The sequence below is a fragment of the Sarcophilus harrisii genome, chromosome 5, assembly GCF_902635505.1.
Source record: "Sarcophilus harrisii chromosome 5, mSarHar1.11, whole genome shotgun sequence".
Lineage (NCBI taxonomy): Eukaryota > Metazoa > Chordata > Mammalia > Dasyuromorphia > Dasyuridae > Sarcophilus > Sarcophilus harrisii.
Window position 1 is genome coordinate 93,951,860 of NC_045430.1, and position 144,179 is coordinate 94,096,038.

Genomic DNA, 144,179 nt, shown 5'->3' on the forward strand with positions numbered 1-144,179 from the left:
TCAATATACAATGGAATTCAAATCACTTTGAACCAAAGGGTCCTTAAAACCAAGACAACTTTTTTTTTTGTAATAATATTTTTTTATTTTTCAAAATACATGCAAAGATAATTTTCAACATTCACCCCTGCAAAATCTTGTGTTCCAATTTCCCCCCCTTTCTCCCCCTTTCCTTCCTCCCCTAGACAGCAAGTAATCCAAAATAGGTTTAAACATTAAGACAACTTTCTTAAGAAGATTCAGTTTGGTTTTTCATAATACAACAAACAATTACCCAGCCAATCTTGTCTTGGCTTACTGTCTCTTCTGGAAGAAAATTGGGATTAAGAGCTACTGGTTCCTCAAAACATGGGATTTATAGTGCTGTGCCTATCCCCCTGCACCTTTGACGCTCCCTTTGCTCCCTTTGCTCCCCTGGTCACTTTTAGTTGTTCCCAGCAGATGGAGCCCCAGCTAAATTTTCCTGAGCCAGTCATTTTGTTCTGGCTTAAAGAGGAAGACAAAAGGAGAAAACACTTTTGTGACCTTTTTTTTTTTTTTTTTTGGTCTTTTGAGAAAGAGATATTTGAATTTTAAATAGAACACTTCAACTCTCAGAATTTATTAAATGTTTCAGTTACAATTGGAATTAAGATATTTGAAAAACATTTGACAAATTCAACCCTAAATTTATTAAAAGATTTTTATTATCTTCCAAGGATCCCTATTTCATCAACTTTTGTTCTGAGATGTTAATAGGGGTGCTGGAGGGAAAAGGGCAGCTGTTAAAAGAAAAAGTGAGGAGAGGAAGGGAAAGGAAGGGCGAGGACGTTTGCACACAGCCCTTTCATGGCTGCAACCGCACTGCAGTGGAAGTGAATTCGGTAATGGGGCAGCTCCCTTGTCTAGTCTTAGGAGGCCAAGTGCCATCTACTGGTCACCAGAATTACTTAAAAATGTGAAAACTGCGGAAGGGAGGATCGCTCTGGCAAAAAAACCAAAAAAACAAAAGAAAAACCCAAACCAAAAAACAAAGGAAAACCTTTTATTTGACGTGCCCCGGAACCTGGGTATCCAATGATGTCCCCTGATGTCGCTGGGTCGAACTGGATCCTGGATCGAAATTTGTTTCCCATAACGAACAAAACTAAAAACAATACGGAGAATCAGAATGCTGAATATCAGCTTTTCTTGAATAAGGGAAAAAAAATTCCGAGGCATGTATCCTTTTTGGTAAATAACATTTAATGAGGTATTTAATCCAATTATTTTTTCCATCAGCCTTCGATTTTTCAAAGTATGATATTTAAACAGCGAAAAAAGAGAAAATGAGAAACAGAAAACTTGATAGTTGCCTTAGGATTTTTAATCCTCCTAAGAGGGCTCCATTTTACGTTAAATGATGTTAGATCCACATAAAAGAGGCCTCTAGAGAAGAAGGGAGAAAAGAAGGGGGGGGGGGGAGGTTTCCAAGAAGGGCCCTTCTTTTCATTCCGCCCTATGCCTCTCATTATTATTATCTCATTATTGGAGGTTTTGTCGCAGTGCAGTCTCCACATTCCCCTCCTCCCCCACCTCCTTTTCCTCCTCTCTCATTGGACCGGAGCCCATCTTTTTAGAGCATGCCTTCTTTATGCACTGGGAAAGATTTGCGACCCCACCCTTCTCTCCCCTTCTAACTCCACTGCCTTTTAGAAGCCTCGGTGCTGCCGCAGAAAGAAAATACTAGATTATGCTTCTGTTCTTGAGCCAAATGTATTCTTTGTGAAATATACCGGCAACGCTGTAACTAACTCACCAGCAATCGAAACAACATTTCTCCCTTTATTTTTTTTAATAATGTAGGGAATTTTTGTATTGCGTCATCATGCAGATTGTGCCTTGTACAGTTAGATTTAGAGAATCCTAGAGTCTGAAAGGACTTTACAGATCATCTAGTAAGGGTTCATAACTTTTTTGTGTGTCATGGCTGCTTTTGGATCATCTAATAGAGTCTATGGATTCTGTTCAGAATAATGATTTTAAATGCATAAAATTAAAATGACCAAGATTACAAAGAAAACATTATATTGAAATGCATTTTCAAAATATCAAAAGTTCCAAATTTACAGATTCATTGAAATCTATCCATGGACACAGGCCCTTGATCTAGTCCAACCCCTTCTTTTGATAGATTGTTCTTGTTGTTTGTCCTTGGTTCTGGAAAAGGGCCATGACATCAAGGAGGTGATGCCGTGACATGCAAGTGAATTGGACTTAAATGAGGGAAGGCTGTGCAAAGTCATCTGCCTCATTTTCCCCTCCAGTACCATCAGAGTCTGGTGGCCAAATATAGATCAAGATGACTAGAAATGGCCCTGGATGAAATGGGAGACCTTGACTGAGAAATGAAACAATCAAAACCATGGTGAAATAAAAAGTCATTTGCAAATCCAAGACAAGAACCCAAGTTTCCTGACTTAGACTAATCATAAGAAGAAAATCATGCTGCTAACTCATATTGAGCTTTTCCGGTCACTAAAACCTTAGGTTCTTTTTTCAGAACAGACTCCCCCATATTCCATTTATATAGTTGATTTGTTTGTACCTAAGTGCAGGACTTTAAATTTCTCTCTATTGAATTTTGTCTCATTAAATTCAGTCCAACACTTTGTTCTTTCATTATTCTTCTGGATATTGATTCTATTATCCTCTGCGGTAGCTATACTTTCCAATTTTGTTATATCTCTAAGTTTTTTAAGGATAACATCTGTGCCATTATCTAACTCTAGTTCTAGCTTGAGTCATAGGGTCTGATTAGCAGGGGGAAGAGTAAGATGGGAGTGGGTGACAGTGAATGGAATCTATGAATTTGGAGGGGATCCTGAGTTATGTGAAGTGGAGTTGTTTTCTTTAGGTCCCAAAGGTTGAAAAGAAGGTGTTACCAGCTCCTCTAAGGGGAGTAAGGCAGTGCCCTCTTATCTCTGTTTCTCCTCTCCTTCCCTCTCCCTCTCCCTCTCCTTCTCCCTCTCTCCATCCTCTTTCTCCTTCTCTCTCTCTCTCTCTCTTCTCCTTCCCTCTCTCTTTCATACACATACACACATGCACAGACAGATGAATATGCTATAGGTGAGGAATCAATGCAGATGGGATTAGCAGTTATTCTGGAAATGATATTAGAGAATTTCCTGGGGCACTGAAAGCTAGTGCTTTTGCCCAGAGTCCTAGCCAGTATGTATCAAACAGTATTTGAATCAAAATCTTCTCCGATGATGTATGGTATTCACAATTAGTATAATTTTGTTGCTTTTAACCTAACATTTATATTGTTCCTTTCCTTTTTTACCTTAAAAGAGAAAAAACTCAGACAAGCTGATTATGCAGCTTATTTTTAAAGTAATTTGATACTGAGATTATGGCAGTGATCAAAGATTCTGTATCTTTCTGGTAATAAACCCCTCAGGATCACTTTCTGTATATTTAATTTACCAAGTTCTACTGATATAAATTGTCCCTCTGATCTGTGGGGGGAAGGGTTGGATAGGCCCTGAATCAAAACCCCTCCTGGCCTTTAGGAGGAGCTCCACCCTCCGGTTTATAGGAGCAACTCCCAGATAAGTAATCTCCTCATTCAATTCAATTGGAGATCTTGGCCTGGGGCATAATCATTACTCTATTGAATTGAAAATTAGCCCCTCAGATTTTTTTTTAATGTAATAAACCCACTTTTTTGCACAAACTTTGGTATTTGGGTTTGGGATTTCTTTTGCAAAGAATCTGTGACATCAGTCAGGAGATCTCTCAACCCTCATTTCTCACACCTAAACACTATAGGCACTTTTTAGAAGGGCTTAGAAAAGGGAGGAGAAATTTTATCATTCTTGAGCAAAGATTAGGTCTTTTGAGATTTGCTTCGATTATTATTTGGATCCAAGCAGATGGGTATTAAAAGGTAAGTGCTTAGGTGTCAGGAACAATTGAAGAAATAACTTAGTTAATTGGTGGTAGTGTGAAAATTGAGGGTAAGAGATCCCTTAACAGCAATGGGATCCCCTTGCGTGGAAGGCTTTGCCCAGGAATTTGCAAACCCCAATAAATACAGGCATGAAGTTTGTGGCAAAGGGGGATTTATTTACACTAAGAAGACAGCTTTCTTAGTGGGCAAACTCCTAATTAGAAATTTACCAAAGGTGGGTTGACAAACCCCTGGTTATATTGGATTAGTCTTGGCCTGGAGCTGGGGAGCAGTTTGAGTGACTATGCCCCATGCTGAGATTTCCAATTGAATGAGATTACTTATCTGGGGGTGGCTCTCTCAGAGGCTGGGAGGGTTTGAAAGTCAGGAGCACCCATTCCCCCAAAGAGGACACAGTTTACATCAGGGCCCCCTCCAAAGATTAAAGGGGACACAATTTATATCAATAGAGTTAAAGATGCTGATATTTTTCTGGCTTTTAAGTTAAAAAAAAAAAAAGTTGGGGAAGGGGGAAGCAGAATATCCTCATAATGGCTACTTTATTATAACAGTGTTGAATTATTCAAGAACACAAACTCTAGCAGCTGATAATATTGAAACTACACAAGCACAAATCCCCTACATTTTTTGAATTACCTTTTTTTTTTCTTCTGGAAGTCTAGAATGTTACTGAAACAATCATTGCTGGCACAGCTATGGCGCTTCCCCAGTCAAAGCTGCAGTCTTGAGAGAGAAGAATCAAGCTCGGACAAAGAAAAAAAGCATTTAGAAGAGGGGGAGGGGGAGGGGAGTTCCTTTCTCTTTGTTCTTCCTTGGAACATGGACTCTTCTTTCTCATATTCCAGCTGCTTTTATGTCCTGCAAGAAGCCTAAATAAGTATGTCCAGTTTTGCTTTGGACAGCACTCTGGGGAGCCCTGAATTCTATGAAAAGCACAGATAAGAAAATTAACTACAGGTAGCGTATTTCTTTTCTATATTTGTTTTCCATAATATTTCAGATTTTTCTTTTCCTTTATTATTTCAAAACAAAATTCTCCATCAAAGAGGGAGACTAAGGCAGATCCATTCCAATTGTCTTTAATCCAAAAAGTACAATCATGTAGATATGAGCAGTAGTTTCCAAAATTCCTTGTTCAGGCAGGCCTGTTGATAAAAAAAAAAAAAAATTGACTATGCATATTCTATATGTATATGCATATTTATTTATGTATCATATATAATGTGTTACTTATATAATTGTATAGGTTATTAAATTTTCATGAAAAATAGATATTTTAAAAGGATGAGATAAAGATGAAATATTTTCTCTATAGAGTCAGTAGAGAATCATTGGGATTTGTTGTGTAGGAGAGTGACATATTCAGTCCTAGGAAAATAACTATAGTAAGATATATGGGTGATGGATTCAAGTGGTTAGAAGCTAGAAACAGGGAGGCTAAATCAGAGCTATTACTTTAGTCCAAGAGAGAAGTAATAAGGACCTGAATTATGGTGATGGTTGTGTTAGTAGAGAAAATGGGACAGATGTTGTGGAGACAGAAAGAAGATTTTCTATGTGGCTTTAGGAGGAGTGAAACACTGAAGATACCAAGGTTGTGAACTGAAGGGTGGAAGGTTTGTGATGTCCTTTGCAGAAATAGGGAAGTTGAGAAGGGGGTGGGGTGGGGGGAAAAGAGAATAGGATGAGAGAAAGATAATAGGAGATCTGCCATGTAAATAAAAACTCAGCTATGCTTATTCTTATTCATTGTCCCATCCAAAATGAAAAAATGAGGTTGGAATCTACTATTCATTTACTCTTGTTCATATACACCAATCAAAGACCTCATTCTCCAGATAGTACCAGCCAAAGCTATTAGGGGACCTAGGAGTGAAGGGGTGAGCTTCTTAAGAGGGGAATGATGACAATGACACCTACATAGCTGCTACTATGAATGCCTGGGGAATGGTTTTAAGAAGCTCTGACTTCAGGCTGAGTCCTGGCTCAAAAGCAGAGAAAGATTGTGACCTTTGAAAAGTAAAAGAGGAAGTAAAAGGGGAGGTTGCTATTGGGAGATAATTATAGGTTTGGTTGTTTAGAAGACAAATACCACGATTGGCTATGTGATCCATCTCCCATTCCCCAGCTGATGGATTATCATATGCCCCTTGAAGTCAGGATATCCCCTCCCCCATCCCAGATACCCCATGCTCACACTTTGGAGACCAGTGGACTAGATAATCTTCAATCTTTCATTTTAGTGCTCTGATTCTATAATATTGAGTTATATTTATATAACGTATATTTATATAACATATGTATATTTATATTTATATAACATATATAAATATATGTTATATTTATATAACAGAGATGTGATGTTGTACACTCACTTAGAGATCATATATTAGCCAACTACTTGATTTATTATTATATTTATTAGTATTGATGAGGTGCAAATTCTCTGAGAATAGAGAGAAAGAGATCCCCTAAAAAGTAATGGGATCCCCTTGGTTGGTGGCAGGCTTTGCAAAAGAAATGTGCTTTTCCAAGGGGAGAGTTTGAGACCTTGAATCACCTTTCCTCTACAGATTAAAGGGAACAAGTTTCAGGGCCCCTCCCAAAGGTTAAAGGGGACACAATTTACATCATTATCATATGTATTTCTAGGGTAATCCAGGAATTTATTTGGATATTTATTCATTCATTATTAAATTACATCATTTTACTAACTAATCAATTAGATTCAGAGCCCCTGTCCTAGTTTCTGAAATATTGTTTACTTATAAATTAGAGAAACTTCTTTCTTCAAAAGCAATTACTCATCTCTATATATATCAAAAAGTATAATCTCTGAATTAAAATTCCTGCCTATGGACTTTATTTACAATATAACAAGCAAGAATATAAGAACACAGATAATTATTTACAATGTTTTAAGCTGTGAAAAAATTCACAGCATGAGTCATAAAGTCATAAATGTAATTGTAGTTGACTTCCCCTTCTGGAAATACAGTTCCAGTATTCAATCCACTCAGGATATCAATTAAAGTCTCTTCTGAAGAATTCTCTTCATTTTTGTAAGATTAAGGTTAAAAGAGCTTTGTCAAAATAATTGTTTTTCTTCATCCTTTTTCTTTCTGTCTTCTCCATAGTTCTCTCAAGAAATCTCTATTATTTCTAAGTCTAGAATCACACTTCACAAAATGACAGTTAAGCTGTTGCTCTTCAAGCTTCCTTATCTCTTAAAGAGACAGTAACAGTTTCCATAATCTATAGCAGGGGTTGAAGCCGATGGTACACCTAGAACCAGACAGTTTTATGGATAAATTTTTGTTTTGAAGAGAATCACCTAAAGTCTTTGAAAGCACAAGGCAGTACTTTTATTCCATCTAACAATTCTCATGCCAAAGGCCCATATTTCCCCATTGTAAGTTTTTTTTTACCTTAAAGATTTTATCATGAGTGTATATATATATATATATATATATAATTTAATTTGTATATTTTAATGTGTACTATAAATAGATTCTTTATGTTTGTGAATGCACACATATGCATTCATGCACATATATATGTACAAGAATTGCCTAATCTATCTCTTTTGTGTGTGTGTGTGTGTATACACAGAAATTTTCTATTCCTGATTTGTCTGGATAAAGACAAAGGTTCTTTTCTTTCCATAGGAACACCACAACCTTACTGGACCCTGTTAACCCAGAACTTCCTCACACCGCTTCTGTTGCTTGAGAAGTGGGGTCAACTTTATATATATATATATATATATATACAAAATTTCAGTTGGTTCACATTGGACTGGTCTATGCACATTAAAGGAATAGAAAGTTTTCCTGCTTCTTAGAAATTTAAATAAGTAAATCAACTAGGCAGAAAATATGTACTGAGTAATGGACAAAAAATACTATCTTTCTTGGTCAAGGAAATTAGCAAAAATAAAATGTTCTCTGACTTTAATACATTCCCAGCCTTCCCTTCCCCTCCCCCCTTAGAGCTTATCACCAAGTTAAACATCTTGCTCTACAACATATCTAAATCTGATTATTTGCTTAGTTCTATATAATTTTGCATTGAGCTGCATATAATACAGAACCTTTCTATATCTACTTCATCTCTATACAGTCAGATACTCCATTCCTTCTAGCATTTTACATCAGAAAATTTGAGCAATTCTACAACAGAGAGATTAAGTGATTTTTGAATTTAGAAGAAATGATGTGATTTAATAAGGTGCATTATTAAAGGCTATTTAAAAAAATCTCTTTGTAATGAATGTTGAATTTAGCCTTGATAAAATCATAATTCAGAATACATAATAATACTTCTTTGTGTTTATATATCTTATAAAAAATTAAGAGTACCTTTTATGTGAAAATCTAAGTTTAGTTAGCTTGTGAGATTTTTGAGATCAAAATGCTCATTTGCACTCCACAAAATGGAGTGCAGCATTGGGCACAAAATAAGTGGTCAATAAATACTTCTTGGTTGGGAAGTTTTATTTGTTTTTTTATTTGTTGTTTAATTCTATTTTTTTTTAATTTGTTGTTTAATGAGTTGGGATACACAATTAATATTTACCAGTACCAGTACCCATATCATCCACGTTCAGATCACTGCCTGGAAGTGTATCTTAAATCTCTCTGAAATGACAATATTTTACAGAAAAAATCATAGGAAGGGAATTTGCAATACATTTAAGCTACAACTAAGAAAGGCAGAATTTTTAAAATTCCACTCATACCTTTTTCTATAATAGGCTATTAAAGAAACAGACAAGCAAAATGATGTACCAATGTGATAATACTTTGGAAGAACTGCCAATGTTCTAGTAATGTTAAGACAATTTTGATTTTTAAAATTTGTCTTGAGTACCCCAAGATTTTCTCATTCCTTTTTAATCTATTTTTTCACTCAATGAAAATCTACCTTCTGTTCCTCTCACCTCCTCTCTTTTCTATTAAGAAAGAAAGAAAAACAAACACATACAGTGAAGCAAAACAAATTCCCACATTGGCCATATATTTTTTTAAAAGGCTTGATCAGCCACTCTCTATCAGGAGGTTGGTAGAACGATCCCTTAGAATCAAAGCTGGTCATTGCATTCATAAGGGTTTTAAAGTCTTTCAAAAATTGAATGATTTTCAATAATTGTTTTAGTTATGATCACTTGTGCATACCACTTCACACATACTTCATAACAAATTTTCACCTTTCTTTGAAGTATCCTCTTTATCATTTCTTATAGTATAATAGTGATCCATTATATTAACATATAATTATGTTATTAACTTATATTATTATACTTATATTAACTTATATATATAACATTATATTCATATATAATCATTTTTTCAACTATTACCTAACTGAGGAACATCCTTTCAGCTTTCAATTCTTTGGCATAGATAAAAGAGCAGCTAGAAAGATTTAAAAAAAAAAAATATGGATCCTATCCCTATGACTTTAATTCTCATTACATTGTATTTTTTTCTAGTTCTGATTTTTACTCAGATAATAATACCAAATAGTGGGTAAACATGAGCATTTCAGAGTCACTGTAAATACTAATTGTTCCTTTTTGGGATAGAAACCCTGAGAGTTTTCCCTTCCCAGATTGTTTTTTTTTTTTTTTTTTTTGACTAGGAAAAAAAGCCATTCTTTGCCTCATTTCTTATTTAGCTTTAATTTCTGATTGGGCAGTTGACTCAGTCAAATAAAGATCTGTTAAAGATCTTGCCTTAAAAAGGCCAAGATCTTCCACTGCATCTAGGGGCAGCTCCCTTTGTCTTAATCTATATTTTGCTGCTGAACCAGTTCTGGAGGGGAAAGTGAGACAGATGACCTTGACCCTCCCTCACTTAAATCCAATTCACTTGCATGTTATGGCATGGCACCACCTCCCTGATGTCATGGCCCCCTTCAAGAATGAGGGACAAACAACAACAGACTATTAATCAATCTACCAAATATTTATTATGTAACTTCAGTGTGCTAGGCACTATACTAAACATTGGAATCACAAAAGACAAAAGTCTCTGCCCACATGGTTCTTAAGTTCTCGTCTGTGTGTATGTATGTGTGTATATACACAGACATAAAACGTGTTATAGTATAATAAAATATATGTTAATATAAATTATATATGTAGGTATACATATATGTGTGTATATGTTATATTTATAAATGTAACATCTGTTTCAAAATCCTCTCCTACAGAGGCTATAGTTGCTGCTGTTTTGAGTCAATGGGAATGTCGCAAAAATGAATTTAAACTCCAGTTTTAATTGGAGAGATGGTGCGTGATAGTTTGAAGAAAACTGAAGGGATGTTTTCCTGTTAAGACTGAAGAGAAGCCAAAGAAGCTAAAATTCTCTTGAAAGAAGATGGAGGGATCTTCTTTCCTAATAAAACCATAAGAACTTTTATCTTGCAACAGGGATTAAGAGTCTTGCAAAGAGACTTTATTTGCAATACTAAATGAACTATCTGTACACATATATTGTATCTAGGATATACTGTGACCTATTTAACATGTATAGGACTGCTTGGCATCTGGGGGAGGGGGTGGAGGGAGGGAGGGGAAAAGTCGGAACAGAAGTGAGTGCAAGGGATAATGCTGTAAAAAATTACCCAGGCATATGTTGTGTCAATAAAAAGTTATAATTATTTAAAAAAAATACTGAATGAGCTAAATCATGCGGAACTATGTACTGAGGTTACATGAAGGTTTGAAGTAACTGGTTATAACCACTTTCACAAATAAAATATTGTAAATAATTATCTACATTTTTGTTTCATTGTCAATATTATTAATAAATTGTATATGCAATTCTTTACTATTTCTTTACTTCTAAGAGGTTAAGGGATTTGATTTTTTAAAATTAAAGCTTTTTATTTTAAAAATATATGCACAGATAATTTTCAACATTCACCCTTGCAAAACCTTGCTTTTTTTCTTCCTCCCTTCTCCTCCACCCCCTTCCCTAGATGGCAAGTAATCCAATGTATGTTAAACATGTACAATTCTTCTATACATATTTCCACATTTATCATGCTATACAAAAAAAAAAATCAGATCAAAAAGGGAGAAAATGAGAAAGAAAACAAAATGCAAGCAAACAACAGTAAAAAAGATGAAAATACTATATTGTGATCCACATTCAGTCCTCACAGTGCTCTCTCTGGGGGCAGCTGGCACTCTCCATCACAAGAACATTGGAACTGGCCTGATTCACCTTGCTGTTGAAAAGAGCCATGTCCATCAGAAATGATCATTGTATAATCTTACTGTTGCTGTATGCAATTATAGAACAATAATATTCCATAACATTCATATACCACGATTTATTCAGCCATTCCCCATTTAATGGGCATCCACTTCCACAGTTTCTTGCCACTACAAAGAGGGCTGCCATGAACATTTTTGCACATGTGGGACTCTTTCCTTCCTTTAGGATCTCTTTGGGATATAATCCCAGTAGAAACACTGCTGGGTCAAAAGGTATGTACAGTTTGATAACTTTTTGAGCATAGTTCCAAATTGCTCTCCAGAATGGTTGGATCCATTCACAGTTCCACCAACAATGTATCATCAAAACTTGCAGGAATCATTGGATTCCCTGACACATGAAGTAATGGACAATAATTGGCAATAAAGAGAAGATTAAAGGAATTAGAGTAGGTCATGAGGAAACCAAATTTTCACTCTTTGCGGATGATAAGATGGTATATACTTAGAGAACCCTAGAGAATCAATGTTTGTTAAAACTACTAGGAATAATTTACAAATTTAGCCAAGTTGCAGGATCCAAAATAAATTCTTATAAATCATCAGCATTTTTATATATTACCAACAAAGTCCAGCAGCAAGAGATACAAAAAGAAATTTCATTCAAAATAATTGTCAATAGTATAAAATATTTGGGATTCTATCTGTCAAGGGAAAGTCAGAAAATATATGAATACAACTACAAAACACTTTCCACACAAATAAAGTCAGATATAATCAATTGGAAAAATATCAAATGCTCATGAGTAGGCCAAGCTAATGTAATAAAAATGACAATACTATTAAATTAATCTACTTATTTAGTGCCATATCAATCAAACTCTCAAGAAATTATTTTACAGATCTAGAAAAAATAATCTTGAAGAACAAAAGGTCAAGAATTTCAAGGGAATTAATGAAAAAAAAATGCTAATAAAGGTGAGGTGGCCTAGCTGTGCCAGACCTAAAACTATATTATAAAGTAGTGGTCATCAAAACCATTTGGTGGCTGAGAAATAAGAGTAGTCAATCAGTAGAATAGGTTAATATCACAGGACAAAATAGTCAATAACTATAGCAACCTAGTGTTTGACAAACCCCAGACACCAGCTTTTGGGATAAAAACTCACTATTTGACAAAAACTGTTGGGAAAATTGGAAACTAATATGGAAGAAATTAGGGCTTGACCCACACCTAACACCACATACTAAGGTAAGATCTAAATGGGTTCATGATTTAGACACAGTGATATAAGCAAATTAGAAGAACAGAGGATAATTTACCTCTCAGATCTATGGAGAAGGAAGGAATTTGTGTCCAAAGAAGAAGTGGAACTCATAATTTAACACCAGATAGGTAATTTTGATTATATTAAGTTAAAAACTTTTTGCACAAACAAAACTAATGCAGACAAGATTAGAAAGAAAGCAATAAATTGGGAAATCATTTTTACATTTAAGTGTTCTGATAAAGACTTCATTTCTAAAACCATATAGAGAATTGACTCAAATTTATAAGAATTCAAGCCATTATCCAATTGATAAATGGTCAAAGGATATGACAAAAAATTTTCAGATGAAGAAATTGAATCATATGATAATGTGCTCTAAATTACTATTGATCAGAGAATTGCAAATTAAGACAATTCTGAGATTCCACTACACACCTCAGATTAACTAAGATGACAGGGGAAAAGATAATTACAAATCTTGGAGGGGATATGGGAAAATGGGGACACTGATACATTGTTGGTGGAACTGTGAATGGATCCAACCATTCTGGAGAGCAATTTGGAACTATGCTCAAAAAGTTATCAAACTCTGCATACCCTTTGTTCCAACAGTGTTTCTACTGGGCCTATATTCCAAAGAGATTATAAAGGAAAGAAAGGTACCCACATGTGCAAAAATGTTTGTGGCAGCCTTTTTCATAGTGGCAAGAAACTGGAAACTAAGTGGATGCCCATCTGTTGGAGAATGGCTGAATAAGTTATGGTATATGAATATTATGGAATATTATTGTTCTATAAGAAATGATCAGGAGGATGATTTTTGAGAGGCTTGGAGAAAAAACAATATAATAGAATATATTTATTAGTGATTAATTTTTTAGTTAATTTGATTTGTAAATTTTTTGATTTTTTTTATTAAAAGATACATATTTTAACAATTCAGTAATAAGTCATAAGTCAGTGAATATGATAACTTTTAGGGAGAAGGTTCAGGTCTATGCGTTTTTACTCACCTTACACAATGTAAAAATAAGCACAAGCAAAAATGAATTATCTCATTTTAATTCAGCAGAAAGTTTTTAATATAAATACATTGTTTTTTATTTATCTGATTCCATTAAATGTATTATACCTTTTTTTCCTATTCATACTTGCATATTTTAACTGTATCTTGTGAATGAATCTAACTCCTGTAGCTTCTCCAACCCTCTCAGCCCAAATTGTTATTGAATTCAAAATTTCTTTTAATTCCAGTCATATCCCTTGGTCCCTTTCAAAGCATTCTGGGAACTCCTCTCAGCAAAACTGCCAAGAAACTGGGTGGAGATGTAGTGATGAGATTGTTTTAAATTCCTGTAATGTAGATCTAGCCCATGCCCAGAGTGCCTGAGATGGCTTCTCCATGTGGATGAAGCTGGGGAGAAGATGGCTTCATTCCACATAGAGAATACTAGGAAGCCATTTCTAGGAGAGTTATAATTATATACAAGAAAAGTGCCTTAAACTGTGAAACATGCCTATACATTCTAGGACTGATTCTGGTCAGTTATCATGTTGCAGTGGAGGTTTTTGGGTCAGTTCCAGCTAAGGTCGCTTTGCCTCATTGCTCCTGGTGGAGCATATTGATTAATGAAGATGATGGAAGGAACTCTGAAACTGTCCTGACTTTGGGAGGGAGGTGGGGAAGAGAAAAAACTCTCCTTGAACTCTTGAGAAACTCTCCTCTGACAGAGATCTACCCTTCAGGGTAGTTATGTGGTTTCATTAAGATTAGCCCAAGATCACTCCCCACTTAGCTCAAACTTAAGTGGTCTCACTTAGCTGGAGATCTGGACCTGATATCTCTATTGATTAGCTGCACCCTCTATTGAGTTGAAAATTAATCCAAGACCACTCCTACTTAGCTTGAACTTAAGGGGTCTCATTCTACTGGAAATCTAGGCCTGGGGGCAGTAATTTCATCCAACTGAAACTTCAGTTTCAGGTTTCCTATTTAAAGGGCAATTTTGGGGCTGATTTCTTTTCAGAGGCCTAAAAGCAGGAATGATGCCATGCTGAGGGACCTCTCTTTTGCATAGCTGCCTGCCAGGATCCCTGCTTGCTATGAAGACATTCTCTTCTCAGCATTAACCCCTCTTAATCTCTCTGCCAGGACCTTTATATCTCTGTCAGGACCTCGCCATTGAAGAACTCAAGTCTCCTAGCAAAAACTGACTTCTCAGTGCCAATAAGCTTCCTTTTGCTAGTCTAATTCAGGTTCATGAATACTTTCTTGTTGGACCCACACCAACCAAAGAGGTGTTCCCACAACTCTGTGTGAGAACTCTGAAACTGAAGGGGGAACCTGGAAACTCTGTCTGAAACTCCTTCAAGAAGATAGTCTCCTTGAATTCTTGCCTTTATAAAAGACCCCACTAAGGGATACAGGATAAGTAGCTTCATTCTGTTATCCTGAGAGAGTGGCACTACTCCCATTGATAACACTCACTTGTGATTATACTCTCTATTGAGTTGAAAAGTAGTCTTGGACTTCTCATTCAATTCCAAGATTCTCTATTTTGATTTTAACTTAAACTGCTCCCAGTCCCCACCAAAAACTAAGTATCTTTTTTTTTTTTTTTTGCTGAAAAAACTAAGTACCATCAAGAAATCTCTTCACAACTGGAAACTGAGTAGATGCCCATCAGTTGGAGAATGGCTGAATAAATTGTGGTATATGAATATTATGGAATATTATTGTTCTGTAAGAAATGACCAACAGGATGATTTCAGAAAGGCCTAGAGAGACTTACATGAACTGATGCTGAGTGAAATGAGCAGGGCCAGGAAATCATTATATACTTCAACGATACTATATGATGATCAATTCTGATGGACCTGGCCATTCTCAGCAATGAGATCAACCAAACCAGTTCCAATGGAGCAATAATGAACTGAACCAACTACGCCCAACAAAGGAACTCTGGGAGATGACTAAGAACCATTACATTGAATTCCCAGTTACAATATTTTTGCCCACCTGCATTTTGGATTTCCTTCACAGGCTAATTGTACAATATTTCAGAGTCCGATTCTTTTTGTACAGCAAAATAACGGTTTTGATCATGTATATTTATTGTGTATATAATTTATACTATAATATATTTAACATCTACTAGTCATCCTACCATCTGGGGGGGGGGGAAGGAGGGGAAAAATTGGAGCAAAAGGTTTGACAATTGTCAATGCTGTTAAATTACCCATACATATAACTTGTAAATAAAAGGCTATTTTAAAAAAATGAAAAAAAAAAAGAAATCTCTTCACAAAACCTCCTAATTGAATTAGGGGCTTTTGTCCACTAAGAGAATTCTTTTCTTAGTGAAATCAGAAATAAATTTTCCTATTCTTTGCCACAGATAACTCAGTTGGTGAATTCTTGTCACGTGGGCTTACTATACTCTCTCTCTGTTTCTCTGTCTCTCCTTCTTTTCCTCTTTCTCTGAGCTCAGCTTCACATCTTATCACCACTAGAACCTCATCAAAGGGAGTAGAGCCTGTGATCTTGTGGGTTCAAAGGCTCAGAGGGCTTCTCAATATTCTTTGTTTCAGAATTCAGGGTTGTAGTTAGTGCAGCATCAAGGAACAAGGAATGATCTTCAGGACCCCGCATTTGGCATAGCCAATAACCTCTCAGCAGATGAACTTGGGGAGGTAGTGGAAAGTTCGGTAATTGTAGAAAGTATGCCTTTAAGGTGTGTGTATGAGTTGGGAAATAATGTTCATACATTTATTCTGTTTGTCTTTGAAGTAAATATCCTTTTTGTGAAAGCCAATTGATGTTGTCAAATGAAACCAAAATACTAGTTACTGATCCTCTATTTGGGAAAAACAGCTGGTGGATTGCAGTGGAGAAAAGAGATATCTTCCAAGTCCCTCAGGAAACCTGAGGAGGAAATGTTGCCCTGAGAATCCAAACTCAGTCTACACTTCTACAATACTCTTGATTGTCATACTAATCAGTTAATGAATAAGATTGAAAGGGTTGATTTAAAGGCTATGTATAGATCAGTGGATCAATACATATGCAATGATTTCATAGATGATATTTTCATTACTATTTATATGCAACATTTAATAAATAGGATAAGAAATATGATTCAATAAACCTTTATTAAACAGCAAGGATATAGAAGCAAAACAAAAGAAATGGCTGTCCTTAAGTACCTCACATTATAGTAGGGGTTATAACATGTAAATAGATCAATAAATACAAAGTAATTTTTTTAATTTAATTTTTTTATTTTCATTTCCCCCAGTTACATGTAAAACAACATTTTTTTGGTTATGCATGTTCATTCTTTTTTTAGATATTTTCATATGAATCATGCTGGGAGAAAAAATCAAAACAAACGGGAAAAATCCCGGGAGAAAAAAAAATAGAGAATGTAGCATGTGTTGACTTACATTTAGTCTCTATAGTTATTTCTCTGGATGTGGATGAAATTTTCCATCCAAAGTTTATAGGTGATGAGGTGCAAATGATGAGGTTAGTGGTAGTGAAGAGGTGCGAGAATTGGGGTGGGGAATCCCCTCTGGTCAGTGCAGGTCTAAGGTGAAAGAATTCACAAAACCTGAAATCTGTATGGCAAAAAGGGAATTTTATTGTTCACTAAAAAGGAAACTTTCTTAGCAGGCAAAACTCCTGATTAGGAATTTGGCAGGGATGGATTGACAAATCATGATTATATGGGATACATCTTGGCCTGGAGCTTGGGAGATGAGGGTCTACTCAATTGAGGACCATCAGACAGAGATCTCCGCTTGAATAACTCAAAGTTTGAACCTCTGAGAGTTGTTTGTGGCAAATCAATGGAGGGTGATTGGCTAAGATTTCTGATTGAATGAAACCACTTAACTTGGGAAGGGCTTGTCTGGGAAAGGTATGTTTTTCCCAGGGTTTGAGAGTCTCCCCAAAGGGGAAACAGTTTACATCTGGGACAGTTCCCTCTTCCCCCCACAAAGGTCACATCATTTTTTACCAAAAAGATATCAGTTTACATCATAGGGAGTGTCTTGGATCACTGAGAAGAACCAAATCTTTCATAGCTGATCATCACATAATCTTGCTGTTGCTGTGTACAATGTTTCCATGGTTCTACTTGTTTTACTAAGCATTAGTTTATGTAAATCTTTCCAGGCCTTTCTAAAATCAGTCTGTTCATCATTTTTTATAGAAAAATGATATTCTATTACTTTCATATACCATTATTTATTTAGTCATTCAAATACAAGATAATTTGAGAAGAAAGAAAGTATTGATAAGTAGAGGAATCTGGAAACACTTTCCATAGATAGGTAATGGCACATGTTATTTTGTTCCCAATAAAAAATAAAGTCTTTGAGAGCAGAAATGGCTCTTTTTCTTTCCCTCCTTCCATCCTTTCCCTTTTTCTCTCCTCTCATCAGAAGAACTTGTATAAAATAAGAATAAATGAACAGAACTAGAAAAAACAATTCATACAAGGATAATAACATTGTAAATTGAAAGATTTAAGAACTCTGATCTTTAGAATGACCAACCACAATTCCAGAGGCCTCATGCTACCCAATTCCTGACATAGAAGTACACAATGGAATATATATTTTGGATACAGCAGATGTATATGTTTATTTTACTCAACTTTGCTTATTTGTTGTGAGGACCTTGTCTTTTTAAAATTTGGATAGGAGAACGAAGCTAATGATAGTTTGCAAAAACAAAAAAGATAATTGAAGCATTTCTAAAAGTACACAGAACAAAGGAAGCTCAGAAAGAAACAGGACAGCTTTGAAGATAGTGCATTGAATTTATTATATACTTTTGACCTTGCAATTTTAAAGCCAGGCTAGATACCTCTCCCTATCAAGATAACAAGATATTCTATATGCTCAAGTCCCTGTTTCAGACATGAGACACCCAGTTCCACTCAACCAATTAACATATTTATTTCTTTTTTTATAATAGTATTTTTTATTTTTCAAAAAACAAAATAGTTTTAAACATTCACCACTGCAAAATCTTATGTTCCATATTTTTTCCCTCTCTCTTCCTTTCTCCTCTCACCTCCACTGCAAGTTTTATAATAGGCTGCCATGGACATTCTTGCACATACAGGCCCCTTTCCTTTCTTTAAGATCTCTTTGGGATATAAGCCCAGTAGTAACACTGCTGGATCAAAGGGTATGCACAATTTGATAACTTTTTGAGCATATTCCAAATTGCTCTCCAGAATGGTTGGATATATTCACAATTCCACCAACAATGTATTAGTGTCCCTGTTTTCCCACATCCCCTCCAACATTCCTCATTATCTTTCCCTGTCATTCTAGTCAGTCTGACAGGTGTGTAGTGGTATCTCAGAGTTGTCTTAACTTGCATTTCTCTGATTAATAATGACTTGGAGCATCTTTTCATATGGCTAGAAATAGTTCCAATTTCTTCATCTGAGAATTGTCTGTTCATATCCTTTGACCATTTATCATTTGGAGAATGGCTTGATTTAAAGAGATATTTATTTCAAAGATATAGAAAGAAATAAAAACATTTCCTCTCCCCAATATCTCAGGAGCATAGTCCCCCTTATACCTTAGTCAATGGGGAGAGTAGACTGAAACCTAACAGTTTTTACATAGAATCCCACCACATTTGAATCCAAATTCAGCATCTCTGCCAGATGATTCCTTATCTTAGCTACCACTATGAATTCTCCTGCTTATAACTCCTCTAGCCATTGATGCTGGCCTGGGTGCAAAAACTGACATGAATTTGATTCCCAGATGTGACCTTGAAATCATACAGATTAATGGACTCCTTAACTCATGGAGGCTCACTCCCCTGATCTTTTGAAACTCAAAGATAGGAGATTCAGATTAATCATCTTCACCCAAAATGAAAGTGGCCTATATTCATGGGGCCTTACAATTGTATCTCTCATTGCACACTATCAGCAAAGGAGTCAAACCAAGAGCAAAGTTATAATCAAGAAAGGAAAGTGCTGAGGTCAACAAAAGCCTTTTTTGACAGCACTTCCAAGTTCCATTTCCATTACTACAGCAAATTTAAAAATCTACTGTTCATCATGTAGTTATCAGACCAGAACCATCTACACAATGTCTTCACATGCTCAAAAATTTCTACAAGACATTTTCCAATCTATGTTGAAGCTTGGTTCCCTATCTCTAACTGCATAAGAGTACATATGTTAATACAGTCTGTGTAAGCTCATAAGGATCATTGGCAGTCGACCTCCACATTACCCTTTAAAAAAAACAAGCTTTATGTAATTCATACAATTCATATAATTCATGTGTGATACTCTTCTTTTGTTCTATTTAATATGTGGAAATATACTCCTTTTGGTGGGATGGTTACTAAATTCAAAATTAAAATATAAATACAAGATGAGACGATCATACTCAACAGTTTTTCTCAAAAGAAGTTGGGAGTCTTAATGGGTTGCAGGCTTGTTATGAAGTCTTTGTGTCTGTGTAGGAGCCAGAAAAACTAATGCAATTTCTGATGGCATTAGGAGCCTGATAGCCTCTAGGAATAAGGTGGTGATAATCCTTGTATACCTGGTCTTATTAATGGTCTTAATAAGAACATATTGAGAGAATTATTTAGTTTAATTTCATGTGCCACATTTTATGTAGTATTTTATAAAGCACATTTTATGAAAGATATTGATAAGGTTCTCATTGTTCTTCCCTGGTTTTCCTCCTACCTGTCTAGCTGTTTCATCTTATTCTCTTTTTCTGGTTTTTCACCCAGGTCATGTCCAGGAGCTGTGAATGTCCTTCAAGTCTCTGTGTTCTGTCGTTTTCACTTTTCTCTTTATATTATGGCATTTAATGATCTCATTACCTTCCATGGGATTAATTACCATCTTTAGGTAGATGATTCTCATATCTATTTATCCAGCCCTAATCTCTTTCCTGATCTTTAGTCTTCTACCTCCAACTATGTATTAGACATTTCAAGTTAGAAGTCCAGCATACAACTTATACTCAGCATATGAAAAACTGAGCTCATCTTCATCATTTAAAACTTTTGATTCTAAGTTGAGACTTAAAGAAAAAACTAACCATCTTAAAAGGTAAATTTGGTCATGGAGGATATTCCAGGCATGAGAAAGAGCCTGTGCAAAAACATAGGACAGGAGTATAGAAGATAGAATGTTAAAATCAGGAAATAGGCCAGTTGAGTTGGAAAATAAGATACATGAAAGGTAGTAATATGAAAGGAAATAGGTATGGAAAAGTGGACTACTAGATTGTTAAATGCCAAAGAACTAAGGAGTTTGTAATGTTATCCAGAAGGGGAAAAAAAGCTGCTGAAGGTTTTCAGGAGAGGGAGCATGATCAGACCTGTTCTTTAGGAAAATTATTTTATCAATTACATGGAGAAGAAATTAGAGAGGAGAGATGTTTTAAGTTATGCACAAGTTATGAGGGCCTGAATTAAGGGGACATCTGGACAAAAAAGAGATAAGTATAGTTGTGAGATGCTATGAAGGCAAGATCAACAAAGCTTTGCAACTGATTGGATATGGTGAATGTGATAAAAGGGGAGAATAGATACCTCTCCAGTGCAGAGAACCTGAATGGCTGGAAATTAGTGATTCTCAGAATTAGTGTGGTATAGGTAAAAGAACTAGATTTGGAATTGGTTCAAATCTTGGCTCTACCACTTACTATCTCTAGGACTTTGAGTAAACTACATGTTCTCCTTAAAAGCAGTTTTCCCAACTGTAAAATGAAAGTTGGACTAAATGAATTTAAGGGACTCTCTAAGCTCTAAAAAAGGCAGATTTTAAGGAAGATTTTGTGAAAGATAAGAATTTTTAGTGAATGTGAAGGAAGAAAAAGTTGAAAGCAACCAGGGGAAGGCAAGCTGTTCAGTTAAAAATAACCAAAGGATAGTATTGTGGGGTGAATAGACATGTGGGGTGAATTGTCTGCCTAGAACAGGTTGACAATCTATTACAGGGCTGAGAGGATTAGATGTGAAAAATCTTTAGGTAAGGCCAATAGAAATGTGTATTGAAGCCAACAGATAAGATTTAGATAGATGGATAGATGAATGCATAGATTGGTTATCAGTTGATCTAGTTTCTTAGACTGGCTTTACTACTGAATATCTATTGTAAAAAAAGAAAGAAAGAAAGAAAGAAACTGGGAAGCCTCTCTGGGTAAAGAAACTAATTTTTATTAAGAAAAAACTGTAAAGGATCACAGAGAGAGGAGAAACTCTGGATGAGGTATAAGATCCTCCAGCCCCGCCAAGAAATCTGCTGACCTGTCTGGTTTGGCTCCCCATCTCTCCTAAGGACAATTTGGCCTTCCTAAGAAGTCAGAGGGTATGACAACCTGTGTTGTAATTAAAGCAGAGTTATACTAAGTGGCTAAGAGACATCTACACATAATTGCAAGTTGTTTAGGTGATCCTATATGCTCAGTATATAATTAGTGCATGTGCAGTGTGCTATAGATATATAAGTGTATTAGAGAGACCTTGAAATAAACAAGTTCCATGTTTGACCATCCATGTGAGTTCCACCCATTCATTCCTCACCCATGATCAGGATTCAGGCTGGTACCAAAATCCTCCAGTGAGCAGATCCAGATATTCCCAAAAACAAGGGTGGGTCTACAGTCTTCCCAGTACCATCTGAGATCTCAACATACAGAATTCACAATTATTTATAGGTTTCTTGACTCAGGTAGTCAACAAAGCCCTCTAAAAGCTGGCTTTTGCAAGATGGCATTTTGCAAATCATTATGTCCTAACTTTGTGCCATCCTAACTTTATACAGGACTTTCTTACCTTATCATTTTAATATAAAGTTAGTATACATATATAATTATTACAATCATATACTTAAGATACACACTTTATAATGATTTACTTACACTTTTAAGGTTAACTAACACATGAATTTCTCTGGGATTATGTCATAGTTTCATTGCACATACTTTTTTAAAAAATGAAACCATATATTTTTTTTATTTACAAGATATATGCATGGGTAAATTTTCAGCACTGACAATTGTAAAACCTTTTGTTCCAATTTTTCCCCTCCTTCCCTCCACCCCCTCCCCAGATGACAGATAGATCAATACACATACATTTTTTCAAATCTCATTTTTTATCCTAATAGCTAACAAAAGATGAACAAAACAAGACAGAGCAAGGAACTCAAGGCACTGATTATTGATCTCTTTCCTTTCACTATGCGACCGTGATCACTGCTTTTTTAAGTCTGTTTCCTCATCTATAAATTGAAGGAATTAAAAGAGAAATTCACTTTCAACTATAAAAAAATTTCTATGACTCTACTTAAACTGGCAGAAAAATGGGAACCAAAGATAGGCTTTGAGAGAACACACATAATAATTTAGTTTTTTTAAAAAGAAATTTTTATGAATGTCTTTTGTTTCTTATATCACCATAGTTACCACCAAGATGCTTCCTCCTTCCACAGCCAGGGAGCCATCCTATTGAACAAATAGCATTTTTTAAAGAGAAAAAAAATAAGTACACTAACTGATACATTGAATAAATCTTAAAACATGTGCAATGTGTAATAACGCTTGTGGATTTTCACCTCTACAATGGAGTAAGAAGAGAATATTCTCTCATATCTCTTTATTTGAGTCATGTTTGATCTTTATAATTTTATTATACCCACTTTTGAATTTTTGGTATGTGGTTGTTCTTTCTATTTATGTTGTTATTATGATTGTATATATTGTTTTCTTGGCTGTAGTTACTTTTCTCTGCATTAGTTCATGTAGATCTCTTTATGCTTTTTTTTTTCTTTATGCTTTTCTAAAGTCAATATGTACATAATTTCTTACAGCACAATAATATTCCATTACATTAATGAACCACATTTGAGTTAACCATTTGTCAATGAATGGGCATCTACTTTGTTTCCAATTATTTGCTATCACAAAAAGTGCTGCTATAAAGTGAACTAAGCAGAACCAGGAGAATACTCCACAAAGTAACAGATACAATGATCAACTGTGAATGACTTGGCTGCTCTCATCAATACATTGATCCAAGACAATTTCAAAGAACTTATGATGAAAAATTCCATCTGAGTCCAGAAAAAAAAAAACCCAAATAATTGATGGAATATGGATGCAAATTGAAGTTTGTTATTTTCATTTTCTGTATTTTTAAATTTTATTTTCCTTTGGATCTGTGTCTTCTTTCATAACATGATTAATATGGTAATAGATTTTGCAGCATTGAACATAACTTGTATCAATTTGTTTACATCTCAATGATGAGGAGGTGAGAGAAGAAAATTTACAAGTCAATTTTTTTTAAATTAGTGTTGAAATTGTTTTTATGTATAACTTGGAAAAATATTATTTAAAAAAAATAAAATAAAAATAACAAAAAATGCTGACCTCAGATACTTGCTAATGGTGTGACTCTGGGTAAGTCACTTAAAAAAAAAGGACTATTATAAATATTTTCTTGTATATGGAGATTATCTTCTTATCAATGGATTTTGGGGAGTACAAGCTTAGTGTTGGGGATTCTGGTTCAAAGAAATAGACATTTTAGTCATTTTTTTGCAATCTAAATTGTTTTCCAAATTTCAAATTGCTTTGATTGTATCACTTCACAGTTCAACCAGCAGTGTATACTACAATTAATCATTCTACATGTCCCTCCCCCTACCTTTAAGGTGAAGTTGAGCAAGGAGAATATTTCAGGCATGGGGACAATCAGATAAAATGAGAAGAGTAAGAAATGGATTATCTTGTTCAAGGAGCTGCCAAGCAGGTCATATTCATATTCAGGGAGTTATATTCAAGGAGTAAGATATAAGAATACTGGAAGGAAGGAGGGAGCTAGATTATAAAATGTTTGAATGCCAAACAAGATTTTGTATTTGATGCTGGCAGTGATAGCAGCCACTTGAGTTTATTAAGTACGGGGCTGACATGTTTGGATCCGTGCTTTAGAAAAATCATTTTGGTGACTAAATGGAGGATGAAGTTGGGAGAGACAAGGCAGGCAGACTCACCAGCTTGCTATTGCACAATAATGAGAGCAGCACAAGATGTGGCAGTGTCAAGCAGAGAAGGAGACATATTTGAGAGATGCTGCAAAAGTGAAACCAACAAACTTTGGCAATAGATTGAAATATTGGGGACTGAGAGATAGTGAAAAATCTAGGATGATTCTTATGTTGTGAGCCTGAGGGACTGGGAGAAGAGTGGTGCCATTTATGTTAATAAGAGTAGGTAGGAAATGCATTAGGCAGGAGAGAGTTTAAGGGGAAAGGTTGAGATTCTGAAGGGCAGTTAGAGATAGGAGATTGGAGATCAACAGAGAATTTGGAACAGGATAGTTAAATTTGAGAATCTCAACATAAAGATGATAATGAAATCCATGGAATCTGATAAGATCACCAAGTAAAGTGGTATATAAAGAGAAGTGATTCAAGGACCTAAAGGGGCCTATGATTATTTCTGAAAGGACAGTCTCATTTCTCATGATTTTAAAGGAGAAGAGAGAATTGAAAACTCTTGAAAAGTAAGCAAGCATGCTAGGGTTAGTTCATCTAAGAGTTTCAGCACCACCATGACAGACAAGGAAAGTGCATATATAACATCATGGAGGGGAGCTATACTATCCACCCATGCTACAGTTTCCAAAACAAAGTAATTTCAGCCATAATTCTGTGAGAAGAAAGGAAAAATGTCAGAGCTGTGTGTCTGGGGCTGAGTGTAAGTCAGACAGATAGATACAGACTCCTTGGTCTGTTCTATGAAGCCAGAATCTAGCGAATTTAACACTTCTATCCTCTGTCTCTTCCTCCCAACCGCCATGAACTTTTTTCCATTCCCTCTTCAGGGAAAGATAAATCAGTATTAGCAATTAAGAGCCTGTTTATTTCATTTGTTGCGGCTTTATTTAAAACAAACCAATGTCCTTAAGACTATGGTGTCATTATTACAATAGAGGTTTGTATCTTTACAGGCAAATGGGGTGGTTATGTACCCTGGGAGGAGAAGAGAGATTTCATAAACCCTGGAAATATTACTAATCTGAGGGCTTGGAGCTAAACTAAAAGCTAAAAGAGGCTTTTATTGATTTATATCGGTGTGGGACGGGTGGTAGACCCCTTTCCCCAAATTAATTAATCAGAGACATCTTCAGGTCCAAAGAGAAAGCATTTATTTAGTCCCCGCAGGGAGAGGTCCAAGCACACCTGGGAAGCATCTTTGATTCCAACATGAAAGCTGGTTAAATAGCCAAGACCCAAGTCTTTTCATTGGATAAATTAAAAGGAAGTAATCATCATTGATCAATGGTCACCAACCAGGAAGTTGTCTGCTTCTTGGGGGGAATGTCACTTCTTGTAGCTAACTTAGGGCCTGATCTTTAAAGACCCCTTGACCCAGAGATCATGTGATTTCCTGCAACCTGGGGTCCAAGGCCTGATCTTCTGGCTCTGAGGGAAAAGTACCACTAGAAAAGTCAGTGTAAGAACAACCTATCAGAAGCCTACTAGCCCAGAACAGAGATATCCCAGGGATCCCCCAAACCTACAGCATTCTCTACCCAGGGACAGGAAGACCAGAGCTCTTAGATAAGGAAGTTTCATAGTTTTGTCAACTTTCAGGGCTCTAAAATGTGAATGTAAATGCCAAGAGCCAGAATTACTCAGACTTCGGACCTCTGGAAGTGTGCAGTCTCTGGTTCTAGCCTTTTGAATCTTCTGATCCAGAAACTATGAAAACCTATCAGCAGGGTACAGATGAATGGAAAAACACTAGAAAAAAAATGGAAATCAGAGGCAGGATCTCATGTAATGGAGGTCAGGATTAACCAAATAAGATTGACTACCCATTTAAAATTCTAGCAAGGAATGGAGTTTGGCTCTAGCACAAAGTCCCAGATCAGGACCTGAGGCAGGAGCTATGACTAAACAGAAGAAGGTACCAAAATATTGTGGATCCAGACATTTTCAAGACACAAACTTGGAGGAATAGAATAGCTCCACAAGAACTACAATCAGAATCTTGGAGACAAAAAAAAATGTCTTGGCATAAGAACAATAAGCATTGATGGAAGTAAGGAAGCAAGAGAAAGATTAAATTTTAAGCTAGGAATTCTAGAAATGAGAATTACAAAAAGAATAAATTAGAATGGAAGATTGGAAACCTTTATCTAAGTCATAGACTCCATTAAAATTAAAATGAAACAAACAGAACTCAACAACACCATGATACCCTAAGAAATATTAGAACAAAGTCAACAACAGATTGAATTTAAGACCAAGCTGATCTGCAACATAGATTAAGGAGAGATCATTTAAGAATCAGGAGCTTTTCTGATAAGCAAACAAAAAACTTAGCACTCATAAAATAAACTGTTTAGTTCTATTAGAATCAGATGACAAAGTAAAAATAGAAAGAATTTATCAATTACTTTCTAAAATAAATCCTAAAATTGAGTTCACCAAGGAATGTCATGGCCAAAATCCAGAGTAAATTCCTGGGAACCCATATGACTCTGCACTGGAGCATAACTTTGAGGAAAATTAATCTCCTTTGTGACAACTAAGAAGGAAGAGTCACTGGTTTGGTGAACCTTGAAAAGAATGGCTGACCTTCTTTTCCTCTCTTGTTTCAATTCAATTCCCTACCTCATATTAGGGGGACTTAGGGGACTAAGATAAAGGAGTCACTCTTTCCCACCTCCAATGGAAGTAGTGAACTGTGAGAACATGGCAGTTAAAGTACATGAATTGACTTGGACAAGCCTAAGTTTGGAGCTTGTGCCTCTAGATGCCTCTTCTGATTTTTTTTTCTTTCTCTGAAAATAGGTGACTGGACAGTGATCCTTAAATGGACAATTCTAACATATGTGTGGCAAATTTGTGAGTTTGAAAGCTTTGGTGATCTCAAATCCCTTATTTGGAATTGACTTACTGTAAGAGGAGTCTCTACATCTGAGTGAGTTACTACCAAGAAGATGAGAATATAGGGACCTTAGCAGACTTTATTAGAATGTAGAGATCTTGAGGGAGTTGTTTAAAAAGTAGAGAACTAGTATTAAATATAAAATGCCAATTTAACAGTCCTAGAAAATGCATCACATATGATGTTTTAAGTATCTATTACCAGGTATGTTTTTAACATATTTTTTATATAAATGAAATAAATAGTTTATCTTCCCCTGATCATTTAACCTCTGTTTGCCTCAGTTTTCTCAACTGAAAAATGGAAATGATAATATAATTATAGCACCTACTTCACAGAGTTGTTTTCAAAATCAAATGAGGCATATGTAAAAAGTACTTACACAGTACATGGCATGTAGTAGACAACATATAAATGTTTATTTCCTTCTGTTCCCTTTCTCTAAATGACATTTCTAGAAACCAGAAGGTGTAAGGTTAGATTCCTTTCATGTTATCCAGATAGTGACACTCTTGGCTTACCAGTTATATTATTGTTCTTCATTTTTTATTTTCAAAGAGGACAATTGCATCGGGAAGCTGGTGTCTTGAGTTGCATTTAAGAGAAGAAGAACTGTGGAAGCTCATCAGCTTTCTTGACTCCTTCATAGTCACTGAAATCCAGTGTCAAGGCGAAAGTCAAAATGATTGTCAATGACCAGCGACTGATGGCAGTAATATAGCTAGTAAGTGATGGAGCCAGGAATCAAATTGATTACAACCCAGCATCCTTTTCCTTCTATACATTTCCCTATGGCCTTTTATTCTTTCCCACAAGTCTTCCTTCCTCTACTCTCATCAGGCTAGAAGCCTCATTGAAAAAGCTAATCTCCATCTCCATTCACTTACTCCATTCAACTCCGTTGTTGAATAATTAATATGTTTGCTTTCATCTCATCCTAGCTTTTATTGTATGAATTGTATGAACCAGGACAAGTCACTTAACCTCTGCCTCAGTTTTCTTGTCTGAAAATGGGAATAATAAAAGATCCACCTCACAGAATGGTTGTGAGAATCAAATGAAATATTTGTTTGTTTGTTTTTAAAGCACTTAGCATGGTACCTGGAATGTTGTACTGCTTTTCTTTCATGTCTTCTTCTTCAGTAATCTCAATTAGTGCTGGACTTCTTTAAGTGTCTACTCTCCAACGTAATACTTGATTTTGTTAGTGGCCTATATGACTAACCATTATTTCATATGTGTTGATCATGCTTTTCCACCTATATTGTATACTCCTGAAGGCAAGAGGTCATGCTTTATATTTACTCCATGTTCCTTACACTACCTAGCATGCAATGGGTACTCAATAAAAATAGGGTGATCATTTTTCTGTCTTTTAGTTAATATTTAGTATTTATCTCTAAAACATAATTGACTATTGACCTGCCTGAGCGCTTTTAGTGGAGGTGGCCAGCCCCATACCAATGTACCACAAAGGAGAGGAGAAGCTCATTAAAAGGCAACTCCCAGATATAGTCTATGATTATCCCCATTTATTTTTATTATATGCCAAGAAGGAAGGGCTCTATAGTGGTTACAAAAAGAAGTTTAGAGGTTTGTTCCCCACCTCTATGACTCCTTCTGACTGACCATGAGCAAGACTTTGCTTTTTATTCTGAGGAATAAAGATCCACCACTCACTAAATGGCTTACTCCCAAAGACTTTGATCTGATATTCTATATTGCCTCCAGTAAAAACTGAATCCTGAGCAGAATTCTTAGAACTCAGATTATTATGGGCATGACCAATGAGAATGCTTATTATCTAATTATCACTAATGATAACAACTCAGAAAATACTCCACGTATCTCCAACTCTATCCTGCTACCCAATGTTCATTTCCTCTAGAAGAGGGAAGTTTTAATTTTTCCAAGTGCTGTCCAGGACATATTTGGTGCTTCCCAGACTATTAGGGAGATTATTTCTATCATACACTCTTATTCCTCCCTCATTTCATCAGGTTCTCTCAGATACAGGTCATTCGTACCTGAGAGAAATTCAGACTCTCTTCTATTATCTTGGAATTTCATTAATAACAACATATCAGATTCTACCATCTGCTTTCTCTGTTCCTGCCAAATGCTTCTGGGAGAAATCATATGACTGAGCCAACTGGCCCTTCTATGAATGTATGTTAGCTAGGCTCATTTGGGTTTTTATTGCTTCATGCCAACCATATTATATTACTCTTTTCTGACTGGGTTTTCTTACAATGTCTGTTCCAAAGTTTCTCTTCTCTAGTCACCTATATTATCATTTCCCTTTCCTCTCAGTAGAGCACCTGGTCTCATACTTCACTGAAAATCTCTCATCTATTCCTCTTTTACTGCAGGTACAGAGGATGAAGTAATCCTATTCCTTGGCAATGTCAACCTCTTTACTTGTGCCCTTGGTTGCTTCATCTCTAGGAACTTATTTTCTTTATTTCACTAATTTCTTTTCTTAAAGATAATTTTTATTGATTACATTTTGTTCTAATTTTTCTTTTTTTAAAGATTTTTATTGATATATTTTGATTTTATGTCACCTAAATTTTTCTTTGTATTCCTTCTCTATGCAATCTAAGAACTCCCCTATCCTTTATAAAAGAGATTTTCCCCCCAATTTTTTAACCTGCTTTTATTCACTATCTTTTTTTCTGCTTCTTATAAAAATGTCCAGGTGTTCTCCACCCTTAAAAATGTTTAACCCCTCTTCCTTTTATAGTCAAATGCCTAGAAAATCTTTCCTTATCATGTGACTAAAACTACTCCCTCCAAGATCACTAGTGATCTCTTTATTATTAAATTCAATTATTTTTTTCATTCATCTCTCTGCCTTTGCTCTCTATGCATCATTTGATACTTTAGACCTTCTTCATGTCATGATTATCTTCTTATATTTATCTTCTCAGTCTCCTTTGTAAATTTTTCATCTCTGTTCTATTTCCTATCTGGATTTGCTCAAAAGCTCTCTCTTACACTCTTTCTGAATCACTCTCTTTGATCTCATCAGTTCCCGAGAAGTAATTCAACTTTCATCTCTATTCACTTGTTCCTTAAACCTACATAACCATCCCTTATCTTACTTCTGAACTCCATTTCTACATCACCAACTCCCTGCTTGTTCCATCTATCTGGACATCTCACAGACATTTTAAATTTGACTTGTTTAAAACAGAATTCATTATCTTTCTTCCTAAATTTACCTTTCCTCCTAACTTGCCAATTCCTTTTAAGACTACCATCAACCTTCCAGAGGGGTTGCACATTTGCAGCCTAGGAGTTAACTTTGTCTCTTCACTTACCCATATCTGAACAATTGCTGAGTCTAATCAATTCTATCTTTTCAATATTTTTTATATTTCCCCTTTTCTCTACTTACATACAATTATTCTCCTCATCACCTTTGTCCAATAGTCAGTTATTAGTGCTTCTTCCCCATGATTATGTATTTATTTTATATATTTATATGTTACATATAAATACCTGTATATATTCACACAAATATACACACATATATGTACATGTTTATTTTGTATGTTTTATACACATGTGTACATACATACACACAAACACATACCCTATCCACATATTATCTCCTTCTATAGAATGTAAGTCCTTTGAACACAGGTCTCTTTCACTTTTATATGTGTATCTCTGTCACCTAGCACAGTTCATTAATAAATGCCTGTTAATTGCTTGATTGCTCTCTTAGAATGCCAGTTGAATTGATTAATGGCAAAATAGCTATTAACAGGGGAAACCTCAACACTATTGGGGATAAGAATCATTTTCCAAAGTTTGAAGGATTCATTGCCAGTTATTCTGACCTGTCTTGCCATTGAACTTCCAATGACTCTGGAGAAAAGGCTGAGGCTCATGACTTTTCACAGCTCTACTCATCTAAATCCAGTTCGTGTGCAAGTCAAGACATCATTTTTCTGATGTCATTGGTGCTCTTGAAGTTCAAAGGAAAAACAACAACAATGACAACAAGCATAGTTTGAAAATCTTTTAAGCTGTCAGTGTCTCTAAGGGTCCTAAGCAGAGTTGAGTACTCAGTTAAATTTCTGATCCTTTTACCATGACTAATACTTGAGAGGACCACATAAAAATACTCTTATTTTAAGTCATATTCCATGAGAAGGCCTACTGGCAACAGATTCTATTTTACTTCAGAGAAATCTTTGAGACTTCACAAGGGAAGACACTTCACATCCGAGGACTGTAGTGTTATATTCAGAGGAGGAATACAAGCTGTGTGTTAAAAACATAAAAAAGAAAATTAATATGGAAGGGTGTTTCAAATCAATCCTAATCAAGTGAACAGTGAATAAGTATTTATATCAAATACTGTGTACTAGATGAATAAGGGCCAACAGGCATATCCCAGAGGAATTTTGCTGCCAAGCAAGACTGCAAAAAGAAAGCTGACCCAATCCTTTTTTTTTCCCATACTGACTGCTCAGAAATAATAATCAGAGGATCATATTGAGAGAGCCAGCCTTGAAGAAAAGAGGAATTATTGAGACTTTACAGGAGATCCTGATTATAAATAAGTATTTAAAGGGAAATGGGAGGTACAGAAAACAGAGAGAATCAGTATATTCATTGCCTCTGTATGGAATACAGAAATACAAAGATAAAAAATTGAGTCTATTTTTAAACATACTCACGTAATATTTTCAAAAAGCAAAAATCTATTTTTCCTTATCTCTCAAATTGGAAAAACCAAAAAACCCTTGTAACAAATATGCATAGTCAAACAAAACAAATTCATTGGCAACATCCAAAAATGTTGGTCTTATTCTGTATCCTGAGGTGTTCCATCCATTCCCTGTTGTGGGGAGGATGGGTAGAATGTTTCCTCAATCATTGATCTGTTGGAAGAAAATTTTCTGCTTTTCTTTGAGGGAAATAGGCTGTCAAGTTGCATTCCAAACCCATCCCATAAGGCCTTTTCCCTCCTGTTTGGATGGGCTCTTTTCCAATTTAAAACATTCAAAAATAATTGAGAAATATTAAAAAAATAGGAATGCTTCTTTATTTTTTCTGTCAGCATGAAGATTCAAGGAATAAAGATCCAGTCACAAAAATGCCTTACATCACACCCACCTGGGTTTTTTTCCTCTCTTAAGGATTTAAAAAACATTTATATTATGCATCAAAATGTTAAGGATCATTTAGCTTTTATTTTAACCTTTCTCTAAAAATACATCATAATTTAAAAAATATATATACATCTTTTAAACTCCAGAATGTGAAGCTGCAATATGCCAGAAAATAATACCAGTCTAAAAATATTGGCTGCAAATAATTTTGTGTGTATATATATATATATATATATATATATATGTATGTGTGTATACACACACATATGATACACACAAAGAATATGTGTATGTACTACTTTAGGAGAAATTTGCCCACTGTTTCCACTCAATTTGGTGGTCTACAAAGTACAAAGAAGCTACTCCTGAATAGCTGGCAGGGAGAAGCTCTCCAAAGCAGGCAAAAGGACACAAATCAGAACAATAGTTCCATACAGAGGCAATGAATATACTGATTCTCTCTGTTTTCTGTACCTCCCATTTCCCTTTAAATACTTATTTATAATCAGGATCTCCTGTAAAGTCTCAATAATTCCTCTTTTCTTCAAGGCTGGCTCTCTCAATATGATCCTCTGATTATTATTTCTGAGCAGTCAGTATGGGAAAAAAAAAGGATTGGGTCAGCTTTCTTTTTGCAGTCTTGCTTGGCAGCAAAATTCCTCTGGGATATGCCTGTTGGCCCTTATTCAGAAGCACTATCAACAATAAAAGTCTCTCTCCAGGAGGTCAGAAATCAATTCTCCCTTCTCCCATCTGCTTTCTTACCAGAATGACTTCTATGTCCTTCATATTTGATAGATTAAAAAAAAAAGACATATCTAATAGATAAGACATTTTCACTGCTTCAAAGATGCTCCCCCACTATCCTTTTTTAGTTTCCTTGAAGCAATTTTCTCCTCTCTTGCAACCCACATTCACATGGGAAACTTGAGGCAAAGTAACATTCAATAGTCCTCTAAACCTGTTATTCTAGATATACCTTATATAGCTCCCTCTGGATGCTAACTACCTTTCTCATATTTCCTTTTTTTTTTTTTTTTTTTGGAAGAGTTGGGGAGGCTGAATCTATGATTTCATTTCTTCAGACTTAGTTACCTGGATCATTGAAAGGTTAAGTGACTTGTCCAGAATCATACAACCCTACATATTGAAAACAGGACTAGAACTTAGGGCAATTTTTCTATTCACTATAGATAGCATACTACCTCTTAGGGTTTCTAAACCCCAGATAAAACTTCCATTTCACAAAAGCATTTGCTGAAGCCAGTGATTGCTTTTTGTCTCAGCATCAGGGAGAGTGAACTCTTGCTAATGGTTCTTGAATCCCACATGGTACACATGTTCAGAGACCCATTTGGATGCTCTTCTGATCTCAAGGGATGGGACTACAAACCACAGGGCAGTTCCATGGTACCACACAGATATTCAAATGATGACCAAAATAAAATCTGTTTTTAATCTAACAGAAACATAGCCAATCTATTTTGTAAAATGCAATATCTTTCATCAATAGCTCTCAAAGTCACTTCAAAAACATTCATTAGTCTAATGTGAATGCTCTGAGGTAGACATTACTCATTTCCATTTTACAGCAAGGGTATATGAGGTTGAGGGCAGTGTTCTCTGTGAAGAAGAATGAAGACTTCTGAGTCAATTCTCAGAAACTGCCTAAGCAAGCCCTTCCAGCTGAGTCACTATTGAACTGATTATTCTGAGAGATCTGTTTTCTCTGGCATTTAAACTAACTACTGTGGCTCCTTTAATCTGTTATCCATTTTATTTATTTGTTTTGCTGAGAGCCCATAGTTCATAAAGGAGGCCTGGTATGACCACATGACAAATGTTACATAAGGAAATCTGCTGTATGAACTTTGTCCTTGAAAAGGAAAATAGTTTCCTGTATTTGTCCAGATTTTCTCTCTGCTGAAATGACAAATACTGCTGAAGAGATTTTCATTATATTTCCATGATTCTTGAATTTGTTTCTCATCATTTTGTATCTTTCTCTCTTTCCAAAACATACTCTCTCCTGATGAGGATTCAACATATTCATTTTTTTAAATTTTACATTTTTTTCCAGTTAAAAACATTATTTTTTCTCCTCTTCATCCCACTAGTAGAACAAATTACTGAAAAAATTCTTTAAATATAATTTAAGTTTTCAGTTAATAAAAATGTAATAATCTATTCTTTATCATCAACAAATAGCAGAAACCTACTATATGCCAGGAATCAAGATAAAGTGTTTAAGAAAAGGTGTTCACATCCATAAAGAGATAGGCACCTTGTGAATGCATTTACATCTCATTATCTCTGTTAACAACTCAGTGCCTTCTATAATTATATCAACTATCACTGTGAAAAGGGAAATAAACCCTCCCACTTTACATATATGTTGTGTATATCAAATGTTCTTTTGGGCTTATGTTGAGAAGTCTAAGTGTTGGAGATAAATGTAAACATGTATCAACATAACATGAGAATATCTTAACTTTCCATTTAGATTTATATATATCAGCTATATAAAGAGATGGGGAAGGTTGATTTATGAGAGCCCTTGTATTGAATGAACCCTGCATCTCCCTCATCAATTTGATAACATTACAGAAGACAAACCTTTGTCTTATGAGTACCTTCCCCATTAGATATGTTTTCTAACCACTTGTTGATAGGGAACAGGGAACTTCTTTGATTGACTGTCAGTGACTGGCTCATTGTCTGTGAACTGCAAGGTAAAAAAGACTTTTATTGGAAGAATTAACCTTTCCTGATAAATGTAATATAAAACAAAAGACATTAACAAAAATAATAATATTTTTTTAAATAAACAAGTGAGTAGGGAAATTATACATTGAAGGACCCCAGGAGTCTACTATATGGTCTCTTAGCCACAGTGTTTTTCAGGGAATTCAGATAACCAGAATACTTGGAGGTCTGAGACCAGAATAATCTTCCAATATTCATCTGTTATCTGTTAGGGTCACAAAAACCAATATAACCAATTCACCATTGTGCTTTCTGCAGAAGGATGCATATAGAAATAGACTGAGACCATGATTCACATTGGATCACCTGGATACTGAAATAGAAGCCAGGGATTGAGACATAGGGTGGGGTCTGAAATTAGCCACTTCATCCAGAGTGGCAGTAAGAGGAGCTTCCAGACTCCAGAGTGCACTGGATCATAGTGCCTACATAATCTATCTAAAAACATTAGGGGGGATAGAGACTGGTTGTGATATAAAGTCCTAATCTTACAACTGAAGCTGCAAATATGAGTAAACATCAGAAGACACTGAACACAATGAAGAAATATTATGGCTTAAGAGAAGCAGGAGATAAATCTATAAATACAGAAAAAATCTAGGAAAGAAAAAATGGCTTGGTCACATGAATCACAAAAATTATTGGAAGAAATAAGTTAAGAAATAAAAAATTAATAACATGGAGAAAAAAATGTAAAGAGAATAATTAGCTTAAAACAAAAGTTGGAAAACTTCAGTCAGATAGTGGACTCCCTGAATACCAGAATAGATAAACTCTATGACTCAATAAGAAATATTTTTTAAAAATCAAAGATTTTTTTAAAGAAGAAATTTAAAGAATATCTGTAATCAAAATAATTGAGCTGAAAAATGTGAGATAATTTAAGCTTCAATGAACTCCCTGTAAACCATGATCAAACAAAAATTCTTGACACTACAGGTGAATAAATTATCAAAGAAAACTGCCATGATCCACTTAGGGAAAAATAGAGTGGAAAATGAAAATAGAAAGAAATCCCAAATTAAAAGTACCAGAAATATTATAACCAAAGTCCCAAGCTTTCAGATACTTTAAAACAAATACTTCAAGTAGCTAAAATAATTCCGTTACTAAGAAACACAGAATCATCGAGAAAACTATGTTACATTATAGTCCAAAAGTTCAACAACCAAGAATAACTTACCTTGCAAAACTGAATGTGATCCTTTGGGAGGAGGAATGGAACATGAATTCAAGTGTCTTTAAGTATCACTAATGAAAAGACTAGAAACTTTGAAACCAAATATAAACAAACCTAGGAAGGTAAATGCATTTAAGCAATGGGAGAGAATTAAACAATGATGAAATACTTGCACATTCTAATAAAGAGACAAGTGTTCCTTATTAAACTTTGGCATAAAATGACAATATTACCAAAAGTAATTTACTGATTCAGTGCCATACCAATTAAATTACCTTAAGGGATTCTGTATACTACTAGAAAAAGTAATTTAAAAATTCATCTGGAAAAACAAAAGGTCAAAAATCTAGATTGTAAACTCCTTGAAAGCAGGGTGAGTCTTTTGCCTCTTTTTATAACTCCAGCACTTATCACAGTATCTGGCACATAGTAAGTGTTTAATATATGTTTATTGAATTGAATGGAAAGAGAAACATTGAAAAACAAAATGGGAAGATGGAGACCTATCAGTACCAGTTCTTAAACCACAAAGTAATAATAATCAAAACTATTTGGTTCTAGGCAAATAATAGAAAAACTTATCAGTAGAACAAATTAGATATACAAGATTCAAAAGCGGGGATGTATTTGAAACCTATAATTATATAGCACAGATAGCAAATGAAATTTTTAACATTTTAAGATGAAAAAGGTTATGATCTTCATGTCCCTGGTAATCATAGGAAAGTTGAAAACAAATATGCATTAAGAAGATATACAATAACTATTTTGGAAAACAATTTCAAATTATGCAAATAAAGTGACTACAATGTCCAGATTGTTTGATCCAGAGATCCCATTATTGTGCCTATACTACAGTGAAGCCAGGGATAAGAAAAGAATTTCTATACATACCAAAATATTTGTAACAGCACTTTTTGTGAAAACAAAGACTTGGGGGAAAGAGTAGATCCCCCTCAATTGGAAAATAATTAAATAAACTGTGGTACATGAATGTAATGGAGTGTTGCTGTGCTGTAAAAAATAATAAATATGCATGAACAGTAGGCAATTCCCAAACACATTCAAAGAAGCAGCTCATGGGCTTTGCATATGCATGGTATCTGCCAATGAGAGGAAGGCTGATCCAGCCATTTAGCAACCTGCTCACAGTTGAGAGGCCCTGTTAAAGGCATCCCTACTTATAAGCCACTACACTGTGTCCCTCAGACAGAACCCATTCCCATGATCACAAATCATTGCTCCTTGCTCAACAAGGGCATTTCTGCAATGCGGCAGAAAACTTATTGTGCATGAATGGTCGAGGTGGCCTCTGTACTTCCTCTTGGCAGGGTCCCATACCTTAGTGATATTCTATACTCTGTAGGATGTCTGCTTCCAAAGAATCTTTAGAGCTGAATTTCTAGGCAATAAATGTATGTTTTTCAGAGTTCATTGCTCTTGCCCCTTTTGAATTGGGTTTCCCCTTTGCCCAAGGCAAGATTGTTGAGTAATAGCACACAAGGTTTCCTTCATTGGATATGATACTTTCACAGTTAGCATATGGTTCAGTCTATAAAACTGGTGGGTTTCTTTTGGACAGAGTCTGCTGAGATAAGTGTCTGTTTCTTCTCTCCACTTTCTCCTCAGAAAATTATTCTATAAAGGGATATACATGTGGTTGCAATGAATTGTCTTGTGGGGTCTCCTCCTCTTAGAGACTATTCTGTAAACAGGCAAGTTGCCCCCTCTCTCAACAACTTAGTCTGAATTAATTTTCCAACTGTCTGCTAACTAATGTATCTTGTGAATGCCAAAATTCCTCAACAAAACTCTGTTTTGTTGACATCATACTATTGTTGGTGTCAATCATAAGTCATGAACCATAGCTGAGAGATGTGTTCATTTCCTTTGCCACTAGTTACTCTGCTTGGTTTTGAGTCCATCACCACCACTACCATCATCATCATGCCCCATCCTAGGTATCCTCTGGCACTCTGCCCAAATTTTTCTACTTCCTTTTATGTATCATATGCTCTGTGGTGTTCTCTTCTTTTTTATAATATATGATGGTTCTCTGGGAGCAGGTTTCTTGGGGAGGTTTTCTGGACGCAGCCTTAGTTTCAGTTTAGAGTAATAATCACTCCAAATGCAATCAGGTGTTAAAAGTTCAAATCTTTTATTGTCTCTTTCAATATAGCCCGGCTAGTTTTCTTAGAGGCCTCTCTCTCTCCTTGGTTCCAAGAGCTCTTGCACCTTGTCTTTTTGCTCTTCCAGCTTCTGCCTCTAGCTCAACTCTGATTCCTGGCAATCTTCCAAAATGACTGACTGACTGAAGCTCTTTTTATGCTCTTTAAGAGGTGTAAACTCAAAGGTTGACTCCTCCTCCCAGAGTGGGATTATGGGAAGTGTGAATTTGTGAATCTCATACTGAATATTGACTTGTGAATCTCCCAAAAGTGTGAACTAATGTGTGTGAGCTGATGTGTGAACTCTCAAAGGTGCAAACCCAAGCACACAAGCATTGCTTCCATCAATTCCAGTGAGTTATCCCCTTGTATCAAATTCTGGCTCATAACAATGCTCCAATTAGATTGTAAACTCTTTAGGGGCAGAGGCTGTCTCTTTTTCTCATTTATATCCCCAGTGTGTAACATAATGCCTGGCCTGTCACGCCATTTGTCACATTTTTTTGCTCACATTGGGTACATACTTCTTGGTGATATCTGCTACCATCTTAAGCCAGTAAAATCTGTTTCTTATTAGCTCAAATAACATATTTTCTGGTTGCTAATATTTACATGATCTTCATTCTCTGAAACTTTGAAGCAAATTCAATAGGTAGAGTGGCTCTTATCCAAACATAAGAAAGTATAGTGTAAAACCTATGATATCATTTATGATAGAGTTGTCCACATGTACTAGAAATATCACATGTTAATACCATTGAGAGTTTTGTTATCAGACTCTTAAATTTGTTCAATTGTATATAACTATACTGCTGAGGCTATGAGTCTTATTCCAGGGTATTTCTATATTGTCAAGGCTAACATTTTGGTGAGTAGATTGCCTTCCAAGTCTCTGCTTTAGTCAGAGTGCATCCTGGCAGGGAATACACTGACGCTTACTGATTCCTGGTTGGATATGCTTGTGCATATCAAGTAAGACCATCAATCATTACTGAAGTATGATTTATACCTTTACTGTCTCCTTCCAGGAATCAAGTCAATGCACATAAGCTCTGTTATATTAATCAAATCTGTCACACCATTTGTCACATTTCTTTGCACACATTGGGTACATACTTCTGGGTGATATCTGTTACCATCTTAAGCCAGTAAAATCTGTTTCTTATTATCTCCAGAATTCTTTTTTGACTCACATGTCCAAAGTCACTATTTAGTGGTTTCATTGATATGGGAGGAATAATATTTGCATGTAAGCCAGCTAGTTTATCCTAAAAAGATATTTAAACTGTCCTTGAAACTTAATTGGCTCAGGGCAGATAAGGCTTGGCAATTAACATAGCTTACTGGTAGCCTAAAATCAAAAAATCCAGGGCACAAGGAGTCAGTAGCTTTTCTCTTAGGCTTTTGATTGGGAAGTCAACAACATAGAAGCAGCCAATTGATCAACAAGCATTAATTAAGTGCTCAGTATGTACATGCCAAGAGCTGTGTCTAGTGCTTGGGGATACAAAGAAAGGTGAAAAAAAAAAAAAGCAAAACAGAAAACAAAAAAACAAAAAAAAAATTCTCTCAATCCGGGTTTGCTATCAAGAAGCTTACATCCCAATGAGGGAAATGACATGTAAATAACTAGGTTACAGAATAGATGAAAGATAATCCAAGAGGAGAAGGCATTAGCATCTTGGAAGATCAGGAAGGAAATGCCATGAAAGATCGTATTTGAGCTGAGTCTTGAAGATAGCCAAGGAAATGAAAAAGCAGAAGTAAAGGGAGCAGGACACCAAGGCTTGGGGACAAGCCATTGCAGAAGCATAGAGACAAGAAGAAAAAGTGGCAATTTCAATGTACAGCAAGTAAATCAACATAGCAAGAAAGGGAGGAACGAGTCAAGTTACAAAATATGTTAAATGCCAAATAGAGGAATTTATATTTGATCCTGGGAAGTACTAGGGAGCCAGTGAAACTCGTTGAGTAGAAAATGACATCATCAGCTCTATATTCTAGAAAAATAATATTGGCAGCTGAATGGAAAATGGACTGGAATGAAAAGAGTCTTGAGGAAGAGAGGCTAATTAGGTTATTGCAATAGTCTAGGAGAGAGGTGATCTCAGACAAAGCAAAAGCAAAAATATACTTAATTAAAAGCTATAATCAGAAAAACTACATTTTGTTAAAAGGTACTATAGAAAATGAAGGTAAAAATTCTTATATCAAGTTTCTCTGAAAGGTATATATTTTCTCTCAGCTATATCCTAAGAGTCAATTTTATAAAAACAAGAGCCATTCCCCAATTGATAAATGGTCAAAGAATATAAAGAGGCAGTTTTTGGAAGAAGAAATCAAAACTATCTACAGTCATATAAATCATTATTGATTAGAGAAATGCAAATTAAAACCACTCTGAGATATCCCCTCACAACTATCAGAAATGACAAATGTTGAAAAGAATGAGAGAAAAATAATGAATTAATGGAGCAGTGAACTTGTCCAACCATTCTGGAGAACAATTTGGAATTATGCTCAAAGGACTATAAACCTGGTCATAGAACTACTAGATCTGTATCCCAAAGAGCTCAAAGGAAAAGGAAAAGAACCTATAATATACAAAAGTATTTGTAACAGACTCTTTTTGTGGTGATAAAGAATTGGAAATCAAGGGCATGGTCATCAATTGGGGAATGGCTGAAAAAATTGTGACATACGATTGTGATGGAATACTATTGTGCTATAAAAAATGATGATGGGGATGGGTTCAGAAAAAAAAACACATGACATGACTGATATGAACTGTTGTAAAGTGAGGTGAAATAAGATTTGGGAGATCACTGTGCACAATCACAGCAATGTTGTTATGATGCTCAACTATGAAAGACTTGACTACTATAATCCAAGAAAGTTCCAAGGGACACTGGATGAAAAAATCCTATGCACCTACAAAGAGAGAACTGATGAACTCTGACTGCTAATCAAAGTATAATTTTTTCATTTTTCTTGCTTTTTCAAAAATATGGCTAATAAGGAAGTGTTTTTTTCACTTTAGCTAAGTTGGTTTTATTTTTTAAAATTAATATTTTATTTTCCCCAATTACATGCAAAAACAATTTAAAATTCCCTTTTTTTCAAATTTTGACTTCAAAATTCTCTCTTCCACATTTCCTCCACTTCTCCCCATTGAAAAGGCATATGAACTCAAGCAAAACACATTTCCATGGAAGTTATGTTGTGAAAGAAAACACGGAGAAAAAACCCCAAGAAAAATAAAATATAATAAAAAAAAATCACCTTTTTCTGCACTCAGGCTCCATCAGTTCTTTCTCTAGAAATGGTCAGCACCTTTTATTATAAGTATTTTAGAATTGTTTTGGATAATTGTATTGCTGAGAATAGCTATGTTATTCACAGTGGATCATCACACAATGTTGCTGTCATTGTGTACATTGCTTTTTCTGGTTCTATTCATTTCACTTTGCATCAGTTCATATAAATCTTCAGGTTTTTCTGAGAGCATCCTGCTCATCATTTCTTATAGCACAATAATATTCCATCACAAACACGTAACTCTTAATTAACATGGAAATATGTTTTGTATGATTTCACATGTGAGGAATGAGTGGGGGGAGGAAGAAAATTTGGAACTCAAAATTTAGAAATAAAAGAATGTTAAAAATAAATAAATAACAAAAAAAATTACAGAAGGATTTACGTGAGTAAGAAGATCCACCTCTACATGAGAGAATAGCAGAGAAGTAAATAGAGTTGGAAAATGTTTGAATAATATGAGATAAGGAAAACAGAAGGAGTTTTTTGTTACTGGTCTCAACTTTTTGGTGAACCATATATGAGGCAAGATTCTCAGCCAGAAGGCACTGCTAGGGAATTGAATCAATACTTAAAATCTTTTCACTGCTATGGCTAAGTAAACTTCTTTTTATTATCTGTTGGATACCCCCATGAGCGTCTAATTTTGTTCCAATTCCTAACATGAAGCATGATACTGGCTTGAAAGAAGCTTAACCTACAACATTTGACATAGACAATAGTATTAGAACAGAATTATTTTGCTGAAGGCAATGCAGAGGAAAATGAGCCATAGGTGGTCTACCTGCTCTTGGCTGTACTAGCTACATATAAACAGGAAGTCTCCCTCGAGGGGAAACTATCAATAAGAATTCAACAACTAGAGACAGATGTGAAAGTGATCTGAATTTTTAAGAACCATACACCAAAGATGATTATTGCTAGCAAAGGTCATTTGTTGAACTTGCGTGTTTTTTGTACTAGAATATGAGATTTCCAGACCTATCAGCTCTGGCAGGCCTGTGTCCTCTCTAAAAACTCAGATTTTGGTATTATCTAAAGACTGCTCTAAGAACTAAGCGCCTATGACTTTAGCAATATAAATGATAGCTATTATTATTAAATATTTGAGAGATCATCAGGAACTATGCTATATGAATATTGTTGGGAATCTTTGGAATTAGGAATAATGCTTTTTCCTTCCCAGGAACCCGAAGATTTTTCTAGAATTGATTTGTTGAGGAGCTGGATAAGGGAGATGCCATAGTAATCTAAAAGAGATAATTTCTGCTTTCATTTTTGTGAATCATAACTTTATTTTTCTCTTGGTCTTTCAGGAAAGGGTGAGCAAGGGACCACTTTAAAGTGGGTTCCAGTATAGGTCCCAGCATGGGATCAAAGCATGTAAAGGTGTAGTGGTAGCATATTTGAAACATTCATGGCCTCTCACAGGTGGGAATTACTACACCCTGATATAGAGTTCAGTGTTCAGGCTCCTGTAGCAGGAGGACACATGGCAGGGCTTGGAAAGGTCTGAAGGATGTAGTGGTGTTTTGGGATGACTTGTTTTGGGGGGAGATATGTGAAACAGGTGGTCCAAGGATTATTACCTTGGCACTGAGGCAAGTTACACGCTACTTTCTTGCCTTACCTTGTTAACTACCTTATTCCAGATGAACCTGTCCCATGATAAGGATTGGGGACTGTTCTGGAAATATCATCAGCTGTACTCTAACCCTAACAATCTCAATGATTCCTATTGAGCACCACCAATTTATAGTAGGTATATACTGTAAACTGTAATGCATGGTCCAGACCATTAACAATCCAAGATACAATAATTTCTTTTAAAAAAAATATTTTTGTTATATTTTAAAATATGATTTAAGAATTTAAATTCTAAATTGTCTCCATCCTTCCCTTCCCACCCCATATTAGAGAAGGCCACCATTTGACATAGATATATATATGTGTGTATACATATGTATATGTAAAATAATACTATACATATTTCTATTTATCAGTTCTTCTTCTAGAGGTATATAGCATCTTCCTTTGTACATCCTTTGCAATTGATTTGAGTATCTAAAATACACAGAATAATTGTTCACAGTTATTCTTCAAACAATATTGTTTTTACTATGTACAACATTTTCTTGGTTTTCCTCATTTTGCTCTTCATCATTTCATGGAAGATTTTGTGTGTTTTTTAAAATCAATCTGCTCATCATTTCTCACAGCATAATTCTGTATTATATCACAATCATATATCACAACTTGTTTAGCCATTCCTCAATTTATGGGCATCCCCTCAATTTCCAGTTCTTTTACCAACACAAAGAAAGGTACTATAAATATTTTAGAATATACAGGTTTTTGTTTTTCCTTTTTCCCTGCTGACGAGCAAGCAATACTTTCTGAGGAGATAGGAGACTATAATTCTAGTCTTTGTTTTCCTTAGTCATTGCTTGGTCAATAGCATTCCTTAATATTTTGTATTTAGGAGTGGTTAGGGGGCAGAGTGGATAGAATGATGAGCATGGATTCAGGAAGACTGATTTTCTTGAATTCTAATTTGGCTTCACACAGTAGCTATGTGAGCCTGGGCAAATCATTTAACTCTGACTTAATTTTCTCATCTGTAAAATGAGCTGGAGAAGGAAGTAGCAAAACGCTCTAGTATCTGTGCCAAGAAATGCCCAAATGGATTCATTAGAAGTCAGACACTGAACAACACAATATTGTGTTGTTTATTTTTTGCTATATTTTGGTTTTAATTTTCTTTTCCTCTTCCAAGCCTATATTTAGCAAATGTCTCATTTCCCAAAGATTAGAGTTTCCCAATCTCCCTTAATTCTAGTACCTTCCCTCTGTTGATTATTTCCATTTATTCTAGGTATTTACCTAGGTACATTGTATGTACCTAATTAAATATTGTTTCATATAGTCTCTCCCCTCCCCAGTCCCCACCCTCATTAGACCAAGCTCCTTGAGAACAAGAACTGTTTTTGATTTTCTTTTGTATCCCTAGCACTTAGCACAGTGCCTGGCACATAGTAGTTGCTTAAATAAATGTTTATTGACTATCTAATAATGGCCCTAACAACAATTAAGTGGTGTAAAATTCTCTAGAATAATTTAGGATTTTTCTACCAAAGGTTAGGGTGTGATATCTCCTATGAAAGCTAAGCCTTTTTTTTTCTTTAAAGTTATTGAATGGAATATTATTGTAGTTTAATAAAATATTATTGTTCTATGAAAAATTATGAATAAGCTGATTTTAGAAAGGCCTGAAAAGGCACAAACTGATGTCTAGTGAAACAAGCAAAACCAGAAATACATTGTACACAGTAATAGCAAGACTGGGCATTGATCAACTATGAAAGACTTGTCTTCTCAGTGATTCAGTGATCCAGGGCAATCCCAATAAAATTTGGGTGGAAAACACCATCTGCATCCAGAAAGAGAAAAATGAAGGCCAAATGTAAATTAGCATATGCTATGTTCACTTTTTTTCCCTTCTGTTTTTTTTCTCTCTCAAGGTTTTTCCCTTTTGTCCTGATTTTTTTCTCCCAACATGATTCATAAGGAAATGTGGTTTTTTTTTTTTTAAATCTATACATGTATAACCAGAAAAAAACAAAAAAGAGTTAAGCTTTAACTAGAAAAAATAAAGTTATTGAAAGATTTTTGTAGTTTTGTGTATATTCCTCTTTTTCTGTTCAATTATATATATATATTATATTAATATGTATATGAAAAGATTTGTTTTATTTGATGTTTACATTCAGATTTTAAAAATAAATAAATTTATAAGCTATGTAAAAAAAATTAAGTTATTAAAACCCTATTTAAGACTAAATTGTCTCAGGATACTGGTGTAGTTTTGGTCATCAGGAACTATGCTATATGAATATTGTTGGGAATCTTTGGAGTAAAGAATAATGCTTTTTCCTTCCCAGGAGCCCAAAGATTTTTCTAGAATTGGAGAAATGAACAAATGCGTCAAAGATACCCCAGTTGATTTGTTGAGGAGCTGGAGAAGGAAGATGCCATAGTAGTCTGAAAGAGACAGTTTCTGCCTTCATTTTTGTGAATCATAACTTTATTTTTCTCTTGTTCTTTCAGTTGACCAAAATACAAAAGCCATTTGACAAGTAGTCAGGAGCTCTTCCCTCAGTCTTCTGACCAGCACAGTATCATAGCCATCAGACAGATAGGAAAGCTGCACCCAACTCTCAATGCTATATATATTGTTGACTATTCTTTCCCCTTCCTTTTGTTAACTGTTAGATATCCTATGAGTGTCTTATTTCCTTACAGTTCTATACCTGAAGCAGCAGGCTGATCTGAATCAGGACTGGCCTTCAACAACAACCATTGATCCATCTATGATAATCATCAGCAGTTTTCTGGTATCATAAATGGAATCAGTCTTAATTTGGTATTTGACAGCTTTATAAAGCTCCAATGCCTACCATTTTATCTCAGCAATATGATACCTTCAAGCAATTGGAACTTGAAACCTTTAACAGCACTTCCTAAGTCTCCAAAACATAGTCCTAGAAGTCCATGTTTAAACACATGAACAACTGGTGACTTTGGAGATAATATCTGATTAAGTCTCTCATCATCATAGCAGCACTTGCAGAACAGGTGAGACATGAAAGCTATTCAGCCAAATTAACCAGTCATATCTTACAGTTTAAACATTATTCCACACTCACACTTTTCTATCTCTGAAATGAAGGGAAGATGGCATATTTTTCAATTCTTATCTGGATCAAGAATTACACTGTGTTTAAAAATTCTAGCTTTTCAATAAACTTCCTAATATGTAGTGTCCAGAATTGGTAAGTGTAATTAAAACAAAAATCATATCTAAAAGGGAGGTCAACAGACCATAGAGCAGGACATATGAGGAAACCATCAAATAAAGCCAAAAGAGGCCCTGAGTTGTAGGCCATGAGTGTTAGATGTAGTGGTCACTAGGAGAGCTCTCTGTTAATAACCTGTAAATCTTGTGAAGGGTATTGGACCCAAGGAAGTCTTGGGTAAAGAGGCTGGTACCCTGGGGTTGTGGAAAGACTTGGATTATGGTCACTTCTAGATGGGATGATGGCTGGGAAGAGACCTAGGTCCTAGTCCAAGAAACCTGTGATAGAATGCAAGCTCCTTATGAACAAGAAATTTAGAATTTTGTCTTTGTATTCTCAATGCCTTGAACAAAGTAGATGCTTCTTAATAAGCCATTTTTGGATTGCCATAATTGCATTAGTCTCCTCATTTGGGTGAGGGAGAAGTTGGGAAATACTATTTGTCCTGGAATAAATAGTCTAAGAATGCTGGGACTGGAGAGAACTTGGGGATAATTAAATCCAATTCTTTGATTACTTTTATGATGAAAATTTGAGATTCAAATAAGTTAGAAGATTTGCCCAATATTACGTAGCTAGTTAGTCACAAGACAACTAGGTGGAGTCAGGAAGATTCAATCTTGCTGTGTTCAAATGTGTCCCCATATCCTTATTCAGTATGTGACTGGGAAAGTCACTTACCTTTATTTGCCTCAGTTTTCTCATCTATAAGATGAACTAGAGAAGGAAATGGCAAACTACTCCTTTGCCAAGAAAATCCCAAATGGGGTCATGAAGAGTCAGACACAACCAACAATGACTGAACAAATTTACCTACAAAGCCAGAATCTGAAGGCTTATTTACTGACATTGAGTTAATTTCCTTTGATTTCCAGGAAATCATTTAAAACTTTTTAGGAGTGAAACATTTATTAAGCACCTATTATGTTCCAGGCACTGTGGTAAGCATTTTACAAATATCATTTTTTTGTATATCTAATTATTGCCAGCATAGTTTTGTAAATATCTGTTGAAAAGTATTATCAGTCTACGATCTGCAGAGAAACTAAAAACTTAATGGAGGAAATTAAATCAACACTTATATAATACAGATTCTTTGTCTTTGGTTAAATGGATGAGTAGTTAATTGTAAGGACTAGTCCAAAAGTAGAGATGATTTGTATAGTGGAACTGCAAACCAGAACTAATGAACGAGCATGTACAGTGTGCATGGGCTAATAGAATTCCCAAATGGACTTTGGAGCATTCTGTAGCCAATTCCCGTCTCCTAACCATGGTGTAAAAGACAGACTTTTAATTGGCTACTCAGTAGGAACTGGTTTGCATTCGAAAAGCACTAACTGGCCTTACTCTTTCCTTTTGCATGTGTTCAAATGAAGAGACAAGGACTGATGTAAGCCTTTAGGAAGGAGAAAATTCTTAAGCTTTTGCTCTTAAGCTGGGATGACTGCCATGTGGTTTGTGAATGCATAATTCATCTCTTGCTTTCTTCTCTGCTATATTTATTCTTCCTGCTTTTAGAAAGAAAATGCCTATGACTTTGTAAGCTTTCAAAAGTCAGGATAGCAAACTCCAAAAGTCCGAGCTGGAGTCCATGTGAGGATTTGTGGAAGGGCTGAGCATGGATGAGGCAGTTTCCGAGACCCAGAAAAGTACCTCCTTGATTCAGTCTAGGAGAAGCAGAGAAATGGACTCATCCATCAGTCAGATGCTATATTTGGATGCTTTGTAATAAATGCTTTAAGCTTGAGTCCACTCTTTCCAAGATCTGAGGGGATAGAGAGTGTAGCTATCTCATTTTGAATGAGAAAATTTTTTTAGCAGTACTTTCTTTTTATTTGATTTTTTTCCAGGAAAAACATGCATTTTACTTTATCTATAAACAGAAGAACTGATTTTTAATTTTTAATTTTTTTTTTAATTTTTAAATTTTTTTGCTGAGGCAGTTGGGGTTAAGTGATTTGGCCAGGGTCACATAGCTAGGAAGTGTTAAGTGTCTGAGATCAAATTTGAACTCAGGTCCTCCTGACTTCAGAGCTGGTGCTCTATCCATTGAACCACCTAGATGCCCCTTCACTGATTTTTTAATTCAATACATTTTGGAATGTTGGAATATTCAGCCAACCCAACATAGTATGCCACAACAGCAAAAGAGAGGACTACATTAGATTAGGACATTTTCCGGTTTAAATATTTATAGCAGCAGCTTCAGAAAGTTGATTTATTACATCAAATTAATGAGGTTTAGATTTAGGGTACCCAAATGAAAATGAGGTCTAGTGGCGGTGTAAGCAGTTCTCTGTAAAGGAATTTACAGACTGGAAAACCTATATTGATAAAAGAGGTTTATTATGGGGATTGGAAGTAAGGTTAAAATCTAATTAAGAAAATAGGTGAGATAAAGAGAAGAGGACACTGGAAACATTCCAGTGGGCAGAGAGTCCTTGGGGTGCCAGTCATGGTGCTGGCATGTTTAGACCCTCTGCAAAGAGAGGGCTCCAGGCTGGCTCTTTTATAATAGGGGGCTTTGGCTACAAGCTAAAGGGGGCTCGTAAGTGGAGTCCCAGGTTGGCTCTTCACTGGGTTTCAGCTAGGGCTAGAATGTGAATTGAATTCTATGGGTTTCAGGACTGAGCCGGCCTCACCCAGATAACAAAGATGAAGCTGTTTGTGTTTGGGGTGGAGTCCCTTCACTGAGGCAGAGTCGAAGGAGGTTTTCTCCTTTAAGGATTTTCAGTTTTGGGGTTCCCTCTTCAAAATCAGTATTGTTTTATTCTGCTCATCCACTGTAAGTTTTAGTGTGGACAAAATGTTTAAAAATAATTTGAAGCACATTTTGTGCTATGATCATAATGAGAAAATAGAAAATAAATGGGAGAAATATTTTCTAACTTCTGTTCTTATATCTTTGCAGTGAATTTCACTTTGTAAAAAAAAAAAAAGGATGTTAATTGGTTAAATGAAACGGAGGCAGTAATCATTGGTGTTTAATGGGGACAAGAACTTGCTTAAGTTGATATAATCAGGGAAAAGACATCCCTACCCTTTCAGATGTAACCCTAGAATCCTAAGGGGGAGATCTAGCCTTGTTCCGAGGGACCCAACTCATCTCTAAGAAGTTAAAACAAGGATACTCAGAGCCCTTAAGGACTACATTTCTGAAACTAATACCTGACCTCTCTGCTTAGACTATCAAGCAAACAGGTAATAGCCATTTTTATGGAGTAAATGTGGGTAATTATTCAAGATCTTTTGTATTCCTATCAGAAGGTTTGGCAGTTGATTTCACAAAGCGAATTACACTGATCACTAAAAAGATCTTAAAGCCACAGCAAATTTTGACCAATTCCAAACCCACCCCCAATCCTGAATTATCCTGTGTTTTTAATGGTTGTTTCCAATCCATTTAGAACCAGTAATGCCAGCATATAGACCTCTTTGTTTTAGTGAATCCAATCTCAAGCATTTCTTCTGTTTTATACTTAGGGAATATGATTAGCTGTTCTCAAGAAGAAAACTATAGATAAACTGTTCGCTCCATTTTAAATTTATTTTCATTTAATCAGGAATGGACTGTTTATAAAAAGGCCATTGGGGATAACTGACACTGGGTGCTTTGCTATGATTTTTATCTCTAGTGTTTCTGGCACTAATTCAGTTCCCAGGCAAACAGAGGCATTGAAGGCCTAGCAACAATCACTAAGGAGCTTCTGGTTGCTAGCAACAATAAATACAATGCAGGCAAAGAGGAAACTCAACCTTTCACATGTGCATAATGAAAACTGCAGGCTGGTTTCTCATTTCTTATTCAACAAAGACTTCCAAATAGAGCACAATAGATTCTTCCTTTTTCCTCTTTCTACTAGATAAGGTATTTTTTGGGCCTCAAAGCCTGTGATTTACCTGACTTTTCTAACAAGGACACCCAAATATATTCAGCTTTGTCTTGATGTACCAGGTGCCTGTTCTTGAACATTATTTTTGGGTGAGAAATGAAGCCAGGAGTCTAAAATGGACTTTGGTATTCTAAATAGTACTTAGCCTGGCAGGCATGCTTGGAATTATGCAGTAACCATAGGAATTGGAGTACATTTCCATTCTTTTGAAACAAAGCCTTTAGGAATATCATCTGAAATGACTACCTTCTTCAAGTTTTTTTCTTTTAAAAAAATATAGAAGTATAAAAAGAAATATGAAAATAGGTCATTGTCAATTTGCAGTTTTCTCATGAGCCATTCAGAGAAATTAGCATGATTGTTTTCTTCTTTCCATCTCATAGTCTTTTCATCTCAACACTTTACTTCTTATTGCCCTTATTGCCCTTATTCCCTTAATCCCCCGTCCCTCTCTTTCTTCCATTTATATTTATCATTGATTCTTTACCTTTTTTTTTTCTCTCTAAGGCAGCAAAACTCTCTGGAGTACAGTCATGCAATACCTAAAGTGATAAAGGAATACTGAAGTACCCACCAAGGTCTGTCTCCTAGCAACGGGCTACATGTTGCTTAGCAACTTATCTTAAGATAAGGTCCACTATGTGACATAACCTCCTTCCACTGTAATCATCACTAAGGCTTATTTCATTAGTAATGGATTTGTTTAATAAAAGAATCTACTCTATAGACAGAGAGAGATCTGCCAGAGAGAGCATTTACTTCAGGCTTAACACAGCCTGAACTATATATACATACTGACTTTTTTTGTTCCTATAAGCAGGTAAAGAGCAACATACCCGAGACTGATCCTTTCTTTCGTACATTTGTCTTCATTTAACAAACATTAAATGCTTGGTATTTACAGAGAGCTTAGTTAGATCTTGGGAAATTAGCAAAAAGTGTAAAGAAAGAAGACTATCCCTACCCCTTGCAGTTTAAAAGGAGGGATTTTATATGTACATTTTAATTAGTTAAAAACATGACTGGTTCTATATATAAAGGATATAGGAACAGAATTTGGTACTGTTTCTTAATCTATAAAATGTACAGTTTGGGTCAGTTGGCTTTTTAGAGCCTTCTAGTTCTCAATTTATAACCAATGCCTACAGGACAGAAAATCTAGAGGGTAAAATTAGCTAGTCGCTCCTCATTGGGAATGCACCTTGATAACTATCATCATAGTCTAAGATCTGTTTATCTTTACAAATTTAGATCTCCAATGATCTAATTTATCAAGGGGATGATGAGGTTTAGTGAAAAAAAATGCATAGTCATATAAATCTTCTTTGATTCAGAATTCCAGATTATTCATTTATAATGAGGGATGTGGTATCCATAGAAACTATGAACATCTGCGTCCACTGATTAGGTATCACATTCAGAATTCTGAGGTAACCACAGAGTCTAATCAATCAATTATTAGTAGGTCATCTAATGAATATGGATTTTCATTGTATGCTCTTTAAATTTTTTATGCACTTAATAATCATCAACAAACATAAATATGTTAATATATGAAGAACAACAAAATTAAACCTTTGTTGCATACAGTTTATTTTAAAAATATTGTTAAATCTTACAAGGTAGAAACACAGATGCCTTCCTTTTTGGTGCTTCTTTCTAAACTTCTCTATGTTTTTTCTGTGTATTTATTAATGTTGTTTTGATATATCTGTATTTGCTTGTTTTGCTTTTATTTACTTTTTTTTAACCATTTATTTATTTACTTGTTATTTTAACCCACCAACTGATCAATCCCTCTCCGCTATGTAGAAAGCTTTTTTTATTACAAGTATAGTCAAGCAAAACTCATAAAATCTTGATCGTATATAAAAATGTATGTCTCACTTTGCAGTAATATACTCTAGTGACTATTTTCATCAAACCACAACTGATTTTTTTTATCAGTTATTGTTTTAATTTATCATGATATAGCTGCCACAAAAAGTTGGACCATGGTTGACTGAACAGGGGACCATTTTTTCTGGTGCAGAACTGGAGGCACATTGACTTTTTTCTTGCTAATTTAAAATTCATGTTCACCAGATAATCTGAAGATAATTGACTAAGATTCCCTGGTACCTTAATGCAAGCAAAGGTAACCCCTGATAAGTGAATGAAGATATTTTATAATTGCTATGCTTCCTCATCCCCCAATTCTAAATGAATAAATTGGCATTCTAAAACAAAACAGCCTTGTATGAATTTGGCAAATGTGAGCCAGTTTTTCTCAGGGTTTGACCTAATTCTCCTTTTACTTGACTCTGTAAGGATCACCATCATTCTATTTGTATCTGTCTTTACTCTGATCATTCCAAAAAGTTGCAGTTTCCAAGTCATAAGTAAAAGATGGACTTTTCATTGCTTACTAAAAATCAGGGACAACAAGGAAGGTGGTCTTTCCTGACCTAAATATCTTTTTCTTAGCCTAGGAATAATTTTTTTTGGCCTAAAGCTAATATCCATTGAGGATATTCAACTTTGCTGCTGCTGCTACTACTGTTATGCCAAAGTTCCCTTTTAATGGGGTGACCAGTTCCTCCAATTGTCTTATTTCGTAATTCTGCCTTAGGTTATGACCCTCCCCTCTTAATGGTTGAGATAAAGGTTTTATAGACATTCCTTAATGACATTAGAATATCAGTAACCTCCTTCTATGAGGTTATCCCCACCTAGGTCTCCCTCCATTATGTCATTGTTCTTGTTATTCCAAAAAAGGCTCCCTGTCCCAATACTCGGGGCTAGATTCTTTGAGATGATAGTCTCATCTAGCCCTGGGATCAACATGGATGCATTGGTCCCAGTATTTCTCTCCATTTAATAAATTATTGAATTGGTCTCTAATCTCTGTCTTGCTCAGTTTCTTTGGCATTACACTACTACTACTACTACTATGTCTACTGTACACACACACACATACATACACACACACACACATATATGCATACTTACATATAACACTCCAGGATTTTCAACAAGATAATACCAAATAGGGTCAGAAAGAATCAGACACAATTGAAATGACCAAACAACAACATCATGGGGTTTACTCATTTATAGTAAACACTTATCCAGAATGCTATAAAAGTTAGTATATCTTTATCTAGAGGCTATATATCCTCTATTGTTGGTCATATTACACACACATATGTGTTTAACATATATATGTGTATATGTGTAATATAGATGATGAGGACAATACAGCCTCGCCCAGAAGAGCATCTATATTCCCTGGGAAAGACTCTCTTCCCACACAGTATGCACCTTTTGGATGCAAAACCTACTTCCCTGGGAAAGACTCTCTCAAATATGTTCCTTTTGGATGCAAAACCCAAATTGTTTTGTTTCTGTAAAAAAATAAGCCCTGAGAAAATGTCTCTTTGCAATTCTTTGACATTGCCCACTAAGAGAGTCTTTCCCAGGGAATGTAGATGCTCTTCTGGGTGAGGCTGTATTGTCCTCATCATCACCAGCAATAGAGGATATAGAATCTCCTCTGCTGATGCAGAAGCACAAAGGTAGGAGACATGACTTCCAATTCCATCATCTCTCCATATCCCTTTTGCTTCCCATTACTACCCTCAGTGGTTCTCAAAGCATGGTCTAGAGAATCCTGGGAATCTCTGAAACCCTTTTAGAGGGTCTACAAATTCAAACATAGTTTTTATTTCCAATATGGTAAATGTCTATAAATATAATCCAGATAAACAAAAACGCTTTGGAGAGATTCTCAATAATTTTTAATAGGATAAAGATACCGAAAACAAAAGTTTGAGAACCCTTGCTCTAGATCATTCTCCAATACTTCTGAATCATTTCAGTACCTGCCTTACAATTTTTATTTTTTATCCCTTCCCTTCCCATCATTCTCAGAGTTTTCCATATACATATTGGTGATTCTTCAAACATTCCACTCTGCACCATAATTTCTATTACATCTTTACTTTACTTTAGCTATTCATTGAGATGTCACTTCATTACCTTCAACATTTTGAACTCCAGAATTTCCCTTTCTAATCACTAGTACCTGTCCTCTTATCTCCTTTAATCCACCAAAACCTGTTCCTTATCTTCATTGTCACTTGATCTGCTTTCTTTTCTTTCCCCTCCCTCCCCTCTTCTCCCCTCCTCTTCCTTCCCATTCCCTTCTCTCTCCTACTGTCCCCTCTCCTTCCATCCCTTCCCTTTCTCTCTCCTCTTTCCCTTCCTTTCCCTCCCTCCTTCTCTCCCTTTCTTCTCTCTCTTCCTTCCCTCCCTTCCTCTCTTTAACTCTCCTCTCCCTTCATTCTCCTTCCTAGGAGAATATTCTACCCTTCCTGCCCTATCTTGTACTAACTATAACTCCCACTAGGACAGAACAGGACAGGACATGATAAGACTAGATTTACTGGGTCAATTACATGTGTAAAAGGGATTACCCCTTTGTGTTAATAGATATTTATGCCATGTTACTAGCTGTGTAACCCTGGACAAGTCAACCAACCTCTGTTTGCATTAATCCATTGGAAAAGAAAATGGCAATCTTTGCCAAGAAAACCCCTTGGACAATTTTGGCATGCTGTAGTCCTTGGGATCACAAACAATCGACACGACTGAACAATTTGAACAATGAAAGGATGTATGTATAGCTCTTTATAGGTCAAATTAATATAGTTTTCCTAGATAGAAGAAGGAACTAAAGACTCATGGGAAGTAGAAGTTGTAAGGAATAGAAGGCTGGGAACTTTTGGATCTTGGGAGCAAAGTATGCCTGTTTAGCAGCAAGCTGATCATAAATGAATCAAATCATAAGCAATTGCAGCTTTATCTAACTCAATAACCTACTTAAGGAATAATCTTTCTGGACAGAATTTGTTGTTGCATTCAAACTTGATGAATTTATCCTCTCTCTACATTTCCCCCCCTCCTTTGTTTTACAACTTAGTGACCTAACATTGCTCACCCTCATGGATTTTCTATTTTTTAAATTCTCACTTATTTTCTGTCTTTCATAATGTGTTTTGTCTCCAGATAAAGACACACTGATTTTTATGGCATTCTGAACAAGCATTCATTAAAAATGAGTGAACCGTTTTCTGTTGCTGTTCAGGTGTTTCAGTCATATCCAGTTCTTTATGATCCCATGTGGGATTTTCTTGCCAAAAATACTGGTATAGTTTGACATTACCTTCTCCAACTCATTTTATAGATGAGGAAACTGAGGCAAAGAAAGTTAAGTAACTTGCCCAAAATCACATAGCTAGTAAGTATCTGCGGCCCAATTTGAACTCAGAAAATTGAACCTTCCTGACTGCAGGACACACATAGGATCACCTCAACTGAATAGGAGAAAGGACAACGAGGAACCCATTTGTTCCTTCCTTAAAGTTTCATAGAGAAAGAACACTCCTTTCTCTTTCAAATTCAGACTTTTAGCTCACCAATAAAAATATCTCTGGTCTAGGGAAATATCATTCATTTCAGGTAATTAATCACTTCTTCTCATTATCCCCTAAGGCTAGCTAAGGAAGCAGTGGCAGAAAGCAGCACTGGGCATGGCAATTCTTAGGGAGAGTACATCATTGAGTTACTTCATGACTTGTCCCTCCAATAGATATTAGAAGAATCTTCTGTGTCATTCTATTATTAGTATTTGTATTAGTTCTCAATTTCCATTGCTTACATAACAACACATACAAGTTAACATTTGCTGGTAGATAGGTAGAGAGATAGACAGACAAGGTAAGTAGATATACACTTATATATGGATATATGTGTGTCTATTATATATATCTCACTAAATAGTGACAAAAGGATGAAGAGAAATCAAAGGAGAGGAAGAGGAACTACTATAGGTATGTACTTATCTGCCATAGGACTTGTTTTCCCTTGTAAACTTTTTCTGCTCACAGAGAATAAGTGAAGCATAAACTCCAGAAAAATATTGAAGGGGAGGAAGGGTCATCTCAACCCCTTGATTCAGTGCACACTCATCACAGTCATTCTCATCCCACCTCTGCTTCACTGTTTCTTTTAAAAATTTAATTTCTTTCTAATCAACAAGCATTTAATTTTTTCTTTTAAAAAATTCTTTCTTTATTTATTACACTAATAGCATTTTATTTTTCAAAATACATACAAAGATAATTTTCAACATTCACCTTGGCAAAATCTTGCCTTCAAATTTTTCTCCCTCCTTCCCTCTCCCCCTCAGAAAGAGTCAACTTGCTATCTTATCATAATTTCTTGCTACATTTTCATATGACAGCTGTCTGCAGATGTCCCACGAAATCAGCAAAGGGTTGATTCAGACCTTGCGCTATTTTCGTGAAGGTTTCTCCTCTATCTTCTCTTCCTGGGAGGGTGCCCCATGTTTTGATAGCAACAGAAACAATTTGCTCATATGCTGCTATAGGGTAATTAATCTGTGCTAAAGTGTCTACATAAGGACCTAAACCTGCTAGTTGATCAAAGATGACTGGTATATTAACTCCAGGTTTCCTATTTCATTAGGTTTGTATTCTACAGAGTTCATTATACTCAGAAAGCCACAACAAGTATTGTCTACTTTCTAAACTTGTCCTTGTTATAGATTTCCAATCATTAGGGGTTAAAACTTCAAAAGCCAAATTCTCTAATAACATCTTAACATTAGACAATGTAGCCCCATAAAGAGTGCAAGCCTTTTTCACACCTTTGATAATTTCTAGAATAAATGGAGAGTATTTTCTTTTTTCTTGACCTGAAGAGTCAAACTCTTCAATCACAGGGTACATTTCTATTTAAAAATCAGATATATCTTGTCCTTCATTTTTCCCTTTAATTAATACCTTTTGTAATCTTGTCATGGGGGTGGACAAAGCTGCTGCATGGATGGTGCTGATTGAGAAGCACCTTAATTTCATCAGCACTGTACTTAACTCCTTTCTTGTCCAGTTCTTCATGTTTTCAGCTGCTTTGTCAGTATCATCCCCCTCCTGCCCTTTCTCCTTTTTCCTTATTTTAAAACTTGTGGGATTTCTTAAAACTAATTGTATTATGTTGTATATAAGGAATGTTTCTTTAGGAATTGTATCGGGACCCATAGCTTTATAATATTCAATTAGTTGCTCTCCCACTAGTTCCCACACATCTGGCTCTAATTTTTCTTCCTTAGATAGCCAAGAAAATGTGCACTCTAATATATTTAAGAGTCCAGTGATCTGCTTCCAAGTTGCAATCAAACCTTGGTTCTTTATTAGCGTAATTATGCATTTTACACACTTCCCTTGGGGAAGGGAAAGTTCTTTTCTAAACATTTGTCCCATTTCAGCTGAAACACTAGTTTAACCCCCACCAAAGTTTCCTGCTTGTCTATTTTTGTACTCATCCTATTTCCAGGTCATGGGGACTTCTCCACTGAACTCATGATCGTGTCAGTGGAACTGCTGAGTGGAAACCCTTACATCCCTGTTTGGGAGCCAAAATGTAATGTTTGGGCTAGCTTTCTGGAGGTTCTCCGGAAGGGCCTTGGTCTCAGCAGATAGACACCATGAAAATGGACAAGAATAGTCCAAAGTCTTTATTGTCTCCTTCAGTCTCCCAATTTGAACCAGCCTGCTCCCCAGTCTCTTCCAGCAATCTGACTCACAGTCTGACTGACTGTCCCCAGTTTCTTCCAGCAGTCTGCCAGTCTGCCAGTTCCCCTCATCGTTCAGGAGGCAGGAGAGCTACCACGAGGATAGTCAAAGATAGAATGTTTATCTTCTAGTCCTTCTTAGCCTATATATATCTTATTGTAATTACATCATTACAGCATACTGATTATGTGTGAACTAGAAAACCATTACATCACCATTCTAAGTACTAAGAATATATGTGAATTAGAGAACAATCAGCTCATCTGAGTTAACACCTTGTTTCAAGTATACTTCTTTCAGATATACTTCTCCCAAGTTCTGCCCTCTACACAAAAGCCCTTAACATCATTCTCTATTCTTTCCTTAACTCCAGGCTGTGGTGAAAAGGTGACTTTTTTTTTCCACCAAGTTCAATACCTTTTTAAATATCTGGCAAATTGCTCTTCCCACAATCACTCCCCAACATAGCCCAACCGAAGATGTCTTCTCTATATATATTCTCTCTTCTGTCCCTGTCTTTCTGTCTGCTCTATGTCTTTGTTACTACTATGGATTTCTCTTTCTCGCTATTGTTATGTCTCTGTCTTTGTCTGTCTGTCTGTCAGTCAGTCTGTCTGTCTCTCTGTCTCTCTATCTCTCTCTCTGTGCCTAAAGGTTCACAAATCATCTCTACTGAGATGATTCCTAGATATATATCCAGCTCCAGTCTTTCCTTACTGAATTCCAGTACCTCTTCACCAACACACTATTGCATATTTCCAATAAAAATCCTATGGGCATCTTAAAATCAATATATTGAAAACAAACCCACTAGATTTTCAGCTTCAACGTCATTTTTACTCTCACCATCCAAGTCAGTTGATTTTACCTCTACAGCAACTCTCACATCTGATCACCTTCTCTTATGATTGATTCAGGCCCTGATTCTTGCCTAGAATATTGCAACAAATTCCCAATTAGTTTTCCTTTCTTAAGATTTTCCCCTTTCTTGTCCATCTTGTCCATACATAGCTGTCAAAGGAATATTTCAATTTATAGCTAGTGTTCAGTGAAAAATATATACTTACAAATATTAAAAACAAAGCTTTTGTGGCAGCTTATTGCATGCAAATCCAAACACTATTCAGGATTTCAGACTCCTCACAACCTGTCCTTTCTATTCTTATTACATTATACTTCCCATTTACTATACAATCTAATCAAAAGGGCCTTCTTTTGTCCCTTACAAGCCACATTCCATCTGTCCATGTGCCATTTGAAATGTGACACCTTTCATACCTCTTCATCTTAGAATCCCTAAGCTTCTTTCAAAGTTCAGTTTATATTACTTCCTACTTGAGGTATTACTTGGTCCCATGTTAACTACTCCCCCTCCCCCCATTATCAATGTTTACTTTTTATATATTTTGTATTTGTTATATATTTATTATATATATTTTGCATTTCTGTTCCCTGTTTTACTTATATCTTTATAATTCTAGCATCTAATACAGTGCTTAGTGCTTAATAGATGCCTATCAATTGATTAATTGACTGCAAAATTTATATCTCCTTTCTGATTTCTTCCTATGGAGGACTGCTGTCTGGAATTGCCAATTGACAGATTGGTTATTTTCATCTAAATGTCCTATCAATATCACAAACTCAACATATCCCAAAATAAACTTAATACAAATTCATATCTATGTAGTGCTTTAAAACTTACAGTGTTGTCATAACAATCAATGAGGGTAAGTTAGGAAAGCATTATCATCCTGTTTACAGATGAAGAAACTGAGATAAAAAAAGTAAAGTGGTTTATCCAGAGTTGTACTATCTGTATAGTCAAGATTTGAACTCAAATCTCCCATTTCTAAGGCAAGCACTCCTTCCAATGATATAAAGTATACACAACAGTTAGTTGATGTAGAGGGGAGTTTTTTATTGTTTGCTTTTTTAGAAATTTTCCCTGATAGCCAAGATTTATAGGGAATTGAAATACATATATAAAACAAGAGTCCTCATCCAATAAACAAATGGTCAAATGAATTTTTTTATTTTCAAAATATATACATAGATTTCAACATTCACCTTTGTAAAATCTTGTGTTCCAAATTTTTTTCTCCCCCTTTCCTCTTATATCCTCCCCAGACAGCAAGTAATTTAATATATGTTAAACATGTACAGTTCTTCAACACATATTTCCACAATTATCATGCTGCACAAGAAAAATCAAATCAAGAGGGAAAAAATGAGAAAGAAAACCAAAAGCAAGCAAACAACACAAAAAGATGAAAATACTATGTTGTGATCCACATTCAGTCCCCACAATCTTCTTTCTGGATACAGATGGCTCTCTCCATCACAAGTCTATTGGAATTGGCCCAAATTGCTGAAAAGAGCCACCTCCATCAGCGTTAATCAGAGCATAATATAACAAGAATATGCTAAGTTCTCCTGGTACAATGTTCTCCTGGTTCTATTAATTTCACTTAGCATCAGTTCATGTCAGTCTCTCCAGGCCTCTCTGAAATCATCCTGCTAATTGTTTCTTACAGAACAATAATATTCCAAAACATTCATATACCATAATTTATACATCCATTCTCCAACTGATGGGCATCCACTCAGTTTCCAGTTTCTTGCCACTACAAAATGGGCTGCGCCAAACATTTTTAAACATGTGGGTCTCTTTCCCTCCTTTATTGATCTCTTTGGGATACAGCCCCAGAAGAAACATTGCTGGATCAAAGAAATGTACAGTTTGATAGCTCTTTGGGCATAGCTCCACAGTGCTTTCCAGAATGGTAGGATCAGTTTGATGTAAACAATTTTCTTTCTTTTTTTAAAAGCTTTTTATTTTCAAAATATATGCATAGTTTTCAACATTCACCCTGGCAAAATATTGTGTTCCAATTTTTTCTCCCTCCTTTCCCCCCCAATCCCCTCCCTTGGATGGCAAGTACTCCAATATGTACAATTCTTTTATACATATTTCCACAATTATCATGCTGCACAAAAAAATCAAATCAAAAAGAAAAAAAAATGAGAAAGAAAACAAAAAGCAAGCAAGCAAACAACAACAAAGTGAAAATACTATGTTGTAGTTCACACTCAGTTCCCATAGTCCTCTCTCTGGTTGCAGATGACGCTCTGCATCACAAGACATTGGAACTGACCCAAATCATCTCACTGTTGAAAAGAGCCATGTTCGCCAAGGGAAAATCAGAAACTTTATGAGCAAAATTACAGACTACTTTTCACACAAATTAAGTCTGATCTAACCAATTGGAAAAATATTAAATGCTCTTGGATAGGACGAGCAAATATAATAAAGATGACAATATTACCTAAACTAATCTATTTATTTAGCGCTATACCAATCAGACTCCCAAAAAACTATTTTAATGACCTAGAAAAAATAACAACAAAGTTCATATGGAAAAACAAAAGGTCAAGAATTTCAAGGGAATTAATGAAAAAAAAATCAAATGATGGTGGCTTAGCTGTACCAGATCTAAAATTATATTATAGAGCAGCAGTTACCAAAACTATTTGGTATTGGCTAAGGAATAGATTAGTTGATCAGTGGAATAGATTAGGTTCAAGGGATAAAACAGTCAACAAATATAGCAACCTAGTCTTTGACAAACCCAAAGATCCCAGCTTTTGGGATAAGAACTTACTGTTTGATAAAAATTGCTGGGAAAATTGGAAACTAATATGGCAGAAACTAGGCATTGATCCATACTTAACGCCGTACACCAAGATAAGGTCAAAATGGGTTCATGACCTAGGCATAAAGAATGAAATTATTAATAAATTAGAGGAACATAGGATAGTTTACCTCTCAGACCTGTGGAAGGGGAAGGTCTTTATGACCAAAGCAGAACTAGAGATCATTACTGATCACAAAATAGAAAATTTCGATTATACCAAACTGAAAAGTTTTTGTACAAACAAAACTAATGCAGACAAGATTAGAAGGGAAGCAATAAACTGGGAAAATATTTTTACAGTCAAAGGTTCTGATAAAGGCCTCATTTCCAAAATATATAGAGAATTAACTCTAATTTATAAAAAATCAAGCCATTCTCCAATTGAAAAATGGTCAAAGGATATGAACAGACAATTCTCAGATGAAGAAATTGAAACTATTTCTAGTCATATGAAAAGATGCTCCAAGTCATTATTAATCAGAGAAATGCAAATTAAGACAACTCTAAGATACCACTACACACCTGTCAGATTGGCTAAGATGACAGGAAAAAATAATGATGATTGTTGGAGGGGATGTGGGAAAACTGGGACATTGATTCATTGTTGGTGGAGTTGTGAACGAATCCAACCATTTTGGAGAGTAGTTTGGAACTATGCTCAAAAAGTTATCAAACTGTGCATACCCTTTGATCCAGCAGTGTTACTACTGGGATTATATCCCAAAGAGATTATAAAGAAGGGAAAGGGACCTGTATGTGCACGAATGTTTGTGGCAGCCCTTTTTGTAGTGGCTAGAAACTGGAAACTGAATGGATGTCCATCAGTTGGAGAATGGCTGAATAAATTGTGGTATATGAAAATTATGGAATATTACTGTTCTGTAAGAAATGACCAACAGGATGATTTCAGAAAGGCCTGGAGAGACTTACACGAACTGATGCTGAGTGAAATGAGCAGGACCAGGAGATCATTATATACTTCAACAACAATACTATATGATGACCAGTTCTGATGGACCTCCATCCTCAGCAACGAGATCAACCAAATCATTTCTAATGGAGCAGTAATGAACTGAATTAGCTATGCCCAGAAAAATAACTCTGGGAGATGACTAAAAACCATTACATTAAATTCCCAATCCCTATATTTATGCACACATGCATTTTTGATTTCCTTCACAAGCTAATTGTACAATAATTCAGAGCCTGATTCTTTTTGTACAGCAAAATAATGTTTTGGTCATGTATACTTATTGTGTATCTAAGTTATATTTTAATATATTTAACATCTACTGGTCATCCTGCCATCTAGGGGAGGGGGTGGGGGGGTAAGAGGTGAAAAATTGGAACAAAAGGTTTGGCAATTGTTAATGCTGTAAAGTTACCCATGTATATATCCTGTAAATAAAAGGCTATTAAATAAAAAAATAAAAATAAAAAAAAGAGCCATATTCATCAGAATCGATTATCATATAATCTTGTTTTTGTGTACAATGTTCTCTTGGTTCTACGATGTAAACAGTTTTCAAAAGAAGAAAGATAAGTTATCAACTATACAAAAATACTTCCAATAAAAATATGAAAAGTTTGGACTAAAACAAACTTGAGTTTCCACCTCATACCCACCATATTGGCAAAGATGACCATTGTTGCCCATATCTTACAATTCTCCATTCCTTAGTACTTTTTCCAGACAATTATGCTTGCTATGATTTGAATTAATTCCTTCTCTAATCTCAACCCATTTCAAATCTACAACATTTTATGTGCTTTGTCCTTTAGCATCATTCTTCTCTCTCATTCCTGGATTACTCTCCTACACAATGCCTTCTTTTCTCAAAAAATGCTTAGAAAAAGTTTTTAACTCTGAGGTACCACTGCATACTTCTCAGATTGGCTAAGAAACAGGAAAAGATAATGATAAATATAGGAGGGGATGTGGGCAAACTGGAACACTCATTATTGATGGAGTTGTGAAATGATCAAACCATTCTGGAGAGCAACCCAAAGGGATATCATACTGTGTATGCCCTTTGATCCAGCAGTCTCACTACTGGGTCTGTGTCCCAGAGAGATCATTAAAAAGGGAAAAGGACCCAGATGTGCAAAAAATGCAGCAGTTCTTTTTTATAGTGCCAAGGAACTGGAAATTGAGTGCATGCTCATCAATTGGGGAATGGCTGATAAGTTACGCTTTATAAGGGTAATGGAATAGTATTGTTCTATAATAAATTATTAACAGGATAATTTCAGAAAAGTGTGGAAAGACTTACATGAACTGATGCTAAGTGAAGCGAGTAGAACCAAGAGAACATTGTATACAGCAATAACAAGATTATGTGATGATCATTTGTGATGGACTTGGCTCTTCTCAACAATGAAGTGATTCAAGGCAATTCTAACAGACTTGGAATGGAAAATGCATCTAGAGAGAGAACTATAAAGACTAAATGTATATCAAAGCACTAGAATTTTCACATTTTTGTTTGTTTGTTTCTCGTGGCTTTTACCCCCAACCCTTTTTGGTTTGATTTTTCTTGCACAGCATGACAAATATGGAAATATGTCTAAAAGGATCACACATATTTAACCTATATCAGGTTTCTTGGTGTCTTAGGGAGGAAAGTAGTAAGAGAGGAAGGGAAAAACATTTAGAACACAAAGTTCTAAAAAAAATGTTGAAAACTATCTATACATGAATTTGGAAAAATAAAATACTATTAATACTTTTAAATAAAGAAAAACTTGCCTAACTGCCACGATTTCCTCTCCTCTAACCTATTCCTCAACCTTTTCTAACCTAGCTTCGGATATAATTACTCAATAAAAACTGCTTCCTCAAAAGTTATCAATAATTGCACAATCTGTTGGCCTTTCCTCGGTCTTAATCTTTCTTGATTATTCTCCTGAATTTGTGATTGTTGACTACTTTCTCTCCGTGGATACTCCCTTCTCTTGGCTCATCATGAATATCACACACCTAATTGTAAGCATTTTCCAAGTTTCTATTCTAGGTTTTCTTCTCTCCTTTCTTCATATACTTGATAACCTCAGATTCTCTTTGTAACCTCAGCAGCTCCAGCAGTCCAGCATGCCCAGATCTATGGATATAAGCCTTAATGTCTCTAAGATGTACAACTGATTGTCTAGTATATGTGTCAAACTGGATGTTCCAAAGATATCTATATTCAGTATATTCAAAACTGAACTCGTTATCTTTTCTTCTAAATCTTGCCTTTTCTAAACATTGCTATTTATGTTGAAAACACTACTATCTTTCCAGTCTCTAATAAGAGACTTGTTCATACACTGAGAAACTTAAAAAACAAACAAACAAAAGGGAGGGTCATATGGAAATAAGCTAGGAAGATCTGGCATCCCAGGGGCAACCAAAAAAAAAGAAAAAAAAATAAGACAATTATGATAGAGAAGGAAAAGAACAGGTTCACAATTTACATTTTTATTTTAAAAATTAAGTCAGCAAAAAAAGAAAAAGAAAGCAAATAAACCTACTGGACTCTTGAGAAATCTAAAAGACCAATCTACCTTCTGATCCTCCCTGATCAATTTCTCCCTTGCCTTAACTTGTTTTAGTCCTAGATGTACTTATAGGAAGTTTCTGGGATATGTTTGAGGCAGTACCCTGGAAGAAGTCCTGAAACCTTTTTCCCTTTATTTTTCACTGTGTTAAATTACATGGTCACAGACAATTGGTTGTCCATAAATTGCTAACAAAGCTAAGACTGAGATAGAAATAAAGCAATAATATCCTTTACCTCCAAAGCCTAATGTCAGAATTCAGTCATTTAAGACTTCTTTCTTGTCCAATTATTTGAAATTTTATATCTTGGTAGGGCATGAATTTTACACATGTACACTAAAGAGAATCTTCTCCATGCATGTCATAAAGACTTTGATCTTGTGGCCTCTGCATATCACCATTCAGTAGGAAAGTCGTGTTATATTGCCTAACTCAGTAAAATTATTAAATTCACAATTCTAAAAAGAGAAATAATTTTAATAAAAGCTTACTGTCCTAATTTGTGATAGTCTCCTAAATAGTCTCCCTATTTCCATTTTTTTTCTTTTTAGCCTGCACATCTCCACCATATTAGTCTTTCTAAAATATTGTTTTCATTCTGTCATCCTACTATTTAAAAAACTATCATAGCTCCCCACAGTCTGTAGGACCAATTCCAAACTCTTCAGCTTGAACCTCTCATTATCTCACCCCAACTTACCTATATAATCACTCTGCATGTGTGTGTTTTTTTCTATCTCTCATTCTGTCTCTTTCTCTGTGTATGTGTGTGCCTCTGTCTGTCTCTCTCTGTCTCTATCTTTCTGTCTCTGTCTCTGTCAGTCTGTCTGTCTCTCAGTCTTTCTCTATTTTCCCTTCTCTCTCTTCAAATATGCGATAGCCAATCTCCTGTCTGCTTCTGATGTTGCAAATGTTTCTTTCTCTACATGAAATATCCTTTTCCTCTCTTCTAATTCAACTTCAATACTTCTTTTATAGCTATATTCAAGATCTATTTAAATTCTCCATAAATTCATAAATAAGGTAGGCAAACCCCAGCTTATTGTGATCATATTCCCATAGAATTTAGAGGTAGAAGAACTTAAATGTCACACAGTTCAAACTCTTTGTTTCATAGTTTCAACATACTCAATACCTCCCTTAACCCCAAGATTTCTATATTCTATTGAGGGCTGAGCCTAGGCAAGATTAGAAGGGAAGTCTTACTACTTCCCAGCTTCTTCTTTCAATCTCTATCCTACTTCTAGTTAAAAATCTGCTCCTACAAAGGATCCAGGACCAATGACTTATGCCTTGAATTTAAATCAATATGTTGGATTAGAAGGGAAGCAATAAACTGGGAAAACATTTTTATAGTCAAAGGTTCTGATAAAGGCCTCATTTCCAAAATATATAGAGAATTGGCTCTAATTTATAAGAAATCTAGCCATTCTCCAATTGATAAATGGTCAAAAGATATGAACAGACAATTCTCAGATGAAGAAATTGAAACTATTTCTAACTATATGAAAAGATGCTCCAAGTCATTATTAATCAGAGAAATGCAAATTAAGACAACTCTGAGATACCACTACATACCTGTCAGATTGGCTAGAATGACAGGGAAAGATAACGCGGAATGTTGGAGGGGATATGGGAAAACAGGGACACTAATACATTGTTGGTGGAATTTGAACATATCCAGCCATTCTGTAGAGCAATTTGGAACTATGCTCAAAAAGCTATCAAACTGGACATACCCTTTGACCCATCAGTGTTACTGCTGGACTTATATCCCAAAGAGATTTTTAAAAAGGGAAAGGGACCTGTATGTGCAAGAATGTTCGTGGCAGCCCTCTTTGTAGTGGCTAGAAACTGGAAACTGAGTGGATGCCCATCAATTGGAGAATGGCTGAATAAATTGTGGTATATGAATATTATGGAATATTATTATTTTGTAAGAAATGACCAGCAGGATGATTTCAGAAAGGCCTGGAGAGACTTACATGAACTGCTGCTGAGTGAAATGAGCAGGACCAGAAGATCATTATTTACTTCAACAACAATACTATATAATGATCAATTCTGAAGGACGTAGCCCACTTCAACAATGAGATGAACCAAATCAGTTCCAATAGAGTAGTAATGAATGGAACCAGCTACATCCAGGGAAAGAATTCTGGGAGATGACTATGAACCATTACATAGAATTCCCAATCCCTCTATTTTTGTCCGCCTGCATTTTTGATTTCCTTCACAGGCTAATTGTACACTACTTCAAAGTCCAACTCTTTATACAGCAAAATAACTGTTTGGACATGTATACATATATTGTATTTAATGTATACTTTAACATATTTAACATGTATTGGTCAACCTGCCATCTGGGGGAAGGGGTGGAGGGAAGGAGAGAAAAAGTTGGAACAAAAGGATTTGCAACTGTCAATGCTGAAAAATTACCTATGCATATATTTGTAAATAAAAAACTATAAAAAAAAACCAAAATAATTTTTAAACATAAATAAATAAATATGTTGTACTGCTCAGGACAATGAAGATTTTGTACCTTGTAATTACAGAAACTTTTGAAGTGGGAGAGAGGCAGGGAGATCTCTCTAATCTTCATAACACATTCTCATTTCAATTGCTTAAATTACTATCTAGCTGGGTTTTTGTGGTTTTTTAAAAGTGCAAAGTATGACTATAAACTAGTGAGTATGATTCCTTAATATGTGTGAGAAAATCAGTTTCAATATTTTTGGTTACATCTATGCCTTTAAAATCACATAAATTTCTCAAGGACAAGGACCATGTCTTCTACTTTTTTATTTCCCAATGTACCTGGAATAGTGCTGGATATATCTGGTGCTTAATAAATGCTTTAAAGTATATAAGACTCCATCTGAGCTATTCCTTCCAACCTACACTCACTGGTTTAATCAGGTTCAAAGTACCCTGTGCATACATAGTTCCAAAACTATAAACCACAGGCCTCTATTATTACATTTACTTTTAATAGTTATCAGGATACTTAATTAGATTAAAACAAAGTCATTTACTAAGATGGCACTGTAGGAACAGTGGCTTTGAAACATTCCCCTCAAAACTGGAAATTAGTATGGCAGAACCTAGGCACTGACCCACACCTAACAACTTATATCAAGATAAGGTGGAAATGGGTTCATGATTTAGGCATAGTGATATAAATAAAGAACAAAGGATAGTCTACTTCTCACATCTGTGGAGAAGGAAGGAATTTGTGGACAAAGAAGAACTGGAGTACATTATGGAATACAAAATGGATAATTTTGATTATATTAAATTAAAAAGGTTTTGTACAAACAAAATCAATGCAGACAAGATTAGAAGGGAAGCAATAAAGTGGGAAAAAATTTACATTCAAGTGTTCTGATAAAGGCCTCAATTCTAAAATATATAGAGAACTGACTCAAATTTATAAGAATTCAAGCCATTCTCCAATCGATAGATGGTCAAAAGATATGAAGACAATTTTCATGTGAAGAAATTGAAACCATTTCCAGTCATATGAATCACTAAATCACTATTGATGCAAATTAATGCAATGCAAATTAAGACAATTCTGAGGTGCTGCTACACACCTCTCAGATTGGCTAAAATTGCAGGAATAGATAATGTCGGAAAGGATGTGGGAAAACTGAGACACTGATAATTGTTGGTGGAATTGTGTACTGAACCAACCATTCTAGAGAGCAATTTGGAACTATGCCCAAAGGACTATCAAACTGTGCATACCCTTTGATCCAGCAGTGCCTCTGCTGAGCCTATATCCAAAGGGATCATAAAGCAGGGAAAGGGATGCATATGTGCAAAAATGTTTGTGGCACCCCTTTTTGCAGTGGCAAAAAAAAAAAAACTGGAAACTGAGTGGATCAGTTAGAGAATAACTGAATAAGTTATGATATATGAATGTTATGGAATATTATTATTCTATAAAAAAAGATCAGCAAGATGATTTCAGAGAGGTCTGGAAAGATTTACATGAATGCTATGAGATTTATACTGATGCTAAGTGAAATGAGTACAACTGGAAATTCATTGTACATGGCAACAACAAGGTTCTAAGATGATCTCTGATGGTTAAGGCTCTTTTCAACAATGAGATGATTCAGGCCAGTTCCAATGGTCTTGTGATGAAGAGAGCCATCTGCACCCAAAGAGAAAAATGTGGGGACTGAGTGTGGATCACAACATAGGATTTTCACTCTTTTTGCTGTTGTTGTTTTCTTGCATTTTGTTTTTTTTCTTGTTTTTTTCCTTTTTGATCTGATTTTTCTCGTGCAGCATGATAATTGTAGAAATATGTATAAAAGAATTATACATGTTTAACATATTGGATTATTTGTCATCTAGCCGGGATGGAGGGAGGAAAAAAATTTGCAATACAAGGTTTTGCAAGGATGAATGTTCAAAATTATCTGTGCATATGTTATGAAAATAATTGGCTTTAATAATAATAATAAAGAAACATTATCCTCACAGATTTGGGCATATTGGGGGCACACACAAAGAATATCTTAACAGAGAGGCATACAGGAAATACATGTAGTTGAGGTAACTCATGCCTCTGATACTGCAGGACTGTTAAAACATCATTCTTTTTTTCATTATGCCTTTACATTACCCCACTCTGGGCATGATGTCTCTGCAGGCCATATTGTTTCATTTGGTTCTTCATTCTCTGCAACTATTCCCTGCTGTTTGTAGTATGCCTTATACATTTATTCTAAACATTTTTTTCAATGGGTTTGGGGAGAGAGAGATCTCCTCTTTCCTGCCAAGTGGTAGGTTCCTCTTCTATAGTTGGTTCTCTTCTCAAATGCCAGAGCTCACACTCATTGGAGTTGACACCTACCTTGGCTCACTTCGGAGCATGGTCATTCATTCTGCAAGCCAAAGGCTAGCTTCACTCTGATTTATTTGAGGTTGAAGGAAAAAAACAAGCATTTGTTAAGTACTTACTGTGTGCCAAATTCTGTAGAACCCTCCCAGCAAGGCTGACAGCTTCTTCCTGAGGAATGAGAATAGTGAGGTGTATGTCACATGTGGGCTTCTGAAGGTTAGAATAGGGAGTAAAACTTTCCAAGACCATAACTACCAAGTTATGTTTCAAGAACATAGCAATGCATTTTCATGCCCTTTTTTCTTCTATTTTTTTCCTCAGTTTTTCTCTTTTGTTCTGATTTTTATCTTACAATCTTATCATATGGAAACATGTAAAAAAAGAGTGTATATATATATATATATAATCTAAAAAAATATAACAATGCAAAAAAAGACTAAATCAAGTATTGATTGAGCCAAATGTTTTACAGATACTTATGCTCAGGGAAGGACCAGAGGACCAATTCTTAGTATAATTTCAGATCCTCAGAGTGACTCAAATGGACTGGAGGTCTTGTGAATACTAGAAGGGAGTAATTAATTAAAAGAATGTTTCTTTCTATGTCCCAGCTAATGAAGGAGTCTTTTTAATTTTGGTAGTCAAATGAAACTTGGTAGTTGGTAGTCATATGTAAACACTCCTTTTAGGTTATCCCCTCCAACACATACTCAGTGGGGGAGGAGTAATTACCCCAACTTCAAGGTGCTCTATGCATGCACAGTCCTAAAACTACAGATCATAGGCCTCTATCACAGATCTAGGTTACAAAATAGAGGTATTTCTTTGAACGTCATTTAAGACCTTAATACCTCATTGTCTCCCTGTCTCTTAACACTCTGTAACTTTATCAGCTAGTTTAGAAGGTTTCATGATCAACTCTCTACCCCTCAATATAATAGTAAAAATATTTTAATCATTAATAATATGAAGTTATAAAAACCAAGTGAAAATCCATAGAGCTCTCTCTTTTCTCTTGTTTCATTTTTTATACTTATAAGCATGAGCCATAGAATTTAGACAAAAGGAACCTTGCAGGGGATGCAGTTCAACTTGCAGTGAGACAGTGAGACCGAAATAATTTAAAATATCTACCAACATTACATAGGTTGTAGTAGACACTGCCTGTCTGCTAACAAAAAAATCTGTTAGTCCAAGGTAAAAACTGGCACTAAATATTATATGAATTTGCACAAATATTTTTTTTTATTTTGCTACAATCTGCACATTGAAGAAGTGTGATAATGAGAAACAAATAGATTAAATATTTCTCTGCTCTACCATTTAAATATTTAATAGCTCCCAACCCTCACATGGAGTCTTTTTTTTTTTTGACCTAGATCTTACAGTTAATAATGCACAGCTAAAAGTTCGTTTACATAAAGTATATAATGGCTCTGATATAATTTACAAAGAATTCATTTCTAAGAATTCTCCCTCTTTCTTAGTCACCTGTAAACTACACAAAGAACTGGGGAGATGGTGTGTTTTTTCATCAAGCTTTTGTATCACAAAAGTAAACCAAATTCAGGGCGGTTCCCTTTATCTAAAGAAGGAACTGAAATTATGCGCAGTGCAGTAGTTCAGTAGTGTTGGAATTTATGTTACTCTCAGAATGTTAAAAGAAGCACTTGAATTAAAAATTCAGCTAATTTGTGCCCTTTATTTTTTATTTTATTTATTACTTGCATTTCTGGAATAAAGGGGAATGTATTCAGGGAATTCTATAGCTTTCTCTTGATCTTGTCTTTTTACTGAAAGCTAGCTGAAGACAAAGAAATGAAACCAAAATGAAAAGGTGAAGCTGTTCTTATGGAACACAGAACTAGATAAAATAAACTTATAATTTTTTCCTATATGTACAAAATTTGACCTGATGAAGAAAATCTGAATTACAAGCTAGACAAATAGCTGGTTCTTAGATTACAACCTGCACCAGCTGTCTCTCTTTGACCCTTCTTTCTTTCCTCTGTGCCACTCCCTGCTTGCTAGTCCTAAGGGAATTAATGGGGTCTGCAGAACACTGCAAATAATGCCTGGAACTCCAATATGTCTCTGACAGAAGGAAAAACGTATCTGCTTAAGAAAATATGGCCAGTTGAGGTAAATAAAATAACTAATCCCTTTCCTTTTTTTATTTTTCATCTGCATTGTCAAAGCACTGCCCTAGTTTCAAACCTAATTCTGCATTAACAATCAATATTTACAATATAGCATTTTTACATGGAAAAAAAAAAAAGGAACAGCAGTCTGGTTTCTGAGAAGCAGAGCCTGTCTGGATGATTTATGGGGCTCATGAGCAATTCAGAGCCTATTCAATAGCAATATGTATCTCTAATACAAATTGTCAAAATACAAATACAGAGCACAAAAGAATCTGAAATTTGACTAAATTAAAAACTACAAATTTCAGTGTTCAGAGGTTTGATTACACAAATGCCAATTTATTCATTCCTGTATGCTCAAGCATTTTTTTTGCAACCCATCTTTTGTCCTATATGGTGGTCTCAGTTCTCTAGTATTTATTATTTCCCCAGCACATAGAAAGATAGACAATGACTGTTCACACAGCACTGTTGTTATACCCAATCATTCTTATATTTTATTTTCTTCAGTATTGAGCCAAAAAAAAAAAAAAAAAAAAAAAAAAAAAGGTTGATCTCTTTTAAGGTGCAATAAAACAAACACGATATTTTCAAACAGACTACTGTTAAAGGAACATTTTCTATTTAATAGAAACTATTCCCTTCCCATTTTCAAAATATGTTCATTAAATCTAGATCATTCTCTCTTTGGATCTATGGGGAGGGGGGGGTTGTGTACACGTTCCTGTAGAGACTTCTTATTTGGTATTCTTGAATGAAATTATTTTATACGTATACTATCCATTTATCTGGTCATAAAACAAGGCTCAGAAATATCTTGGAATGGTTTGGAAATAATTCTGCAATAAAGTTACAGCTGGAGCTGCACCTTAAAAAACAAATAATCTTTTCCCAGATCTTTCCAGGCATCATTTCGCTTCCCTTCACACTTCATTTTTAAAGCTTAAAAAAAAGTTTCAATCGTGACCCTCACCTAATGGCTACTGCAATTTATTTCCTAAAAGAGGGAGAGAGGGCTGAGATCATTTTTTTGTTCATTATTTTACTTCAATACAGACATTCTGCTTTTCAAGAACTAATCCTCCTACAAAGGTGGCTTCAACGTTTTGTGGTTTAATCAGTATAAACTCTTCCAACCACAATTTTCTCCTTTCCTTTCTTCCTCTCTTCCCTCTCCCCCCTCCCCCCCTCCCTCCCCGACACTCCCTATGATGGATGCTTGCTTGGCTAACTGCTTTGCTTGGTCTCTTTGTCTGAAGGATGCAAACAGGCTATGGATGCTAGAGGAAAAAGGGGTGGGGAAAAGATTACCTCATCCCATTTCGTGTGCACCAATCACAATTCTCTGGACTCGGCTTCTCCAGGCAGATTGAGGGATCTGGACCAACTGGAAAAAACCCTGGCCCATCCCCATGGTGACAGAATTGTATATAGGGAGCTGTATTGGACCATGTGCAGTAAGTTCTCTTACATCGACCTCCTAAGAGTCGCGCTGTAAGAAGCATCGGCCTCTCTTCTCACCCCTCGACTCGGTAGCAGCCAAGCAGCAATCATGGTAAGGTTCCCTCTCCTTTCTTGTGTCCTCCCTAGGGACTTTGTGAAGGTGGCTGATTGTGTTACTTGCGACCCTCAAGTCCATTTTATTTGCAGCTTCTTAGGACCGATGCTTTGTTTGTGCTTGTACCAGACTTCTTCCCTTAAGCCTTAGTACGTAGACATGGCGGTGCGAAACAGAATGGGGACAGAGCGCCGGAAAAGCCGGAGGAAGAACAAAGGAGAAGGGAGGGGTTTGGGAGTAAAGGCTGGAGACTTTTCAGGGCTGCATAGGGCTGGTCACTGCAGACTGTCTGTGAGGGATGATGCAATGTCCTGCGGCTGGGAACTGGGATAGTTCTACTGCCTCATGTATATTTATGTGCTCTTGTTACTTTCAGGCTGGCTGCTCCCATCCCCCTAGACTGCTGTCTTGGGTGGGGCCGGAGTGAGGCGGGGGGCGGGGACAGGAGCATTAGAGAGACTAGCAAAGAATAGAGTTCATAAAAATCAAACCAACAAAAATGAGATTGTCATGTAAAAAAAAAAAAAAAAAAAAAGCAAGAATACACATTTTCCCCGTAAAATGCTGGTTTTGCTAGAGCAAGTAAGGGTGGAGTAGGGAGGAGGAGTTTTGTTCGCTTTTGTGTGTGTGTGTGTATTCTCTTGGAATCGCTGTGCTCTTGAGCAGGAAATCTTTATTATTTGCAAAAAGTCTATTAATAAATTTGGTTAACGATCACATAAAAATAGCCTTTTCGAATGAGCGAGAGAATTGGGGTTTTTTTCTCCCTACCCCAACCCCCCCAAATTGTGAAACGTCTGGGTTGCTAATCTCGGTTCAGCCTGGCAAGCCCAAAGGTTTTCTGCCTTGACAGCTCTCCCAGAGCAAACAAAATGTTCATTTTGCAAGGCGGGGTAAAGTGCAGTCCTTTCAGGACCCTGGGGAACTGTCTTGTCTCTGCTTCCACCAGTTCGAGAAATCTGTCAGTGAATAGACAGTAGAAATGGATGCCCTAAAGAAGATGGAGACAAAGAGAACTCTCTAGTGGGTGTGATCAAAATATTCCACAGAAGCAGGATATATTGAAATGCACCAGAAATTTGAAACAATCCAAACCTTATGATAGTTGCTTCTTTTTTTTTCTTCTTTTGAGTTTGGGAAGAATAAAGGAATTCTGTTTTTAAAGAAATTGTCTTTTTCTCAGCACTTATAGAGAAATGTTTGAAAAATAGAAAAAGGAAAAAAAAACAATAAAATATTGATGTCGACAAAGAAAGATAACATTTTTCTTGCCAGTTCCCTCTCTTCTGGCATATAGTATGAAGGTTGTCTTTTGTTCTGGTGCCACTTCATTGATTCATTTCAATTATTCACATGCAAGATCTGAAAGGGGGTGAGAAGAGAAGAATTGGCAAAATAATATAATGAGATCATTCAGCCAGTTGCTGGACTTAGAGATGGCTATATTAAAATAATGCAGTAGGTGCAAAGCAGACACCAGGTAGAGAAAATGCAACAATGCAGCAAAGAGACAGTTAGCTTTTATTGATTTTTAGCTCTGATTGAATCCAGTGTTTCCAGATTGGGTGTGGCCTCCCCTTTTCAGTAACAAAACAGATGGCTATACTGAAATATATTGAAAAACCCTGCTTAAATGGAAGTCCCACCCTTAAGGATAAAAGAATAGAGTGAAAACCAAGGTTTTTTAGACCTTGGGGGGAAAATGTAAGAAAAATAAGATGTGGTGGACCAATTATATAATCCATAATTAATATCCATATAATCTATAATTAAAATCCATATATCCTTGACTTTGTGCTTCTTCTCCCATAAAACATTTCAAAAATTTCCACAAGTTATTATTTTTACATGATTTATTTATACACTGCAGTATGAACAATGGATTTGGACAAAGTGCTGCTGTAGCCAATGAAGGATTATTCAGACCACACCCAACCATAATATTTATAGAGATTGCTTTCTAATATTTATAATAAGTGTCATTTCTCAAGTAAACCTGAAGAATAGCAATACCTTTTTAAATCAGTCTAATTTTTCAATTTATTCTTTTTTTTTTTTTTTTTTTTTTTTCCTTTTCTGCAGCGTGAGTGCATCTCTATCCACGTTGGCCAAGCTGGTGTCCAGATTGGCAATGCTTGCTGGGAGCTGTACTGTTTGGAACATGGTATCCAGCCTGATGGTCAGATGCCAAGTGACAAGACCATTGGGGGAGGAGATGACTCCTTCAACACCTTCTTCAGTGAGACGGGAGCTGGCAAACATGTCCCCAGAGCAGTGTTTGTAGATCTAGAACCAACTGTTATTGGTATGTTTAATTATAATTCCCTAAATCCCAGGTGTCAATTTATAATAAACCAATCCTAAAATTAAACTTTATTGTAAACAATTCCATTTGTCTTAGATGAAACTATTTGTAGAATTGGTTCCACTTTGACTATGTAAAACCTAGAAGAAACCTTTTTAAGCAAAACAAATATCTCCTTTCAATTGTTGACCATTTGTCTTTACCTTGTTAATAAGATAAATCAGAATGATTCTTACTTGAATGGTTTTATACCTTAATTTTCTCCTTTTCTGTCTTTTCAGATGAAGTTCGCACTGGAACCTATCGCCAACTCTTCCATCCTGAGCAGCTGATCACCGGGAAAGAAGATGCTGCCAATAACTATGCCCGTGGGCACTACACTATTGGAAAGGAAATCATCGATCTAGTTCTAGACAGGATTCGGAAGCTGGTATATTTCATTTCAAAATGGTTTGGGAGGGATGGGGGGGGGGGAAAGGAGTGAGGTAACCTCCCAACATTTAAAAAAAAAAAAACATTACTGTATAAAATAGAATGAGGTTTTTGACTCTTCAGGATTTCTTTTTATCAGAATTGTAATCACATAGGGAAGAAATAGGTTGAATTCCCATTATCATTTTATCAAAAAATTACGTTTTTCAATTAAGAAAAGTGCTAAATAAACACATCCAAGGAGACTTAGTAGGGGGAAATTAAGACCATGTAAATTTCTCCAAATCAAAGAAATCACATATCTAGGCCCCCTTCCCCTGACAAAAGATAAATAACAGAAAAATAAAAATGTTTTGAATAAGCTCTGTTTACAAAAGAGTAGGTTATAGTCCATGAAAATGCCTTGTAACAATTACCAATTATTTGTTCCTTTGATTCTTTTCTAATAGGCTGATCAGTGCACAGGTCTTCAAGGCTTCTTGGTTTTCCACAGCTTTGGCGGTGGGACTGGTTCTGGTTTCACCTCTCTGCTGATGGAACGTCTGTCTGTCGATTATGGCAAGAAGTCCAAGCTGGAATTTTCCATCTATCCAGCCCCTCAGGTTTCCACAGCTGTAGTTGAGCCCTACAACTCCATTCTGACCACTCACACTACCCTGGAGCACTCTGATTGTGCCTTCATGGTAGACAATGAGGCTATCTATGATATCTGCCGCAGAAACCTTGACATTGAACGTCCAACCTACACTAATCTGAATCGGCTGATAGGCCAAATTGTGTCCTCCATCACTGCCTCTCTCCGATTTGATGGTGCCCTGAATGTTGATCTGACAGAATTTCAGACCAACGGTGCCCTATCCCCGTATCCATTTCCCTCTGGCCACATATGCCCCAGTCATCTCTGCTGAGAAAGCCTACCATGAGCAGCTTTCTGTAGCAGAGATCACCAATGCTTGCTTTGAGCCTGCCAACCAGATGGTGAAATGTGACCCTCGCCACGGTAAATACATGGCTTGCTGCCTGCTCTACCGTGGTGATGTGGTTCCCAAAGATGTCAATGCTGCTATTGCCACCATCAAGACAAAGCGTACCATCCAGTTTGTGGATTGGTGTCCAACTGGCTTCAAGGTTGGCATTAATTACCAGCCTCCCACTGTGGTTCCTGGGGGTGACCTGGCCAAGGTACAGCGGGCTGTGTGCATGTTGAGCAACACCACAGCCATTGCTGAAGCCTGGGCTCGCCTGGACCACAAATTTGATCTGATGTGCTAAGCGTGCCTTCGTGCACTGGTATGTAGGGGAAGGCATGGAGGAAGGAGAATTCTCTGAGGCCCGGGAGGATATGGCTGCCCTGGAGAAAGATTATGAGGAGGTGGGTGTGGATTCTGTTGAAGGAGAGGGTGAAGAGGAAGGAGAGGAGTACTAAAGTATCACAGGGATGCTGCTTCACAGGGAATCACATACTATTTCAAACATTGACAAGTTTTGGCTGATCAGTTAATTTGTATGCAATAGTATATACTTGAATATACAATTACTGATCTATTCTTTAAATGTGGAAATGTTGCGGATGACCTAGGCTGGCCAGTTATCTGATGGGTTTTGAATAAAAATATTCCCTGTCTTAGATGACTAGTGTCTTGTGTTTCCTTTTTTGGTCGTCTGAAAAATATTCTCTAACCAAACACTAAGGAATACTGAAGGAACAATTATGACATGTGATTTAGATTCAAGCCTCATCCTTCTTGATCTTTTAGCAGCACTTGCCTTGTTCACTGTTTTTATATTACCTCAGGTCCCTGTAAAATGAAGGATCTGGATTAGAGGCTTTTTGCTTTCCCTTGGTTCCTTTCTGCCTTTCTGACCACTTATTCTCAGGCTCCTTTACTGAATCATTATAAATAGCATGCTCCCTTCCCCAAAATTTAGGAACCAAAGTTTCGTCCTGAATCCCTTTCAACCTATACTTTCATTTTCACCAATTCCTATGAGTTCAATTATTATTTTTAAGTAAATAACTTTCAGATCTATGTATACAATCCCAATCTACTCCCTTGAGCTCCAGTGCCACATCAAACCTTGATTATTTAACTGGCTGCCAAATACATGTCCAAAACATAGCTCATTCCCAAATTTCTAAAATGCTTTTCTCTTTCAAACCCCCTGTTATTCTTACTGGCATCATCATCCTCTCAGACATCCAGGTTCTCAACTTCAGTATCATCCTTGACTTCTCTCTCTGATTCACCAACATAACCAGTCAGTTGCCAGATCTTAATATTTTATCTCCATAATATTTCTTGAATCCATTCTTTTCATGTTGAATCCATTCTCACCACACATATAGCCAACACTCTAGTTTAGATTCTTATCTCTTTTCCAGACTGTGTTTAAACTCTTAATTGGTCTCTCTTCTTTAAGCCTCCTCCATATTCAGACCATCCTCCACACAAATGTCAAAGTAATTTTCCTGAAGTAAAAACCTGACCATGTCACTACTCTACTTAAAAAAAAAAATCCAAGGTCTCTTAATTGCCTCTAGGATCAAATATAAAACCTTTTATTTAGGTTTTAAAGTTATAAACAACCTACTTTTATAATCCTATTATAATATGCATTATTTCTTTCCCCAAATGCTATGTTCCATCCAAGTTATTCCTAATGTTCATCAAATATAACACTTCATTCTCCTAACTCTGCACTTTTGCACTTTGTCCCCCATGCCTCAAATATACTCCCACTTCTTTATAATTATTTGTTTGCTTCAAAACTACTCAAGCACTCTTTTAAGTGAATGTTTCCTGGTTCTCTCTCATCCTAAAGTGCTAACACTACCCGCCAAAAATTTTAGTTTGTATTTATGGGCAAATGATTTAATCCCTCAGTGCCCTAGACAACTTTCTAATACTACAAGTCACAGAAAAGATGATAGCCCACACTGATAAAGGGAGTTTCCTCACTTTGAAGTTCAGTATTCCAGTGAAATGCTAGGTCCAGTCCCTATATATTTTGCAGGCTCCTTTACTGAATCATTATAAATAGCATGCTCCCTTCCCCAAAATTTAGGAACCAAAGTTTCGTCCTGAATCCCTTTCAACCTATACTTTCATTTTCACCAATTCCTATGAGTTCAATTATTATTTTTAAGTAAATAACTTTCAGATCTATGTATACAATCCCAATCTACTCCCTTGAGCTCCAGTGCCACATCAAACCTTGATTATTTAACTGGCTGCCAAATACATGTTGTTTCCCTCAAATATATACTCCTTGAGGTTAGGGACTTTCATATTTGTTTTTATAGCCTTAGTGTCTAGTACAGCATTTGGCACATAAAAGTAGATTCTTAATAAAAGCTTATTGATTCTCTGCCCAGTACCTCAGTTTCTTTAGAACTAGAATTTAAGTATTACAATCTCAATTTCTCTAGGTACTAGAACCTGCAGTCCCTAATGCCTATTTTCTGTCATTTGCCTATTACTAGTGTAATCCTGATTACATCCCACATTTTGATACATCTGTCAAATCCTTATGTTCCTGTCATTCCTTGATTTGGGCTATCAGCTGATCACACTTTAATTCTGATTCATCGTTTTAGTACTCATCTCCTCATGCTTTTGATGCTTTCTTAATATGTCCTCTGACCTCATGCTGTCCAGGACCCCTAGTTAAAGCTGACCTTGCACTGATACTTCTCATGCTCTGGGCATATTTCTACACCCTCTCTCCCATGAAAATCTTTTCTCAGATATTTGTTTCATTGGAAAAGACCTGAAAAACAAAGTCTTATCTTAAGATGCAGGGTATCTTAATCTGGGGAATTTGGAGAGATTTCAGAAGATCCATGGACATGGGTGGGGAAAAATTACATTTTTATTTTTACTAACCACTGACACTTACCATGCTGTTCAATTATTTTAAAACATTCTAAGAATGGGGCTATGGGTTTTGCTGGATGGCGAGAGGGCTCCATGGCATACAAAAAAATTGAAGAGCCTCTCTAAATTATTAATGACTTGTTATGGTTTTTATTTGTTGCTCTTCTAGAAGTATTTGTCAATTTGAAAGAGATAATACTTCATGATCAAGAAAAAAAATTAAGGCTGATATTTTAGGCAATTAATATAAATTGGGAGCTAAGGATTTTATCTGTGTACCTTACATTATAATTGAGAATTCAAATATATTTTTTTACATACAATAAGCTTGGCTTTGCCCTGAGACAGCAAATTCTTAGTGCCATCTTCCATCAACTAACCAATTAATGAATAGACATTTTTATTTAATATTTGTATTTTCCCTGGTTACAACAATTTTTAATATTTATTTTAAAAAAACTTTGAGTTCCAGATTCTCTCCCTTTCTTTCCCCTCTCCCCATTGAGAAGGCACATGTAAAGTTATGCAAAACATTTCCATGGAAGTCATGTTGTGAAAGAAAACATAGATCTGCCCCCCCCCAAAAAAAAACCCTTAAGAAAAATAAAGTTCAAAAACACAATCAGTTCTTTCTCTGGGCATGAATAGCATTTTTCATTATGTCCTTTAAAGTAGTCTTGTTTTGCTAAGAAAAGCAAGGTCATTTATAGCTGATCATCCCACATCATTTCTATTACTTTGTACATAATACATTACACTTTGCTTGAGCTCATAGAGAACCTTACAAGTTTTTCTGAGAACATCCCACTCATCATTTCTTACAGAACAATAACATCCTTTCAATTTCTAATTCTTTGCCCTGTATTTTTGAACATATAGATCCCCTTTTTAAAAATCTCTTTTGTGATAATGAATAAACATTTATTAAGTATCTACTATATGCCAGGATATATATTAAACACTAGTGATAAAAAGAAAAAAAATTCTAATTTTCTAAATAGAGAAACAACATGCTTATATATAGGTATAAATATGTACAGTCCCGAGGATACTCTGGCTCCCTCTCCCAGAGCCAGGATGCTACACATACTTGTTCAGAGTGCCAGGGGTTAAATCTCAAGGCTTAAGATCTTCTCTGTTTTCCCACTATTGTCTTCCCTCTTGTTGGGGGAATATAACTAGTGCCCAGTTCTATTTAACCATTTAATATCAATTAACTTTATATTTGCTTCAAAGATACAGCAAGAACAAATTGTCAACTTTCCCCCAATGTCTTCAGGATATTCTCTCTTCTAGATCATCTTGGTCTCTGGAACAATTAGATCAAAATTTAGTTTAATTCCTGGATAGAATTGGTTCAGATGTGACTGGCCTGCCAGATAAATCCTTTCAATAGGGGTTCTGAAATTCACTTATGAAGATCACTCCTTGCTTCTTTTTATGGTCTCAATACTTCTCTAGTTACAAAGCCTAGTCTGGATTCCAGTTCCAGGTTCCTGTGGCTTGTTCTCCTAAACTGTGAAATACCCAAGGTCAGAGACTCCATTGTCCTTCACCTAAAATTGGAAAAAAAGCAAACAAAAAGGTTAAGGAATAAGGCCTATTTCTTGGACTCATATGGGCTCAGAGAAAGAGAGAAGTTTCTAAGGCCCTGACCCTTACAGCATAGTTACTCACTAGGCTCCACAAGCATCAAACTCTCCCCAAAGTGAATTTGGCAAAAAGAGAGTCTGAAGTGGACTTGGAACTTTTCAAAATACCAATAGTTTCAGCTATGCAAACAACTGAAAAAGCTTCCTTTTAATCATGGCATTAACCAATTCAAACTAATTACAGAATGTCTACACATGATCCAATTTACACATGCATGTCACCATAATTTTCATAGAAGCAAGCTGCTTAGAATTTTCCACATGGAGAAATTGCATCAGCCAAACAAATTGATGGGGTCTGTGAGTATACCAGATCCTCCCCCCCCCCAATTATATACATCACATACAAATCAAATGTCAATTGAATGTAAAGAAGCAGTCACTATAAAAGAGTGAAGGAAAGGAGACCAGAAAAGACCTTCAATAATAGATAGGATTTTTAAAAGAAACCAGGGAATCTAAAAGGCAAAAATGAGAAAAAAATATTCTAGGCAGGAAGCATAGTCAGGATAGTGATGGGAGAACAGTGCATGGAAGAAATAGAAAGTAGGCCAGTATGGGTGGACTGAAGGGAAAGGGGAAAGAAGGAGAATAATGTATAAATAGTCTGGAAAGGTAATAATGAACCAAACTTTACCAAGGTCTATTCGTAAAGAGCTTTAAATGTCAAAGAGAGAACATTATATTTGATCTTAAAAGTGTTACAGAGCAAGTGAAGTTTGATGAAAAAGGAGAGGGTGGGGAGATTGTGTGACATAGAGCTGTGCTTTAGGAAAATCATTTTAGTTATATTTAGGATAGATTAAAGTTGGGAGAGATCTGAGAAAGAGAAACCAGATAGGATATTATTGCAATAGTCCAGGTAACAGGTAGTAAGGTTTAGAAGTAGCATATTGACTATACAAGTGAAGAGGACAAAGCACATACAATAGACAATATAGGACAGAAACAATAACTGTTTGGCTATAGGAGTTGAGTAAGAGCAAGAAGTCTAGGAGTCTAGACAACAAATATGTGAAACTGAATGACTAGGGAAAAAACGTGGTACTTTCAACAGAAATAGGGAAGTTCAATGTGGGGTGATTTTTTCCTTAAAAAATTTATTTATTTATTTATTTATCTCACCCCTGCCCCCACCCCAGATACATTCAAAACAATTTTTTTATATTTATTTATTTTTACATTTATTTTTAAGATTTTGGAGATCTAGGTTCTCTCCCTTATCCCCACTCACAATTAAGAAACCATACGTGAAGTTATGCAAAACATTTCCATAGAAGTCAAGTTGTGAAAGAAAACATGTTATTTCCCATCCTATTAAAAATAAAAACCCTCAAGAAAAATTAAGTTAAAATAGAGAGAAATAGAGAATGCTTCAATCTGTATTCAGACACAATCAGTTCCTTCTCTAAATATGAATAGTATTTTTCATCATAGTTGTGGATGATTATACTAATGAGAATAACAAAGTCATTTTGTTATTTTTATATTTCTGGTCATCTAGAACATTGCTATTACTTTTTATACAGTATATTTTATTTTGTTCATGGAGGACAGGTGCTTTTTTTTTCCCTGAGAGCATCTTGCTCATTATTTCCAAGACAACTATTCCATCAGAGAAACTTGCTTCAATTTTTTTTTTTTTTTACAGTTTTTACAGTTACTATTATTAATTGTATTTCACTCCATTTATTCTCTACTTTCACCTGTCCCTCTTCAAAAGAATTTTGCTACTGACCACTTCCTCCCCCAATATACCCTCTCTTTTATCACCCTCTCCCCTTCCCATATCCCATTCCATTTCTGCTTTCCTGCAGGGTTCTATATGTTCTATATGTGGGGTGAGTTTTAAGGAAAAGATGAGTTCTGCTTTGCACATTTTGTGTTTAAAATACCTGTGGGGGAGTGAAACAAGGTTGCCCATTATCACCATTACTATTCAATATTGTATTAGAAATGCTAGCTTTGGCAATAAGAGAAGAAAAAGAGATTAAAGGAATTAAAGTAGTTCATGAGGAAACAAAATTATCACTCTTTGCAGATGATATGATGGTATACTTAGAGAAGCCCAGAGAGTCTACTAAAAAAAACTATTAGAAATAATCCACAACTTTAGCAAAGTTGCAGGATACAAAATAAATCCACATAAATCAACAGCATTTTTATATATCACTAACAAAATCCAACAGCAAGAGATACAAAGAGAAATTCCATTTAGAATAAATGCCAATAGTATAAAATATTTGGGAATTCATTTGCCAAGGGAAAGTCAGGAACTATATGAACAAAACTACAAAACACTTTCCACACAAATTAAGTCAGATCTAAGCAATTGAAAAAATATCAAGTGCTCTTAGATAGGTCAAGTGAATATAATAAAGATCACAATATTGCCTAAAGTAATCTATTTATTTATTCATTCATTTGTTTGTTGATTTATTTGCTGGGGCAATTGGGGTTAAGTGACTTGCCCAAGGTCATACAGCTAGGAAGTGTTAAATGTCTGAGACCAAATTTGAACTCAGGTTCTCCTGACTTGAGGACTGGTGCTCTATTCAACCTAGCTAATTAATCTATTTATTTAGTGCTATACCAATCAAACTCCCAAGAAACTACTTACTGACCTAGAAAAAATAACAACAAAATTCATCTGGAAAAACAAAAGGAGAATTGCAGAGGAATTAATAAAGCAAATGAAGGTGGTCTAACTGTAGCAGATCTAAAACTATATTATAAAGCAGCAATCATCAAAACCATTTGGTACTGGCTAAAAAACAGAGAAGTTGATCAGTGGAACAGGTTAGGTTCACAGAACAAAATAGTCAATAACTATAGCAATCTAGTATTTGACAAATCTAAAGGCCCCAGCTTTTGGGATAAGAATTCACTATTTGACAAAAACTGCTTGGAAAATTGGAAACTAGTATGGCAGAAAGTAGGCATAGACCCATATTTAACACCGTATACCAAAATAAACTCAAAATGGTTTATGATCTAGACATAAAGCATGATACTATAAACAAATTAGAAAAACATAGGATAGTTTACCTCTCAGATTTGTGGAGAAGGAAGAAATCTGTGACCAAAGAACTAGAGACCATTATTGATCACAAAATAGATAATTTTAATTATATTAAATTAAAAAGTTTTTATACAAACAAAACTAATGCAGATAAGATTAGAAGGGAAGCAATAAACTGGGAAAATACTTTTACATCCAAAGGATCTGATAGATGCCTCATTTCTAAGATATATAGAGAATTGACTCAAATTTATAATAGTTCAAGCCACTCTCCAGTTGATAAATGGTCAAAGAATATGAATAGACAATTTTCAGATGAAGAAATTAAAACTATTTGTAGTCACATGAAAAGGTGCTCCAAATCACTATTGATCAGAGAAATGCAAATTAAGACAACTCTGAGATATCACTACATACCTCTCAGATTGGATGACAGGAAAATATGACAAATGTTGGAGGGGATGTGGGAAAACTGGGGTAGTGATACATTATTGGTGTGAACAGATCCAAACATTCTGGAGAGCAGTTTGGAACTATGCTCAAAAAGTTATAAAAGTGTGCATACCCTGGGTGTTTCTACTGGGATTATATTCCCAAAGAGATTTTAAAGGAGGGAAAGGGACCCACATGTGCATAAATGTTTGTGGCAGCCCTTTTTGTAGTGGCAAGAAACTGGAAACTGAGTAGATGCCCATCAGTTGGAGGAGAATGGCTTAATAAATTATGGTATATGAATGCTATAGAATACTATTGTTCTATAAGAAATGACTAGCAGGATGATTTCAGAGAGGCTTGGAGAGGCCTACATGAACTGATGCTAAATGAAATGAGCAGAACCCAGAGATGATTATACATGGCAACAACAAGACTATATGACAATAAATTCTGATGGACATGGCCCTCTTCAACATTGAGATGATTCAAACAAATTCCAATTGTTCAATAATGAAGAGAGCCATCTATACCCAGAGAGAGAACCATGGGAACAGAGTATGGAACACAACATAAAGTTCTCACTCTGTTGTTATTTGCTTGCATTCTGTTTTCTTTCTCAGTTTTTCCTTTCCTTTCTTCTTGATCTGATTTTTTCTTGTGCAGCAAGATAACTATATAAATGTGTATACATATATTGGATTTGTGATATATTTCAACATATTTAACATCTATGGGACTACCTGCCAACTAGGGGAGGGGGTGGGGAGAAGGTCGGGAAAATTTGGAACAAAAGATTTTGCAAGGGTGAATGTTGGAAAAATTACCCATACATGTGTTTTGTAAATAAACAAATAAAATTTTAAAAATAAAATAAAATGCCTGTGGGATGTCCATTTGAAAATGTTTAACAAGCACTTCATGATGTGGACCTAAAAGACTAAGGTTAGAGATATTTATGTAGGAGTAGAGATAATAGATAGGGAGGGACTGAATATTAGAGAGGGAGGATAATAATGTGTTGGAACAGATGAAAAAGGATGGGATCAAGAGAATATGTAGAGAGTTTGGCTTTAGTAAAGACAAGAGCTATTTCACCAGAAAATAAATGAAGAAATAGGAAGGTCAAAGGTCTTTCAGATGAGAAGAAAGGAGGAAAAGAAAGTTCATTGGATGATGCTCTCAATTTTTTCTATAAAGTATGAGGCCAGGTCCCTAGCTGAGAAAGCATGGGTATATTGTGGAGGCTTGAAGAAAAAAAAAAAAAAAAAAAAGAGAAGAACTTAGAACTGCTGTTATAGTGACTCCTCAATTGAGGAGAAAAAGGATAATCTTGTGAAGATCTAGTTGAAATAGAATAACAAGTTTATTGTATCAAATCCAGTCAGCATGATTATGTCACTTTCTTAGTTCTATTCAACAGCTTTTGTGGAGATGGATGGTGAGGACTTCAGACAAAAGAGCAAGAAATTAAAAAGTAGAAGATAAGCATTTATTAATAACTTAATATGTTCCAGGCACTATGTTAAAAGCTAGGGATACAAAGAAAGACTAAAATACCATTTCTACTCTCAAAGAATTCATATTCTAATGGGAGAAACAACATTTAAGTAATTACTTAGAAGAGATATACATAGTGTAGAGAAGATAATCTCAGAGAGGGTACCAATATTAGAGTTGTGGTTTGAGGAGGATTGAGGTATAGGAAAACAATTGCTAAATGGTCAAAGGTCAAATGCAACATTTTCAGATGACATTAAAGCCATTTATAATCATATGAAAAAAATACTCTAAATTACTATTGATTAGAAAAATGCAAATTAAAACAATTTTGAGGTACCATTTCATACTTTGGCTAAGATGACAGGAAAAGATACTGATAAATGTTGGAGGAGATGTAGGAAACTGGAATATTAATGCATGGTTGGAAGAATTGTGAACTGATGCAGCCCATCTGGAGAGCAATTTGAAGCTATGCCCAAAAGGCAAACTGTGAATACCCTTTGATCCAGCAATGTCTGTATTGAGTCTGTGGAAAAAGACTCACATGTGCAAAAATGTTTGTAGCAGCTCTTTTGTAATAGCAAGGAATGAGAATTTGAGTGGATGCCCACCAATTGAAGAGTGGCTGAATAAGTTGTGATATATGAATATAAGAATATTATTGTTCTACAAGAAATGATGAACAGACTGATTTTAGAAAAGCCTGATGCTGGGTGAAGTGAGCAGAAGCAGAACATTGTATATATAATAACAGCAAAATTATGTGATGGTCAGCTATGATAGATTTAGTTCTCAGCAAACCAGTGATCCAGGACAATTCCAATAGATTTGGGATAGAAAATGCCATCTGCATCCAAAGAAAGAACTTTGTCTATTGAATTTAGATCAAAGCATAGTATTTTCATCTTTTTGTTTGTTTGCTTGCTTTTTCTTTCTCAAGGTTTTTTTTCCTCTTTGCTCTGATTTTTTTTTTTGCACAATATGACACATATAGAAATGTTTAAAATTATTATACATGTATAACTTATATGAGATTGCTTGTAATCTTGGGGAGGGGAAAGATAAGAGAGGAAGGGAAAAATTGGGGACACAAAATCTTACAAAAATGAGCATTGAAGACTATATTTACTTGTATTTAGAAAAAATAAAATAATATTGAGAACAAAAAACAGAAAAAGGTATAGGGAGATAAGGAATAATAGACGATTAAGGTCAGACCAGATTTTTTTTCTTCAGGAGCATATAGCAAATTTATTTGGTAAAAGCAGAGAGCAAATAGGCCAAAGAAGATATATGGTGGTGGTTAGAAGTAAGGATTTTGGCAATCCTGAAAATGTAGTCAGTTGTTTCAGGAGCAAGAAGATGATTTTCATACTGAGAAAGTTAGGGAGTATTTGTGGAAAGGTGAATTGTTCTCAGCCATTCATCACCATCTGGACTAGCTCATCATAGCTGATACAACTATTGCTGTCTTCATGCCTTGCCAACAACACCTCTATTTCTTCTGTCATCTTCTTACCTAGGATGATGATGACATGTTGGATTTCAGCCCTCATGACTATGAACCAAAGCTGCTTTACATTGTCTTCATATGTACCCTGATCCTTATTCTTTGTTAACAGTTTGCAGCATCATACCAATCAGACTTCCAAGAAAATATTTTAATGATCTAGAAAAAATAACAACAAAATTCATATGGAATAATAAAAGGTCAAGAATCTCAAAAGAATTAATGAAAAAAAATCAAATGAAGGTGGCCTAGCTGTACCTGATCTATAACTATATTATAAAGCAGCAGTCACCAAAACCATTTGGTATTGGCTAAGAAATAGATTAGTTGATCAGTGGAACAGGTTAGGTTTACAAGATAGAATAGTCAACTATAGCAATATAGTGTTTGACAAACCCAAAGATCCCAACTTTTGGGATAAGAATTCATTATTTGACAAAAACTGCTAGGATAACTGGAAATTAGTATGGCAGAAATTAGGCATGGACCCACACTTAACACCGTATACCAAGATAAGATCAAAATGGGTCCATGATTTAGACATAAAGAACGAGATTATAAACAAATTGGAAAAACATAGGATAGTTTATCTCTCAGACTTGTGGAAGAGGAAGAAATTTGTGACTAAAGACGAACTAGAGACCATTATTGATCACAAAATAGAAAATTTTGATTACATCAAATTAAAAAGCTTCTGTACAAACAAAACTAATGTAAACAAGATTAGAAGGGAAGCAACAAAGTGGGAAAACATCTTCACAGTTAAAGGTTCTGATAAAGGCCTCATTTCCAAAATATATAGAGAACTGACTCTAATTTATAAGAAACCAAGCCATTCTCCAATTGATAAATGGTCAAAGGATATGAACAATTTTCAGATGATGAAATTGAAATCATTACCACTCATATGAAAGTGTTCCAAATCATTATTAATCAGAGAAATGCAAATTAAGACAACTCTGACATACCACTACACACCTGTCAGATTGGCTAAGATGACAGGAAAAAATAATGATGAGTATTGGAGGGGATGTGAGAAAACTGGGACACTGATACATTGTTGGTGGAGCTGTGAACAAATCCAACCATTCTGGAGAGCAATCTGGAATTATGCCCAAAAAGTTATCAAACTGTGCATACCCTTTGATCCAGCAGTGTTTCTACTGGGCTTATACCCCAAGGAGATACTAAAGAAGGGAAAGGGACCAGTATGTGCCAAAATGTTTGTGGCAGCCTTGTTTGTAGTGGCTAGAAGCTGGAAACTGAGTGGATGCCCATCAATTGGAGAATGGTTGGGTAAATTGTGGTATATGAATGTTATGGAATATTATTGTTCTGTAAGAAATGACCAGCAAGATGAATACAGAGAAGCTTGGAGAGAATTACATTAACTGATGCTAAGTGAAATGAGCAGAACCAAGAGATCATTATATACGTCAACAACGATACTGTATGAAGATGTAATCTGATGGAAGTGGATTTCTTTGACAAAGAGACCTAATTCAGTTTCAATTGATCAACGATGGACAGAAGCAGCTACACCCAAAGAAAAAACACTGGGAAATGAATGTAAACTGTTTGCATTTTTGTTTTTCTTCCCGCGTTATTTCTACCTTCTGAATCCAATTCTCCCTGTGCAACAAGAAAACTGTTTGGATCTGCAGATATACATTGTATCTAGGATATACTAGGACATATTCAACATATATAGGACTGCTTGCCATCTAGGGGAGGGGGTGGAGGGTGGGAGGGAAAAAATCGGAACAGAAGTGAATGCAAGGGATAATGGTGTAAAAAAATTACCCTGGCATGGATTCTGTCAATAAAAAGTTACTATAAAAAAAAAAAAAAAAACAGTTTGCAGCATCGGCAGAAAATGCCTTCACATTCATCTCATAACTCTTACGATTCCCTAAGACCTTGAGCACCTCAGCATTTTTTTATTTTTTGGTCTAGGGCTCAAATCATGTCCCCATACTGACTGTATAAGATCTTTTCATCCTGTGTTCTGTCAAACAGCTTGGAAAGCCTCCTTGAAGTCTACTGTTTGATCTTCTGTGAAATCACACATCTTGGCCATGCAACCTGATGCTCCTGCTGCCACTACTGCTGCTGCATTATGAAATGACTCCCAACTTCATATTTTTTAGGTAGGGAAATGAAACATTTGTTTCCTTGAGTATACTCATTGACAAATGTTTCAATAAGTATACTGCGGAATTAAGAGGTTATGTGTTTGAGAAAATATCAACATATATGTTGAAGGCCTCTAGCATAAGGACAGGATTTGGGATGGAGAGAAATACTGTGAGCCAGGTCCTGAACACATTGAAAAAAGACAAATGTCCTTAAAGTTGGTAGATAGTTTCTAAGAGCTGGTCCAAGTGATAAACTGGATATAGTTATCCTCAAAGGAGAAGAGATTGTTGTATGATACATTATAGTAGGAGACAGAGACAGATACAAAGAAACAGAGAAGGTCTGAAAAAGTGGCAATAGGGAGCAAAGAACATTGATAAAGTGGAGACAAAATAATCTTTACATTTTTTATATCTGATCACTTTTTCTTTCTTGGTACTGGCAAAAAAGGTTAGATTAAAATGTAAAAATCCTTATGATGTGAACCAGCAAATATTAAGACTAAATAAAATAATAAAAAGTTATCTAAATTAGTATAAGCCCTGATTGCTGTAGACCTGATTCATGGTTCAATAGTTTTATGGCCTCTTACTAATCATTTGATGCCTCTAATTTCTATTATTTGGGTGAGCCACATGAAAAACATTGTTTAAATTCATCCATAAAAGATAGTAAGTTCCCTTATTAGAAAAAATAGACTTCTCTTTTTTAATGAACTGAATTTTTATTTACTGAAGAACAATAATATACATGCATAGTAATTTTTCAGAACAAAACAAAAAAATCATATGAAATATAATTTGCTTTAACAAATACCTACAATGTTGTAGGTACTAGAACTATGAAGACAATGACAACAACAAAAAGACAGTCTTTGTCTTCCAGAAGCTTTCCCTATGTTGGAAGATAGGGTTGCAACATGTATACAAGTAGAAAAATACAGAATATATATTATTAATTCATTCTAATATGTAACTTAGATGATCCAGTCACACCCTAGCCTATTACTTAACTCATAGTTACCATTTTCATTCTAAAGTAACACAAGGACATATTTGGATAGTTTTTTATTATTCACTAAAATATCAATACTCATTCATTAATAAATGAGCTCTGTACTACAGTTCTTGTTTATAAATATTACTTATTAAATAAATATTTAACAATATTATTTATTAAATAAGCTAGAAAAGCTTCTCTTTCTATAAACAGTTGCTCATTTCTGATAAATATCAAAGTCCCTAATCTCCTAGATTTAAGGAAATATCAAAGATATCAAAGTTACTGTTTATACAAAGCATTAAGATATAAACAATATTAACCAAAGACATAAATGTTTATAATGCTTTATTTTTGCAAAAGATCACAGTCCCTAACTATTATTGTGACTCTTGACTTCTCACTTGTGAAACACAGTTTCATCATTCTGATTATGAGCGTAGCCAAAGTCTTCCCTTTCATCTACTTATTTATTAATAAGGTAAGAGTTAAAACAGTTCTTTCAGGGAAGAAATTTTCTTCATTTGTTTTTTCTGTTCCCAGAGTTTATCTCAAGATATGATTGTTAAAAGTCTCTCCCAAAAGATGGCACATAACTAAATAAATTTCTTCACAGATAATTGTGAAACTAAGTCTCTTTATTGATGTCAGTTATAATTCGCACTATTTATAAATGATAGTTAAACATTATCTCCACACAGACTCACATAGAACAAAATAAATTCTTTACTTTTATCACTACTTTCTCAAAGAATCAAAATTAAATTGTTATTGTTCAAGATTCCAAAGCTTCTTTAAATATAGGTAGATATATAGTTAGATAATTTTATTGTTTACCTTGCTGTCATTTTGAAACAATCCCCCTCCTCTTAGAATCCCCCTGTGAAACAAAATGTAAGGTATTCCACTAAAATAATTTTCAAGAAACCACTAAAATAATTTTTAATGGCCTTTCCTCAATCTTGGCCTTCCTTGAATCTCTCTATGGCATATATGAATATAAATAGCAATTATTGCTCTTTTGACTAGAAATCCTAAGGTTTTCCTCTTCCAGATTAATTCTTTTTTTTTAATTAGGTAAAAAAGGTTATTCTCTGACTCATTTCTTTCTTACCTAGCCTAAATCACTGAATGAGTGTTTTCCTCAATCAAATTGAGACCTGTTAAAGACCTTAACTTAAAAACATCAAGATCCCTACTGGATCCAGGACCATTTCTTGTCATCCTGATCTATATTTAGCCACTGGATCCAGATGGTTCCAGAAGAGAAAATGAAGTTAGTGACCTTGTAGTGCCCTTCCTCACTCAAATCCAATTTACTTGCATGTCATAGCATCACCTCTCTCAAGTCACAGTTCTCTTTGAAGACAAAAGACAAATGATAACAACATGGCATGTGACAGAGCTGACTACCCATTCCTTTGTCTCCCTTATATGTCTGTCCTGCAGGGTCCTCTTCTCAGCTCTATTTTTTCAGAAAACATACAATTGATTTACATTCAATTCCTTAAACTCCCACAACTTAACCTTCAAAATTGTGCTAGCTGTGTCTCTGGCTTAACCAGCCAACAATGCTTCATTCCAGTAGTACTACTACTAAAGTCTAAAGTACTAAAGTACTACTGCCTAAAGAGCTTTTATTTCACTCTGGATGTAAACATGTATTCAGTAAACTCAAAAGCAAATTGATATTTCACACATCAAAAAAAAAATTGACTAGTACAACAAAAAGGTATTTCCTTCTGGATCACTTCATTTTTAATCAATGGTACCATTAATTCTAGTTTCCTAAACTAGTTATTTTAAGCTTTTTTCTCTCTTTGAACCTGCTCCCTTCTTTACCAAAAAAAATTAATGAAAAGAGATATTTCTGACTCTTCTTGACTCTTCCCTCTCTATCATCTCCATGTTTAAAATGTCCTCAACTTGCAATTTTTTTCTTCAAAATGCTCAGATTCATCTTTTTTTTCCTTTTGAGATTTTCCTTTTGCTTGGGTCTCTCTACCTTGCTCAGGCTGGAAATGCAGCAGTCCTTACCTGAGCTAATCTCACTGATGACTGACATGGCAACTTTGCCAAATTTGACCTACTTTGTTTATTATCCTGACATATTTATGCTTCTTTAGGCAATCTGGCAATTTTCCCATTCTAGGTGTCAATCAATACAGATACCCAATCAATTGTTGTTCTATTGAAGCTCAGAACTCCTGAGTACAAGCAATCTACTAGCCTCAGCCTCCCACTAGCAAGGACTACTTGCCTCTATTATCAGCAGATTTGCCCATTTTTATTTAATCTCACAACTACCACTAATGCAGTCCTTCTTTATCTCATGCCTGAATTACAGCAACAACTTCAGAACTAGTATCAATGATTCATCACTTCCTCAGCCTTACTCTCTCTTCCTAAGTCATCAAATTTCAGGACAAAAGTCAGGATGACTGGCAACAGCTCAAGATGTAATCAGTGTCTTGACTAGTCTGACTAATCTAAGAGTAATAAGTACTCCAGAGTACCTGCTTCAGTTGCCTTCCTGGTTGGTAGAACAAATTGTTCTCATCTACCCCTTTTCTGGAGATGGGGGGGGGGGGAGTCTTCATATGTCTGGGATGGACATTTCCCTAATTCACTGACAGGTTTGAGACCCTATTAGTTACCCTGATCCTAGTTTAGCCCATCTACTTAGATAGTTTCACTGGAGTGTGAGCTCTGCCTATGCTACAATTTCTTTGAGCCATAAGTGAGAGTTGGGTGACAAATGGACACCAAAGGTCTAATTTTTAGTTTCTTGGTACTCTCTTCTAAATTTCTATGACTATTCTATTCTGGTTCTCTTCCTACCTGTTAGGCCACTCATCAGTCTTTCTTTCTTTCTTTTTTTTTTTTTGCTAGATCTTGATCCAAGTCTTCAAGCTAATTGTGTGTGTCCCTGAAGGATCTGTTCTAGGTCCACTTCTCTTTTCCATCTATACTATTTCATTTAATGATCTTCTTAACCTCCATGGACTCAGTTATCTTCATGTAGATGACTCTCAGATTTATTTATCTAGCCCTAACCTTTAAACTTACATCTTTAACTTTTATTAGACATTTCAAACTATGCCCCATAGGTATCTTAAAGTCAATATATCCATTATTTTTCCGCCACAAATCTCCTTCTCGCTTTCAAACTTCAAAAACATTACAATTGAGGGTAAAATCATTCTCTTAGTCATCCAAGCTTCCAACTAGATATCATCCTCAGCTTCTCACTCTTTCATCCCCATCTCTATAAATGTTACCAAGTTCTGTTATGTCTACTTTTGCATCATTTCTCATATACAGCTCTGCTACAAGACTGGTGATCTTGAGACTACAGTGACAATCTCCCTTTAAGAGAGGCTGTAAGTTTATAGAACTTATATATGAAAAAATACTGAAAATATTTTTCCAATGTTAGCACTGCTGTGTCCCCCAAACAATATTTTATCTACTACCAAAATTATGACGAATAAGATTAATAACTTTCTAATATGAGAAAAAAAGATTCCCCCAGAATCTCTTTTCCCCTAAATTATCATTTGAATAGGTTTGAGGCAACAAGTTGAGTGTAGATTATGAGGAAAACAATCTTAATTTTAAATTAGCCAAAGATTATATAAGGGTCTAATATATGCTGGGATAATTAAAAATCAACCCTATCTCCATTATGGGAGCTGAATTTTCCTGGGTACAATTTGCCATTATAGAACAATTTAAAAAAAGAAAAGAAAAGAAAAAATATACTTTTGTAGTTAAATGTCACAAATGTATTTCTTTTTCATTTTATTGATATTTTTGGATTTTTAAAAATCATCTTTTAACATCTTTTAACTTTAAATGTCCATCCCAAAACATTTCTCTTCCTCCCTTAGCCAGCAATCCATCTTTTGTAACAAAGAAGGAAAAAAGGCAGCTCAGCAAGAAATGACTAACATATCTATCACTCAAGCCTGACTGTATAGATGTTGTTCACCCCACTCTCCAACTCTTCAGAGATGGCAGGAACATTCTTTCCTCACTTCTTCAGGGCCAAATTTGGTCATTATAATTACACAGTGAATAAATACTCTTATTTCTTGATCTTAGACACAGGATTGAACAGGATGGAAGCAGAATCTCCGTGACCGCCTTCTCCCTCATCTACTGCCCAAGAGTGACCCTGGCTAGTCTTACTCCACCCCCTAGTCCCTCTTACAATCCTCTGTATATACTAATCATTGAGCCAGCATGGATAGTGGAAAGCACCATTTTCCAAACATATGCCCATAGAGTATTCTCCAATCAGTAGTTAGCCTCAAGTGCTCAGCAGTCCTGACCTCAGTGCATTGACTCAATAGTTTCAGCTCTCTACATCTCCCACTTTCTTTTGTTTTAGAACACAGGTGGTCACACCATCCCTGACTTCTCAGGATGGTGAGAGCCCCCAAAAGGAGTTGATCACGCCTTCCCTGACTTGAGGGAGGTGAAGGAGGTGAAAACACCAAAAAGCAGGTGATCACCACCTCCACCCCCACCCCCACCCTGACTTCTCAGGAAGGGAGATGAAAAGAACCAAAGGGAAGTGGGGATTGCTAGTGGGTTTCTGGGCTGAAGGCTCTTATTAGGAACAGGTATGCACAAACCCATCATCATTGAGATATTACACAAGCACATAGCAATAACACACAGGCTATAGCGATGACTTTCCCCACAACCAGTGCAGGCTCAATGTGGTGCAACAAACATGAATTGTATGTGCAAGTAGTGATATAACAAATAATATGAATCTGCTTGGCTTTTTTTTTCTTTTCTGAGGCAATTGGGGTTAAGTGACTTGCCCAGAGTCACACAGCAGGAAGTGTTAAGTGTCTGAGGTCAGATCTGAAGTCAGGTCTTCCTGAAGTCAGGGCTAGTGCTCTATCCACTGCGCCATCTAGTTGCCCCACAAATAATATGAATCAATATGGTATTGTAAGAGATTTCCAGAAGTCACACACACACACATATGCCTTCTTCAGCAGCCAAGAAATAGTCCAAAACCAATATATTATTCATTGCTTCACATGTCAGGGAATCCAATGATCCCCACAAGTTTTTGAAGCCCTGCGATAGTTTTTTTATATGTTAGGGAATCCAATGATCCCCGCAAGTTTTTGAAGTCCTGCAACAGTCTTTTTATGTGTTAGGGAATCCAATGATCCCAGCAGATTTTGAAGTCCTGAAACAGTCTTATCATTTCTCAGAAAATCCAATGATTCCTGAGGATTTTGAAGTCCTACAACAATCTTATCATGTCTCAGAGAATCCAATGATTCCTGAGGGTTTTGAAAATGAACAATTTTTGATGTCCATGAATCAAACGCCATAACTGTCATGCTCTTTCAGTGGTGGGCACAGTCAGCAAAGGAATCACCCAATGTTTCTTGGGTCTTCTCCCAAGAATTACCTTCAAAATTACCTTTGAATTACCATCAAAAATAGGACCTGGAAGTCCACTATGAGAGTGGACATGCAAGATATAAATCTTACCTGGATGCTTTCTCACTTCCTCTTGAAGTTCCTTAAAAAAGCTGATATATATTAAAGGCTACAAATTTTATCTGGGCTGTGGCAATTTTTGTACCACATCTACTGAATAGTCCAAATGAGATATTATATTTATATCTCCTGGATAATATGTAAGAGCTAGAATGATCGCATGCAATTCATTCTGCTGAGTGGATTGAAAAGGAGTTCTGATTACTCACTTTATAGCTAAGTCATGAGAGCATATAGCACAAATATTATGTTTGGATGCATCTGTAAAAATAGTTGGTCCTTTAAGAGGAACTTTAGAAACCTTTTCTTCAAGAATCCATCGCCAATTATGTAATAGTCTGATTATCTTTAATGGAGACCCATGGATAAAATTTGGAGCCCTGGCTGATAAAATTTGCCACTCTGGGATGGTTTCACAGCATACATTAATTTGTGCATTAGTATGAAAGGTGTATATCTTGTCAGGTCTTATCCCAGATAATTGGACTGCTTACTTAATGGCCTTTAATAAAATTCTAGTCACAAGCACTGGATAAGGAGTAAGGCTTTGTTCTGGTTGTGCTGGGAGGTTCACCCACTATAATCACACTGTCTCCTTGATGAAGGACTGCTGTTGGTGTCTCTTGTGTAGCAAAAAATGATATTTCCAAGGGTTTTTGAGTGACTCTTTCAATCACATTGGATAAAGCTAGTTCAACTTCTCTCAAAGCCTCTTGAGTTTCTTTTGTAAACTGACATGGTGAGTTTAAAGCACTGTCTCCCCTTAAAATGTCATATAATGGTTGCAATTAGTAGGGCTGTTTTTCATTCCCTGTGGCAAAACTTCCATTCATATCTTTTATAAGGCTCAGCTAAGTTAACACTGGGCACTGAAAAGGCAAATTTTTTCATATCCACCTTATCTAGAGGGATAGAATAGAAAAAATCCTTAATTTCTGTAACCCAAAGGGGCCATTCTCTAGGCAATTGAGTAGGAGATGGAAGTCCAGGCTGAAGAGTTCCCATAGGTTCCATCTGTTCATTTACCTTTCTTAAATCAATCAACATCCTCCATTTTCCAGATTTCTTTTTTACAACAAATACTGGGGAATTCCAAAGACTTAGAGAAAGTTGTAAGTATCCTTGGTCAAGTTGCACCTGTATTATATCTAATAAGGCCTGAATTTTATCGCTACCTAAGGGCCGCTGTTCTATCCATACTGGCATATCAGTTTTCCATTGGATAGGAACAGGGGAAAGTGCTGGCAGGCCTTCAATAACAGCCCTGACTAAAAAACCGAGGTACTCCTTTTTAATCCTAATTATTGTAAAATGTCTCTTCCCTACAAATTGATGGGGATTTTTTTCAACTATAAAAGGAGTAAAAACTCCTTTTTCACCTTCAAAAATCCATCTCAAGAGGGTAGCACTAACTTTAGCTGCTATTGATCCCCCTATGCCAGACATCTAGGTGTCTGCCTTAATCTTTGGCCAGTACTGGGCCAGTTGGCACCTCTAATGACTATACAATCTGCACCAGTGTCTACCAATCCTTCTAATTGTATGCCATTTATATAGATAGTGAGCATAGGTTGGTCAGCTGTCACAGCTGCTGTTTAGTATATTCCTGGATTTTTTTGCTTGGAGTCAGAATCTGGGCAACTATCACCGGATTGTTTATTAGGAGTCTGTATTAGTAAACCTGATGCTACTACTTCTCCTGGTTGATAAGTCACACATTATCTACCTGGGATATTATCTACATATTCCCCAGTTTCCCACATCAGTGTATGGATGGACACTGTTTTGTAAGTGCTCTCAGGAGGTGAAATGGTCAAGCATACTGTGCTTGGAGGCAAGGGATCCATAGGCTGGAGAGGAACAGATTTCACCTCTCCAGGGGGTATCTCAGTTGTCCCGGCTGCATACCACTCCATTCTCTCCAATTGTAATCCCTTTCTCCTATCAGATTGCTTTCTGGCTGGTTGATTGTGTAAGCCCCTGCTCCCATCATATGGCTTCTTGGCTGATTGGTCATGTCTGGATACTGGACTTCTAGGTACTTTTTGGCATCGGCTGCCATCATGCCGCAAGTGTTTTTTGTTTTGGGCCCTGGGGCTGGGCCCCTCATCCCTTTCCTTGAATCAGGCTACATTTTGATGCCCAATGGAAGCCTCTGTTGCATTTTTGAATATGGGGTTTTGGGTCTTGTTCTCCCACCCTGTTTTCTCATTGTGTCTCTAGGCCAACACTGAGCTTTCAGATGCCCTACTTTACCACATTGAAAGCATTGACGAGTCTCTCTGGAAGTCCCTTGCCAGAAGGGATCCTGTCTTCCCATGTTGGGATCTTGGGAAGTCTCCACATAGCCTGGCTATAAAAGGCATTTGTGTCCACTGTGGCACAGCATCTTATGATCTCCTCTAAATGAACATCCTTGGGCAGTCCTAGTATCATTCTTCTACAAACCTCATTAGCATTTTCTTTAGCAAGTTGCCTTATCATAATGTGTGTGTGTGTGTGTGTGTGTGTGTGTGTGTGTGTGTGTAGTTGAAGAACTTCCAGCAGCTGTATGTAGTAAAGATAAGGTGAAGAACTTCCAGCAGGTGAACTTCCAAGGACATTTAACTTCCTCTTCTGTATTTTTAGTTTCTCTAGGTCTCTGTGACCTGCGTGAGTATGTTGAGTGGTAGCCAATATATACTTAGATTTTAGACATATGTATTTAACCTCAAATGATGACATTTATCACTGTTCAAGTTACTAACATCTGGACAATTAGTTGTCTGATGTATGGTTCCTCCCGGAACTAGGAATCTGCTGTTTTTGGCACGAATAACATTCAATTAAGGGGGGGAGGGGTACCTATCTCTTAATGTTCTCCAACTCATGATGTAATCCTTTGTATCAAAAATCTATAAAAACTGTATCCCTTTCTTTAGCCCTTCTACCGTGAGCTCTCTTTCTTTCCCTCCTTGCAGTGGAATTGCTCATTCTCATGAGAATTAATTAAATAAACAACTTTTCTGCTTTTTACTTTGAGAGGTCTCTGAGTAATCATTTTTGGATAGGATTTCTATCCCTCACAATAATGTCTGTTACTGCATTTTCACCATTAGTTCGTACAACAGCAGTCTACAGACATCCCACAAAATCAGCAAAGGGTTCATTTGGCCCTTGTGTTATTTTTGTGAAGGCTTCACTCTTGTTGTCCATGCTTTGATAGCAGCAGCAGCAATTTGCCCATAAGCTGCTAAGGAGTAATTAATCTGTACTGAAATTCCTGCATAAGAACCTACACCTGTTAGTTGGTCACAGGTGATTGGAGGATTAATTCCACTATGACTTTTTGCTGAGCTTGTATCCTACAGAGCTCACTATATTCAGAAAGTCACAACAAGTTTTGTCCAGGTTCTAAGCATGTCCTTGATATAGATTTCCAGTCCTTAGGGGTTAAAACTTCATAAGCCAAATTCTGTAATAACATCTTAACATAAGCTGATGTAGTCCCATAAAGAATGCAAGCCTTTTTCAGGTCTTTGAGGATTTCTGTATCAAAAGGAGTATATCTTCTACTTTCTTGACCTGAAGAGTCAAACTCTTGAATTACTGGATACATTTCCATTGCAAATCACTTAAATTCTGGCCTTCTTTGGTGGCTTTAAATACTGCCCTTTATAATCTAGTAAGAGGAGGGGATGATTTGGGGGGGGGAGGAGGTGCTGGTGGTATCACTGCCCTTCCCACTATTCCATCCAGGAAGGTGAAGTTGATGGGGGTGTGTCAAGAACCAGTTCCTGTTTAGGTGGGGTTGAAGCTTCTTTGTGAGGAGAATCACCACACCCTTCATCCTCACTTAACTCCCCATGCCCTCTGGTGATATCACTTTTAATCCCTCCTTTGTCCTCCTCATTTTCCTCACACTTCCTCATCTGGCCATTCTTAGAATTTTTCTTTTTTCTATAACTTGCAGGATTCTTTAAGGCCAATTGTATTATCTTGTATGTATAGAATGTCTCCTTGGAAATTGAAGGAGGACCTTTATCATTGTAATATTTGCATAATTGCTCTCCTACCAGCTTCCAATTATCTAGCCCTATTGCTTCTTCCTTTAAGAACCAAGGGGACGTGTGTTCTAATGTACCCAACAGTCTAGCCATCTGCAACCAAGTTACAATTAAGCCTTGTCCCTTGATCAGCTTAAGGATGCCTTTCTATAGCGCCTGCTTGGGGCAGGGATGGGCATGGGGGCTGGGGCTGAGGGAGAATCTTTCCCCAATATCTGCCCCATTTCAGCTAGAAAAGGTTACTAGTTTAGTCCTTAACAAAGTTAAGTTCCCTGTTTGTCTATGTAAATACTCACCCTATTTCCTGGTCACCAGAGACTTCTTCAGTGAAGTTAGGGTCCTTGGGCCCCACGCTTGGGCACCAAATGTGATGACCGTGCTAGCACCCCAGATACCCCAGAATCAGCTGGAGTCAGGATAAGCAAAAGTCCTTAGTCTTTATTCTTGGTCTTAGACACAGGATTGAACAGGATGGAAGAAGAATCTCCATAACCGCCTTCTCCCTCGTCTACCACCCAAGAGTGACTATGGCTAGTCTTACTCCACCCCCTAGTCCCTCCTACAATCCTCTGTATACACCAATCATTGAGCCATCATGGATAGTGGAAAGGACCATTTTCCAAGCATATGCCCATAGAGTATTGTCCAATCGGTAGTTAGTCTCAAGTGCTCGGCAGTCCTGACCTCAGTGCATTGACTCAATGGTTTCAGCCCTCTACAACCTGTAAAATAGCTGGAGAAGGAATGGCAAACCATTCCTATATCTCTACCAAGAAAACCCCAAATGAGATAATATAGAATTAGATAGGACTGAATAAACAATTATATTGTTGACTAAACAACAATAAAAAATTAAAGCATATGGACACTCAACATTAAGTAGGGAATGGATAAACAAATTGTTATATGTGAATATAATATAATACCATGGAAGGACTTACATGAATTTGGTGAAGTAAGCAGAGTCAAATAATATACACAATGTCTACAACAATGACTATAATAATATAAATGAAAAGAATCAAAAGTGAATGTAGCAAAATTTCAAAGAAAAAGCTTAGTACCAAGATAGTAGATATGAGAAGATATGGCAATCCAAGAGTATGGAACATTGTATACACTTTCAGATATTTTTGATATATTGATTACTTTTTACTGATTTTTCCTCTTCTCTATAAAGTCATCTAACTTAAAATTGATTATTCATCCCTTTTTAAATTATCTTTATTACTTTGTGCTGAGCCCCTTCTTCTTATAAATAAAACTTGCATGCTGGACTTGATATAAAGTCTCTGTAAATGCTGCACTTATGTCTTAGGATCATGTTTTAGGAAATAATTAAGGAGAGGAATTGATGGATTCTCCTGCTCATATAATATTTGTAAAACACAGTGGCTGGTACACAAAAGGCACTCCGTGGCTTCCTATATTTAGTAACAATTGCACTCTAAATGGCTTTATTATTTTAAAAATAAATAAGAAGTGATATGCTCAAGGAGGAGAGAAACATAAACTATGCACAGAACTTTTGTATATAGAATTGTTTTTTGTTTTATTTCAAAAGGATATTCTTTATAGCCAGTAGAGGTCTCAGGAGGACTGGAGACAGGACCAAACTATTGTGGTATTCTGGGTCTTGAGTTGGTCTTCCACTAGGTATTGGAACACTGCAAAGGCCTTTGGTCTTAGATCGGCCTGGAGAAGGGCCAAGTGGAAGTTTCCAAGGGTTGTAGTAATATATTGAGTGACACTATAAGCACCCCAAATGTGGTAGTAGCACCAAAGATGGGTCTGCAATTTCCCTTTTATTCGAAAAGGTCCTATTTCTGATATATGTTAAGGACAAATCAATCAACAAGATGGGGGTAGTTTTAACTTTTTTTTTTATTAGTTCCAAATTCTCTTTTTCCTTCTACCCCAATGAGAAAGCAAGAAGTATGATGTCTATTATATATATGAAGTTAACAAGGATGTATTAAAGTTTATTATGTTTTCCAGTTCACAAGGATTCTATCTAAATGGTAGACATAAAATCAGAATGTAAATCTTTCTGATGTTCCCTGATGTTCCCTTAGGACAAATTTGTTATCTCTAGGACTTAGAGTGCTACAAAAATAACTACTTCTTTTGGACTAAGATACACATTAGTGGGGGCTGGGGGAAACAATGTATAAAGGAAAGAATTGTTACTATTGTTTTTGTTGCTGTTATGGTTGTTTTTATTTGTCCTTCATTCTCAAAGAGGACCATTACATCAGGAAAGTGATGTTATGGCATGCCAGGGAACTGGATTTATATGAGGGAGAGCTATGCAAGGTCACCTGACTCATTTTCCCCTTCAGAGTCATCTAGGTCCAGTGGCCAGACATAGATCAGGACAACTGGAGATGGCTCTGGATAGACACCTTGGATGGAGAGTCAAAAGCCCTGGGTCAAATTATAATGTAACTGTTGTCACTTTGTGGCTTTGTGCCTATTTACCTTTGACCAAGTTGCTTTACTTTTCTTAGAATTCTCATCAGTAAAATGAGATAAATTTACTAGGCAACATTTAAGGCCCCTTTCAAATCTAAATCTACAATCCTAAAATAATTAAAAATGGAGAGATTGTCTCAGTTTTGAGTTATACCACAAAATACTGAAAGGATAACAAATGATTTAGGTGAACTGAAGAATAAACAATTAGTATGAATTCCAAACAAAGAACTCTTTAGAATACCATATTATCTCTAAATAGCTTTGACTGTGGCCAAGAGGAATAGCCTTGAGGCATGTTCTTTGATAAAAGCACAATAGATTCTTTGCTTTAAATGTTACATCTTTTCCTTTGAAATTTCTGTGTGAATGGTAACCTAGATTATAAGAGAGAAAAGCTTTAACAGTATCCTAAATTAGAGAGAAAGAAGCTTCAATTTATCAATATAACTATGTATAGATTTGTGTAAATATGTATATATTTTCTAACAAAGCAACATCCTCAAAAAGGATGTTGTGATGGGGATGTGAAACTGTGTTCCCTTTTGAACTGTAAAATTAACACTCTGAAATTCTGTCCACTTTGATTCCTCTCTGGAGAGTCTATGAGAGCATATCATCCTGGTTGAGCCATTTCTAAGGTAAATCGCCCCCATTGATAGCTGGATCTCCATTCAAATTCAGGCTGAAAAAGCCTTCAAAGTGATTTCAATTGGGAGATCCTGGTCTCATCAGCTCAAACTGCCCTCAATCCCATGCCAAGATCTGCTCAGGTTTCTGTTTACTCATTTCTTTGCAGAATTTCCAAAATAGCATACTTTGCCTCTTTGGCATCGATGCCAGGACCTTGACTGCTGTGAAGACATTCTCTTCTCAGTGCCATTCTCCATTTCCTCAATAGGACTTTGTCACTGAAGAAGTCAATTTTAGTAGCAAAGCTGATTTCTCATCCAACAATAAATTTCCATTTTTGCCACCTAAAATTCTTTGGGTTCGTGAATTCTTTCACAAAGGACCTGTGTCTCCATTAAAAAGGGGATTTCCACAACTCTTTGACTGCCACTAGAACCCCATAATTTGGTTTCCTGACTGGGAATGACCTCATCATTTGGTTCCCTGACCAGGAAGAACCCCATCACTTGCAATTACATTAACCCCAAACAGCAAACATATCCTCATGTATATTATGAAAAGAAATATGGCACTTGTAATTGATGCTTTTCTTGTCTTTTTAATTATCTGACCCTTAAAAGTTCTTCATACTCAAATGACAATTTAGGTTATCATTGTATTTTCCATTTATTTTTAATTCTACTAAATTTTAATTTAGTAAAGTTACCAAATCTCATTTTAGAATTTGGTCTAATGAACAGATAATTGGTCTAGAAGTCAATGAGACCTAGGTTTGAGTCCTATTCCTGACACATACTAGCTATGCAATCCTGGACCATCATTAATTGTCTTGATCTTTGTCTTACCAGTATATTCCAATGATTCTGGAGGAAAGATCAAGGTTGACAATTTTGCCCAGCTCTGCTTCACTCATATTCAACTCATTCACAAATCAAAACATCATCCTTTTCATGTCATTGATTCTCTTCAAGAAGAAAGGACTGTGGCAGCTAGATGATGCAATGGATAGAGCATAGGCCCTGGAGTCAAGAGGACCTGAATTCAAATTCAGCCTCAGACACTTAACACAAGCTAGCTGTCAGACCCTAAGCAAGTCACTTAACCCCATTTTCCTTGCCCCCTCCCCCAAATGAAGGAACAACAATAACAACAAAGAATGAAGAAACAACAACAACTTAGAACCTCTTAGTTCCCTCCCCACCATTTATTTCCCCTACCCCAACAGTATAGATCTGCACCAATAGAGGGAGTTACTTCACAAGTATTCCCTTCATCCATAAGGTCATAGTTCTGGATCCTCAAAATTATTTATTAAAACTTTATTAATTAAATGTAAAAATTGCAGAGAAATTTGGCTCGGTATATTGTTATACCTTAGTTTCCCTGAATTGTTCTGTGTCAGTTTCCCTGGTGGCAACTTCCCCTTCCTTCCATTAGGCCATTAGGACTGAGATAATTAGGGCTGGGAGCCCTGACTGTTCTGTTATTCCAAAGAGTAAACTCCAGGTGGTTCATCTCAAATATTTAGGCATCTTCTCTCTCAGGCATCTTAGTGTCTCTAGCTTCTTCACTTGTTAGAATTTATGATCCTTCCTCCTTACTCCCCAACCTGTTAGAACTGAATTTATGATCCTTTCTTGGATATTCCCACTCATCAGTGCTCTACCCACTCTTGCCTCTGTTTCCCTAACCTCTGGAGCACTATAAGATCTAGGTGCCTAATAAATGTTTGTTAACTGACTGACTTGCTGCCATCTATTAGTGATCTCTTTATACTGAGGTTCAGTGGTTGGAAAGTGTCAGACATAGTGACACTCTTCCAGGGCATAGCCATCACACCATAAAACATTATACCATGAAAGAGATCCTGAAAGACCCAATAGAATCCTGGAAGACTAAGACTGTCTATTCTTTTATACTGTTTGTAGCATCCCTTAAGACTACTCTATCTGCCCATCCATCGGTGGCCACGACTGGGCCAGCTCACCTGCCTTCAGGCTCCAACCTGGATCACACAGAGACAGACAACCAGGAGGTGCAGCCATTCTGTTTTTATTCAGTCATCCTCTCAATGGAGGTAGCAGGAAGCAAGAGTGCAGGAGTTCAAGAGCAAGAGAGCAATTCTGCTCAAGGCTATCTATTTATGCTGCTTTTTTTCTGGGATTTTCCATACCCAGCCCACACAGAACTGTGTAGGTGGAACCCTCAGAAGGGAGGCTTCTGGAGTTTGTGTTGTGTCCCAGGAGGAGATCTAGCAAGAGGACATCTCAAGAAACCTATAGCAGTTCCTTAACTCCTGCCAGACACAACCTCCTACCTCAGAGGCCAAGCACCTTTTTACCTCCTGGGTCCGCCCTACCAGCTGATGTGGCATACAAGCTCTGTGGCACATCTCAAAGAGAGACTAGTGCTTCATTGCCCCTAACAACTCCCCCCCCCCTTTTTTATTAATAACACTGAGTGTTCTTATGTTTATGAATTAGAAGTTCTTCCATAAGAAACTCTCTGAAATTTTTAAAGAATACATATAAAGTACCCTAGCAAACTAGGCAAAATCAAAAGAAGTAACGATAGAAAAATGGCTACATAGAGTCCATGGGATATAATAGAAGGGGATGGGAAAAGAAGTTTGTTGGATCCAGTCACTAAGTCGGTCTGGCAAGGGTAGTCATCTCCCTACTATGGCACTGTTTCTGGGCATTTCTTGGGTCATCTCCTCTTCTTCTTCAGCCCCTGTTTTAACAGGAGCAACTTTCCTTGTTCTTTCTGGAACCCAGTGGCCTTCCCTGTTAAGGGCCAGAACTCTGAAACAAGGATTCTTACAAGGTGTTGTCAGTGGAATTGATGACAATGGTTATTTAGTTTGGCATGGTGCTTAATAGTTCTTTAGTTCAGTACATGTACTTAGTACTTAATATAGTTCTACAAGATTCACACCTATGATGAGAGAGCATATAAGCTCAGACAAACTCAGCCAGATTTAGAGGCAAAGAAGACAAAGGACTGGGGGTTAGAGCTCAAGCTCTCGGAACCAAGGACTGAGATTATCTTCAGTCAGGCTCCTGGTGGCAGGCTCTCCTCCTGTATTTCTCCACTTTGAAACCAAGACTCTGGAAGGCCTCTAAGAAAGCTGCCCAGCTCCAGGCAAGTAGACAATAAAGGATTTGGACTTTAACTCCTAGCTACTCTTGTGGTGATTACTGAACTGAAATGAAGGCTGCTCCCAGAGACCCCAAGAAAATCGAACTAGAGAACACTACACTTCCCCATCAGGATCTGCAAGACATAAATATCCTGGCCCTCTCTAAAGTACTAAGGATGGACCTTGCCAATGTCCCTCCTCATCCTTCCAAAGGACCTTTTGAATGTTCTCTGGTGCTTGACGCACTGTTTTCATGGGGTCTAGTTTTCTGTCCTGTCTATAAGATTGTGCCAAATATATCCTTCCTGGAGAGAGGCCAGTATCCCTGTCTAGGCACAAAAATTTGTAAGTATATAAGGTCTTATCCATGTCCGCCTGTGTAGGCATGGGGAATTCGGTTGACTTCCTCCCCCTTTCTGTTTTACAAGGGTGGCCTTCAGAGTATGATGGGCCGGTTCCATTAGGGCCTGACTCTGTGGATTATAGGAAATCCCTGTAACATGTAATAGTGAATGTGGCAAAGAAGATGGCCATCTGCTTAGAGGTATAAACTAGACCATTATTAGTCTTTATGGTATTAAGAACTCCATGAGAGGAGAAGCAACTAAACAAATGTTTAATGGCCAAAGGAGTGTTTTCACAGGAGGCCACCAAGGCCCAAAGGAATTTAGAAAAGATGTCAATACAGACATGGATGGCCACATGGACCACATGTGTCACATCCAATTGCCACAAATCATTGGGGAATAACCTCAGGGATTAACTCCTTTACTAGGTGGAGGAAGGAGAAATGGAACACATTGGAACACTGCTTCATTATCTGTTGGGGTTGTTCTTGGGTGAGGCCATAAAGACAACATAGAGAATTATCAGGTAAGCGGAGAAAATCATGGGCATGTTCAGGGGATGTGGCAACCACGAAAAAGAGCATTGCAAAGCATGGTCCACCATCTTATTGCCTGCAAATATGCCTCCTGTATAGCATTGGTGTCTACATGCAGGATGTAAATGGGATGTTTTTTAGTCTATAAAATCAGCTGCAAATCAGCAAGAAGGTTAGCAAGTAAAAAATTCTGAGGTTGTAGGACAGCATCCTCAATGTCTCTGAGCACTTGGACAGCATATAAGCTATGTGATATGATATTAATGGGCTCAGAGTATCTTTTACAGGCCTTGAGAATAGTAAAAAGCCCATTTTTCTGGGTGGAGTCATAAAGAGTCTCTACCACCAGAATCTCTTTGATAAATTGAGGTCTTGTGGTTCTTAGGGCTGTCAGTAAAGACATTTGCTCTTTGCACAAGCTCATCAACAGTTGTCTTACAAGGGGGCTGTACCATAATATGGAATAGCAAGGGAAGGAATGACCATGTAGAATGCTGGCTTGATGTAGCCCATTGGGCACAATATGTCCAAGACCAATAAGTTTGCATCATGACTTCTCTAGCTCCCAGTTCAAAGGGTAAATACAGTAAGGGTCTTTTCCCTGTCAGATGAAAAGCTCTTTTTCCTGCCTCAAGGGCAAGTTCTCCCAGCATTTCATTATGATTCAGTAATATCTTCTGTGGTCTTGTCATGTACACATATTTCAAAATTTTATTACCTTGATGTAATACCACAAAAGGACTTTTTTGGTCTACTAAAGAGACCTCTATAGGATAGGTGGGGTCCCATCTTGCTGTTTCAGATTTAGAAGCGAGAGCAATGATCTTATATATCACGTCCTTCACAGAGGAGGTCCATTTAGAAGGGGAGTTTAAATCAGACTCTCTTTTCAAGATGTCGTATAAAAGCTACATTAAAGAAATAGGAATAGGGGCACGAGCCCTTAACCATTGAATTTGTCCAACTAGTTTCTGAAATCAGTTCGGAGTATTCATCTTGTCTAATTATAAGTTAGGTATCTGATTAGTAACTACAGAAGTCCCCATGCGGAGTTCCAGATAAATGATGGGATACTTATATTGGATCTTTTCTGGGGCTACTACCAGTCCATGTTGAGTGAGAATGCTTATGGTCTCTTTAAGCAAGGCAGAAAGATCTTTCCCACTGCTCATTGATAACAGTATATCATCCATATAATGCAATATCATGGCATGAAGCCACACCTTCCTAATTGGCTCTCACACTTGTGTTAAGTAGGTCTGACACAAGGTGGGGCTACAACACATCCCTTGGGGGAGAACTTTCCATCCGTAGCACAGATCAGGCCCTGCATTGTTTATAGAGAGGATGGGAAAAGCAAATCTTTTCTTAACCTCTGGGGACAGAGGGATGGAGAAGAAACTATCTTATATATCACTTACTGTAACTGGCTAACCAGTGGGTACTAGATTAGGAGATGGCATGCCAGGCTGTAGGGCTCCCATAGGTTCAATAGTAGCATTAACGGCCCTAAGGTCCACTAACATTCTGAATTTTCCAGATTTTTTTCTTTATGATAAATACAGGGTTATTCCATGGGCTGGACGTTGGTTCTATATGCCCGGCCTTCAACTGTTGTTGCACAATTTCATGTAAGGCTTAGGCTTGTCCACTGAGAAAGGCCATTGGGGCACCCAAACTGGGATGTTAGATTTTCATGTTAATGTTGTGGGCATGTTATGAAAGGTGGTGCCCAAGCACCCAATGACCCCAATTAAAAATCCTGTGGAGATGGTATATAAACTGAGGCCCCACAGGCCTTCAATATGTCCCTGCCCCATAGATTGTACCTGAGACCTGGGACCACCAGGGGTTGGAATATCCCCTGTTTGTCTGCAAACTGCCAGGGCAGGTCTTTTGCTGTAACCCTTTTAGATATAGCAGCTGCAAGGGCATCCATTTGAAAGGCACTGGAACCGACATTCTCACATCTCTTTATCATCTCTTCCAGGCCAGCTTCCCCATCTAAAGTGAGCAGGACCTTCTGGCAGTTAGTATTAGCATTCTCCCCTGCCAAATTCTGTATAAGGAGGCCGGAGGCTTCTCTGCCCATTGAACTCTCAACAGCCGCCTATAGGAGGGCCACAAAATCAGGAAAAAGTTCCTCTGGGACCTGTTTAATTTTAGCATTGAGGGCTTCTGCTTTCCAGAAGCTTGAATTTTGCTAACTGCCCATTGGACACATTGGGACACAGCTGCATATACTACTGCATCATATTGCATTTGATCCTCATTTCTTTTATACTTTCCAGCTTTCTGTATCATTTGTCCTAATCTTGTCTGAGAATCTCCAAAGCCTCCATAAGGGGGTGCAGAGGGAGCGGATGGGAGATATATCTCCTCAGGAGGGCAGGGGATGGGGGAGAAGGCCAGGCCTTGGAGAAAGAGGCGACCTTCCCTCTGTTTGCTTTCTCCTCCCTCCTCTTATCACTGTCTTTTTTCTCAAGGTCATATGACCCTCTGTTTACTTCCTCATTTCTCATCTTATCCCTGCCCCATCCTGTTCCATCATATCCACTTCCTGCTTCTTCCTCACTACCTCTTCCTTTTTCATCACATCCACCTCCTTCATCTTCTTGTTTACTTCCTGATTCTTTCTCACAGCTAACTTCTGCTAGCTCCATTTTATGGGCATGGCTGGTCCCAATGAGTGCCAGTTTACAACCCTCATTTGTTTTATGACCCTCATTTGTTTTATGATTCTCTGTTTGCACTTCATTATCTACTTTTAATGGATTGCAGCTTGCACCTCTTAAAATGCTTCTAATGAGGTGATGTTGTACTGGGATGGCTCCCAGAGTTTCCTTATCATAGGAAGCCATCTGATTACCTATTGCCTCCCATTTTTAAAATCAATGTCCAATTCTGCTTGCTTTACTATTCTATAAACTTCTTTCTTTAGCACCTCCTGATCTGAGACCTTCACTATGGTTTGTCTCATACCGAACATTCCACTCACTAGAGCAGAGATCTGTCTTCCTTCCCACCCTGTAGACCTGCTACATGGTGAAGTCCTAGCCGTGTGCTGTCTATTCCAGTGCCACTTGTAGCATCCCTTAAGGCTACTCTATCTGTCTACCCATCAGTGGCCACGATTAGGCCAGCTCACCTGCCTTCAGGTTCCAACCCAGATCACACAGAGACTGACCAGGAGGTGCAACCATTCAGTCTTTATTAGTCATCCTCTCAGTGGGGGTAGCAGGAAGCAAGAGCCTAGGAGCACAAGAGCATAAGAGCAAGAGAGCACAAGAGTGCAAGAGCTGCCTATTTATGCTGCCACTCTTCTGGGATTGCCCATGCCCAGCCCCCTCAGAACTGTGTAGGTGGAGCCCTCAGAAGGGAAGCTTTTGGAGTTAGTGTTGCACTCCAGGAGGAGATCTAGCAAGAGGACATGCCCCTTGCCATCTCAAGAAACCTATAGCAGTTCCTTAACTCTTCCCAGACACAACCTCCTACTTCAGAGGCCAAGCCCCTTTTTACCTCCTGAGTCCATCCTACCAGCTTATGTGGCATACAAACCCCATGGCACAATTCAAAGAGAGAACAGTGCTTCCTTGCTCCTAACAATCTATAATTGTATTCAGTTCTCACCACCACAGTTTTATTTATTTTTGGGCTAAGGCAATTGGGGTTGACTTGCCCAGGGTCACACAGCTAGGAAGAATTAAGTATTAAGTAAGTATTCAAATCTAACCTTTGAACTCAGGTCCTCCTGAGTTCAGGGGTAGTACTCTAACCACTCTCCACTTAGCTGCCTCAGTTCCACAGTTTTAGAAAGACATTGATAAATTGCAGGATCCAGAGACAAACAGACAATCAAGATAGGCCATATGAGGACTGAAGAAACCAAAGAGAAAACTCTGGGGTGACATAATAGTTGCCTTCAAGTATCTGAAGGGCTATCACAGGGAGAGAAAATTATACTTGATCCTATTTGGCCCTAAATGGCAGAACCAAGAACACCCAATGGAAGTTGAAAAGAAACAAATTTAGTCTTCATATCAAGAAAAACTTCCTAACAACTGGACCTGTCTCCAAATAGAATGGGCTTCCTCAAAAGTTGATGAATTTGAAGCAACTAGGTAGAACCATGGATAGAGCACCCCCCTTGAAGTTAGGATGAGCTGAGTGATCCTGGGCAAAATTACTTAATCTTAATTGCTTCAAAGAAGAAAAAAAATAGGTGGATTGAAATGACTAGCAAGATTCATGATCTCTCAAACCTCTCCAAAATTGAACTGATATTAAAGAGATAAAATCATTTCAGTTGTCTCGAAGGTCTAGTGCACCAAGAATCCTAAGGATATAAAACACCATTGAATCCCTAAAATAAACCCTCCCTGACTATCCATGGCTTCACAAATAGACTCACAGGCTTGACTCAATTCCCTACCTTCTCTTTCCCCAGGGGGATTTCAGGTTCCTTGCTAAAACAGTACTCAGCTAGAGAACTGAGGAATACAAAAAATTAAGTAGGATGCTTGAGAAGAATGTGTTTGATTACAGAGCTCCAAGCCCATCTGAAGTAAAGGACTTAGTATCCACCTTGGGCAAGTTCTGTCTCTCCATAAATCTCTTGAAGACTATAGAGGCTGAAAAGAACCATGGACAACAAACCAATATCAATATTAAATGCATATGCTCCGAACAATAGCACCTACATTTATAAAAGAAATATTAACTGGGGAACCTGAGTTCAAATCTGGCCTCAGACACTTAACACTTCCTGGCTGTATGACCCTGGGCAAGTCACTTAATCTCAATTGCCTCAGAAAGGAAAAAAAAGACGACCTAAACAATAATACAACAGTAATAGGAGATTTCAATATCAGTTTTTGAATAGACTAACAGAAAGATAAATAAAAGAGAAAATACAGAACTCAACTTGCTGAGAACATTAGAGGTAAAAAATTTATGGCTTCTTCTAAATGAGACAATTAATAGTTCAGGGGACACAAACAAAAAAAATACAGGCTTCAAAGAAGAGTTAATCAAATCCTAAATAATGAGTAGATCAAAGAACAAATCACAGAAACAATTAAAAAGTATGTTAAAGTAAAATGATATGGATAAAACAACATACCTCAAGGGAAAAATCATGTCTACATACATATAACATAATAGGAAAAGAGTGAATGAATGATTCAAATATACAATTTAAAATGAGAAAGCTCACACATAAACATAAAACCAATGCAGAAGAGATATTAAAAATGCAAACCAGCAATTATAGAAAAATAGGTAAAGCTATAAACTTGTTCTTTGAAAAAATAAAGTTTTTTGAAAAGATAAAAGTTTTTCTAGGCAATATGATTAAAAAGAAGAGAGCAGAAAGTCAAATCAGTATAGCAAACAAGAAAAAATAAAAATTAAACCAGAGGAAATAAAAAGAATTATCAGAACCAACTATGCTAATGAAACTGAGAACACAAAAGAAATAAAGGAATACTTTCAAAAATATTTTTAAAAATACATAGATTAACAGAAAACCAAATAAACACCTTAAATAATTCAATCTCAGAAAAAGAAATAGAACTAGTGACAAAAGGAACTGGTCCTGATGGATTTAGAGAATAAATACTGTACAATGTAGTCTCAAAAATTGATTAATGACATCTGTTTTATGTAGGTAAATTTGGTTTATTTTTTCTCAATAAATATTTTGTTTTCCCAAATACATGTAAAGATAATTTTCAAAATTAATTTTTATTTTTGTTGATTAAAGTTTTTTATTTTAAAAAAACATACACAGATAATTTTCAATATTCCCTTTGCAAAGCTTTGTGTTCCAAATTTATTTTTCCTTCCCTTTCCCTATCCCCTCTCTGGCAAGAAATCCAATTTGTTAAACATGGGCAGTTCTTTTATACATATTTCCACAATTATCATGCTACACAAGAAAAATCAGATCAAAATAGGAAATGAGAAAAAACAAAGTGAAAGCAAACAACGATAAAAAAGGTAAAAACACCATGTTGTGATCCACACTCAATCCTCCCAGTCCTCTCTCTGGGTATCAACATTCATTTTTGTAAGATTTTGTGTTCCAAATTTTTTCTCCCTCTTTCCTTTCTCTCCCTTTCCTAAGACAGCAAACAATTTGATATAGATTATATATGTATTAACCTTTTAAGCATATTTGCCATGTTGCACACACATACACACACACAAAATCAGACTAAAAGAGGAAAAAAAACATGAAAAAGAAAAGGCAAATATACAAAAAAGGTGAAAATACTTTGATCCACATTCAGTCTCAATAGTTCTCTTTCTGGATATGGATGATATTTTCCATCCCAAATATATTGGAATTGTCTTAGTTAAAACAAACAAACAAAAAAAAAGCTAAATCTATCATAATTGATCATCACATAGTCTTGCAGTTGCTATACATAATGTCTTCTTTCATTTGGCACCAATTCATGTGTTTCCAGCTTTTCTGAAATCAGCCCGCCTATCATTTATTATAGAATAATATTTTATTACATTCACATATTATAATTTATTCAGCCACTCTCCAATTGATGGGCATCCATGTTAGAATCCTAGTGTTATGATACAATGCTTTTTGGTTCACACATTAGAGCAAATCCTTACAAGGTGTCAAGTCCCTAGTATTTATAGAAACAATGCTTAAGTTAACACCTTTGAGAGTTCACACATTAGCTCACACACATTAGTTCACACTTTTGGAAGATTCACAAGTCAGTATTCAGTATGAGATTCATGAATTCACACCTCCCATAATCCCACTCTTGGAGGAGAAGTCAACCTTTGAGTTTACATCTCTAAAACAGCATAAAAATAGCTGAGCTCAGTCAGGAGAGTTCAGTTGAAAAAGATTGAGAGGGGAGCATCAGTTGGAGATTGAGAAGCCACGAGATGGAATTGAGCTAGAGGCAGAAGCTGGAAGAGCTAAAAGACAAGCTGGAAGAGCTCTTGGAACTAAGGAGGGAGAAAGACCTCTAAGAAAGATAACTGGGCCCAAGGAAAGAGATAAGACTTGGAAGGAGAAAATAAACGTTTGGATTTTATCAGCTGGCTGCATTTGAAGTGATTATTACTTTGAACTGAAACTAAGACTGCCTCCAGAAAACCTCCCCAAGAAACCTGCTCCCAGAGAATGATAATATTTATACAAAAAAAGAACACCACACATCCACTCAATTTCAAATTCCTTGCGACCACAAAAAGAGCTGCTACAAACATTTTTGCATATGTGCATCTTTTTATTTTTAAAGGGGAAAAACTAAGGGCTGTCCTTGGGACTTCTGTGATCCAAGAGACTGGGGATTAAGCCTTTGGGATCATTTTACTGTCTCTAAATAAAAATAAAATAAAAAATAAAAATAAAAACATAATGTTAATACGTGGTTATAAGCTAATATGCAGCAGGGATCCTCATGTATAATTTGTCTCTCCCTACCCCTTTACCAGTCACTCACAATTCAAAAGTTTGTTCCTTCTTGTCTACAAACATGGATGGCTATCTCCATCCTAAATAAGCCTCCTTTCATCTCAGTCTCTGCTATCATTCTTTCTCTCTTCTCCTTTTCTTGACTGAACTCCACAAGAAAGTCAGCTATAATCAATGTCCACTTTCTCTCCTCTCACATTCTTCTAAACCTTAGAATCTAGGGTTTAATCTAGCTTCATTTCACTGAAACTGATCTCTCCAAAGATATTCTTTAACTGTTTAGCCTAATTAAGTTTTCTCATCCTAATCCTTCTCTACCATTCTCTTTTATTCTGAATATTCTCTTTTCTAGGTTTTCATGAGACTTTTCTCTCCTGGTTCTCCTACTTGTCTGATCATTCCTCAGTCTTCTTTGCTGTATCTTCATTTAAATCACTCCTACTGACCATAGGTAGCCTCCAAGGCTGTGCCCCGGGCTCTGTCTTCTCCCTCTATATCATTTCACTTGATTATCTGATCAACTGCCACAGATTCAATTCATCCCCATGTAGATAGATGATTCTCGGATTCACTGTTCCAGTCCTACACTCACTCTTGACCTGAGTCTCGCATTTCTAATTGATTACTGAACATCTTAAATTATGTGTTCTATAGACATCTTAACTTATCATGCCCCAAACTAAACTCATTATTTTTTCTTCCCTTTATATCCCCTTCCTTCTTAATTTCCCTATTATTTTTGAAGATACCACCATTCTTCCAGTTATTCAGGTTCACAACCTATGTGTGATCCTTACCTCCTCACTTTCTCTCTCATATCCAAAAAGTTTTCAAATTCTACCAATTTTACCCTTACAACATATTTTCTACATGTCCTTTTCTCTTTTGACACTGCTATCACCCTAGTGCAGGCCTTCATCCTCATACCTATATTACTACAAATAGCCTTCTGGTTGGCCTTCCTGCCTCAAATCTCTCCTCATTCCAACCTATCTTCTACTCAGTTGCAAAAGACAATTTCAAATTGACCATATTCCCTTGCCCAGTTCATTGATTTCTAGTGCCTCCCTATTTCTGACAGAATCAATAAATATTTATTAAGCACCTATTATGTCAGATGTTGGGTCAGGCTATGTGCTTATGATACAGTCTCATATGTGCTTATGATATATCACAAGGAGCTCATAATCTAATAAAGGAATGCAATACTTAAAAAGAAACTGAAAAGGGTTGGGGTGGGGGGAAGAGGTAAAGGAGGAGGGAGTTACCCAGTTTGATGAAGTTCTATGTCAAGGAAGGAAATTATCTGAAGAGTGAGAGTTTCAGGATTTACTTTACCTTTCAGAATGCTTTATGGAGAACATGTAGTCCAGTAAAACAGTCAAGTAGGAAATGATGAATTAAATATTAATCTGTTTGGCTTTCAAGGTCCTTCACAACCTGGCCCTTTCCTACTTTTTCAGTCTTCTTACACCTTCTTTCCACATGAGGGCTACTTGCAGTTGTCCTGATCTACATATCTGATCAGTGGACTCAGAAGGCTTTGGAAGAGAAAGAAAGGCTGGTGATATTGCCCAACTCTCCCTCACTTAAATCCAATTCACTTGTATGTCACTGGCATGACCTTCCTAACATCATAATCCTCTTTGACAATGAAGGACAAAATAACAACAATCCCTCTATATACTTAACAATCCAATCACACTGGCTTTCTTCAGTTCCTTCTACATGACATTCCATCTCCAAACTCAAGGCATTTTTACTGGTTCTCCCCCCTACCTAAAATGTTCTTCCTCCTGTCTCACCTACCCTCTTTCAAGATTCACCTCAGAGTTCACCTTCTGCAAAAGGCTTTTTAATTCTCCTATTCTCCCAAATACACTTAAAATCTACCCTCTTATATTACCTCCCGTCTGCATTGTGCAAATCTTTTGTATAGGATTGTTTTCATGTCTCAGCTATGTCAGTTTCTTGAGAGCAGAGAGTATTTTTTTTTTTGCTTGTCTTTGTACCACCAGCACTTAACACATTGACTAGCATATAGTAAATGTAATTGAGATTGTGTGACTTGTATAGGGTTATGCAGCCAGTTATCCAGGGTTATCCAGACACTGGATTTGAATTCAGTTCTTTCTGATTCCAGGGCTGGTGCTCTATCCACTGAGCTACCTAGCTGACCTAAAAATTCTTGATAATATTCATTTGCTGCTGCTGATACTAATGATATTGAAAGCATAAGGCATAAGGCATAAGAAGTCAAGGCTCCTCAGATTTGACAAAATCTCCATTGCCTTCTGAGTCAACATATCTTTATTTTTTCACTAAACCTGGAGTCAGGAAGACCTCAGTTCAAAGCTACCCATAGGCACTTTCTGGCTGTGTGACCCTAGCATCACAAATCACTCTGCCTCAGTTTCCTCAACTTCCTTCCCTGGGTTGTTATGAGAGCAAATGAGATACCATTATTAAAGATTTGTAAAGATAATATTTGCAAAAATTTAACAGTGCCTGGCAGGTAGTGACTTTTTGACATATGCTTCTTCCTTCCTTCCTTTCTTTCTTTTTTTCTATTCGTCTTTCTTTCTGGCAGAAATAGAGACATAGTGAAGCTGCATCATCTAGAATCAATGTGGTATCTTTACTGAATCTCATTTTTATATTTGGTGTACTTCTCTTTTTAAAAAGTTCCATGGTCCATGAATGATTCCTTTTTATTATGATTTCAAGTCTGGACTATTAGATTAGCCTGAGTTAGGTCTAGCCCTGCAAACTAATCTATTGACACAAACTTTGTGTCACAAATTTGATAAGCACACACTTTTATCTTCATTCCAGTAACCTGATAAATATTTGAACAGAGCCAAAAAAAAAAAGAAAAAAAAGAGCTCTGTGACCCATCACTACAGACCTGGTTTCAGGTTTATGCTATTTCCTTGAATTCAGTCATTCAAAGAATTCTGAAACCATTTCTTTTCCAGACCACTTGTCTATAAAGATATGCTAGATAAGAAGTAAAGAATGTTGATTTCACTTACTTTATTATCTCTGAGAATAAATTATTTAAAATATGTAAATATATGGTGATCTTTTTATTTTTAATTTGACTTGATTACCACAGTTAATTAAAGGAAGGTAGGTGGCAAAATAGACAAACTTATAGGACTTGAAGTCAGGAAGTTCTAAGTTCAAATCCCTCCCTCCTCAGAATTTACTAGCTATGTGATTTCCCAGGTAACATCTTTCAGTCTTTCAGGCATCTGTAAAGTGGGGATAATAATATCCTTTATCTTAAAGATCATCATGGGGTTTAAATAATATATGTATAGTAGTTTGTGAATTTTTCATCATTCTATAAATACTAGCTATTATGAAGAAAGAGAATCATAGAACAAGATAAGTTGCTTTTTTTGCATTTTTGTGAGTGAGAGCAAAAAGCTAAAATTTTCTATCAACCACTTTACTCTTTAATCCCTATTATGTATGAATAAAAAAAAGACACTAAAATGTTTTCCAAATCTTCAATTAAATGTACTAATGAAAACATATGAAGAGTAGTAGAATGTTTGCCTCTTTGTGGAGATATAGAATGAATTAGATAGGAAATTATATTGTATTTTAAATGTCCATCTTGTAAAAACCTAAGTTTGAAAGTAAAAGTAATAGTAACAAATGCTGTTGATTTTCTTTAAAATATTTTAAATGGTCCTTTTTTCAAAGAGGTAGACACATGCTTTGTCCCATTTAAGTATCCTTTGGAAGAGGCTTCCTGATATTATCACTGCAATTACAGAAGCAGATTGTGATTTTACATTCATCAAATCACCATGGTGAAAGAAGTACAATGGGCCTCTGATGATTAAGAGTATGCTGTGTTGTACAACAGTACAAGACAATAGTGTCAATTCAGGCAATGCAAGATAAAATATAAATAAGAAATCTAGCGTGTTCTCACAGGGGAAACAGATAGCAGCCAGAAACAATGAAAGAAAACAGAAAGCTGAAATGGAGACTTGTAAAGATACAAAATAGTATCTTTTTTTTTTTTCTTTATAAGGGATTCTTTAGTGTTTAAAATCATGGCTAGCAGCAGAAACACAACTACTTCCAAAATATTATTAATCTCTATTACAGTGTGGTCTAAGGACAAAGGGTGGGGATCAGTTAGACTCACAAGTAGGTGGCAGCTATTTATGACTATGTAATAAAAATATCTGTTCTGACACTTGTCAGAGTGCCTGGAATTCTACCATTAGAAAGACCTCTATGTAGAAAAAATTGCTTAGTCTTCAAGGAGAAATGATATCCTAAGGCATTAGCTCATATCTTATCAGGGATCAATGGACAGCTAGCAGAAAGCAAAACTGGAAGGGGTGGGACAGAGTAAGTGTTTTCAATCACCCTAACCTGTCTGTTGATGTCCTTATACTAATCCTTATACTAAAAATGCCACATGGCTACAAATTACAAAACACCACAGTTTGAAAATAATAAAAATTGATGGGGATCTAAAGGGCAAAAGAAATATGCATGGTGGATGCATTCAGGCTCGAGCATATGATCCTAATGTCATAGCATCTCCTTTGACATACGGACCAGATACAAATATAATAAGAATCACTGGGATCCTCACACCTGGGCTGGGTTCAATCTTGGGAGAACACAGTCTCTAAAAGAGAGAAGTTAAGCTTTATCTCAAACTCTCTGACTTAGGGAAAATTAGGCTAGGCTCGGTGTATTCTGATGATGACTTCATTCCTACTCTCCTATGTATGGTTTTTCAAGGAGGACTAGAACCTCTAGTATGAGGGTTTGCTGAGTCCTTTCACACCTGCTTAACCATCTTTGGTGTTCACTTGGCACTGAATTCTCACCTGTGACTCCAAGAAGCTGTAGAATTCTCAGTGGCCACACCCGGGTAAACTGTCTTGGCAGACCAGCTAAACCAGTTTTAGGGCAACTAACAGGTCACAAATCTCCAGTGACTTATTCAAATAAGTGAAGACTCCCCTCCACCTTCCCAGGTAGCATAGGCAGATGAAAACAATTAATTCCAATAACCATGAAGGCAGCCAAAGCAAGCACTGTGAGGAACTTTACCCAAATTAAGTAACTAAAAAAATGTTGAAAATTAGAATATGAGAATAGGCAAAGAGGAGATAAAACTATCACTCTTTGCAGATGATATGAATATACTTAGAGAATCCTAGAAAATCATCCAAAACCTAATTAAAACAATGAACAACTTTAGCAAAGTTGCAGGATATAAAATAACCCACACAAATCATCAACATTTTTATAAATTACTGACAAAGTCCAGCAGCAACAGATAGAAAAAAAAATTCCATGTAAAATAACCACAAAATAAAATATTTGGATGTCTACCTGCCAAGACAAACCCAGAAACTATATGAACACAATTATAAAACATTTCTCACCCAAAGTCAGATCTAAATTGGAAAAATATCAATTGTTCAAGGGTAGGCTGAGGTAATATAATAAAAATGACAATTCTACCTAAATTGGTCTACTTGTTCAGTGCCATATCAAATTGCCAAAAAAAAATTTTATAAAGCTAGAAAATTAGAATATGACACACCATCTTTCATCTACATTCCCTCTCCCCAATCCCTGGAATGCTCCAATCCCTTACCTCCACATCTTAAATTCTTCGGCTTTTCTTCAAGACTCATTCAAAATCTGCTTTCTGCAGGTTATTCTCAGTCCCTCAAGCTGCTAATCCCTTCCCTTTTCACATTACTTACATTAACTCTGCATTTACCTATATGAACCTAGTTACTTAAATGTGTTTTCCTCTATTATAATGGAAACTACTTCAAGGAAAGAGTTGTTCAGAAGAGTCAGACACATAGTATTTAATAAAAGTTTATTGAGTGACTGAATAAAACAAACAACTAACAACAGTGAAAAGTAAAGGGGGGAAAACTCTTAGAAACTGTGGTCTCAAATGAACTTCAAGAGTACTTATGACTCTATAGGGAATAATATTAAACTAGAAGTCACCCCCTCATCTGGAGGTGAGAAATTGAATTTTCCTGGGTAAAAATACAGCACATAGGACAACTCATAAATCTCCCTCAATAGACTGTAATGTAAAGGATAATCTAAATGGAGATTCAGGGGGGAAAATCTCTCCAGGTTTCTCTGCAACATATAGGTATCTCAACCTGGGATTACTAATATTAAGATAAGTAGAGAGTTCAGAAAGAAAGTAAATAATCTTAGATGGGCTCTAAACATAGGCAAGAGTCCCCCAGAAGTGATTAAATATTCAGGGTAGGTTGGAATTATGTGCTCAGACAAAGTTTGCAAGCATGACACTAAACCACTGCTGGATCCTGGGAACAGAGGTGCTTACTCTTTCTAAGAGGTCCCCTTCAGCTCTGTCCCTCCAGAAAGAGGGATTAGACTCTTTTTCTCAAATTCTCTAATCTTTATGCTTCCATATGAGAGCTTCAAGGAAAAATTAAAGTTTCGGTTTGGCTCATGTCTACCCCAAAAAAGAGTAGTAAAAAGGCATTCAGTGTATAATGTAGACTATCTCCAAGGCAATCCCAATAAATTTTGGATAGACACCACCATCTACTCCCAGAAAAAGAGCTGTGGAGATTTAATATAAATCAAATGCTATGTTCACTTGTATTTCATGTTTTTTTTTTTTTTTTCTTCTCCCGTGGTTTTACCCTTTTGGTCTGATTTTTCTCTCAACATGATTCATAAAGCAATGTATATTTTTAAAAAAATATAAACCATCTGTTGGATGCCTTACACCAAAGAAACACTAAACAAAAAGACTTTCAAGTACACATTGATTAGATTTAAACAAATAGTAACTAGTAGCTGTAGTTATGCTCTTCTGGGAGCTTGAAATTTAAAATTATAAAATGTTAAGCATTTTTTCAGGACTTATCATTCACCTAAGCTCTGTGCTGTTCAAACATTTCTCTCTTGGTCCATGTCCTCCAGCAAACTAGATCAGGGCTTAGTGCTTCTGCTAGTAGCAATTTCTGAGAAAAAAAAAAAGTAGTTCTGGAACATTCTTCCTGCTTACAGTCAGCTCCAATTGAGATAGATATCTAGGATCTCCCAATATCTTGAATTTACAACACTACTTCCAAAGCAATAAACATTCATTTGGGTATCATGGTTCATATAGGCATATCATATCATATGGGCATACATTCTCAAAGATGGAACATAAAATAGAAGAGACAGTTTGGATTTTGAGATCTAATCTCAATCTCATCTACTACTTTTAACCAGTTTACCATTTCTGCCTGGGTAAAAATGATCACCCTTCTCTTGTTATGCCTCAGTTTCCCTAAATTGTCCTGCCTCAGTTTCCTTAAATAGTCCTGCCTCAATTCCCCTGGTTGCAACCCCCCTTTCCTGTTCATTAAGACTGAGATAATTAGGGATGTGGAGATCTGGCCACTCTAGCATTCCAAAAGAGTCATAAACTGTAAATGTATAATCTCAGATAAGGGAAGATCTAGTTCAGACATCCTGGCTCTTAAATCCTCCTAAGTTATCAGACTACCCCTCAACCTGACAGAACCGGATTGATGGTCTGTTTCTGAAAATTCCCACTCTCACCAATGCCCTTGTCTCCCCTGAGAGTTACATATATAAAAGTCCAAAATGGATCCTTTGGTTCCAGACAATCTCTCCCTCTCAGAAATCCAAATAAAATATTAAAAACTCTCTAATCTCTGTCTTGCCTCAGTTTCTCTGGCATTTCACATTTACCTATCTTTTTGGGGACTTTATGGAGAAGGAGAATGTAAGATGTTGTACATTTTGGAGAGAGAGAAAGGGAAAATAAGAATGGAAACTGTCACTTGTTTTTAAGTTATGCAATAGCCTATCACATTGCTGCTGTCATGGATAAGGAAGAGGACAAAAGGACCACCTAGCACTGATCTACATTCTGTGAACAATCCATGGGATATCTCTTACATATTGCCTGGGATGTACTCCAATCCAATACTCTCTAGCTTGTGTTTGTATTCAGGGAGTGGGAGTATCAATATCATTCATTTTGCTTTTCCCAGAAGGAAAGAGGAAAGGAAGTAGATGCCCATATTTTGGAGAATGGCTGAATAAATTGTGTTATTTTTGAAAAGGATGATCTTGTTCAGAGAAATTCAGGAAGACTTATGTGAACTGATGTAGACTAAAATGAGAAGAAACAAGAGAGCAATTTACACAATGACAACAACAATATAAAGGAAAACAACATCTAAAGATTGCAGTCCAAAACACTAATATGATAAATGAAAATTAAAACAAACCCTGAGGTTTCATTTCATGCCCAATAAATTGGCAAAAAAAAATAAAATGGGGGAAGCTAGGTGGTGCAGTGGATAGAGCACCTGCCCTGAAGTCAGGAGTACCTGAGTTCAAATCTGGCCTCAGACACTTAAAACTTCCTAGCTGTGTGACCCTGGGCAAGTCACTTAATCCCAATTGCCTCAGCAAAAAGATAATAATAATAATAAAATATTGGAATATTCAATGTGAAAAGAACTATATAAAGACAGGCATTGATGTTGGAACTATGAATTAATACAACAGTTTTGGAAAGTAATTTCAAACTATATAAATTAAGTTACTGAAAAGTCCATGCCCTTGACTCAAGAGATTTCACTGCTAAGTATATTCACACAAGTGGTCACTGACAAATAGAAAAGCTACATATGTAAAAAATATTTGTAATGTAGCAGCATATTTTTGTGATAACAAAGAAATAGAAACAAAGTAAATGTCAATCTTCATGACCCAATTTGAAGTTTTCTTGGCAGAGATACTAGAGTGATCGGTTTCTTATTTTTTCCCCAATTCATTTTACAAATGAGGAAACTAAAGTAAACAGGACACAACTGAATAACAGCATATCATGGGCATTCGTTAAATCACTCTTTGTGTTGCAGGGATCCAAAGGGATTTTTACTCAATTTGGTTTTTTACCTGAACACATCTAATCCAACCCCAAACTCCTATCCATCGCGGGAGTTTTTAGGGAACAGGCTTTCCCTAACATGAAGTTCACTTTTCTTTCTCCCTACCCCCCTTCTTGTATTATTGTTGTTATTGTTTTTGGATTGGGGAATGTAATCTAAGAGGATTTTGTAAATGAGGACTATTTGCTACATTGTACAATCATAAATTTTGGACTGATCTTTAGGCCTCCAAACCAAGGTAAGTCTGCTTCCTTCTGAAACAATGTTAATTTCTGGATTGTCTAAAAACTATAGTACATACACTTTGATAAAATATTCAAAGCTGATTTGTTAAGGGCAGTAAATGTTTAACTGGGGGGGGGAATGGATAGTTTAAAAAGACCCTCTTGAGTTGACACAGACAAAGGAGAATCACAGAGAAGTCGAAGATAACTCATTAACAAAGTATTAACATCCAGTTATGTCTTTACAAAGTGTGAACACCTTTCTCTGATGGAATTACTGGAATCCTGGCCATAGAACAGTGAAAATTAGCTACACCTGTGAACTAAATCTAACAAGAGCTGGGAATATTCCAGCGTTCAAGTTAGTATAGGCTTGAAAAGAAACCCATCCCCCTAATGAGGAGCCCAGAAGATGGAGAAGAAAAGTTTTCAAGAAAAATGAACTTCAAGGAACTGGAACAGGGGTCCTCAAACTATGGCCCATGGGCCAGATGTGGCAGCTGAGGACATTTATCCCCCTCACCCAAGGCTATGAAGTTTCTTTATTTAAAGACCCACAAAACAAAGTTTTTGTTTTTACTATAGTCCGGCCCTCCAACAGTCTGAGGGACAGTGAACTGGCCCTCTATTTAAAAAGTTTGAGGACCCCTGAACTGGAAAGTAGAAAAATGGGAAGAGGCAGCTACCAGAAAGAGATGAGGGTCAGGATTCCAGAGTCCAAGACTTGTGGTGGTGTGCCACAGTTCTCTTTTAATTGTCCTGACTCAGTTTCTCTAATTGTTCTGATGCAGTTTCCCTAAATTGTCCTGCTTCAGTTTCCCTAATTACCCTGCCTCAATTTCCCTAAATTGGTTCTGCCTCAGTTTCCCTAATTGGTCCTGCCTCAGTTACATTCATTGTTCTGCCTCAATCCCCTTAGTTGCAAACCCCCTCTCTAGTTCATTAAGACTGATATAATTCAGGGCTATTTGCTCCAAGGTTATAAATTGTCATTGTGTAAACTCAGAAAGGGGGTATCCAGACATTGTCTCTAGCCAGACACTTTCTTACCTCCCAGTTAGTAAGAATTTATAGTCCTACCCCCCAACCTGTCAAAACTGAATTAATGGTTCCTGCCTGGAGATTCCGGATCACCAGAATTTGGACTCCACCCCCCCGCCTTTGTTTAGCTACTGGGTATAAATACGTCATGGAGAACTCACATTGGTTGCTGGATGCTGGATTCTTGGAGATGGTAGTCTCATTTAGTCCTGGGACCAAACCATGGATCCATTTGGTCCCAGTAAATCTCTACCTTTCAAATAAAATATTAAAAACTCTCTAATCAATATCTTGCCTCAGTTTCTCCAGCATTACAGTGGGAGTCAAAACAGTGAGAGATGTTGTTTTACCTAGACTACAGACTCCCAGGTAGTACCTCTGTATCTCAACAATGTTGAGAATGAAAATGGAAAGGAAGAAATAGAAAAGAAAAATATCATAAAATCAATTTTTAACAAGACCTTTAAAATAATTGACTGAATATAGGGAAAGAAAGAAAAAGGGGAATCAAAGACTATATCATTAAGTGAATGTTTGTTGAGTACCCACTGTGTAAAACACTTTACTAGTATGGATATTGCTCTCAAGGAACTTACAATCTCTATATAATACAATAAAATAAACACTTATTAAGTGTCCACTATATGCCAAGCATTAAGTATTAGGGATACAAAGAAAAGCAAAAGAGAGTTCATACATTAAAAAAAATGTGAAAAAGATTGAGGTGGGGGAGGGCAGTGTGTAGAAAAGAGAAGACCTGAAACTAGTGGGAAATGATGAGATAGATGCAAAGGATCCCCTTCTTAAATGCATGATCTGAAAGGAGCTCTCCTCCATTCAGAGGGCCAAGAGGGCACTGAAAAAGTATTTTATAAGACATTTTGTAAGATATGTGAAAAAAAAAGTTAAATAAGTCGTACACACGATAAATACCATAGGAATTCAATTGAGGAATAATTTACAGCTACTATAGTGAAGGAAATATGGCAATGGGATCACTCCAAGGTTTTCACCCTGGGATAATTAGTACATTGGCAGCAATAGAAAAGTCAGGAAGAAGAGCTTGTTTAAAATTTCACAACTGGAAGGGAGGGAAGTACATGAAGTCCAATATATTTTAAGATGGTTTAAACAAAACTCAGAAAGGTTAAGTGATACAACATTTGTTTGAGTTAATGGTAAAGCTAAGACATATTGAAAAAAAGGATGTTTATATGAAAATATCCAGTAGAAAATAATACTTTTTGTTGCTCTACTACTTATAATGCTAAAATTCTGTATAGAGTAGAAATTGAATGATTTACCAAAATCATGTATCTGAAAACATTTGTAATGACTTGTTTTAAATTTTTTAGAAAAAAAATTTCTTCTAAAATGGAACACAGATCTCTATTTTTACTCAAAATACTAATTTCTTTTGGAGATGAATTTTTACATTTCTTTTATCCTTTAAGAACTCCTATTAGTAAAGGAAATTAAGGAACCTAAATATGTAAAATATAAGGGTCCAGTATACAGATTCTAAATTAGGATAAATAAGAAACATAAATTTCAAGAACTTTCATTTTCATGCAAAAGCATAAAACAATTACGTATAGAGATCAAGAAGCAATCTAACTATAAATCTTAGTATCCATAAATGATTTCTATTTTGAGGCAGTCAATATTGGCTTCCACTGAAAATAGCTACATAAAAAATTGTTATTTTCCACAAGTTTCTGTTCTGCCTTTCTGGTTCTGATATTATCACTACTAGTACAGAACAGAAAGTAAGACAGGGTTAGTCATGCCACAACCATATGCAAAGGGAAAGATATATATCTTAAGATTTTAAAAATGTATTGGTTGATCAAGGATGTTATCTGATCAATCTGAATGAGCTTAAAGAAAGTTAAACTTTAAAAAAAAAACTTTTCAGACTATCAACCTATGGATATTATGGGCATGAATGCTGGCATCTCGATGATTTAATCTCCTGATTAAATCTATGGCTGGGATAACCCTGAACTCATAGGTTCAAATTTTCATAGGGAAGACTGTGAGATAAACCACCCTTTGTGCTAGCCTATACAAAGGAGTGTTCATTGGGAACTCAGCTTTCTTTTTGCCAATTTTAATTTATTCTCAAGATACTAAGGGGACAGCCTAACAAAGAGCAGATGCAGGAGACTTTGATGGGAATGAAGGTGGAGGAATGGTGCTCATTTGACTTAAGAGGAGAGTTCCTGATGCCAAACCTTGGAGAATTCCTTCTAGAGTCCTACCTACTTTTAATCAGAACAACTCATATTAATATTTCCTATAATAATAATATCAAATCAATTAAATAAGTCCCAGGTCCTCGCTAGCTTTGTCATACCCTCAGGATCTCTTAATGAAGAGTGGTTTTGTTTGTTTGTTTTTTACAGTTCAGCATAGGTTTTTCTTTCCACTATATAAATCTCCCAGAAGTTCAAACAAATCAATTCTTCATGAAGATACTTCTGAATATAGTGCCATTAGGTATACCTATACACTCTATTAGGCAGAAGCTCTCAGAGCTATAAAAATTTATTCCCTATATGTTCGAGTTAATTAGAGCAACCTAAAAAATAAAATCAACCTAAAAAATAAAAAAATGAAGAGAAGAGAAAAATCCAGGAAAACAGCAAAAATATACAAAGAAGAGGAAGAGAAAGCAGTATAAGAAAAGCAAGGAGAAATATGGAAGTAAATAGTAAAAAACAAAGTAGACAAAAATTTTAATGAAAGAAAGTAAATTAAGTAGAATTAGGTCTCCAAGAGAAAATAAAAATAAAAATAAAAAAGTGAAAAATGGCTCAGAATTAAAATAGTCTTTTAATGTCTGCAGGCATTGAAAAATGTCTCCAGATCACCAGCTGTGCTTTTAGCCTGATCCCTGAAGTCATCTTCCTTCAAGGGAGTAACTTCTGTGGTGAAGAGTCCTTCATCCCCAACACAGTCAAGAGCCAGTCAACTATCTTGGATTCCAGCCCAGCCCAAGAGCTCTGGGAATATCAACTGATCTATGTCCTCTGATCTTCAACTATGGAGAAGTAATCTTGCAACTGACTCTTCAGGTGCTGTAGCCCACCTCCTGCCCGACCCCTACCCTAGTAGCTATAGTTATTATTAGTGACCCTGAAAAGAAAATTCTGAACATCAGAATCATCAAGATTCTGGTCATCAAGATAACATATCAAGAAATTGATGTTAATGGAAGTGATTAAAAATAAAAAAAGTATATTATCATCTATCTGCCTTGCTACTATATCTTAAGGACCACTGGATCATTCCATTTGACTTATAGCTGAAACCTCCAATATGTGTTATATTTCCTTTTTAGTATGTGAACTCACTGAGAACAGGAAATGTCTTAATTTTGCATTTGCATCTCCAATACGCCAATACATAGTGCTTTCCAAGTCTTAGTTCTTAAAAAATACTTTTTTCATTTATTCATTCATTTGTAGCCTAACAAATATTAGCTACAAAAAGTCAGGAAAAAAATAATGAAGAACAATTGAGGGAAGAACAAACAAATAAAAAACTCCAATATCCTAACTCCTCCCATGAAAGTAAGGCTAAAATTATAGGTATTTATAGACTGCTGACATTATTTCCTGGCTATCTGACTACAAAACCTCCAGGAAAAGTTCCAGATCCTCTTTGATGACTAGCAAATCAACATGGAGTGCCTTTATTAAATATTCTCCTGCCATGGCCAAATCAATCGCTTTGTTAACTGCTGAATCATCTAGGAGGATCTCATTTTGTTTCAAGATCAAATACAAATCAATAGAGGACTGGCCTGAGTCATTTTCATCTGTGGAATCTAAGGGCCCAGAACATTTCCACAGAGGGAGACTAACAAAAAGGAATTAGAGATACGTAATTAGAAACAAATGGCTATGCCCAATTTTCTAGAAGATAGATAGAGAATAGAGAAAATTATACTCCCCTATGGAGGGAACTAGATGGTTCAATGGATAAAGTTCTGGCCCTAGATTCAGGAAGACCTGAATTCAAATCTAGCTTCAGATGCTTCCCAGTTATGTAATCCTGAGCAAGTCACTGAAATTTGTTTGCCTTAATCTACTACAGAAGGAAATGGTAAACCATTCCAGTAAAAAAAAAAAAAAAAAAAAAAAAAAAAGCCCATGGACAATACAGTCCATGCAATCATGTGGCATCTGGGGTAAGATGTGTTGGGAAATAAAAAGGGAAGCAATCTTTATGCTTGAATGCTTCAGAATGTAAAGTTTGTATCTTCTCTTCCTTTTTTCATTGATCCTGGATCAATCCTCCTGGTTGCTGTAAGAGTAAACAGAGTAAATGGATGTTTGGATTGTTTGCTATGGCTTTCATGAAATTCAGAGAAATGATTTGGTCACTGGTTGAAGCCTGATGCCATTGCTATAGCCAGAAATATAACTATGCAACCAGTAAATGAAATGACCAGAAACCAGCACTGTGGGAAAGTCCTTTAAAGAAAATTCACAGAATAAGACTAAGGTAGTTCACACAGAGGGTATATATGGTTTGGGAACTGATGATAATGATGAGAGGATAAAGAGGCACAAATTAACAATGATTGTAAAAAAATTTTGGTGCAGAAGACAAGCCCAGTTCAGACAGTATTGACCAAGTTTTGTAGCAGCTGATTTATGCCTTGCCCTAACATTAAACTCCCATTCTCCCAAGGAGAAAAAGCTGTCATAATTTTTCCCAGCAGTTATGCCTGAAACCAGCTATGCAGCGTTCTCTTCTCCTACCAATCATATCAGGGGAACCTCATCATTCTTATTCTGTTCTGAACTTGACTTGACTTCATTTTAACAGGTCTTTCTCTGTTAGTTAGTATCTAACTCCTCTACAATCTGATGGTTTAAAAACAAGACAAAACATTTCCAATTCAGGATGCTTATGGAGATATATTTTCCTTGTTGGGAAGAGGGGGAGAAGGCTGACTACACAATCACAAAGAGTTCTGTGTAAAAACACACTAAACTCAACAAACAACCAAGGACACTGAAGTGTAATGTCCGGGCTAGCTCTTTAGAGGATCTTGGGACCAGCCTTGGGTCTTAGTGGAAGAGTGAAGTAGGCAGGAGAGCCACCACAGAGGATGATCAAAGATGGAATGTTTCTATTTCTAGCACTCTCAGCCCTTAAATACCTCAATATGATTACATCATTACAGTACACTAAGTATGTGTGAACTAGAGAACCATTACATCACCATATTAAGTACTAAGTATTTATGAACTAGAGAACCATCGTCTCATTAATCACACCGGATATCTTTGCTTCAAGTATACTTTTCTCAGAGTTCTAGAAAGGGATTAAGAGGAGAAAGTAGGAAAATAAAATAAAGAAGAGAATAGTCACAAGCAAACCAAATTTTTACTTTGATGGACAGATGATAAGGGGTTGTGAAGTGGGAATCAAAAAGAGAAAGAGCCAGTTATCATGATGTGTTTGTGTGGGCGTGCACACTTGCACATGTTCTTTCTCAACCCTTTTCAGGTTTGTGAAGTGAACAAAATGGGGGGAGGGAATTATGAGAAAAGATGATGGGGAGCCAAGATGGCAGAGAACAGACACAACTCTCTATAACTTCCTCTAATTTCTCTCAAACCAACAAAGATTAAGCCTCTAAAAAGAATCCACAAATATTTGGAGTACAACACATTTCTAGAAGAAGATGCCTTAGAAGAACTTCAGAACAGATCTGTTTAAACTGGGCAGAGGGAGAGTCTGCTGAACCTAGACCACAGCATAGGGAAACTGGGGGAAAAAAAACTGGAGTTCAGAGTCAGAGCGTTGTAGCTTCCATGCACCTAGGAATCTTCTGTGAGCCTCTTTGGACACTCTGTCTTAGGTGCAAACAGGTGATTTGGCAGATTTGCCTTTTGTAAGAGACAAATTGTAAACCACTGAGTCCAGTAGAACAACTAGGCCACTAGGCAACAATGGCAACTAGGTCAGTTGCCATTACCCAGCACTGGAAATCAATCAGCAGAACTGTCCCAGGACAAATTAAAGGAGGAGGACTGCTTGAGGCAAGTAGTGTTCATAAGTAAAATACTGGGGAGGAGGGAAAGGGGAAAAGGAAAGAGAAAAGTATAATTTGGGGTTAATAAGATGGCAGGAAATACAGAATTGGTAGTTTTAACTATAAATGTAAATGGGGTAAACTCTCCCATAAAACATAAGTGGATGACATACTGAATTAAAAGCCAGAATCCTACAATATGTTGTTTACAAGAAACACATTTAAAACAGAGCAATACATACAGACTAAAAGTAAAAAGCTGGCACAGAATCTATTATGCTTCAGGTAAAGTATAAAAAAAAAAAAGTAGGATTAGTGATCCTGATCTCAATCAAGCAAAAAACCAAAACAGATCTAATTAAGACATAAGGAAGGAAACTATATCTTGATAAAGGGTACCATAGATAATGAAGCAATATCAATATTAAATATATATACACTAAGTGCTGTAGTATCTAAATTCCTAAAGGAGATGTTGAGAGAGTTGCAAGAAGCAATAGACAGCAAAACTACAATAGTGAAAGATCTCAACCTTGTTCTCTTAGAACTAGATAAATCAAACCACAAAATAAGTAAGAAAGAAGTTAAAGAGGTAAATAGAATACTAGAAAAGTTACATATGACAAATCTTTGGAGAAAATTGAATGGAGACAGAAAGGAGTACACTTTGTTTTTGGAAATTCATGGAATATATACAAAAACTGATCATATATTAGGACATAAAGACCTCAAAATCAAATGCAAAAAGGCAGAAATAGTAAATGCATTTTTTTCAGATCTCGATGCAATAAAAATTACTTTCAATAAAAGGCCAGGGGAAAATAGATCAAAAAGCAATTCAAAATTAAATAATCTTATCCTAAATAATGAATCGGTGAAACAGCAAATCATAGACACAATCAATAATTTCATCCAAGAAAATTACAATAATGAGACAACATACTAGAATTTTTGGGATGCAGCCAAAATGATGATAAAGGAAAATTTTATGTCTCTAGAGGCTTACATGCATAAAATAGAGAAAGAGAAGACCAATGAATTGGGCTTGCAACTAAAAAAACTGGGAAAAGAACAAATTAAAACCCCCCAATCAAATACCAAACTTGAAATTCTAAAAATAAAAGAAGAGATTAATAAAATTGAGAGTTAAAAAAATGAATTAATAAATAAAACTAAGAGTTGATTTTATGAAAAAACCAACAAAATAAATAAACCTTTAATTTGATTAGAAAAAGGAAAGAGGAAAATCAAATTGTTAGTCTCAAAAATGAAAAGGGAGAACTTTCCACCAATGAATAGGAAATTAGAGAAATAATTAGGAGTTATTTTGCCCAACTTTATGCCAATAAATTTGATAAGCTAAGTGAAATGGAGGAATGCTTAAAAAATATAGATTGCCCAGATTAACAGAAGAGGAAATAAATTACTTAAATAGTCCCATTTTATAGAAAAAGAAATAGAACAAGCTATTAATCAGCTCCCTAAGAAGAAATCCCCAGTAATAAATGGATTTACATGTGAATTCTACTAAACATTTAAGGAATAATTAACTCCAACACTATGTAAACTATTTGAAAAAAATAGGAAATGAAGGACTCCTACCTAATTTCTTTTATGACACAGACATGGAACTGATATAAACCAAGTAGGACAAAAATGGAGAAAGAAAATTAGAGATCAATCTCCTTAATGAATACTGATGCAAAAATCTTGCATAAAATATTAGCAGAGAGATTACAGAAAATCATCCCCAGGATAATACACCATGACCAAGTAAGATTTATACCAGGAATGCAGCGATGGTTCAAAATTAGGAAAACTATTAGCATAATTGACTTTATCAGTAACCAAATTAACAAAAACCATATGATTATCTCAATAGATGCAGAAAAAGCATTTGATAAAATCCAACCTCCATTTCTATTAGTACCATTTATTTAATACCATCAGCAAGCATGTAATGGAGATAAACTGGAACCATTCCCAATAAGATCAGGAGTAAAACAAGATTGCCCACTATCACCATTATTATTCAATATTGTATTAGAAATGCCAGCTTTAGCAATAAGAGAAGAAAAGGAGATTAAAGGAATTAGAGCAGGTCATGAGGAAACCAAATTATCACTCTTTGCAGATGATATGATGGTATACTTAGAGAACTCTAGAGAATTAACTAACAAAGTGTAAGAAATAATGCACAACTTTAGCAAAGTTGCAGGATACAAAATAAATCCACATAAATTATCAATATTTTTATACATCACTAACAAATCCCAACAGCAAGAGCTACAAAGAGAAATTCCATTTAAAATTACTATCAATAGTATAAAATATTTGGGAATCTATCTGCCAAGGGCAATTCAGGAACCATATGAGCAAAACTTTCAAAAAACACTTTCCATAGAAATAAAGTCAGAACCAAACAATTGGAAAAATATCAAGTACTCTTGGATCGATTGGGCAAATATAATAAAGATTATAATACTACCTAAACTAATCTGCTTATTTAGTGCTATACCAATCAAACTCCCAAGAAATTATTTTATTGACCTAGAAATAAAACAAAATTCATTTGAAAGAACAAAACCTCAAGAATTTCAAGGAAATTAATGGGGAAAAAAGCTAATGAAGGTGGCCTAGCTGTACCACATCTAAAGCTATATTATAAAGCAGTAGTCATCAAAAACTTTTGGTACTGGCTAAGAAATAGAGCAGTTGATAAATGGAATAGGTTAGGTTCACAGAACAAAATAATCAATGACTATAGCAAGCTAGTGTTTGACAAATCCAAAGATACCAGCTTTTGGGATAAGAATTCACTATTTGACAAAAACTACTGGGAAAACCGGAAACTAGTATAGCAGAAACTAAACATTGACTCACACATTGTGCCAGACTGTCCGAGCACTCTTCTCCTAAATGGAGAAGGCTGCCAGGGTCCTACTTATCAATCTTTGAAGCCCATCCAAATAAACACAGAAATGAGCCAATCAGGAGGTGCAAGCAGTCTGTCTTTATTTTGTTATGCCACAGTTCTCTTTTACTGTCCTGACTCAGTTTCCCTAATTATCCTGACTCAATCCTGACTCAGTTTCCCAATTGTTCTGCTTCAGTTTATAATTATCAGTTTAAAGCTCAGTCCTGCAAAACCTCCCCTCCCACTTTATCAGAATATTTGATAAGGATAAAAGATCTTATGTTTTAGAATATCAGAATGCCTTTTCCCATCCCAAGCTATCAGAATATCAGATACCATCTTATCAAAATGCCTCTCCCCATCTCCAGGGTGCCTCCCCCCATCTTTGGTGGCTCACCCCACCCTGTCAGAGTCACGTTCCCACTCTCAGCACCCTGATTTCACCCCTGCCTCAGCCTATCCCCTGAGTCTGAGCCATGTGTATATAAGTCATTGAGAACTCACATTGTTTGCTGGATTCTTGGAGACGATAATGTCATTCAGCCCTGGATGACTGGACTCTACCATGGATCCATTTGGTCCCAGTAAATCTCTCCCTTTTAAATAAATTATTAAATACTCTCTAATCTCTATCTTGCCTCAGTTTCTCTGGTATTACAATTCAGATACTATCTCAGCAAGTGAAGCAGGAAGCAAGAGAGAGAGTTCACCTCAAAGCCTTCTATTTATGTGTCCTCTCTTCTGGTATTACCTGTACTCAGTTCAATCACTCAGCATAATGCCATAGGTGGAACACCAGGAAAGAGGTGTATGGAGTTGCAGTTGCACCAAAGGAGATCTAGCAAGAGGACACGCCCCTCTCTCCCTCAAGGAGCCTATCAGATTCCTATACCCCTGTGGGGTACAACCTCCTACCTCAGGCCACACCTTTTCTACTTCCTCAATCCCACCCTGCCCAAATTGAAAGGCTATGTGGCATGTAAGGCTACATGGCTAATCTCAAAGAGACGAATGTCCCTAACAACACATAATACCATATACCAAGATAAGGTCAAAATGGGTTCATGATCTAAACATAAAAATGATATTATAAACAAATTAGAAGAACATAGGATAGTTTAACTCACAAAACTAATGCAGACAAGATTAGAAGGGAAGCAATAAACTGGGAAAATATTTTTACAGTCAAAGGTTCTGATAAAGGCCTCATTTCCAAAATATATAGAGAATTAATTCTAATTTATAAAAAATCAAGCCATTCTCCAATTGAAAAATGGTCAAAGGATATGAACAGACAATTCTCAGATGAAGAAATTGAAACTATTTCTAGTCATATGAAAAGATGCTCCAAGTCATTATTAATCAGAGAAATGCAAATTAAGACAACTCTAAGATACCACTACACACCTGTCAGATTGGCTAAGATGACAGGAAAAAATAATGATGATTGTTGGAGGGGATGTGGGAAAACTGGGACATTGATTCATTGTTGGTGGAGTTGTGAACGAATCCAACCATTTTGGAGAGTAGTTTGGAACTATGCTCAAAAAGTTATCAAACTGTGCATACCCTTTGATCCAGCAGTGTTACTACTGGGATTATATCCCAAAGAGATTATAAAGAAGGGAAAGGGACCTGTATGTGCACGAATGTTTGTGGCAGCCCTTTTTGTAGTGGCTAGAAACTGGAAACTGAATGGATGTCCATCAGTTGGAGAATGGCTGAATAAATTGTGGTATATGAAAATTATGGAATATTACTGTTCTGTAAGAAATGACCAACAGGATGATTTCAGAAAGGCCTGGAGAGACTTACACGAACTGATGCTGAGTGAAATGAGCAGGACCAGGAGATCATTATATACTTCAACAACAATACTAGATGATGACCAGTTCTGATGGATCAGGCCATCCTCAGCAACGAGATCAACCAAATCATTTCTAATGGAGCAGTAATGAACTGAACTAGCTATACCCAGAAAAAGAACTCTGGGAGATGACTAAAAACCATTACATTGAATTCCCAATCCCTATATTTATGCACACCTGCATCTTTGATTTCCTTCACAAGCTAATTGTACAATATTTCAGAGTCTGATTCTTTTTGTACAGCAAAATAACGTTTTGGTCATGTATACTTATTGTGTATCTAATTTATATTTTAATATATTTAACATCTACTGGTCATCCTGCCATCTAGGGGAGGGGGGGGGGGTAAGAGGTGAAAAATTGGAACAAGAGGTTTGGCAATTGTTAATGCTGTAAAGTTACCCATGTATATATCCTGTAAATTAAAGGCTATTAAATAAAAAAAAACAAAAAACAAAAAACAAAACAAAACAAAACAAAAAAAAAAAAAAAAAGGATAGTTTAACTCTCAGATCTATGGAGGAGGAAGGAATTCATGACCAAAGAAGAACTAGAGATCATTATTGATCACAAAATAGATAATTTTGATTATATTAAGTTAAAAAGTTTTTGTACAAATAAAACAAATGCAAATAAGATTAGATGGGAAGCAATAAACAGGGAAAACATTTTTACATTCAAAGATTCTGATAAAGGCCTCATTTCTAAAATACATAGAGAATTAACTCAAATTTATAAGAATTCAAGCCATTCTCCAATTGATAAATGATCAAAGGATATGAACAATTTTCAGATGAAGAAATTGAAACTATTTGTAGTCATATGAAAAAGTGCTCCAAATAACAATTGATCAAAGAAATGCAAAGTAAGACAACTCTGAGATACCACTACATATCTCTCAGATTGGCTAAAATGACAGGAAAAGATAATGATGAATGTTGGAGGGGATGTGGGAAAACTGGGATACTGATACATTGTTGGTGGAACTGTGAACAGATTCAACCATTCTGCAGAGCAACCTGGAACTATGCTCAAAAGCTATCAAACTGTGCATACTCTTTGACCCAGCAGAATTTCTACTAGGAATATATCTCAAAGAGAGCTTAAAGGAGGGAAAGGGACCCACATGTACAAAAATGTTTGTGGCAGCCCTTTTTGTAGTGGCAAGAAACTGGAAGCTGAATGGATGCCCATCAATTGAAGAATGGCTGAATAAATTATGGTATATGAATATTATGGAACATTATTGTTCTATAAGAAATGATCAGCAGGATGATTTCAGAGAGGCCTGGAGAGACATACATGAACTGATGCTAAGTGAAAGGAGCAGAACCAGGAGATCATTATACACTGTAATGACAAGACTATGGGATGATCAATTCTGATGGATTTGGCTCTCTTCAACAGTGAGATGATTCAAACAAATTCCAATTGTTCAGTGATGAAGAGAGCCATCTCCACCCAAAGAGAGGATCATGAGAGCTGAATGTAGACCACTACATAGCATTCTCACTCTTTCTATTGTTGTTTGCTTGCATTTTGCTTTCTTTCCCAATTTTTTTTCCTTCTTGATCTGATTTTTCTTGTGCAGCAAGATAACTGTATATGTATACATATATTGGTTTTAATGTATATTTTAACTTATTTAACATGTATTGGAGTAGCTACATATCTAAGAGGGAGAGGAGATAATTTGGTACAGAAGGTTTTTCAAAGGCCAATGTTGAAAAATTACCCATGCATGTTTTGTAAATAAAAATCTTTAATTTAAAAAAAAGGAAAAAGAAAAGAAAAATCAGATCAAACAGGAAAAAAAAATTGAGAAAGAAAAAAAACAAGCAAGCAAACAAAAACAACCACAAAAAGGGTGAAAATACTATGTTGAAATCCATATTTAATCCCCACAGTCCAGATGGTTCTCTCCATTACAAGTCTATTGGAATTGTCCTGAGTCACCTCATTGTTGAAAAGAAGTGATCATCACAAAATCTTGTTGCTGCTATGGTATAATATTTTCTTGGTTCTACTCACTTCACTTAGCATCAGTTCGTGTAAATTCCTCCAGGCCTTTCTGAAATCATCCTGCTGATTGTTTCTTATTGAACAATAACATTCATATATCATAACTTATTCAACTATTCCCCACCTGATGGGCATCCACTCAGTTTTTAGTTCCTTGCCACTACAAAAAGGGCTGCCACAAACATTTTTGCACATGTGGATCCTTTTCCCTTTTTTATCATCTCTTTGAGATATAGACTCAATAGAGACACTGCTAGATCAAAGGGTAAACACAGTTTGATAGCTCTTTGGGGATAAACTACTCTATTCTTAAAAATAGAACAGATAATTAATAGTCATGTGTGCTTCAGTGTAGATTGCTTGAATTTTCATTGACTACCCATCCTCCTCCCAATACCTGGAATTCTTTCACTCTTCATTGTCTCCCTTGTCTTCCCTGGTTTCTATCAAGTCAAAGATTAAATGCCACCTTATAAAGGAGGATCATTCTCTCTTTTGATGGTTAATCCTATACATGTTTTATTTGTGCATAGCCAGGGGTATTATGGTAATTTAAAAATATATTTTGTTTTAGTCAGTTAAGATCTAACTAATCACCCTCCTATCCTAACCCTTCTACTCACATAAGGAATGCAAAACCCATTAAAAACATGTATCATCAAAGTAAATGTCTAGGTGTGCCATCTTTCCCCAAAAATGGGCTCATTCTATATTATGAATCTTGCACCTCTATTAGGAGGTGGGTAGTGGGTTCTGTCATTAATCCTCATCATTCAGTACATTAATATGAGTTCAGCATAATATCATTCATATAGTTAGATATAAACAAATGATACCTTTCCTATCCATTTATGGGTATCCCTTCAGGTTCCTCTGCTTTGCTATCTTAAAAAAGTTACCAATTTTGTACATTCTTAGATTTTGTTTTACTTAGGACTAATCCCTGCCTTAATCTACTCTCCTACTTTCCTTTTACCTTCTTCTCCTTGAGAAAACATGTATTTCTGTATCCAGTTTTGTGTGTAGGCAAATGTATTGTTTCTTTTGACTAATTTGGATTATAACAAGATTCAAATGTCAATTCTTACCTCTCTTTTAGTATAGTCTAGTTATGTTAGATAATTTCCTCCAAATATCCTCACCTTGTTGTATTCTTCTTCCTTTCTCCATTTTTCTTTCTTTTTTAAAAAAGTTCTCTATTTTGTTAAAGTTTTTTTTTTTTTCTATTTGCTAGATTCCTCTTCTCCTCCCTCTGTTCATGTAGGATTATGCTCAGTTTTTCTGGGTGTTAGGGACGTTTTTCTCTCTGTGAGAATTGCCATGTATGCCATTGTTAGTTGGTAGGGTGGGCCCAGGAGGTAAAAAGGGGGTTGGCTTCTGAGGCAGGAGGTTGTGTCTTGAAGGTATTAAAGGAACTGCTAATAGGTTTCTTGAAATAGGTCACTTGAAATAGTGAGGGGTGCGTCCTCTTGCTAGATCTCCACCTAGGGTGCAGCACTAACTCCAGGTGTCTCCCTTCTGCAGTTCTACCCACAAAATATTGAGTGGTCTAGGCATGAGGTAATCCTGGAAAAATGTATAAATAGCTAGTTTTGAGTCAAACTCAGGGAGAGATGCAGGCACACATACGCACACTTGCTCTGGCAGTTTCTTGCTCTTGTTTCCTGCTAACCCTTGCTGAGATTACTAATAAAGAAAAGCTGTTTTGCACCTCAAGATCGGCTCTTCTTCGTGTGTATCTGGGAATATCCTGAAGACTGGTATGTATGGCCCTGATAGTCTAGAATAGTGTATACGGATGGTCTGGCACATCTGGACAAGCTATTCTTGGCTGTAAACTCATATCCTTTGCCTTCTGAAATATCAACTTCCAACTTCTCTGTTCCTTTATAGTGATGGCTACTAATTTCTGTGTGAACCTAATTATGGCTTCTTGGTTTTTGGATTTTTTTTTCTTTTTGCCTCCTTGCAGTATTTGTGTGTGTGTGAACTTGGAAAGTGAATTTGGCTATGATGTTCCTAGATAGTTTTATATAGGGATTTCTTTTAGGAGGTGAAGAGTGAACTCTTTCTCTTTCCACTTTGCCTTCTGGTTTTAAAAGATTTGGGCAGTTTTTGTTTAAAATTTCTTGGAATATATCTGATTTTGGTCATGATTTTCTGATAGTCTATTCATTCTTAAATTTTTTTGTCCTAAATCTGTTTTCCAGGTCAGTTGTTTTTACTGTGACATACCTTATATTTTCTACTATTTTGTTCAGCATTTTGATTTTGTTTTAATATTTTTTATTGCCTCATGGAATTATTGGCTTCTTTTTGGTCCATTCTAATTATCAGGCAGATTATTGCTTGGATAAGTTTTTGTACCTCTTTCTACAAAGTCATTAATTCATTTCATTCTTTTTTCTATAGTTCGAATTTCTCTTCCATATTTTTCCCTTGAGCATTCTCATTCCATTTATAAATAACATTTTCACTCTTTTTTGAAAAACTCTTGCTTTATTTCTTCCAAGAATTCTAGATAAGTTTGTGCCCAAGCTGTATTTTTATCTAAGGCATTATTTATGAATGTTATAGAGTCATTTTTTTTCTACTGGGTTTGTTATCTTAAATATTCTTGCCATTGTAAAAACTCATTATTATGAGGTGTTTTTGTTGTTGTTGTTGTTTATTTGTCCATTCTTCCAGCCCATGTCCTGGCTTCAGACTTAATGTTTGGGCTGAGCTCAGCCACACATCTGGAAGGAAGGTCTAGGGTGGTCTTGTTGCTCTTTTCTTGGGAGTATTGAATATTGTTTTATTCCAGGATCCTAGGAATAAATTGGGGACTTGTGAACTTTCAGTGCTCCTGATGAAGTTAGTGGCAGATTTGCTTCCCTTTGATTCCTGGTGGTCAGGGAACCAAATTAAGAGGTTTAGGGTTCCTGGAGGTCAGGGAATTAAATGAAGAGGTTTGGGGTTGTGTCCCCAAATGATGAGGTTTGGTGCAAGATTCCCTCGATTCCCCTAGGATTTGGCACAGGGCAGGGAGTTGTGGGAACACTTTAGTCGACATAGAGGTCCTTCATAAAGAAATTTATGAACCTGAAAAGCTAGAGTGGCAAAAAGAAGTTTATTATTGGCACTGGGAAGTCAGTCTTTACTATGCATGAATTGAAAGACTGAATTCTTTGGTGGCAAGGTCCTGACAGAGGGATATAAAGTTTCTAGCGGAGGAGTTCTGGCAGACAGAGTTTCTAGCAGAGAAATCCTATAGCAGAGAATGTGAATAAGGTCTTGTTAGGGAAATAGAGAGATAAAGATAACGAGGGAGTAATGCTGAACAAGAATATCATTTCAGCAGGCAGGGAGTTGCAGCTTATGCCAAGGAGAGAGAGAGATTCCTTGGCATGACATGGCATGTTAGGTCCTCTGCAAGGGCTCTTTATAACTGAAGCCTAGACTAGAAGCTGGGGGCAGCTCTTGACGGGGGCTGGGTGCAGTTTGAGCTATAATCAGAATAGAAAATCTTGGTTGAATGAGTATCTCTGGGCTAATCTCCAATTCAATGGTCCTGAACTTAACTAGTCCCACCCAGATAACAGAATCACTTTATCTTGATTCTCTAGGGCAGGACTCTCAGGGGAGAGGTTAACATTCCCCCCCAAGTCAGAGAGAGAGAGAGAGTGTGTGTGTGTGAGTGTGTTTTGGGGTTCCCCTTGTCACTCCAACAATTAACTCACTGTCTTTTTTTATTTTTTTAAATTTATTTTATGTTATTTTTTAGATTTTCCCATAAGGATTCAGTCTAGTGCACTTTTTAGATATGTTGGGAGAGATCTGTAGAATGGAGCTCATGACACTGCTTCCTGTTACATTGCTATCTTGATTGACACTATCATGCTGGTAAATGTTTAAAAGACAGCTCTACACCACTCTCCTCCCTAAAGGTATGCATGATATACTTTTTAAAGGTTACTTCTCCTTGATACTAACACCTTTCTTTTGTAGATTAGCTCTAATGTACTGTGTATATATCTTGTTTGTACACAGACATGTGCTAATAAATATTTAACAATTGGTTTTCCCACAAAACACGGGATCTATATAGTTTGATATACATTACTGACATTTTCTTTACCATTTTCTTAAGTCTAAACAATCAACAAAACAATAAATCAAGTGGTAGATTTACAATTTTATGTGAAAGCATCTTTTTCTATTCTACTGTGTTATGGAAATGCTTGTTTTTTTCCCCAAGAGTTGAAAATAAAATAAAACAATAAAACAAGTGCTGATTTGCAGTATTTGCTGAATTCACATTAAAAAGTAAACAATTCTCACAAGCTGTTACAGGCTGGCTCCAGCCCACTTCTGTGTAAAGTTGTTTTCAAGTTGCCTTCCTCAATATGAGATGAACTCCTTAAGAGCAATAACTGTTTATGCCCTTTTTTATATCACCAGTGCTTAGAAGAGTGACTAGCACATAGCAGAAGCTTAGCAAGTGCTTACTGATTGTCTGAACAACAATGTTCTCCAAGTACAGAGATGCTAGACTAGGTACAGAATTAGATTTATATTTTCAACAAACCCAAAGATCCTCACTTTTGGGATAAGAATTCATTATTTGACAAAAACTGATGGGGTTACTGGAAATTAGTATGGCAGAAATTAGGCATGGACCCACACTTAACATCGTATACCGAGATAAGATCAAAATGGGTCCATGATTTAGACATAAAGAATGAGATTATAAACAAATTGGAGGAACATAGGATAGTTTATCTCTCAGACTTGTGGAAGAGGAAGAAATTTGTGACTAAAGACGAACTAGAGACCATTATGGATCACAAAATAGAAAATTTTTTGATTATATC

General features: G+C 36.2%; 1 protein-coding gene, 1 long non-coding RNA gene and 1 pseudogene across 2 annotated transcripts; 1 reads left to right on the forward strand and 2 right to left on the reverse strand.

Moving 5' to 3' along the window:
- Positions 1–4,884: 4,884 nt before the first annotated feature.
- LOC116419216 lies at positions 4,885–74,039 on the reverse strand. Its single transcript, XR_004229466.1, has 3 exons — positions 73,921–74,039; positions 70,585–70,633; positions 4,885–5,079 (listed from the first exon to the last, which is right to left on the reverse strand). It is a non-coding gene; the product is annotated as an uncharacterized LOC116419216 (long non-coding RNA).
- LOC105750812 (tubulin alpha-1A chain) lies at positions 73,949–78,533 on the forward strand. Its single transcript, XM_012551766.2, is given in 6 exon segments — positions 73,949–74,164; positions 76,250–76,472; positions 76,754–76,902; positions 77,354–77,751; positions 77,753–78,169; positions 78,171–78,533. Coding segments are annotated over 6 exon segments (1,350 nt in total). The 5' UTR covers positions 73,949–74,161; the 3' UTR covers positions 78,331–78,533.
- A 10,273-nt stretch (positions 78,534–88,806) lies between these two features.
- LOC100920750 lies at positions 88,807–90,972 on the reverse strand (annotated as a pseudogene).
- Positions 90,973–144,179: the final 53,207 nt, after the last annotated feature.